The sequence below is a fragment of the Mustela lutreola genome, chromosome 13, assembly GCF_030435805.1.
Source record: "Mustela lutreola isolate mMusLut2 chromosome 13, mMusLut2.pri, whole genome shotgun sequence".
Lineage (NCBI taxonomy): Eukaryota > Metazoa > Chordata > Mammalia > Carnivora > Mustelidae > Mustela > Mustela lutreola.
This window is the reverse complement of record NC_081302.1, coordinates 2,249,156-2,352,028: the sequence shown is the minus strand read 5'-3', so window position 1 is coordinate 2,352,028 and position 102,873 is coordinate 2,249,156. Positions and strand designations below refer to the sequence as shown.

General features: G+C 55.5%; 3 protein-coding genes across 12 annotated transcripts; 2 read left to right on the top strand and 1 right to left on the bottom strand.

Moving 5' to 3' along the window:
• Positions 1-19,054: 19,054 nt before the first annotated feature.
• NAXD (NAD(P)HX dehydratase) lies at positions 19,055-40,325 on the top strand. Of its 3 annotated transcripts, XR_009346854.1 has the most exons (11): positions 19,153-19,285; positions 23,190-23,340; positions 26,669-26,714; positions 27,532-27,620; positions 29,786-29,894; positions 35,795-35,845; positions 35,927-36,031; positions 36,720-36,840; positions 37,929-38,049; positions 38,870-39,869; positions 40,046-40,325. XR_009346854.1 is itself a non-coding variant. In XM_059143867.1 (10 exons), exons 1-10 carry the CDS (start codon positions 19,114-19,116, stop codon positions 39,018-39,020), a joined length of 990 nt encoding a protein of 329 aa, XP_058999850.1. In that variant the 5' UTR covers positions 19,055-19,113; the 3' UTR covers positions 39,021-40,325. The 3 variants fall into 3 exon arrangements, 2 of the variants coding, with proteins under 2 accessions (XP_058999850.1, XP_058999849.1); XM_059143867.1 differs by having other exon boundaries at positions 19,055-19,159; positions 38,870-40,325; XM_059143866.1 differs by having other exon boundaries at positions 38,870-40,325.
• Positions 40,326-41,611: 1,286 nt separating this feature from the next.
• On the bottom strand, positions 41,612-79,762 carry CARS2 (cysteinyl-tRNA synthetase 2, mitochondrial). 5 transcript variants are annotated; one of them, XM_059143856.1, is made up of 15 exons: positions 79,536-79,762; positions 79,182-79,232; positions 75,969-76,086; positions 69,673-69,744; positions 69,459-69,564; positions 67,883-67,966; positions 65,112-65,241; positions 54,195-54,328; positions 52,608-52,675; positions 46,968-47,034; positions 46,359-46,497; positions 44,186-44,309; positions 43,445-43,543; positions 41,947-42,153; positions 41,612-41,760 (listed from the first exon to the last, which is right to left on the bottom strand). In XM_059143856.1, exons 1-15 carry the CDS (start codon positions 79,745-79,747, stop codon positions 41,692-41,694), a joined length of 1,680 nt encoding a protein of 559 aa, XP_058999839.1. In that variant the 5' UTR covers positions 79,748-79,762; the 3' UTR covers positions 41,612-41,691. The 5 variants fall into 5 exon arrangements, with proteins under 5 accessions (XP_058999839.1, XP_058999840.1, XP_058999842.1 ...); XM_059143857.1 differs by having other exon boundaries at positions 75,969-76,056; XM_059143859.1 differs by lacking the exon at positions 65,112-65,241 and having other exon boundaries at positions 54,195-54,398.
• A 7,222-nt stretch (positions 79,763-86,984) lies between these two features.
• Positions 86,985-93,938, top strand: ING1 (inhibitor of growth family member 1). Of its 4 annotated transcripts, none has more exons than XM_059143861.1 (3): positions 86,985-87,272; positions 90,605-90,790; positions 92,979-93,938. In XM_059143861.1, exons 1-3 carry the CDS (start codon positions 87,059-87,061, stop codon positions 93,680-93,682), a joined length of 1,104 nt encoding a protein of 367 aa, XP_058999844.1. In that variant the 5' UTR covers positions 86,985-87,058; the 3' UTR covers positions 93,683-93,938. The 4 variants fall into 4 exon arrangements, with proteins under 4 accessions (XP_058999844.1, XP_058999846.1, XP_058999845.1 ...); XM_059143862.1 differs by lacking the exon at positions 86,985-87,272 and adding an exon at positions 87,911-88,418; XM_059143863.1 differs by lacking the exon at positions 90,605-90,790 and having other exon boundaries at positions 86,990-87,272.
• Positions 93,939-102,873: the final 8,935 nt, after the last annotated feature.

The window sequence follows — 102,873 nt, the reverse complement described above, 5'->3', positions numbered from 1 at the left end:
TTCCGGAAGTGCTTTCATCTGTTGCAGGAGACACAGGATATCGGAGGCCTGGCTATTCCCAAACCAAAGTTGTTTGTCCCTCTGGCAAGGCACTGAGATCAAGTCGGGAGCTTCCCGGCAGAGCCCTACACTCTGCTGCCTCTAGTATTTGCCAAGTTGCTGCAGGTTATACGAGCATCCAGTTGGTTGTTTGTTTAAAGATTTCATTTAGTTAGTTATTTGATAGAGATCACAAGTAGGCAGAGAGGCAGTCGCGGGGGCGGGGGGGTGGAAAGCAGCCCCCCCCTCAAGCAGAGAGCCGGATGCGAGGCTCAATCCCAGGACCCTGAGATCTTGACCTGAATGACCTGAGCTGAAGGCAGAGGCTCAACCCATGGAGCCACCCAGGAGCCCCTGGACATCTAGTTTTATCTACATTTCTTCTGTGCTTCAGTTTCCCATATCCCCTTGCTGTAGAATAATTGCCTTTTAAAGTATGTTCTTCCTCCTTTTGAAAAAGCAAAGGAGGGCGCCTGGGGGGCTCAGTGGGTCGAGCCGCTGCCTTCAGCTCAGGTCCTGATCTCAGGGTCCTGGGATCGAGTCCCGCATCGGGCTCTCTGCTCAGTGGGGAGCCCTGCTTCCCTCTCTCTCTCTCTGCCTGCCTCTCCGTCTGCTTGTGATTTCTCTCTGTCAAATAAATAAATAAAATCTTTAAAAAAAAAAAAAAAAGGAAGGAAGAAAAGGCAAAGGCAAACAAACAACCACAAAAGCGAACCCTGTCTGTCCGTCATATGTTCGTTCCGCGGGGAGGGGCTGAGGCACTGAGCCGTGACCTACATGGGAACAGAGCAAGGAGAAAGACCGCCAACGGAATAAACAAGCAAAATATATAGCGTCCTAGACAGTGATGAAGTGTTAGATGGAGAAAAACAGAACAGGAACGGTACACAGAGAATGAGGCCTGAGGGCGGCTGCAGGGGGTTCTGTTATAAACAACGTGTCTTCAAGATCAAGTTTTCAGAAGGGTTAGGAGGTGATGTGTTGAACATCATTTGTAGGAAGAAAGGTTCACATAGAGAGCAGTGAGTGCAAAGGCCCTGAGGCAGAAGCCTACCTGGTAGGATTGATGGACATTGGAGGTCAGAGCCGCTGGAGCGGGAGAGAGCAAGTAAGCCAGACATCACGTCTGTGAGGAGGAGAGTGGGGGCAGCAGGAAAGGACACTGCGGTCTAGAGGTCATCCTAAGGGCTGTATCTTCTACTCTGAATGAGATTAAAGGATACCAGAGGATTCTGAGCAGGGGAGAGACAGGATCTGTCCTACACAAGCTCGTCCAGGCAGCCACGGCAGACGCAGAGGCCTGGGAGACACAATGTGTGCTGCAATTAGCATGATAACAGAGGAGCTTTCAAAGCTGTTAACAGTCCGGGTAGATTTTGAAGGTGGGACCTAGAGGATTTGCTCTGAATTGGATGTGGAGTAAAAGGAGGGAGGAGGGATAGAGAGAGGAACCGAGGACAAGCATGTGGAAAGTTGGGGTGCCACATCCCTCTTCATCAGCTCGAGGCTCACAGCAGTCCCTCTCCGGAGCAGGGCTTCCCGACCTCAGCATGGCTGCAGGCCTGGGACCCGGATCCCTCTTGGTGGCGGTGGCGGTGGTGGTGGTGTCCTGCGATGTTTAGTTGCCTTATGAGGGCAGCCAGAGGGGGCTGTGAGCAAGCAGCCTCCCCAGGGTCCTGCAGCAGATGCGGCGGAGGACGTGTGGAAGCTTGAGGTCCCGCCCTCAGCCACACCTGCTGGGCCAGGACCCCAACCTTTACACCCATAAAATACTGGTCTCCTTTTCTGTCGTTCGTATCCACAAGACCCACCTCGACTTCAGAACAACAGTGCTGTGTCTGTAAGCTGTTCTCTGAGTGAGCCACAGGCGGAAAGTTGCTGCCCTCCCTGGGGTGGACCCAGTGGGTGGAGCCCTCACCTGAGACGGAAGACAGTGTTGCCCACTTGATCCACCATTTCTTTATACTCATCTCTTACTGGAGGGATTGCCGGGTCAGTCATACGTACTCTGTGCCATTTAGGATTAGTTTCCCATGGATAGGGATAGAAAGCCCCAAATAAGTGGAGTTTAGAAGAGATATTTATTTCTCTCACAAAAAGAGTTCTGAGGTAGACCATTTGAGGCTGGCCTGGTGGTCTGTTCTACAAATCTGCGGGACTCCTTCCAGCTCACAGCTCTGCGAGCCAAGAGGGGACTCTCATCCTCCCTCTGCGGGTTGGAGCTCCAGCCATCACACCCACATTCCAAGCAGCAGGAGTGAGGAAGGCCTGGCCAAGTGGCCAATGTCTGACACGTGACACTTTGGCTTACATCCCATTGGCCAGAAGTTAGTCACATGGCCATACCTAACTGCAAGGTAGGCTGGTAAATGTAGTTTTTACCCTGAGTCCTTGTGTACCCAGATAAAAATTCTCTAATTAGGAAGAGAAGGAGGCTGGCGGGGAGGGGAGACAGCCAGCAATTTCTGCAGCTCACAGGTGATTAGTTGCCTGCAGCCTCTCCCTTCTCTGGAACCAGCCGAAGACCCAGGGCCAGATTCACAGCTATGCTGCCATGGGCGCACCTGCCAGAAGGCGGGCACTACGATCTCCCAGGACTGGGGCACGACATGGGACACTCTGCAGGGCTGCCGGACAGACCACATTCGCAGAAAGACTGTGCAGCCTGAGTCTACACAGATGGGGGTCAGGTGGGGGTGAGAACAGTGGAAAACTCCTTTCCCTGCTTGAAAACAGTGAAACAAAATATCCAAGGCTGCAGTGGTGGGGCTTCCGCACACAGGCTACTGTTGCAGATCAACAACCCGCCATACCCGCTTCTTGGTAGATTGCAAAACGCGTCTTCATCTGCTCTGACATGGATGCCTTCCAGCAGCCCACTTTCTGTTTATCATAAAAACTATTCCAAAACCGCAAAATAAATCTGAGGAATTCTGCAGAAATGGAAACAAACTCCAAAATGGTAATTTCTGATAAAAAGAGGATCTTCCAAAAGAAAAGCTGCGTGGTGCCCCGCGGCGCGGGTTGGGGTACAGCTCCTGCCGGCTGCACCAGCGACCCCCTTCTCCCCAACCCCCGGCCCGCCTGGCCTCAGCAGCATCCACGGGCACCAACCCTCAGTCACACACACTCGGGGGCAAGCACAGACCCCAGGGCTGGCCCGGGATCAGCGCCGGCAGCGCCCTCCTTCCTTCCTCCTTGCATCTCCCGAAGCATCCATTCTTTCTATCCCTGGCTCAGCTCCCTCCACAGCTGGGTGATTCCATAGGTGGACCCCCACAATGTGGGCCATCGGTTCTGTCCTAACCCTGCTTCAAGCATCTGTCAGACACCCTTCTCTGGCTTGTGATGGACACCACCAGTCTTTGTGTTTCTTTCCCCCCAAACTGACTGCATCCTCCTTGGGACAAGGATGCTGACATATTTTCCCCGGCGTACTGGTCTGTTCATCTGCTTGGGTTGCTGGTTGGCTTAAAGGACAGAAGTTTATTTTGTCCCAATCCTGGAAGCCGGAGATCAAGGCAGGCCAGGCTCCGGAGGGCAGGAGGGCCCGTAGACGGCTGCCCAGTCTCTGGCTGGCAGCCCTCCTCATGGGACTAGACATCAAGATGCAGAGCTGGGACACCTTCCTTTCCTCTGGGTGACAGGTTCCTCCGACCCCTCAGGTCTGGGACCTTGTCTTGGAGGACCTTTGTCTGTGGGGAGGACTTTGAAGGCCTTCCTGGGACAAGAAAGGAGGAGAAGCCAGCGCTGCTGGGGGGCCGGGGGCGGCCAAGTCTTCGCTCTGCTTCGCGGCGGGTGGAGGTGTGGACAGGCTGGCCCCCGGCCCTCCTGGCCTCCTGCCTCCCCTCTGTCTCTGACGCTGGCCGGGGTGCCCCTTTCCTCTCCAGACCCATGGTTTCTCTGGGGCCCTCCTAAGCTAGGACGCCTCTCTGGCTTTCCGCTAAGACTTGGGGTCCTAACTGTTCGGCTCCGAGCACCCGCTCTCAGGGATGGGTTTCCTTGAGCCCAGCCAGTCAGCCCCCCCACTTGCTGGCCCCGCTCCCCACTCCCCCGCAGTCAGGAGCGCTGGGTGGCATCTGGCTCTCCGCAGGAGTCCGAGCAGCTCGGCTTGGAGGTCCTGCTCTCGGCAGCCCTGGGGCTCCTCTCTCCAGCCCCCATGGCCTCTGGCACCAGGCCCAGAGCCTCCTGGACAGCCCGGGAGTGCCCTCCTTTTGCCCAAAGCCAGGCCTGGTGCTTGGCAAAGCCAGCCCTTGACCACACTCCCCTAACTTCTTTGCAGTGAGGGGCACTGAGACCCTCAAAGCTCGGAGGACGTGGGAGCCCCTGTCTGCCCCGCTGCCCCTTCGGCACAGGGTCCTCAGCAAAGCTCCAGCAGCAGGACTGTCCCCCACCGCAGCTTCTCCACGGAGAAATCCCGCCCACGCCGCCGGCTCGGGAGAAGGGCCCCCTGCCCCCTGCGGCCTCCGACTCTGGGGTCGGTCTGCGCCTTCACTGCTCGAGCAGCTAAGGCTTTGTCACACTGCGGGTCGGAGGTTTTGCTGGGTTTTGTGTTCTTTTGCTTTTTCGCCTCCCCCAGAAAGAAGTGCCAGTCTCTGGAAGAGTGACTCCCCGCGTCTTGTATGGACATGCGGATTTTGAAAGATCCCACTTCTCTCCTTGGACACTTCTCCTCCTACTCATTGACTCTCAGCAAGAATTTTCAGCGATGGCGAGAGCAGGTGTGTGGGCGCCCCGCGTCCTCCCGCAGGTGGCTGACGCGCCCTCATTCTCCAGACCCTCATGGGCGCTCCCGGTGACCCCCCGCCAGGGAGCCTTCCTTCCCCCCACGCACCCTGAACCTTCTCTCCCCGCCGTCTCCTGGGATCAACCCAACAGTCACTTCAGCCTTTTGACTCATTTGTGGGCTCTGACCCTCTTTCTCGCTTCCTTCTTGAAAGTCTGTGGCTTTCTGAAAGGTTCCCAGATGACCCCCGGCCCCCAGGGCTCTACCCTCATCACACGGATTTGCTTTTTTTAAGGAAACTCGCCACATGTTCTCTAGGTCTCCCCCAAGTCTCTCTGCGTGCCCTGACGCTCTGTAGGTACAATTTTAGCTACATCGCCTTGGAATGGAACTTTGTCCCCTCTACAATCAAACCTCAGTCCTACCAAGAGTAAACTTCTCAGAACAGGCCTTCTTAAAGACTCTAGAATGTCTGAAGATCTGAAAAAAATCAAAAGCCACGATGAACGTAACGCTCCTGCGGAAGATGATGGCCTTTATCTCAGGACGAGAGTGCTGTGGCTCATGCTGTTAAGCCACCGCTGGGTCTGAGCACAGGATTTCACGGTTCGGGTACATTTCTCGGATTGCATCACAGGGAGGTTAGGACCTCACAGAGACGATCAGAGCACCCCACACGTGAGCCGAAATGGGGCCGCAGACAGTGGTCTCAGGGTACAGCATGGGGTGTGTTGCCAACCCCAGAATAGCCCCCCCACCCGGATTTGTATCTTGGGAGGGAAGCCCTTTCCCTCTACCAATGCAAACTCAGTGCAGGGGCCTGAAAATTCAGCAACAGACCAGTTAACGAGACGAGAGAACATGTCTGTTCACACACGTGCGGGCATGCTCAGATGACCGGACCCTGAAGAGAGAGATATAGGGGTTCCATACAAACTTAATGGAGGCCAGAATGGGCTGCTGGGGGGAGCAGATGAGCTTTTAGGGGGGAGTGGGAGGCGTGGCCACTGTGGTGATGTTTGTTCACACATCCTGGTGTGAGGGCCCCTCTCTTCCCATCAGAGGAAGGAAGTTCTGAAAAGGCTTCTTCCTGCATCCCGCATCTACTCTGCAGCTCAGATAACCTTCATAGCAGCTCTGTGTGGCCCAGTGGGTCCCTGTGAGACCCACAGAGCCCTTGCTTGGAATTTAGGCAGAAGGATCCTTCCTCAGGGCTGGCTGGGGGTGCAGAGAGCTGAGCTCCCGTGGGCACTGCTCAGGGCTGCCGGAGTTGTGCTAAACAAAACCCCTGCCCCCCAAGGAGGCCACAGCCCAGCATTCCCGGCAGGAAACAGGCAAGATTCCTGCCCTTCCTTGGGCAATTTTGGCTTCATCGTTAGGATGAAAGATACATCCCTGCTGGGTTCCGAATGTCTGTGTCCCCTCAAATGTCTGCGGGGAGACTCAAAGCCCCGAGCTGAGGACGTTAGCAGGGCTTTCGGGAGGAGGTGGGTCATGCCGTGGAGCCCTCAGAAGGGGATCAGTGCGCATAGGAAGGAGACCCTGGGAGATTCCTCTCCCCTTCTGCCACGAGGGGACCTAGGGAGGGCAACTCTCCTGACCCGGGACTCCCAATTTTGGGGAAATAAATTCTGTGGCTTGTAAGCTCCCCAGAGGAGCCCCCGGGACTGGCCAGCTTTAAAGCAAGGCACTGCGCCCCAGGTTGAGATTTTCATCATTGATGCTCACTGACTTGTCCACACGTGGCTCTGAAATGTTCGATCAGCATCTCGGATTTCTGGCCCGCCCCAGGCAGCCCTTCTGACGGGCGCTCCTCCCCCTCTCGTCTGCGCCCCAAGGGTGCTTGGATCTGCATTCGAATCTCTACCTATTCTTTCGACAGCCGGTTGTTTCTACTGTACCCTCTGACGGACACGTCCACGAGAGAGCCAGTCCGGGTGACAACGGAACTATTTCCTACGTCAGGCCACCTGAGTATTCACGTGGGTCTCAGATCATTTATGGAAGCCAGGAAGAACGGTTTATTTTTTGTTTAGAGATTTTTTTTTTTTTTTTTTGACAGAGAGAGAGATAGAGTGAGAGAGGGAACACAAGCAGGGGGGTGGGAGAGGGAGAAGCAGGCTCCCACGGAGCAGGGAGCCCAATGTGGGGCTCGATCCCAGGACCCCAAATCATGACCCGAGCCAAAGGCAGACGCTTACAGCTGAGCCACCCAGGCGCCCCATGAAGAACTATTTAAAACCTGAAGTTAATTTTCAGGAAGCCATGCAGGCGCCCCTCCACTGAGATGCCCGTAGGGAATCCTGCGGTGAGGTTTCCACCACGCTCCCCCGATGGGTGTTTGGAGGCTGTGTACGTGGGGTCCCCTCTGGGCTTGAGTTGTCATGACTGCAGCTGCTGTCTAGACCTGTCCACAGAAGAGGCACCGACCCCTGAGCATGTAGAAGCAGAAGGAAGGTGAGGGACTGAGAGAGGGGGTCAGCTTCTCATCCCCACCCCTCCTGCAGCAAAGAACTGGACCTGGAGTTAAGCTGCTTGTTATAAATTGTTCCCTAAAGGGGCGCCTGAGGGGCTCTGTCGGTGAGGCAGCTGCCTTCGGTTCAGGTCATGATCCCAGCGTCCTGGATCGAGTCCTGCCATCAGGCTCCTTGCTCCACGGGGAACCTGCTTCTCCTTCTCCCTCTGCCTGCTGCTCTGCCTGCCTGTGCTCTCTATCTCTGTGTCAAATAAATAAAACCTTTAAAAAGATAAAATAAATTATTCCCTAAAAAAGATACATTGAAGTCCTAGCCACCCATAACCTCAGAATCTGGTACCATTCAGGTAATTTAAAACACGACAAAGCAAAAATTAAAAAAAAAAAACACTTCATATATTTTTTAAAATTATTTATTTATTTATTTGACACAGAGTGAGGGAGTGGGAACACAGCAGGGGGAGTGGGAGAGGGAGAAGCAGACTCCGCTGGGCAGGGAGCTTGATGTGGGGCTCGATCCCAGGACCCTGGGTCATGCATGACCTGAGCTGAAGACAGACACTTAACTGACTGAGCCACCCAGGTGCCCCTAAAAAGCATTTAGGTTACATTATCCTGAAATAAACCGATGTTACTTAGTGTACTGGAAAGATCTTTCCAGATAGCTCCTGACTGCACGAAAATGCATTTACAGGAAATCTTAGAGGCAGTACCATGTTGCTGGGGTGTGAGTGCGGGTAACGGGCCCTTCACACACTGGTCACATTGTCCCGGGACCCCCCACACTTGTGGACATGGTTTGGAGGAGCTTCCTCGTGGGTATCTTTTTGATTCTATGGGAATTAGTCCCTAAGGTGAATTCCCAGAAGTGGGATTGCCTAACCCTGCTGCATTTTCATTGTTTTCTACAAAATTGCAAAACGAGCACATGCTTTTTTTTTCTTAATCGAATATTTCATAAAAATGCAAAGTAAAAATGAAACCCATTCCATGCTTCTCCTAGGGGTGATTACTGTAAACTGTGGAGAGGAGTTTGAATGAAGCAAGTTCGGGTTGAAATCTTTGTTCTCTCTCTTAATAAGTATGTGACCACCAGAAGGCTCCTAGAGTACGTTTAGTGCTTAATTTCATTGTCTGAAAATTCCCCTTCTCATGGGGCGTTGGGCACTTAAATAGAATATGGGAAGTGGAAGATTCACAGAAATGTGCCCACGGTCACAGTGGACGCCGTGGGACTGTCCTGCACACCACACCTTCCAGACGGAAGATGATTAGGTTGAAAATAGGCGACAAAGGGAGGTTGGAGAGCCCCAGCATTCGTACGTGTGTTCTGGGTCGCTCCGGGATGAAGGAGCAAAGTTGGGAAGCAGCGAGATCAGCTGCACAGAACCCGAGGTCCGCGAGCGGTCCGCGTGCTCCATCTTGGCCCCAGAGGCCAGACCCGGAGGGAAACTCAGACCTTCCAATGTCTTGAGTTAAAAGGAAGAAATACAAAAAAACCAGCCAACTGGCTTGGTAGGTAGAGCACAGACAGTGCTTGATCTCCAGGCGAGAGTCCCAGCCCCATGCCGGGTGGAGCGCTTACTAAAAAAAAATAATAATCATCAACCAATCCCCGCTTTTACTACAGTCAGGATATTGACATTAACATAATCCACTGATCTGAAAAAAAGAGTTTAATTATATAATTTTATAAAAAGTTCAGGGGCACTTGGGTGGCTCTTGTGTCTGCCTTCAGCTCAGGTCATGATCTGGGCTCCTGGGATCAAGTCCCGAGTCGGGCTCCCTGCTCCGTGGGAGCCTGCTTCTCCCTCTCCTGCTCCCCCTGCTTGTGTCCCCTCTCTTGTTGTGTCTCTCTCTGCCAAATAAATAAATAAAATCTTTAAAATAAAAGTTGAAAAGGAACAGTACAATAAATTTAAATAAAGCACAAGGAAATATAAAAAAATGATTTAAAAATACAATCAAAGAAACAACAGAAAGGATGAACAAAATCAAAACCTTAATTTAAAAAAGATTGTTTTTAAAAAAGATTATTTATAGATCGCACTCTAGCAGGACTAAAAAAGAATCACAAAGAAGTATAGGAAGAAAGGCGGTAAAGCTGAAGATAATTTTTTAAAATTTTATTTATTTGAAAGTGAGAGAGAGAGCATGAGCAGAGGGAGAGGCAGAGAGACGGAGAAGCAGGCTCCCCACTGAGCAGGGGGTCCGAGGTGGGGCTCAATCCCAGGACCCTGGATCATGACCCGAGCTGAAGGCAGACGCTCAACCAACTGAGCCACCCAGGCACCCTAAACATATGATTTTCCATAAAAATTGGAAAAATCCAGTGAAGAAAAAAGTGGAAACTGAAACTATTAACCACTGAAGAAATGGAATCCGTGGTCAAAGGCTTCCCTTCATCGGATGGTATCAGGCCTGGCCTGGGAAGGCAGATAACCAACCCTACTTCACACGGACTGTATTGAAAAGTAGAAACACAGGGGACATCAGTTTGTGAGGCTGATACGACGTTGAATAAAATGCAGACCACAGAAGTGGAAGAATGTGCATGACTCACCAATATGACCCGTAAATAAACCTTGTAAATGAAAGATCGACAGAGGACCTTCACCAGCGTCCAGAAATAGCGGCGCACCCTGACAAGGCAGTCCAGGCCCCGGTTCACCACAAGGCTGTAAATCAGATGATGTATTATTTACTTCCCCGTGTTAACAGATTATAGGAAAACAAATAGGATGATTTAAAAATATACAAAAAAAATTAATAAAAGTCAATAATTATTCATGGTTTATTTATTTATTAAAGATTTTATTTATTTATCTGACAGAGATCACAAGCAGGCAGAGAGGCAGGCAGAGAGAGAGGAGGAAGCAGGCTCCCTGCAGAGCAGAGAGCCCGATGTGGGGCTCGATCCCAGGACCCTGAGACCATGACCTGAGCTGACGGCAGAGGCTTAAACCCACTGAGCCACCCAGGCGCCCCTCTCTAAAGTATTTGATGGGGAAGCAAAGGCAAAGGAAAGAATTAAATGTCCTTCCTGCTTACAGCCCATGCACAGGTCCTTGGAATAGACCGAGGGACCTTCCTCCAGGAGCTCAGCTGCCTCGATGTTGGCACTTGGCCGAGGACAAAAGACCACTTTGCCTTGACATTAACCCGACTTCCAGCCTCCTGGGAGTTTGCTTTAACATGCTGAAATTCCTTTGCAAACTTCCTTTATCTCTACCCCCTTCCAAGATATGCCAGGAATCATCCTCAAAGCCACTGCCGACTGATGCACACCTGAAGGGTCTCACGACTCAGGGTCTGCCAGGCGGTACGGAATAGCCTTATCCTGGCAATAGCTCACTCCCCCAGGGCCCTGGAAACCTTGTTTCCAAAAAGCCTTGGAGGTTTGTTCTATCCCGAAGCCCCTCCAACTTTAAAGTCTATAACCCGCCACCCCTCATAACCCCAGCGCAGCCCTTTCTACCCACAGGTCCCATCTTCATGCTTTAATGAAACCGTCTTTGTGCACTAAAAACGTCTCAAGAATTATTCCTTGGCTCTTTGCGCTGAACCCCAACATTCCCACACCAGTATTCACCGGTGCCTTTTAAATTTTTTTTTTTATTTTTCTAAAGATTTTATTTATTTGACAGACAGAGATCACAAGTAGGCAGAGAGAGAGGAGGAAGCAGGCTCCCCGCTGAGCAGAGAGCCCGGTGTGGGGCTCGATCCCAGGACCCCGGGATCATAACCTGAGCCGAAGGCAGAGGCTTAACCCAGTGAGCCACCCAGGCGCCCCGGGGATTTTTTAAAAAAGATTTTATTTATTTATTGGGTGGGTGGGTGGCTCAGTCCTTAAGCGTCTGCCTCCGGCTTAGGTCATGACCCCAGGGTCCTGGGATCGAACCCCATGTCGGACTCCCTACTTAGCAGGGAACCTGCTTCTTCCTCTCCCACTCCCTCTGTGTTCCCTCTTTCACGGTCTCTTTCTCTCTGTCAAATGAAGAAATAAAATCATTAAAACTTTATTTGTTTATTTGAGGAAGAGCACAAACAGGAGAAGGGATGGAGGGAGAGCGAGAAGCAGGTCTCCCGCTGAGCAGGGAGCCCGACCCCAGGACCCTGAGATCAGGACCTGAGCCGAAGGCAGATGATTCCCCCACTGAGCCAGCCAGGCGCCCCACATGACTGGCTGCATCTTATGGTCCCCGTTCTCTGCTGTTCACCACATGCCCTGCAGGGAGAGCACGAGGTTCTGCCGCCCCAATTTCTACCGAGTGACTCACTGGCCCACCAAGCAAGTCAGTGGTTTTCCTCCACAAATTTTGCATCATTTTTTTCCACCCCAAGTAAAGTTGTGCAATATTGGTTAGAATTTGATTGCACCATATCCCCTAAGCAGAATCCAGCCCGGCTTCTCTCTTGGTTTTTCCTTGCCGCTGAATCAACTGCGGGAAATGACTCTGACCTGTGACACGGCTATGCTCACAAACCAGAGGTTCGGATCCTCTAAAAAGACTCTTATTTTTTATTTTATTTTTATTTTTTTTAAAGATTTTATTTATTTATTTGACAGAGATCACAACTAGGCAGAGAGGCAGGCAGAGAGAGAGAGGGTAGCAGGCTCCCCGCTGAGCAGAGAGCCTGATGCGGGACTCGATCCCAGGACCCTGAGATCATGACCTGAGCCGAAGGCAGCGGCTTAACCCACTGAGCCACCCAGGCACCCAAAACTCTTCTTTTTAAAGGGCGCTTAGGGGACTCAGCTGTTAAGCTTCCAACTCTTGATTTTGGCTCAGGTCATGATCTCAGGGTCGCAAGATCGAGCCCCACGTCAGGCTCCGCACTCAGTTCAGAGTCCTGGTGTCCCTCGCCCTCTGCCCCACCCCCCCAAAACCAACAAACAAGAGTCTTCGCTCAATCTTCAAGCTTCCTGGGTTGGACTTGAGTTCACCTGCCGTTGGGGCCGCATCGGCCTCAGACCTGCGTGCATCGTCTGCGTTCTGCCTTCCTGGCGGTCTCTACTATAACCCAGAATAGAGATGGGAAAGCCAGACTTCAGCTCCCAGAGAGCCCTAGGGACGTTACCCCTGCCAGGAAGAAAATATTTAAGCGGAATAATGGTGCATCAAGCATCCAGAATGGTTTAGGATCCTCTCACTCCCAAGACAGAAAGCGGTAATTGTCTCCTGGGTTCACGTTCTGCTTGAATAAAGCTCGAAGCATCTCGAATAGGGGACCATCTGGTAATCACAGTTAGTTCTGGGCTAATGTGCAGGGTTTACAGAGGATTGTGGTCCGAAGACAGAGGACATTTCAAAACTGTCATCCTGGGGACAGCGGAGGGCACCCTGCCCAGAATGAAGGGCGACCTGCGGTTCTGGGCACACTCAGTGGGACTATTTAGCTCTCAGTGTCCCAGTGCTCGGCCGTCCCATATGGTAGCTGCTAGCCGCGGGTGCCTGTTGGAGTTGGTTAACATTTATTATTTTTTATTTTTTTATTTATTTGGGAAAGAGAGACATAGATAGTGACAGAGAGCACGAGCAGACAGGAGATGGAGCAGCAGACCCCCTGCTGAGCAGGGAGCCCAACAAGGGGCTCGATCCCAGGACCCCAGATCATGATCTGAGCTGAAGGCAGATGCTTAACTGACTGAGGCCCCCAGGAGCCCCAAGTTGGTTAACATTTAAAGTTCAGCCCCCCACTTGCACCAGCCACGTTTCGTGTCTGCGACAGTCGCATTTGGCTAGTGGCTGCCATGTTGGAGAGCGCAGATGAGCTTTTCCACCGTCACAGAAGGTTCTCATAGACAGCGCTATTGAAATCCCAGCTCCCGTAAATGTGACCGCTGAAAATGTAATCAGAATATGCCACCGTGCCCCCAGGGGCCCCTGGGTGACACAGTCAGTTAACTGTCCAACTCTGGGTTTCAACTCAGGTCATGACCTCAGGGTTCTGGGATCGAGCCCTGCGTGGGGCTCCGTGCTCAGCTCCGAGTCTGTTCCAGATTCTTTCTCCCTTTCCCTCTGCCCCTCCCACTTGTACTTGGTCACTCTCCAAAACAAATCTTAAAAAAAAAAAAAAAAGAACATTCCACCCCAAATACACCACTTTGGCGTCAAGATTATCTTGAACTGAAGACAAGGGAGCAGCAGACACAGGGGGAGCTCTGGGCCGTCTCCCTCCACCTTCGAGCAGGGAGTGAGTCTGCCTCGGGACGGGGTGCCCCTCTGCAACAGGGAAGGCAGGGACGGCCATTATCACTAGAGAGCGCGGTGTTGCCGGGTGGCCTCTGCATGGACAGCCTCAGTGAACAGCCCTTGGCTTCCATCAATAGCCCCAGTGTCGCCCCGACTCCTAAACCCCATTTCCTTGGTCTGGTCACTTCTCCACGACTTACTGCCTTTTGCTGTGATGTCACATACGCCCCATCCCCTCACTGGACCACTTCTCCAGGTCGTTTCTTTTCTGGGAGGCCTCCGCTCACGGGAAAAAATCAAACCCCCAAGTGAAACATGTCTTCCTTTTCTCCTGTTCATTTGTCTTTCGCCCGTCTGACTTGAGACCCCTACTCTGAGAGGGCAGAGGGAGACTGCTTCCTCCCTCACACAGTCCACCAAGGATCGCAGAAACGGGCTGCTCCGGCAGAGCGGCTGGGCCCCCGACCGCGGTGGGCCTGCCCGTCCCAGGCACAGAGGATCTCCCTGGGATGAAGTCAGGCTCGCTTCCAGTCAGGCGACATCACCTGGCCGCCCTTCCGGTGGATTTCTCTAATTTTATTTTGGAGAAAAACTTCCATTAAAGAAAGGGGACGGTATTTTACAATTTAAAAATGAGGGAGAGATTGGTGTACCATTTGGGACTTGCTGTATATAAACTGATTACTTTGAACCCCCAAGTACAATATTGCTCCTCTTAGAGGATTTTAAAATGGTATTTTGAAAAGTAACACGAAGTATGGGGGGCCTGGGTGGCTCAGCTGGTCAAGCACCTGCCTTCGACTCTTGTCATGATCCCAGGGTCTTGGGAACGAGTCCTGAGTCAGCTCCCTGCTCAGCGGGGAGCCTGCTTCTCCCTCTCTCTCTCTGCTGCTCCCCCTGTTTGTGCTCTCTCCCTCTGTCAAATAACTAAATAAAATAAATAATTAAGAAAATACAAGTAACATGAAATAAAAGATAAAATACAAGCAAGTGTATTACTAGATCAAATACATGTTTCTATTGCTGACAGAAACATTAAAGGTTATCTCATCTAATTTCATCTTTTTTTTTTTTTTTAAAGATTTTATTTATTTGAGAGAGAAACAATGAGAGAGAGCATGAGCTAGGAGAAGGTCAGAGAGCGAAGCAGACTTCCCATGGAGCTGGGAGCCTGATGCGGGACTCGATCCCGGGACTCCAGGATCATGACCTGAGCCGAAGGCAGTCGTCCAACCAACTGAGCCACCCAGGCGTCCCTAATTTCATCTTTTGGTGATAAAAATCTCTGTGTCCCAAAAAGTTTATTTTAGGGGACTCCCCCAAATGCTCAAGGCTATCACCAAGGATGCAAAGTCTTTTTTTTTTTTTTTTTTTTTTTTTTTAAGATTTTGTTTATTTGACAGAGACACAGCAAGAGGGAACACAAGCAAAGGGAGTAGGAGAGGGAGAAGCAGGCGTCCTGCCGAGCAGGGAGACCGATGTGGGGCTCGATCCCAGGACCCCGGGATCATGACAGGATCCGAACGCAGAGGCTTAACAGCTGAGCCCCCCAGGCGCCCCTATGCTTCTGCATTTCCAATAAGCCCCCAGAGAGACCAAAACTACCTGAGTCTGACTGGTTTTTCCTTAAGTCTAAAATTAAAGATTTGTTGATCCTGGAAGTAAAATTTCATTTTTTCCTTCGGCCACATCCCTTAACCGTACTGCTCTCGGCAAAGCTAAAAATAACAGATAAGGTGTCACAAGAGTTCTCAAAAGGAAGTAGGGTCTCCAATTACCAATGGGTGTGCTACACAGCAGCTCCTACTGAGGTCATTAAATTAACAGGAATGTCAATCCCTGGTCAGTGTTCTCAGCCCCTCCTGCGGACTACGAAAGTGCAGGTTTTTGCAGCTTTAATGATCTTTTCTCAGATTCTGTGGGGGAACAAAAAGGCACACACGAGTCCTGGAATATTACGCAACGTGCTGTTTCACCTTAGGAACCGTGGAGGGTCTGGGTTCTGACTGTTCTCAGATCTATTTCCGGGCCGGACTGATGAGGACAGCAGCCTGCAGGCCAAGAGCAGGGGGAGGCCAGTTGGAAGGTGAAGGTTACCCTTGGTGGCTGCCATAGGGATGGGTCAAATGTGTTCCAGTTCAGAGGTGAGGTGTGTGGCCTCGGATGACGCAGGCCGGTGTCCAGGGAGCCCGCAATCTTCTACTCACTTCCTCCACACCTCCCGGCCGGGGCAGTGCCAACGCCACAGGGCCACAGCTGAGTAAGGAAGGTTCCCCTTAATTGATCTGTTTGACTTCTCTAAGTCTGCACAGATCTCCCCTCCGTGGCGAGAAGGAACTCACTTCCTGCGTTCTCTGGGAAGGTTAACACTGTGAGGATCCGAGATGATGGTTCTGAGGCTGGGGTCCCTGGATGAGCCATTGAAATGTAAATATTTAACTATGTTTGCATTTAAAGTATCAAAAAGGGGGACGCCTGGGTGGCTCAGCTGGTTAAGCAGCTGCCTTCGGCTCAGGTCATGATCCCAGTGTCCTGGGATCGAGTCCCACATCGGGCTTCTTGCTCGGCAGGGAGCCTGCTTCTCCCTCTGTCTCTGCCTGCCACTCTGCCTGCCTGTGCTCGCTTCTGCTCCCTCTCTGACAAATAAATAAAATCTTAAAAAAAAATAAAGTATCAAAAAGGGTAACATAATAAATAAGATGTAAATAAAATGAATGAAATAAAAATTCATGACTTCATATTGGTAACACGTAACTTGGTGTTTAATAAATACATTTTAAAGTTCTGAACAAAGTAAGTTAAATAAGAATTCATACATTTTTGCTGAGTCAAATAAAAATTCAGGAGTCATACTGGTATTAAATAACCTGGTGGCTACCCAGAAGGTTCATGAAGTTAATTTCACCAAAAAACTGACACCTGCTTATATAGAAGATCCCAGGGAAACTCAAAGCATTTGCTAGAACTAGTGACAAGTGAATTCGGCCTGATCAAAAGACACAGTGTCCCAATACGGAAATCAATAGTGTTTCCATGTATGCACAATGAGCAGTTAAAGATTAAAATTAAGAAAATAACATTTATAGTAGCAGCAAAAGCCTGACTGGGGTGTCTTGATAGGTACGTTCTAAATCACAAATGTGGTGGTGACCGAGGTAGGACATGCTGGGGTCCAGGAGCAGAGTCAAGAAGGAATTCTTGAGACATCTTCGGTGCAGAAAGGCGGCTTCATTGGAGGGCAGCGACTGACCAGCCCTGTGGGTAGAGAGAGCTGCACCGGGGTTGGGACCGGTGATTGGATTTCCTGCTTCCAAGGTGGGAGGGGTTAGAGATGGCACAAGCCTCCAGGGTATTTTGGAAAGACAGTTTTCCAGGGCCCTGAGCAGGCTCGCTGTTGTTGGGAAAAGGCTATTCAGCCCTGTTTAGTGACCTGCAGTCCTGACACTTCAGCTGTGTACAGGTAGGCCACTTGCTGGACGTCTACAAGCCTGATCTTGGCGGGTAGAGGTAAGTTTCCAAAGGAATCTCTGTATATTTCAGGTAGACTCACAGGATCCTGGGGGTTGGGCTAAGATGACCTTTGGCCCTTAGGAAAGTGTCAACATCGGGGCAGCTGAGCTCCTAGAGGAAGGTCCCTCTGTCTGTTTCTAGGACCTGTCAATGGGCTGCAAGCAGTAAGGAAACTTAATTTTTTCTTTTGCCCCTGTTTCCCACATGAGCGATGACATGATTACATACGTTTGTTCAAACTCATGGAATGTGCACCTCCAATCAGTGAAACTTTTTGTTACGTAGGTGCCTCCTAGCTCCTAGGCTAACTTCTATAGCCATGGTGACGGAGACGACGACAAACGGGTAACTGAGCGGGTAGGTCAAGCAGTGCGAAGTGCTAAGGCAGGAAGCAGGCAAGAAGGGGTGTGGACCTCACACAGAACGGCCGGGAATGGCTCGGCACAGATGGACCTGCTACCTGCAGGCCCGCGTCAGTGTCTCGACGAGAAAGGGCCAGCAGAGGGGACAGCAGGAGCATGCTGGCGGCACAGACCGAGCACAAAGAAGTCGGTGTAGCTGGGGGAGAGGGAGCAAGGACACTGGCAGGGGAGTGAAGTGCGAGGAGCACACGGGCCTGGAAGGCCCAAAGAAAGGAGCTTTGGATTCTGCTGAACGTGGGAACCCACCGGACGGTCTGACATGAGGGAGGAGAAGGCAAGCTGAGGACAAAGCACAAGCTGACACCCCACAAGGCCCCCACACCCGGGTGGAACATGTGTGACATTCCTCAGGCACTCCTGGCTGCCCTTAGCGGAGAGGAAAAAAACCAAATGGTTAATTCATAGAGATGACAGCCCTGCAAGACAGGACGCTCCCCTGGTTTACACATGTCTTAGCGAGTCACAGAAATAAGCATCCTTGGGGCGCCTGGGTGGCTCCGTTGGTTAAGCAGCTGCTTCGGCTCAGTCATGATTCTAGGGTCCTGATGGAGTCCTGATCGAGTCCCGCGGGCCCTCTGCTCAGGGGGGAACCCGTTCCCCCCCCCCCCTGCCGGCCGCTCTGCCTGCTTGTGACCTCTCTCTGTCAAATAAATAAATCAGAAAGGAAGGAAGGAAGAAGGAAGGAAGGAAGGAAAGGGGGCGTTCTTGGGGCACCTGGGGGGCTCAGTCGGTGAGGTGCGGCTTCAGCTCAGGTCCTGAGGCTCAGCGTCCCGGGATCAAGCCTCAGACCCGGCGTCTTGCTTCTCCCTCTGCCTGCCTCTCCCCGTGCCTGTGGTCACTCTCTGTCAAATAAACAAACTAATCTTACGAAGAGAAAAGCGCGTTTTTGAGAACTCAGCTTCCCAACGGTCTTACTGTTAAGGTCTTGCTCCAGGGGAAACCTGAAGCCGAGGAAGCGCGGCCCCGGCGGCCTGCAGGTCCTCCTCGTCCACCGGAGACCTTTCCGAGACCTCCGTCTCCTTCCCTCCGCGGCTCCCGGGCGCGCCAGGAGCCCCGTCAGCGCGCTGGGGCAGCAGGCCTTGCTGCTCCCGGTCCTGTCCCCGCTTCGGTGAAGCCGCCGTCCGGCCCCCGGGGGTCTCCGGGGCCCCTTCCCGGTGGCCGGCTCGGGACCTCACCCCACCGAACCTCACCGGCATGCGACACGACCTCGAGGGAGTGACACGGCCTGTGGCCGCGGGCAGACCGGGAGGCGCCGCAGCCGCCGTCGGGGAGGAGCGTCGCCGCGACAGGCTTAGGTCCGGACGCCGGGGGCGCTCAGCAGCCTCCGGCCCGTGCGCCAAGACGGCCCGGCCGCAAACACGAAGGACGGGAAGACCCAAACACCAGCGCTAAGACGCATCTCCGGCCGGAACCCGCTTCCCGGCCGCTCCGCAGGGGTGCGGCGCTGGGGCCCTCCGGGGCTGGGCACGGGCTCGGCCATCATCAGGGACCGTCGACGACTGCTGGAGGCCAGGCCGGATGTAGAGGGTCGACTTCCGGCGGCGGCGCGGGGGCCGTCGGGAGCCGGAAGTCGCCGCGGGCTCTGGTTCCGGCGGCGGTGCGGGGGCCGTCGGGAGCCGGAAGTCGCCGCGGGCTCTGGTTCCGGCGGCGGCGGCGCGGGGGCCGTCGGGAGCCGGAAGTCGCCGCGGGCTCTGGTTCCGGCGGCGGCGGCGCGGGGGCCGCCGGGAGCCCGGAAGTCCGGCGATGGCTGTGGGTCGCGCCTGGGCGGCCGCCGGGGCCCGCCGCCGAGGTAAGAGCGATACCGGCCTCGCGGGCATGGCCCTTCCCGCGGGGGCCGGGGCTCCGCTCGCCGGCGCGGCCGCTGTGGCGCTGCTCTCGGCCGCGCTCGTGCTCTACGCGCGGTCGCCGGACGCAGGTACCCGACCGCGGGCGCTCGGCGGGACGGAGGCGCCGGGGAGGGCCGGGCGCGCGCGGGGCCCGGGCCGCGGGGTGTCGTGCCGGGGACCGAGGACGGTTTGGCGGGCGGCCCGCAACGCAGCCGCCCGCGCGGGGGCAGGGCCTGGCAGCGCCGGAACCGCGGGGCAGGGCACGACCCCGAGGACCCCGAGGACCCCGCGGCGCCTCGGCCGTGGAAGCGGACGGGCTGTGCGGACGCGCGTCGGGAGCGCCGCGGCCCTCGTGCGGGGCCGTCCCGCGGCTGCCCGGGGTGTGTGCGGGACGTCCAGCGGCGCCGGGCGGCGGAGGCGCGGCCGGGAAGGGGTCCCAGGCCGGTGCGGAGCCGGGACGGGGGCGTTCCCGGCTGGGCTGCGGGTGCGCGGCGGGGAGCGCCGGGGTCGGCCTGTCCGTCCGCCGCCGGGCCCGGACGCCCCTCGGTCTCGGCCTAGTGACACGCGGCGGCACTCCCGTTCCCGCGCGGGGCCGTGCCGGCTCGACGTCCCGCAGCCCCTGCCGCTCCCGCACGGCGGCAGAGGGGCCTCCGCGCCCAGTTGTTCCGAGCCCTTGACGGGCCCTTCGTCTTGAGCGCTCGCCTGTGGTCAGCGGGTCTCGTGGCCTTCGCCCCGGTGCACCGAGAGGCGCGTTCCGGCGCCCTGCCCTCCCGTCCTAGCTTGAGGGCGTCGCGGACGCTGCAGGGCTGGGGGCTGCCGTCGGCCAGAGCGCGGTCGTCCCGCGGGGTGGGGGTCAGGACCGCGCGGGCTGCGGAAACCCGCGCAGCGCTCCCAGCTGCCTGCGCCACTTCCGTAGAACAAATCCGAGTCGGTCGGGTTTGACCTGGTCCTCCAGACTCCGAATCCCTGACACGGCCAGTTACTGAATGCGGTGAGTCTCCGGCGCCTCGGGCGAAGGCGTTTTCACCCGAGACGGGCGTTTCTGTGGACAGGTCCGCGCCCCTGCCGGACCGGGCTGGGACGGAGTGACGGCGGCGCAGGCAGGGAGCCGACCTCCGCTCTCCCCGGGTGCGCGGGGCAGGCTGGTGAGCCGCGCGCGGTTACTCGCACCCCGCTTCTGGTTAGACCCGACACCGCTGTGCTTCGGAAGGGATGTTACTCTGGAGGATTGGACCCTTGTCGTCTTGTCTTTTGGTTGATGTGGTGACTGTTTGCTTAAACAATCATGATTTGCTGTGAAATGGCATTGTGGCCAAATGGTGTCTAATGGTCTGGCTTATCCATTACTACCCCAGGTGCCCTCAGGCCTGTCTCTGTGGGCTCGGGTTTCCTGATCTGTAACAGGATACACGGGGCACTAAACCAGGATGCTCTTTTTTTTTTTTTTTTCTTTTTAAGATTTTACTTATTTATTTGACAGAGATCACAAGCAGGCAGAGAGGCAGGTGGAGAGAAAGAGAGAGGAGAAAGCAGGCTCCCCGCTGAGCAGAAAGCCTGCAGGACTCGATCCCAGGACCCTGAGATCATGACCTGAGCTGAAGGCAGAGGCTTTACTGAGCCACCCAGGTGCCCCCCCCCCAGATGCTTTTAATTCACCCCACATGTATGGAGTGTCCTGCTGAGTGCCAGATCCGAGGTGATCAAGGGTGAGAAACACTTGTCCTAAAGCCAGAGGTGGGAGCCGTGTCACATTCCTCGTCGGCAAAGGGTAGCAGTCGTAGGGATCCTCTGTGTGACAACGTGGGGAGTAGAAGTACTGGAACTGATAGACCCACAGCATTGTGAGGAACCCAGAACACCCCTTGCCTGATGGTTTGTTTGGATTCCACTTTTACAGTATCTAGACTTTACTTTATTTTTAAAGATATTATATATTTATTTGGCAGGCCGAGACACAGTGAGAGAGGGAACACAAGTAGACGGCGTGGGAGAGGGAGAAGCAGGCCCTCGACTGAGCAGAGAGCCTGATTCGGGGCTCGATCCCAGGACCCTGAGATCATGACCTGAGCCGAAGGCAGACGCCCAACAACTGAGCCCCCAGGCATCCCAGTTTCTGTACTTTAAAAAGCAACTGTATGTCGTGATGGGAATTTGAAGGGGCGGCCATCCTGACATTCTCCTACTGACCAGTTGTGTTGTTACACAGGATGGGTTCAAGCTGGGAGCACATGTGTTTGCAGGGCCGCAGGGGTGGTCTTCAGCAGTCAGTATTGGCTCACCGGCTCTGACGGCACAGCTCTGGTTCCCTTCCTGCGGCTCCCAGGGCGTGCATGGTGTGAGCACTCTGGGAATGGGGGTGTGGGCAGGCACCCAGGAGGTGGAGTGAAGTAGGGGGAGGAGGAGAGAGCTGGGCTGCTCTGGTAGCTCGCTGCCTCTGGGCAGGACTGTGGACGTGCCAGCAGACATTGGAAGCAGAGGGATCAGCCAGCTGTTGCCACTGCTGAGCACGCCCAGTTGTGCCTTTTCTTGGCCAAAGGTTTACAGGGATTCTGTTTTTTTTGTTTTTTAAAGATTTTATTTATTTATTTGACAGAGAGAGCTCACAAGTAGGTGGAGAGGCAGGCAGAGAGAGAGGAGGAAGCAGGCTTCCCGCTGAGCAGAGAGCCCGATGCGGGACTCAGTCCCAGGACCCTGAGACCATGACCTGAGCCGAAGGCAGAGGCTTGACCCACTGGGCCACCCAGGTGCCCCCCAGTAGGGATTCAGTTTTGAGTTTTAGTCTTGTGTCGGTTTGGGAGGTGGAAAGTGTTGGGGTGGACTCCTAGTAATTAACTTCTCACATGTGGGGGTCTCAGCAGCTGGCACATCTGCTGAGGAGGCCATTACAGCTACTCATTAAAGAAAATTACTTGAATAAGATTATTGAATAAAAAGTGAAACTGTAAGAGTGTTAGTAAACATAAAGCGGTGTGTCTTACGGGGCTGTGGGGCCGGGCAGCTCGTGGCCTTCCCGGGAGCTGTAACACCGCTGGGTTTTCTGTGTTGCTGGGATAACTGGAAGGAAGTGACTGTTGGCTTCCTTTCGTGAGTGTTGTGTAGCTCTGCACAGAGCCTTTAATTCTAGGGAAAACACGTGCTTTATTATTTCAGACCTCGAGTACACAACATGCTACAGAATGTGGCATTTCTCTCACAGCTGAGCTGGATTAAGTACCAAGGCAAATATGCGGGAAGTTTTTCTAGAAAGGCAATTAAGATCTAGCTGTTTATAAACCATTCGAAATTGTCTTACTGTTTTAAGATGCTACTCTGAACCCAGTGTAAGCTGTGTTCTCTATTTAGAACACCATTTCTGGGTTGTTGAATGAGTATCTAATGGCGTGTCCGCGACGTGACTGGATGGTTGGGAGTAGGACTGTGGCAGCGGAAGGGGCGAATGGGAGGTTTGCTCTTCCAGCTTGAGAGAAGAGACTGGATAAGCTTAGTGGAAGATTGACGTGTGGGTGTGCGTAGTTTCTTAGGTCGTAATGCATTAAGAGGCTTTCTAAAAGGTTACCTGGACTTCAGAAATGCCCGGTACGTTTCAAAAACAAAAGTTGGTACGTCCAGATAGTGTTAGTGCTGTGTTGTAATTTCTAAGGGTCATTTGCTTACAGAAATAAAACAGTGGGGGCACTTGGGTGGCTCAGTGGGTCAAGCCTCTGTCTTTGGCTCAGGTCATGATCTCAGGGTCCTGGGATCAAGCCCCGCATTGGGCTCTCTGCTCAGCAGGGAGTCTGCTTCGCACACCCCCTCTGCTGCTTCTGCTTATTTGTGATCTCTGTCAAATTAAAAAAAAAAAAAAACTAAAAATAATGAAACCGTTGAATAAAAATCTATAGCATTCGTGTTCAGTCGACTTTGGGGTGTTTTGGTTAGTAGGCTGTCTTATTTCAGTCTCTTTGCTATGCATGCTGATATTTTTCTGAATGATTCCATTTTCATGTTTTTCAGTTTTACAAAGAGCATTTTCACTGCATAAAGCACATTCGATAATGGATATGGAAAATACGTTGCAGTTGGTGAGAAATATTATACCTCCTCTGACTTCCCAGAAGCACAAAGGCCAAGATGGAAGAATAGGCGTCGTCGGGGGCTGCCAAGAGTAAGTGACTCGGGGGTGCCTGGGTGGCTCAGTGGGTTGAGCCGCTGCCTTCGGCTCAGGTCATGATCTCAGAGTCCTGGGATCGAGTCCTGCATCGGGCTCTCTGCTCAGCAGGGAGCCTGCTTCCTCCTCTCTCTCTCTCTGCCTGCCTCTCTGCCTACTTGTGATCTCTCTCTGTCAAATAAATAAGTAAAATATTAAAAAAAAAAAAAAAAAGAGTAAGTGACTCGGAAGATGGTCGCGGTTACGCAGTCTCTGTTGTCTGGCTTTCTGCCCGCGTGTCAGTCGTTTGTCCGTCTGTCCGTCTGGCTGGACCCCAGCAGTCATTTGTCGGTGTAGTCTGATGTTCTGACCCCCGGTTTTTTCCGGGGATGAACTTTGTGCACGCGTAGGAGAGAACAGTGAGGGGCCTGCATGAGCTGTCACCAGCACGTCGCTGTGGAGCTGCGCCCATGGTGGGGCTGGGGCGGGCTTTCTTGTCTTACACGTTCCCGTATTGACCAGGCTGCGTACCACAAACACGTGCTTCTTTGTAATCTGGAGAAGATTAGTACGTGTTTGGTTTACTTTGTCATTTTGAAGATGTTCTTGGAAGTCACTAAGGAAATTTGACAGATCCTAGCCTGTTTTCAAGGCTTGCTTTCTAGTTCTGTGGATTTTGCTGCTGTGTTGTTTGCACGTAAAATTTTATAACCTGTCCTTGTTTATAAATGATACCTTTGCCTTTGGCTTAAATCTGACCTTGGTTACCATTTCTGCCCCTGCTTACTCTCTGTTCGTATCGATGTGCTGTCTGCCTGGCTGTGTATTTTCAGCGGTTTATCACGTAGTTAGGTGTTTTATAAATAATATGTAGCTTGATTTGTTTCCTGACCCCGTGTGACCGACCGTACCTGCTCTGACAAAGCGGTCTGCTTGTTCACTTTAGTCTACCTGAGGCACTTTCTAAGGCTTGTTACGTTTTCTTTTCATTTTACATTATGTGTCCATTTTTTCCTTATTTTTGCTAGGTTTTTGCTTTTATTAATTTGGAAATTCTCTTACGGTTTCACATTGAGCTAGGGGTTGTCTTTTCTAACTACCATGATGAATCATACATGCCACTCGGGAGAGAGTTAACGCTGACAAAGAGCTCCTAGGGAATTCCTAGCGCAACCCCTAGTACTGCATGGAACTTTGTGCGCTGCTGCCGGTTTCCTGCCTGGCCCAGTGGTCTGCTCTTGGGGTGGGAGTCCTTGACCTCTTCTGGGACCCTGTGGAGTTTGCACACTGGCTGTGCCTTGCTGTGGTGGGTGGGCTGTGTTGTGCCTTGCCTGAGCTGGGGAGTCTCCGCGTGATCTTTTTGGTAAACTGTGCGTGTGATCACATTGTACTCTAGCCTGTATTTTGCACCACAAAAAAGAAGATTGTCTTAATTCGTATCTTGTTCTTGCTTGGATGTTTGTGAGATTTTCTTTCGAAGTCTTCAATTTCCTCCGAATGTGTCCCGGTATGTCTTCTTTCACTAATCTGATTTGAGACTTGGCGAGCCCTTATGTCTGTAGACGTGGTCCCTTTGGATGAGGGAAATGCTCCTCTATTATTAGTTCTCGTTTCTCCTCTGTTTCTTTCTCCTGCTGCATTTTGGACTCTTGGATCATTAGCTCTAAGATGCTTTTCTTCCTTTAGGTCCCCAGTTAAAGGCCGCCTCCTCCAGCTTCTGGGATGGAGGCCAGCATGCCGCCTCCACCAGGCCTGTGGGCCCTTGAGAGAGTTGAGGGGACAGGGGTCTTATTTCTCATGTCCCCTCCCTCTCCTGCCTTGTATTTTGGGATGTTTACATGGGAAGAACTGGCTGTGAGGTTTTCTTTTTCAGATAAGTCTGTAGGGTAGCATGCTAGGGGTAATTATGTAACTTAAGAAATGTCCATTAGCTTTAGGAACTAACCTTTAAAGTAGGATCGTTTTTACTCCAATTATAAAGGTTTAATCTGCTTGTAAAAATTCAAACACCGCAGAAATGTGGGAAGTGAAGACTTGATAGTACCCGTGTAGTAATACAGCATGGGCACATGATTAGCCTTCCAGACTCTTCTGTGTATTGAACTATTTTTTACAAAACTGGGACCGTGTTGTCACTTCTTTGCGGGTCTTAGCCTGTCAGTGTCCGGTGCTGGAGTTGGAGCTGCCCTCGTGGTTCTTGCTGTGATCACAGACAGGATGCCCTGAAGTAACAGCTATCAGGAAACTCTGGAAAAATAAAGATGTGTTACCTACAAGATCTGAACGTGACACAGCCCTGGGCCCACACAGCGAGGCTGTGGGTGGACAGAGCAGGTGGGCGGGTGAGGGGCGGGGTGTCAAGGCTCACTCTTTAGTGGGGGACATATAGCATGGACGCGGGGATTTAGATCACCAGAAGAGAATACGAGTGGTCCAAGTGGTCAGTTATGAAATCAGCCAAGATCTTTGAAACACACTGGCCTTGGTGGGTGGGGGTGGCCTGGCTCTCTGCCTAGTCCTGGGCTGGTGGAGCATTTGAGGCAGCGGTGCTCGAAGTGGACGCTTTCGCACTCACAGCTTACATCAGATACTTGTTTTCCGAAACAGAAAGCAGGCGTCAGGGCTCTGCATTCTCTCTGCTTGCTGTTTGGTGGTGTGACCTTTTCACTTCATGGGGGGTCCTGGCATCAGTCATTCCCTGTTGCTTCCTAGAGACCGATTCTTGGTGAGTGGTGTTCCTTGTAAAGACGCAAGTTATTTACTGTCCCTGTTGATAGGCGATCGGGTCACCTCTGTTCTTTTCCCCAAATGAGCAGCATGGCTGTAGACATCTGTACGTTTTCCAACTGTGTGTGCATCTGGTTAACTCCGGGGATCGATTCCCAGAATTGATACTGGAGCCGCGCAGACATCTTAAATGTTGCCGCACGTGCTGATCGCCCTCTCTTCCTTGCCTGAGGCCGTGTTAAAAATAAGAGCATTCGGAAATGGTGGGATGGAAGCCGGAGGGAGAGGGCTAGTCTCGGGGCCTGGCTGGGTGCTGCTGTTCTTGGCGCCGTCAGTGAGCTCTCATGGCCTCCTCGAACCTCCAGGCTGAGCACAGTGCCGGGAGCGCCGGCGTCCTGACGCGGCACCGAGGTCTGACGTGACAGCCACCTGGTGCCTTCGTCGGTTGAGCGGCGGACTCCTGATCTCCGCGCAGGTCGGGATCTCAGGCCTCGCGGGGCTCCCGTGCTACGAGGTGCTGGGCCCTGTGCTCTGTGATCCCCGTCTTTATAACCTCGCACTAAACCGCTGTGCTGGCGGCCTTCTCGGAGGATGCTGACTGTCCGCTCTGCCTTTTCAGGTACACTGGAGCGCCCTACTTCGCTGCCATCTCGGCTCTCAAAGTGGTAGGTCTGCTTACAGCTTCTCACTCTAGTCAGCTGTTGGATTCCTTATTACTGTAATTAAAGACTTCATTTATTTGAGAGAGCGAGTGTGTGAGAGAGAGAGACCACGAAAGGGGGTGGGGGGGTAGTAAGAGGGAGAAGCAGGCTCCCCGCTGAGCAGGGAGCCGGGGCGGGGCTGTGCCCAGGACCTTGGGATCCTGACCTGAGCCAAAGGCAGACGCTTAACCCTCTGAATCACCCAGGCATCCCCGGAATTTTTTTTTTTTTTTAAGATTTCATTTATTAGGGAAAGAGTATGAGCAGGGGAGGGGCAGAGGGAGAGGCAGGCTTTCCGCTGAGCAGGGAGTCCGACAAGGGTCTCCATCCCAGGACCCTGGGATCCTGATCCGAGCTGAATGCGGCCGCTTAACTCACTGAGATGCCCCAGAACTGGAATTTGTTTGACCGAAGTTTTACTAGAATTGTCTTTGACCACCTTGATCCTAGAACGCCGCTTCAGTCCTCATGAAGGCAGTCGGCGTCTGTGCGACTTGGCGGTTTCCCAGGTCTTCGATCAAGTCCTGGTGGCCCAGTTGGCACAGTTGCCATGAAACATGCTCCTGGGGGCCCTTGGGTGACACAGCCTGAGCTGGTCTCTGGTGACCTGCCTGTTGGGTGGCAGCAAAAGTCTGCTTGCTTTCCAGCCCTTTTTTTAGCTTCCTTCCTCGTCTGAGCCGCCTGGCTATGGAGTAAGGGCCCTGGGCAGCTGCGGTGAGGCCGCCTCCCCGTCTGTTGCATGCGCCCCACTCTGAGTCCGCCTCTTGTCCTCATTCCTCAGGGCGCAGATCTGTCCCACGTGTTCTGCACCCGGGAGGCCGCGCCGGTGATCAAGTCGTACAGCCCGGAGCTGATCGTTCACCCGGTTCTGTGAGTGTGGCCGCTCGGGGGTGCTCACTCGCAGCCGTGCTCCTCGGCCACGGGGCCTTCTCTTGGCGCTAAGGGCCTCCGTGGAGCGGCTGCCGTACCGGGGGGTGAAAGGGTGGGTGTTGTCAGAGGAGAGGAGAAAGCAGTACGGAGCCCACGGTCTGTGGCCAGGAGAGTAGCAGCCGTGCTTTTAAGTGTGGGATGAGGTGTGGGCCCCTGGGGCGCACCAGAAATGGCCGCAGCTTCCTAGGAGAGGTCTGGACCTTGCCTGCGGCTGTGCTGCCCACAACAGTCATGAGGGGCCTGTCAGGCAGGCGTGGGGCCTTCCCACATTCAGCAGACACTTCTGCTACCCTGGGGACAGCATTGAACCAAGCAGACAAAACATCTCCCATGCAGCCCCCTTTCTAGGGCGGCCCTGTGTTCTAGAGCTTTCTGCAGTGGGGAAAATGTTCTTGGTGCTGTCCAGATCTGTGGCTGCTGAGCACCTGACATGGGGCCGGCGGGACACAGAAGCTGTTTTCTCATAAACCGAGTTAAAAAAGCCACATGGGGCTGGTGGCTGCCCTATCGGGCCGCACAGCTCTGGAGATGGACACGCAAGAGAACAGGGTGTTAGAGGGTGGTGAGGACCACGTGGCGGGCAGGCCGGGGAGAGGAAAGGCCTGCCGTGCGGGCAGCACGTGGGCCATGTGTCACATGTGCATGCTCGTGGCCCATGTGTGTTTCTCAGGGGGGTGATGGTGGGCAGGGGCCCAGAGTGTGTCACTCAGGTAGGGACCTGCAGACGTGGGGCAGGACTGGCGTCTCAGGTCAAGCCAAGGGCTTCAGGATCGGGTGGGGGACTGGAGAGGTTCAAAGCCAAGCTGTGCAGTCATGGGGGTCATCCTCTGGGTTTTGGCTTTCACATAAGTGAGGAGGAGTGGGGAGGAGGCTGCTAGAGCCTTGCATTGGGAGGGAGGTGACAGGATCCAGTGTGCGTTTTAAAGATTTTATTAATTTATTTGTCGGAGAGAAAGAGAGATCACAAGTAGGCCAAGAGGCAGGCAGAGGCAGAGGGAGAAGCAGGTTCCCTGCCGAGCGAGGAGCCCGATGTGGGACTCGATCCCAGGACGCTGGGATCATGACCTGAGCTGAAGGCAGCTGCTTAACCAACTGAGCCACCCAGGTGTCCCCAGTGTGCATTTTAAAAGCCTTACCTGGATGCTGTTGAGAATGCGCTTTTGGGGCCCAGGGTGGACACAGCAGTTGCCAGAGGAGGGAGTTGGGAGCGTCCTGGTGAGGGAGAGGGGTGCCGTTTGGAAGTGCAGCCCCAGGATCCGCTGACAGGTGGGGTATCGGGTAGAGGGAAAAGACAGAGTCATGGAAGCCACTCTGGGTTGGTTGGAGCTAGTTGTGACTCAACAAGGGGAGTGGTCTGGGGGGGCGGGTGTGGTGGGGCGGCTGTGGAGCTGGCTTTGGGTGTGTTTGCAGCTGCCTGTAGCACATCCAGGCGGCATGGCTGTGAGGTGCGGGACGAGAGTGGGGGCTGCGCAGCAGTGCAGTCAGCAGGGGCAGCCCGGCGCCCCACAGCTGGGAGCCGAGCGGGGGCAGGAGCGGGGAGGAGGGGTGTTGAGGAGAACTTTTGGCAGTCTTCTGGAAGGGCCCGTGTCTCTGCAGTCAGACGCGGAGACTGAGCGCGGGGGCTTGGATCCCGCGGTGGGCTTGCTGGGGGCAGAGCCTTACAAGGTGGGTTCTAACAGTCAGAGGAGCGAGATGAGCGAGCAGGTGGCGTGGCGAAGCGACACGGTCCCGTACAGCCGTCGGTTCCTGTTCTAAGTGACAGGGTCCCCCGGTGCCCCTGTGAGTGCATAAAGTATGCCTGTGTGATGGAAACAAACCGGTTCAGTCTGGAAGGCAAAGGCAGTTTTGAAAGTAGCCAGAATGTCTCGGTGTGGCTTCCTGTAGATGCTGAAAACTGCATTCCTGCGTCTGGGTATGAAAGGGTGAGCTCATCTACAGAGATGACGGGGGCGTGTGGGGGCTGGATGCAGACCGCGGTCCTGGCCTTGGTCCTGCAGCAGGAGAAGGAACCAGGGAAATGCAGAAGAATGTGTAGTCTCCCTAGTAAGGTAGGCCGGTGAGTGCGAGTTGTACTAAACTGCTCCGGCCTCCTCCTCTCGCCGCAGTGACAGCCCCAGCGCCGTTCGCGACGTGGAGGAGTGGCTGCCGCGGCTGCACGCCCTGGTCGTGGGGCCCGGCCTGGGTCGGGATGATACGCTTCTTGAAAATGTTAAGGTAAGTGTAGAAAATTATTATTATTATTATTATTATTATTACTATTTTAAAGATTTCATTTATTTATTTGGCAGAGAGAGAGGTCAAGTAGGGGCAGCAGCCGGCCAAGGGAGAGAGAGAAGCAGGCTCCCCGCTGAGCAGGGAGCCCAATGTGGGGCTTGATCCCAGGATCCTGGGATCATGACCTGAGGTGAAGGCAGACGCTTAACTGCCTGAGCCACCCCGGCGCCCCAAGTGTAGAAAATTATTGAACGTGTCTGTCCTCGTAGACTCGGCTCGTGAAGTCTGAAAAGAAGCATTTTCTTGGAGTTTGTGATGTTTAGCGTTCCGGTTCCTCTTGATGGACTAATTAAGATGGTTTGGGGCAGAGGACACACTAGGCAGAGAGGAAAGAGCCTAAAACCGGCCGGCCCAGACGGAATGAGTCCCCTTAGGGCATTAGCTTGTGCTACTGCCCCGGGGGCGTCCCCGGGACTGCCTGGTGCGCAGGGCCTGGAGGCACAGCTGCTCAGCCTTCACAGAGAGCTGAGGGAAGAGCGCTGTGAGGGTACCAGCAGTTCATTTGGGACGGAATAGTCTGAGAGCCAGTTCCATCCGGTCGAGCGTGGCACTCGGTGACACGCCACCAACACCAGGCCTCTGAGCGCTCCTAGTTCGGAGTCAGCACAGCGCACGGCACAAGCCGGGCAGCATTGTGGGTCTCGACCACTTGCTGAAAAGTAGGAGCGGATCCTAGCTGAGGAGCGTAAGAGCCTTAGGGCCGCGTGAGGGGAGCGGTCACCTGAGTGGGGCAGCCCGTGTGGAGGCTGCGGGTCTGCTGCGCACTCACGCCCGGGGATGATGGCACTTTGCACAGGTGGCGGACTGTGACGGTCTCTCCCCGAGGTGGTCTGTTTCCGGGAAGAGAGGCAGGTGACGGCTCCTGCCAGGCTGGGGATGACCCTCGGGATGATGGGCTTTGTGACCTTCTGTGACTTGGCCAGTGACCTCTGGCCCTGCTCAGGCACGACAGTCTCTGGCGTCTTTGTCCTCGTCCTCTCGCGCTCACTGGACTTGCTGCTCGAGTCATGGCGGTGGCTCTCGCTCACATACTTGGGAGACATCGCGTGCAGTTGGTGTAGACGGGCTTGACGTCCGCGTGAGCAGCCTTGAAGTTCCGGCAGCTGCGGCCTGCCAGAGCCGTTCGCGAGGCTGTCGGTGACCACGCTGCGGCCCGAGTGCGTGTGTCCGCACGTTCGTGTGTTGGGAGCCTGACCCCCAAGGTGAGGCTTCTGCAGGGGCGTGATTGGGCCGTGAGGGCCGGGCAGCTTCCTGGAGGGACTCAGGCCCTTGTAGCGGGGGCCCCAGAGCTCCCTCCCTCTCCCACCAGGTGAGGACCTGGCGACTGGTCTGTGACCCCTAGGGAATCTTCTGTGGCAGCCATAATCTTGGACTTGAAGCTTCCAGAACTGTGAGCAGTGCGTTCCTGTTGTTTCTAAGCCACCCAGCCTGTGGCATGTGTCATGGCAGCTCGAGCGGCCTCCACGCGGTCTCACCGCCATTGGCTTCAGGAAGCCACTTGTCCAGGTGTCTCTGAACAAAACGGCAAATGGAGAGGCTCCTGGTGTTGCCTGGTGAGCGGCAGGCCCCGAGCCTGTGCTGGCCCACCTGACCCCCTGGCGCGTCGGTCCCCTCCGAGTTGCTGCCGGTGTCAGCGCCCCAGCATGCGTCCCTGGGTGCCCTGGGCTTGGCCACTTCGTCCCTCAGTGGAGGATTTCCCGTGCAGGGAGAAGTCACGATCTCTGATGGGACACGTAGAGCTTATTTTTGAAACAGCAGTTTAAACGAGCGGGGAAATGTGCTTAGATTTTACCAGATGTGCTCAGAAAATGTGCTTAGGTTTTTCCTTATCAGTATTTTGCTTCCTTCGTACAAATACGCGTGCGAGGGCCATACCCGGCGTGGGCTAGGCGACCTGAGACGGGCTGTGCACTTCCCTGAGTGTGGGCTTCCTCCTCGTGTCCTACCGGGTACAGTCTGTGACTCGTACACTCACGCTGGGTGCATCTGCCGCGCGCTTCCCATCGCTGCACTCGGTTCCCGCACAAGCCCGTCGGGGCTGGCGGTCCCCCCATTCCACAGGGGAGGGAGCCCAGAGGCTCTGAGTCCCGCTCCCCGCCTCCTCCATAGCAGACACTTCCTAGATGTTCCTAAAACGAGTTCATTGTCTGGTGCAATCCTGAAAACAGCCATATTAGGTGGATTTCTCTCTTTATTCTCATCTTTTTTAAAAGATTTTATTTATTTGACAGAATAAGCAGGGGGGACTGGGGGAGAGAGAAGCAGGCTCCTTGCGGAGCAGGGAGTCAGAGGTGGGGCTCGATCCCAGGACCCCAAGATCATGATCTGAGCCAAAGGCAGATGCTTAACTGACTGAGCCACCCAGGTGCCCCATTATCTTCCTTTTTCTGATGAAGAAATTGAATCTTGGAGAAATTAACTTAGGCCCTTGCAGTGGCCGAGTTCTTAGCTTCAGGTTTAGTTAAGTTGATGCATTTAAAGCGCCCAGTTCTGTGGTTGCTCGATCCCAGGACCCCAAGATCATGATCTGAGCCAAAGGCAGATGCTTAACTGACTGAGCCACCCAGGTGCCCCATTATCCTCCTTTTTCTGATGAAGAAATTGAATCTTGGAGAAATTAACTTAGGTCCCTGAGGTGGCCGAGTTCTTAGCTTCAGGTTTAGTTAAGTTGATGCATTTAAAGCACCCAGTTCTGTGGTTTCTAAGTACATTCGCAGTTGCGCAGCCACTCCCATGACCAGTTCTAGAACATTCTCATCATCCCAAAAGAAACCCCACATCTAGCAACTGCTCTCTTTTCCTCTCAAGCTCCCCAGCTCCTGGCAGCCTCTCCTCCACCGATTCCAGATCCTCCGGGGCAGCGGGGTCTTAGAGTACGCGGCGCTCCGGCCCAGCTGCATTCACACGGCAGCATCGCGGTGCGGGTCGGCGCTCCGCTCTCTCCCTGCAGTTGCGTACCTGGTGTGGACCGACCGCACTCTGTTTCTCAGTCGTGTGCCGGCCAAATGGGGTGGCCTTCGCTCTGGGCTGTTGCGAGCAGCGCCCTCTCAAGCTTCATGTGTGGACTTTTGTGATAACCCAGCTTCGCATTTGGAGGAACTCCTGCTTGCCGCGCTTTTTTTTTTTTTTAAAGATTTTATTTATTTATTTGTCAGAGAGAGAGCGAGCGAGAGCGAGCACAGGCAGACAGAGTGGAAGGCAGAGTCAGAGGGAGAAGCAGGCTCCCCGCGGAGCAAGGAGCCCGATGTGGGACTCGATCCCAGGCCGCCGGGATCACGACCCGAGCCGAAGGCAGCTGCCCAACCAACTGAGCCACTCAGGCGTCCCCGCACTTTTTTTTTTAAAGCACGAGTTTTTAATTCTGCTTAAGTCCTGTATTTTCTTCTAAGAGCTTTATTGTTTTAGCTTTTACACATAGGTCTGTGGTCCATTTTGAGTAAATTTTTATGTGTGGCGAAAGGAGCGGCTAATCCATTCCCGCACCACTCTGCGCGTCTGGGCCTCCCTGTGGAAGGTCCTGTGGACGGAAATTCAGGGTGTACTTCGGGGCTGTCGTCAGTTTACGGATTTCTATGGCTGTGCTTGTGCTGTGACACGCAGTCCTGATGGCGGTGGCTGTGGGATCCCGCCAGCCTTGTTCATTTCAAGAGCATTTCGGCTGCTGCGTGTCCTGTGTGTTTCCACAGGCGTTTGGGGCTCAGCAGAGGCGGCGGGGAATGTGCTTGTGTAGCGGGCTGGGGCGCAGGCAGCCGCTGAGCGGTGCCCAGTCTCACGCGGTGCGCGCTGGTTTGAGCTGGAGTCTCCGGACCCAGGACGCGGGCTCGATGAGCTCCCCTTGCGCTTTTTGTGCTCCTTGGTGGCTTGCTCTTGAAGGTACGTCCTGGTGGCTTTTCCCTGATAGAACTGTGGACATGTTCCTCGTTACATTTGTTAGTTACATCATGATACACTGTATTTAACTGGCTCACGTGGGTGGTTTGCAGCTTTCTTAATCTGTTAGTGAGGTCTCAGACACTCCCGCACATGGGGCTGTTTGTCCTTGAAGACAGATGTCTAGGAGCTGCATGGCCGTGGCGTGGGCTGCTGCAGCTCCGTCTCACGCTAAAGGGCTGCCCTTGCCGGGGGCCACCCTTGCTCTCCTGCTGCCCCCCGGGGGCCATGTCCCACGTGGAGAGCTCCTGGTTGGACCACCCAGCCTCGTCTGATGGGTGGGTGTGTGGCTCCTTCCCTCCTTTGCCGTCCACCCGTAGGGGAGGTTGCTCACTAAGTGGTGGATGGAGCCGTGGCGAGGCCCTCGGTGGCCTCCATGCGGCTGCCCGTTACGCACGGCCAGCTCCCTTGCCAGGAACTGGGTAGATCTCGAGTTGGTATTTCTCATCCTCATACAAATGCAGAGGATTATCTGAGGGATGCGAGTGAATTAGGCCTCTGCCTTCAGCTCAGCTCATGATCCCAGGGTTCTGGGTTCAAGTCACCTGTCCTGGGAGCTGCTTCTCCCTCTGCCTGCTTGTGCGCGCTCTCTCTCACTTTCTTTTTCTCTGACAAGTAAAATCTTTTAAAAAAAAAAAGTATTAATTGGGCCATGATCCTCATTTTATAGACAGGCAAGCAGAGTTTCAGAGAAGTGAAGAGACTTCGCTCAAGTTCACACAACTTGAGTATTTTGGTCTCTGATCCCGTGTCTTTCAGTCCCAGCAGCTTCCCCAGGACCCGGAGTTGTGTCCTGGTGACGTCCTAGTGATGTCCCAGACGCTCGGCCGCCATCTGCAGACTCCTTTCCCTTGGAGTCCGAGTCAAAGCTGTCTCACAAAGAGTCAGCACTTCTTGGACACGAGGACTTGTGGCTGTCAGAGCGGCCATCTCTCGCCCGGTATTTACTTGCTGGTTCCTCTCCTGTTCTCCTCGGGGGTCAGAAGGTGCTTGCTAGGGAGTTCATGCTGTTGGCAGTGGAAGTGACGGAGGCTCCACCAGACACGGTGGCCACAGCAGAACACCGCAGCCAGGGGCTTAAATAGCAGACCTCGGTGTCCTCCCAGTCCTGGAGGGCGTCCCTGAGCAAAGTGTCAACAGGTTTGGTTTTTTCTGAGGGCTCTGTCCTTGGCTGGTAGACGTCCAGCTGCCTGCCCGCTGTGTCCTCACCCGGTTGTTGCTGTGTCCGTGTGCTGGTCTCCTCCTCCAGTGAGGACACCAGTCATCCTGGAGGGGGGGGCTCTTGCTTCGTTCTTCTCCATGTTTTCTATCCTCAAGTGTGTGTTTCAGGGGAGATGGTGGTTACGTGCTGTTGCGATGTGTCATCTCGTCGCAAAATACTGGTTCATAGTAAGCGACCGTGTGTATGGTGATCGCAGATAGATACATAATGCAGTCAAAAACCTTTGAGGTTTTATTTTATTATTATTTAATCTCTGAGATTTTTAGTGTAACTTTTTCGGAGAGGTGATTCACTTTTATTATCATGGTCACTTATTTTAAAACACAGAGTGTTAGAAAAAATGCATAGAAGCTCATGATTTGGAAGAATTCTGAAGACTTTGGGTTGTTCTTCTGGGAGCCCTGGGGATGAGTGTCGGTGGGAACTTGGAGCCTCTAGCTTGGGGTCTGCCTCCATGGGCTCTCCTGGCCCAGCGCTGGGGATTGGGCTTCCCACAGACTCCTGTTTCCAGAGTTCCCAGAGCCCCTGCCTTACGTGGGCTGCTCTCTGCTCCTCTGGGTCTTCTGCGTCCTGTCTGCACTTCCGTTTTCTGTGTGTTTGCAGGTGTCCTCATGTTGTAGTTCCTCAGTGAACTGCTTGCTCGGGCGACTTGGTCGATGTTGCTCACTATCTCATTCTTTCCTTGCAGGGCATCTTGGAAGCATCCAAGGCCAGGGACATCCCCGTTGTCATCGATGCAGTGAGTGTGACTCTCCTCTCCTGCCCCTCCTCCCAGCCAGGCCCCTGAGGCTGTGCCCTACGTCCCTGTCCTTGCCTGCAGGACGGGCTGTGGCTGATCGCTCGGCACCCGGCCCTCATCCAGGGCTACCGGAAGGCGGTTCTCACTCCTAACCACGTGGAATTCGGCAGACTCTCTGAAGCCGTGGTGAGTGCTCACCACCCAGAAGATGGGGCGCAGGCCCTGCCCGTCCTGAGGCAGGTGCGGGACGGCTTGGTGCTTCTGCCCCCCCCCCCCCCCCGCCCTTTGCGGGACAGACTTGCGGATGGCCAGCGAGTCAGGGCATGTCCCCACATGTGACAGTGCCCTTCTCTCTTGGTGGTGCATGGAATGATGGGGCGTCTTCTCACTAGTACGTCTGTGATGGGCTGAGAGGCGGGGTGGGGCTCTAGGCAGCGCACTCGGTCTCTGTCCCGTGTTGCTTCGCCCGTGAAACGGGGCTGCTGAGCATCGTTGCATAGGCTTGAGGACGAAACCAGATGACAGATGTAAACCTCGGAGTTCTCACAAAGTAAGCGTCCCACAGATGCTAGTGCCTGGTTATTCACAGTTGTCCCCTCTGCAGACCCGGGAGGTTCCAGCCGCGGCAGGGGGAGGGCGCTGAGCGGTGTTTGTGCGTCTCCCTGGGACGTGCTGGCCGTTTATCCTGGGCCTCCTTCCCCTTAGTGGATGGGTCGTACCCCTCCACGTGTGGGGCCAGAGCTCCGGGAGGAGGGGGTGTGTGTGTAGCGTGGGGAGGTCCTAGGGATCAGGGTGGATGGGCAGGACCTACCCGTGACGGTGGGCTCCTTCCACGTGTCCGACACGGCCTGGTCTGTGCTGTCCCACCTTGGAGCTGAGAGACCCTGGGGACGGCAGCGATCATCGCGAAGCTGTGCGAAGACTCAGCCGGGCCTTGGGGAATGTGACCGTGGTCCAGAAAGGGGAGCGGGACGTGATCTCCGACGGCGAACAGGGTGGGTAGCTGTGTTCACGCATGTCGCTCAGTGCGGCAGTGCTGCGTGACAGCCCCTGGAAAACCAGTCACGGCACACGCCGTCCCTGAGGTCACCCGTGTTCCACACACGGGCTCCCTATGAGGTTGGTTTTACTTTTCACCATCTTGCAAAGGGCAGGGACACGCTTGTTGATCCTTGTTGACGCCTGGAGCAGCGGCTGGTTCTGGGGGGATCCGTGGGAAGCTGAGCAGTGGGGCTGCGGCCCTGCTAGCAGGTGGCACCCCGGGGCCCGGCCCGCTCCGCTGCGGTGTTAGAGGCGGCGCCTGGATGTTTCAGCTGCTTTCCCTCCTGTCCTGAGGAGGGCTGGTTAGTGGGGGAACGCCGGGAGCTGGTGCCCGGGGGGCGGGGGTCCCAGGGGCCAGATGTGGCGGTCTGCCCCTCGTTCTCTCCCTCGGGCCTGCCGGCTGGCCAGTGCAAGCAGCAGGGGGAGCTGGGGGGTGTCTGAGATGCGCCACCAGGGACAGTGAGGGTGGAGCCCCCCGCGCCGCGCCGCACTCAGGCCCTCCCCTCCCGTGCTCTGACCGGGAGGCAGGGAGCGCGCCGGTTGCTGGAACAGCACGGAGTTTAGTGCTACTGGCCAGAGAGCGGGAGGAAGCAGGACACGCCAAGGGAGTGTTTTCTGAGGGAGCCAGAAATCTCTGGGGTTCTTGTTGCTGGGAGGCGCCCTAGACCGCGACCCTTCCTGAGGATGTGACCACCTGGCTTCTGAGGCGGCTGCTGGTCACACTGTATAAATGGATCAGCGGCCGGGGGGGGGGGGGGGGGGCGCTAGCGTGCCGTGCACTTCTGAGGGTGGCGCGTGTCCCCGAGGGGGTCCAGTGGGCTGAGCACCCCGGGTACTGCCTGCTTCTCCCCATCCTCTCCAGCAGGCCCGAGTCTGCTCACCGCCCACACTGCACACGTGCTTCTGGGCCGGCCCGGGTCTGTTCTCCTGTCCACCAGGCTGCCAGGTTGAGAACATTAGAGAAGAGCTGCCGCGGGTCGAGATGGTGCCTCAGGCACAGGAGAGCTCGTCCCCTGACGGCCGTGTCGTCCCCTTCCCCCAGTGCTCGAGTGCGTGCAGGAGGGCAGCGGCCGCAGGTGCGGTGGCCAGGGAGACCTGCTGTCGGGCGCCCTGGGTGTGCTGGTGCACTGGGCGCTGCGTGCCGGACCTGAGAAGACGAACGGGTATGTGACTCCTTCGCTTGTCCTCTCGAGAGTTTTACCGCATGAGCTGTGTAAGTGGCCCGTACGTTTAAGGCGGAGCCGCGTGAAACATCAGTGTCCCGTGGAAGTGATACCGGGCAGGGCTGGTCCCAGGGTGGGCACCTGGGCTGCTCTCGCTCTGTGTGAGGTCGGGGCCCTGCCCTGTGCCTCAGTGCCAGTGGCTCGGGGCGTCCGTGTCAGCTTGAGACCCTGTTCCGGGATGCGATGTGTACCCTTTGTAAAGCAAAGCAGTGGAGGAGAAATCCGCGGGGCAGGGGTGAGCTGGCTTTGACCCCTGTCCCGAAAGGTGGGAGTTTCCTCTAGGAGACAGAACTCGGGGATCCAGGCTTGGCCCGCGTCTGTGGTTGGAGCTGTGAGGGCAGGCAGGGCCCCGTCCTCCACACGCATCATGGGGCAGGGTGTCCCCTCCGCCCCTCGCCAGCGGTGAAGCCTTGCGAGGCCACGGGGTGGCGGCACACCGGGAGGCGGGGAGCACCTGCCTGGGCATGTCCATGTGGAAAGCAGCTCTCGGGGCATCTGGGGACGGCGGCTGGAACCCACATGCTCGGATCTTCCAAGTCCTCCTGGCACTGAGGATCACAGTGAACCGCGACCAGTGCGGGTCCGGTTTTCCTCAGGGGGCAACTGTGCTGTCCTGTTCTCCAGCCGCGGGGATGTCTGCTTCCCGGTCGTGAGGCTGCCTTCTGCCAGGCACAGCAGACGTGAAATGGGCTGTTTGGGGTCCCAGGAAATGGGGGGAAGCTGGAGTGTGCAGCGTGTGCTGACGGCTGTCCCTCTCCAGGTCCAGCCCTCTCCTCCTGGCTGCCATGGGTGCATGCTCGCTCACGAGGCAGTGCAGCTGGCAGGCCTTCCAGAAGCACGGCCGCTCCACCACCACCACCGACATGATCGCGGAGGTCGGGCCCGCGTTCCGCAGCCTCTTTGAAACCTAAGCAGAGGCCCCAGGAAGTGAGCTGCCCACGGACAGGGAGGCTGTTTGTCACAGGAAGCCACGTCCTGTGTCCCAGCCCTTGGGTGGCAGACCGCGTGGTCCAGGGGTGGATTTTTGGCTGCGTGTGCAGCTGGAGAGGTGACACTAGACCAAGAATTCCTGAACTCCTCCGAGCTGCTCGGCAGGAGACGAGCCGCTGAGCTCTGCGTGTGCTCCAGGAACTCAGGCCCACCCTACCCACGTGCCTTGTGTCCACGCGACGACATCCCCGCGGTGGGTGCCCTCACAGGTCCTGTCGATCCTGTTCAGTACCTGTGAGAGTGCTGTTGAGGTGGCGGTCCCCAAGCACTGTGGCCCTGGTGGTCGTGCTCACGTGCGCTGCTCAGACACTGATCCGGTTGGAATCATCTGGGCAGAAGTCGTCTGCATCGACTGTGCTTAATGGAAGTGTTTCATAACAACCAGTGACCGGTTTCTGGAGGACACAGGACACTGAGCCCCGAGCATGAGGGCAGGGCTCTGCCTGCTCCTCCGTGTGCGCTCGAGTCTGCTGGCGGGAGGCAGTCTCTGGGGGACCCTTGGGATGTGGCCCAGCCATGTGCTCTCTCGGGGAGGCAGGACAAAGCTGGACACTCGGAGGGCGTGGCCACACGTGGGCCAGTACTGGTCCCGGGAGGCCCCAGGTGGGGGGACTGAACATGGTCATCGGAAGTGGATGTGTCCTCAGGAGCAGAATCTGTGAAAGAAGCGCGCTCTGCGAGGTGCCTTGTGAGCCTCTGGCTGGCTTCTGGATGGTGCTTTGGACGCGCGGTTTTCTCTGCGGCTCCCCGTGGGCTTGGGTCCTGCGCACGTGAGTACTTCCATAGGCTTCTCCGTGCTTTCTGCCAGGACGGGGCCGTGTGGATCCTTTGTCCCGCTTTGCGGATGCTCTGGGATTCAGTCCTCTCGCCCCAGACCGATTCTACTTTAAAACCAGATTTCTTTCTTTTTTTTTTTTTTTAAAGATTTTATTTATTTATTTGACAGACAAAGATTACAAATAGGCAGAGATGCAGACAGAGAGAGAGGAGGAAGCAGGCTCCCTGCTGAGCAGAGAGCCCGATGCGGGGTTCGATCCCAGGACTCCAAGATCATGACCTGAGCCGAAGGCAGAGGCTTTAACCCACTGAGCCACCCAGGCGCCCCAAAACCAGATTTCTTAAAAACCGTGCACCGCGCCTCTTTCACATGTCGTTGAGAAGCGTCACCGTGGGCAGTTGTATCTAAATCCTGGTAGCTATTAAAAGGCAAATTTGGTTTATCTCAACATCGAGTCTTGTATTGTTTTCTGACTGAGCTCTGTCCCACTTGCCAGCTTTCCTGAGCGAGGACACGGTCAGCAGGGGGACAAACGTGGGAAAACTTGTCACTTTATGGTTTTCACCTGTGCCTCCCCACCTTGCGAATGTGCAGTGCTCTTAGTTCCACAGAAGATCAAGTGCACACGTCACGGAACCGTTTTTGATTTTACTCTGAGTTAATACAAATTCTCTTGTTCCAGTGCGAGTGAGGAGTATATCCAAGGCCCAGCGGCTGTGTTTTTTTTTTTTTTTTAAAGATTTTATTTATTTGACAGAGAGAAATCACAAGTAGATGGAGAGGCAGGCAGAGAGAGAGAGAGGGAAGCAGGCTCCCTGCTGAGCAGAGAGCCCGATGCGGGGCTCAATCCCAGGACCCTGAGATCATGACCTGAGCCGAAGGCAGCGGCCCAACCCACTGACCACCCAGGTGCCCCCAGCGGCTGTTTTTAAGTAGCCCTAGACCTACTAGCTGTAGCTAAGGACTGGCTTTTACCCCGAGACCAAGGTAGCAGGGCACGGAGGTCACTGGGGGGGCCAAGTGCAGCACGTGGCCCTCGGGGGACAGCCTGAGCCCCAGATACCGAATGGACCACCTTTGGGTGTCCCTGTCAAGGGCCTACCTGCCGGGTGGGATCTCCGCACGAGCTGGCTTACCATGGGCAAGTCCGTTTCCGAGTGGGTTTCCTCGCCTGTAGAATAGGACAATCGTGCCTTTTGGGGTCCTGAAGTTCAGTGACAAGTGAACGTGGTTGTTGAGTGTCCCCACCATGCCTAGCGTATTCCTCCCCGCGGCACCCGCAGGACAGGCCAGCTCGGCAGCACCGGACTTGCAGCAGCCCAGCCAGGGAGGGAGAGTCTCTGTGGGCTGCACTCTGGGTACCGGCGCTGCCTCCTGCTCTGCGGCCACACTCACACCTGGGTCTTGCTCTCACCAGTGCAGCCACCACACGGTGGTCTTCTGCGGCGAACATGTTACTTCTGTGACGGACAGACGTGGGGCGAGCTGCCCCAGCTCAGGGCCCCCCTCCCCGTTCAGCACCGCCTGGTGCCTGAGGTATAGGCCGCTGTGCCCTGCTGGACTTCAGCCACAGGCCCCGGGCCCCTGTAGGGCTTACGTCCTCTGCCCTGGGCTCCAGGGCTCATGGTCCTCCTGTGACGTCACCCCAGAACCCAGGGTCCCACATCAGGACCAGTGCTGGCCCCTGTGTGTGGCCATCGGTACCATGAAGAATCCACATTTTAGGCACACACGATCGGTTGGACTGACTTTAATGCTGACTGGACAGGCACGACAGGAGGCCTCCGCGTAAGCACAGACAGTGTTGGGGGCCGTCAGCTCCCCGGTCTGCGGTCTTCCGTCCTCTGGTCCAGCAGCTCCCATGTGGACGTGCTGCTCCGGTCCTGCGGAGGAGGCATGGGGGAAGTGGGCCAGACGCTCAGGGCTCACTGCCCACCCTGATGCCCCCACGGGGCCCGGCTGCAGGCTCTGGGGTGGGGGACTCAGCAGGCTCTGACCGTTGCACATTTGTATGCTGCCCTCGGGGTGGCTGTGCCTACCGCCAGCAGGCCACAGTGGCAGCGGCTCACCTTAATGCTGATGCCGTGGGCGACAAGGTCCCGGCGCAGAGTGTCACACGCCTCCAGCAGGGGTTGCCTGTCCAGCAGTTGCTGCTGTCGGGCCTCCCGGGTGGCCGCTCCTGTGGCCAGGGCGAACTGCCGCACCCGCAGCCGGAAGCGGACCAGCTCGTCCACCACGCTGTGCAGAGTGGCCCGGCTGCTGTCCCCTGCAACAGACTGCCCCAGGCAGATCAGCATAGTCAGTGGGGTCTTGGAGGCTGCCCCGAGAGCTGGGCCCGTGGCATTCAGTGCCAACCTGATCCACAGCCCGTCCTCCCCCGGCTCTTCTCCCCGGGCCCGGGCTGCTGGCCGGTCCCTGCTCTCCTGGCCCCCGGTCACGAGGCAGTGCTCCCTAGTGCCGCGGGGAGGCAAAGACGCAGGGCTCCCGTCTGTGTCCTCGGCAGCACTGCCCGTGAGGCCCGCCTGCCCGGGCCGCCCTGCTCCTGTCCCACAGATGCTCTAGCGTCTCGGGCGTCTTTAGCAGCCGGCTCCCTGGGCAGGGTCTGCGCGTGCCAGCCGAGCCTCGTGAAACCCAATCTGATCCTTGGACCAAACCCCGAAAGCAACGTCCAGCTCTCGTGTGGTTCGCACACACCTACGCTCTTGCTGCCCGTTCACAGACTGACTCTGCACACCGAGCTGGAGAGCCCAGTGGGTCAAGTCCTCGCCCACCTACATGACTCCTCTGCCTCATGGGGAGGGGTCCCAGAGCCTGTCGGTGCTCACGGGTGTGAAGAAAATGACACGTTTACAAGCCTGGGATCAAGCTTCTCCAACCACAGGACCCTCAGTTTCTACCTCCACGATAAAAGACCGTTTTTCTGGTTACAAAAACGTGAGCCCCAAGTGGGATTCAGTGTCCGCCATGGAGGTGGGGGAGGCGAGCGAGGGTTCCTGACAAGGGCCGGGCGCCGGCTCCACGTCCGGGAAGCCTGAGCGGTCCCAGCACACGCGTGGTCAGGCCAGGCCGCAGCCCAGGCCTTTCCACGTTGACGACCCATTTCACAGGGTTCCTACGCGTGGTCTCGCGGTGCAGCAAGGCGGCAAGGGTGCAGGGAAGGAGCGGGGCGCGGGGAGGGGTGCGCGTGCGGGAGGCTGGCCAGCGCTGGGTGGGGCAAGGCGCAGAGGCCCGTGCTGTGGGAGACAGCGGGGGGCTCGGCCGGGGACGGGTCGTCCAACTGTGCACCTGGCCGCGCTCAGTCTTCCAGGAGAAACAAGGGAAAAGGTGTGCAGGACACACGGCACGCGGGGTGCGGCCAAGAGGGGCCGCATTCTGCTCCGAATCCCTGCAGCGTCCGCTCGTAAGACACCAGCTCTGACCCAGCTTGCTTTCTCGGGAACATTTTCTCAAGCACGTCAGTACATTCAACACAACTGTCCGTTAAACAAACATCGTGAAAGGGGAGAGGGTGGTGGTGAGCACACCCAGACCCTGCCACAGGCAAGGACCGAGAAGGGCAGGGCGTACCTGTCTGTCCGCCAGAGAAATCCCGACGGTCTCGAAGAACTGCTCGACATAGGACACGATGGAGCCGAACACGGCAGGACTCCGGGGACCGCTGGGTTCCTGTGACAGACCACCCAGAGGAGGGGATGAGGGGCCGAGAAAACACTGTAGAAACTCAGGGAAACAGCAGGCCACCGCTCCTGCCACAGGGTCGCACCTCGTGTGGCGGGGATGGCCCTGGCAGGGCCCCTCACTGGCCCCACATATGACCATGGGGAAGCCAGGGAACCCCCACCTCCATCTGCCCACCTGTAATATGGGGATCTGCTAGGACCTGCATGCTGGTGTCCCCCAGACCCACACGCTGAGCCCTGACCCCTGTTTGACAGCGTCAGCAGGCGGGTCTCCAGGAGGCTACTAGCTCATGGGGGCAGAGGCCCACAGCAGGGCCAGGCTGCATGGGCATGGGGTGGGGGGGGGTGGTCCCTGCACAGTGTTCCCCCATGTCCTGTTTCACGTCCCAGCAAGCTCGGAGCAGACAGGAAGATGACGCGCTTCCCCTGTTGGCAAACATGCGGGTCCCCCTGTCCGTGTGCGGGACCTCCCTGCTGGGGGGTCAGCCCAGGGCAGGATGAAGCACCCCGGAAGTCAGGGCAGGCCCGGAGGCCATCCCGGGCAGCTGGTAGGGTGGTGGCTGTGCCTTCTGGGGGAGCGGGAGCCACCACAGCAGCTCCCCACCCTGCGAGCCGCCCCGGGACACACCTGAGCGTGCGCCTTCAGCTGTCTGTTCCCGTGGTGCACGAGCTCCATGACCGCGTCCACGGCCGCGGGCGTGTCAAAGTCGTCCGCCAGGGCAGCCTTCACAGCCTCCTTGGTGTGGCGGAGCCTGGGAGAGACACGGGGGCTGCCCAGCAGCAGGAACGGGGCGCAGGCTGGTCCCTCCCCGGGGCAGGCGTGACCACGCGTCTGCCCCTCACCCTTTCTGGGCTGGGCTCACACGTGTGCGCGGAGACAGCCCTCACGGCGTCACATCAGCTCAGAGCCGTCCGTTACCACGGATTTGGAAAAAGCCTCTAACAGCTGGGGCTGTACACACCCGTACACGTATCCCCCAGTGGCTTACAGCTGCGCAGCGACAGCTTCACATCACGCCATGTTGTCAGTCGCCTGCAGTACACACACGGGCCTCGTGCCGGCCTGGGTGGAGGGAAGGACAGCCCGACGCAAACCCCCACCCCACAGAGCCTGCGCGCAGGACACCTGGTCCCGTGACCATGGCCCGGCCTCTCTGCCGGGGGTGGGGGGAGGGTGGCCCCAGGTCCAGGGGGATAGTGTCTGCTCATGCCTCCCGCCCCGATCTCTACGTGTGGCCCGCGCGCACAGACAGCCTGTCTGAGCCTCTAAGCAGCAGCCCTGCTACGTCCAGGGCCCGGTGGCCCTGTCAGGCCTAGGACACAGGCCCCGCTGGGCTCGGAGTGTGTCCTGCTCCCCGCACCTGGCTGTGGCCTCTCCACCGCCTCCCTCCATTGCCAGGCCCCTCCCCTGCCGGCCTCTCCTCACCTCCTCTGTCCTCCCCAGCCATGCGAGGACACCCAGGTCCCCTCTGTCCTGCACATCTGCTGCTTCAGACACTGAAGCTCTGTCTCCAAGGCTAGCTCCCTGATGTCCACTGCTGGCCTCTGCCCCACTTCCTGCAGACCCCCCAGCGCCCAGGCATGGGCAAGGACTGGCCTCAGGGCTGCCTCACACCCAAGTGGAGGCCTGGGACCCCTTCTGGCCATCAGTCACAGCAGCATCCGAGTCTGGGCCAGTGAGCTGGGGAGGGGGGAGCCCCGGGACTCTTGTTCCTCTGCCAGGCCTGCTGCCCTGGCTGGTGGGGCAGTGACTGCTCTCCAGCCTGGCCTCAAGTGACCAGGAAGGGAGAACAGGCCACAGGCAGGACTGTTTGTCACAAAGCAGAACCTGGCTCTCCTGAGTGGCATACAGCCTCTGCCTTCCCCCTCTACCACTCCTGTTGCTGGGGAGCTTGGTGTGACCTCCTGTCCAGACGGTCACACCAAGCCACACAACCCCACCCCCCCAGATGCCCTGCCCCACTGCGCTGGGCTTTGTCCCCTGGGCTCCTACAGCTGGGGGCAACAGACTCCACTCCAGTGCCCTCCCTCCTTCCCAGGCCGACCCCCAAGGAGTCTCGGGTTCTTCAGTCCTCTGAGGGAGTCCTCCGGGAGGGGGACCCGCCCGCGACGCTGCAGGCAGGCACGGCATCTGATGAACGCAGCAAACCCGTGCTCGCTGCTTGTCCTAACGACACAAGCACCTCCCACACCTTCCCAGCTTCTCACCACCTCGGATGTCGAGTCTGTCTTTGACGTGTGACAGAACAAGGATGACCAAGTTTTCTAACGAGGCAATGGGACGGGGAACACGATTTCCCTATGTCAGGAGCCCCAAAGCCGGGCACAGCTCAAGCCGCCGCACTGTCACAGCGTCCTGGCACCGTCGTGTGACCACACAAACTAGTGTGTGCCACTACCCAGGTGACAGCGGTGGGGGTGGCACACGCACTCAACTTTTGCGGACCTGCTGGTCAATTCCTGGCCACACCTGAGCTTAGCCGAGACCACCCGCCCTGCTCTTCAGCCGAGACCACCCGCCCTGCTCTTCAGCCGTCGGGCGCGGCCACGCCCTGCCAGCCCTCCTTCCCACGGAGCAAGGTGACCAGAGCCTCTGCCTCAGTCACCGACAGACACCAGCGAGCGCCCCCTCCCGGCCGTCCAGGCTCGGGCGTGGCCCCTCCCCCCAGCCCCCCCGCCCCCCCCCCCCCGCAGGCAGGGCATCCTCATCCTTCCCCAACGGGACCCCCCAGGGGTCCTCAGCCTCGAAAAGCTGCCCCCACCGACCGGGACACCCAGGTGGACGCCGGGAAGGCACCTACCTCTCCCACAGCACATCGTCCCTGACGGGGCCGCACACCAGCTGTCCCTTCATGTAAGCCCGGGCGTCCCCCACGAACGCGGCCGCCCCCAGGAGGAGGTGCTTGGCCTCGAGCATGGTGCCGTCGCTGTAGTCGATGGCTGTGAAGGGGGTGCGTGAGGTCACCCGGGCTGCCGCTGCCCACGCCCACACCCGGGCCCCGCCAGCTTGGGGGAAGCACGCAGGGGGCTTCGGCTGCGGGGCTCAGTACGCGGAGACGGGCACGTGTGCGGGGCAGGAGAGCGCCCTGAGCCCTGGGCCTTGTCTCAGCAGACCAGCCGCGGTGGGGACAGAGGGCCCCGGGGGTGGGGGTGGCCCAGGCCACGAGGACGGGCCCGTTTTGTGCGCTTCTCCGCACGAGGACATGCCCTCCACCCAGCCCCACCGCCGGACCCCCACATGGGGCAGCCGGGCTGACCGCAAAAACCGCGGCCTCCGAGAGACATGCTTCTGGAAGCTTCTGGCTGGGAGCCGGGACCGGGCTCCCTCTCGGGCGGCCGGCTGGGTTCAGCCATTCGACAGACGCGGCCCCGAGTCCCCCGCGTGTCTATGGGCCCCATGTCTCGCTCACCTGACCTGTAGCTGCTCCGCATGCAGAAGAGGCGGAAGACATCAGGGGAAAACGTCTTCAGAAAGTCCTGCGGGGGAGAGACGGAGAGACGGAGCGACGGGAACCCAGAGCCCGGACCGCAGCGGTGTGGGCCAATCTCGCGGAGCGAGCCGTCAGGAACTTTTAGGAAAAGTTTTGTTCCCAGACTCTCTGTGAGCGCAACCCCCCGCCTTGTTCCCGCAGGGTCTTCCCTGGTCCGGCAGCGTCTGTGGGAAAGGCCATCTGGGGGCGGCCCTGGCTCTGCGCCGATGCCCGCGGGAGCCCCTTCCCACGACGCGGTGGCTGAGCGCGGGTGCCCAGCTCCTGGGCTCATGTCCGTGCTGCGGTGATGCAGCCCCGTGCCTGGGTTCCCTGGGGAACACGCCACCACCTCTGCCTGAACACCACTGACCCAGGACCTGTCGCTGAACAGACGACTTCCAAAGCGTCTACACAAAGAAGCGTGCCCCTTCTGTGTTCGGAGGGGGAACTGGGGACACCTTGCAGAACCTACTGAAACAGCACAATGTTCCAACAAAAGCTCGGTGTGGTGGCCGCAGCAGGAAGCGCTCAGTGGCCTCACGGGGACGGGGAAGGGGCGGCCTCGGCCTCCGCGGGGACGTGCTCGGCCACACCACCAGGGACCGGCGCCAAGGACAAGCCGGCTCCAGCAGGACCATCCGACAACATGGAGTTTGGGTCAAAACCTGAAACCATCTTGCCCCTTCGTCGTGGACTCTCTGTGAGGAGAGAGATGTTCTCCGCCCTTCTCCTGTGAACCTGCTCTGTGTCTAGCAGTTTCTGGCCTCCCCTCAGCAATAGTGAACCCAGAGTGTGACAACTGGGGGACACAGTGGCTGGGACCCCGCACGAGGTCCAGCAGGTGGCCCCCCTTGGAGCAGTGACAGGGTCAGGCCCCAGGGTTAAGCTGACCCCTTGCTTCCCCGGGCTGATGGAGAGGAGCGGCCGGGAGCAGGCGCACGGACAGCCTTCCGGGGAAGGCCGAGCAGACCCACCGACCTCCGATGCACCGTAGTTACTACACCAGAGTCAGCGGCTGGAAAACTAACCTCGTGGCAGCCCAGACACCGCTCCCCGACAGGCGAAGTGTCACCAGGCCGGGGTGCCGGGGGGTCAGGAGGCGGCGCACAAACTCCCAGCCGCCTGGTCATCAGGCAGTGACCCTTGCAAACTCGACGCACTGGCTCGCGAGTTAAGGTGGCGACTTTGAGAGTAAAGTAACGGGTCCCAAATCAAAACCTAGAGATTCGAAAAGGCCCGTTTTGAGCCGTGATCTGGCCCACTTTCCCCATGCGGACTCCGGTCCATCAAGCAGAGTCAGGCTTTCCTGCAGACCGTCGTAAAAGCCGTCCGTGGTTGCCAAAATGATGAGGGCTCAAAGGCACACCTTTTCCTGCTAGAAACTGGGAAGCTGACAGGTGTTGTTTCCATGACAGACCTGGCTGAGCGTCCCCAGGGACTGCCCGCAACCCTGCAGCCCGGCGGAGATACAGAGTCGCAGGAGACGAGCACACGCTCAAACGCGCCGCGATGAACAGTGAAATGTAAAGTCGGGCTGTCGATTTTCACCAAGGTAAAAAGAAAAAGGTCGACTGCAAGAAGATTCTATTGTGTTCATGCGGACAAGGGAAACGGACACTTCCACCTGGCGGGCACGTCGAGGACACTGCTACATGACCAGAGGCTTTGTCCAGAACATTCTGCCTTATGTCACACTACTCAGCACGTACAGCACCCTCGTGGGCCCCCAAGGGCTTGTGAGAAGTGACACACTCTGATACCTAGAACAGTTAAAATGCACGCTCTCTAGTAGAAATGGGACGTCATTTCAACGACCCTCAACAGGGCCCTGTTAAGTCAATGAGGGTGCAGTGGACAGCCCAGCCATTCGGAAGAATGGACCCCGCACGGAAGAGACTGACCCCAGAGATTCACTATGTGGATAAAGCAGGTCGCACACCGCATAAGCACTCGTGTGGAAAGAAAAACCGAGGAACGTATTTACACACACGAGCTTCGCGAAGAAGCTTGCGACGGCCACGGGGGGTCAGAGCGGGGCGGCTGGGGGCACGGCCGGGGAGGACGTGGCTCCTCACACCCCGCAGCTCCGCGTGTCCCGCCGCGGGCGCCCCGGCCTGGTCTGCCGCCTACAAACTCCCCACCGCGAAATCCAGTCCTTCGAAGATCAGACCCAAACGTTACGCTTGTTGGGAATGGGGAGAAGCGAGGACACACGGTTCGCTGTGTGGGAAGAGAGACAGGCCTCCCACACAGATGGCTTCTTTCTGTCACAGCGAGCGCTGGGAGCAGAGCCGCTCTGGGGACGGTGTCCCGGCGCTCCTGTCTGTGCTCCCCGCTTAACACAGCACCTTGTGTTTTTGGAAAATAAAGGAAAAGGGGAAAGATGTCCTCCACCTGGAAACAGACTTAACAGATGAGCCTCTGTGCAGCGAAGGGGACGCCACACAGCAAATCCTCACACTCTGACCGTGCGGGTGTGTGCCCCCCGCATGACCCCCCACGACGCTGCCAAGAGTGACAAGAAACACAAGCTCCGCTCCGGCAAGTCCACGGGAACAGAAAGACCAGTGGGTGCCGGGGGCTGGGGTCGGGGGGAGTGAGTACTTCGGGGCACATCAAGCAGGTGGTGGTGGCGGCCAGCCACTCTGTGAAGACGTGGGGACCACTGAATGACACAGGGTACCAGGCGAGGTCTCGGGTACGGGAATTATATCTCAGTAAAGCTGTTACTAAAACAAGAATTGCAAGAAAATCTTAACTTGAGTTTTAAACTCAAGTGTAAAAACAGTTTACTGTCGGTTAGGAACAGTGGTGTTCGATTTTGAAACATGTCAGTTTTAAGAGAAAGCACCGAGCCGATGTGCTGCTGTAAGGAAATACGACTTTCGGTGAAGGAGGGAGAGCTAAGAGAAGCCGGTCCTGTCGTGTGACGCGGGAGAGCCCACCGTGAACTCCGGCGACGCACCGCTTCGTGCGCGCGCGTCCACCTCGTGCGCCAGCTCTGCCCGGAAGAGGCCTGGCAGCGGTGTCACTGCAGCGGAGCAAACGCGCCAGATGCCCGGATCCTGGCTCCGGATTCCATGTCCCCACGAGGCAGCGAGGCTCCGGGAAGAAGTGGCAGCTCTGGGGCCAGACGCAAAGGGAAATAGAGCCTAAAGCACAGGGGCGTGCGGGGCATTGGCCTGGGACGCAGGAACCAGTCAAGGGAGCCGCCTCCTCCCCTTACCCCGGGTCACATCTGGGATAAATTAGCCCCAAAAGAATAAAGGCTGAGTTGATCATACACGAAGTGCACGAGCTTCTAGCAATACTAGAAAGAGAGCAGACACAGCCCTTCTCTGAAGAGGAGGGCCAGCCAGGCCACAGCGCCACACAGCGTGCGCCCCACGGCCGGGGACGGGCAGGGCAGGGCGAAGCCGCCGTGGGTACAAACACCACAGGTGGCAGGTTGTCAGGGAACAGGACGCCCGATGGCAGATAACCTCGCTGCTGTCCGTGTACACGGAAGGGAGATAGGAATGTCCACGTCCGAGAGATGTGGGGTCATCGCTGACCTCAGTGCTCAGACCCAGCGTCACTGACAGCAGGACAGCCTGGCGCTGTGGCCCCCAGGGGGCTGCTGGGAGAGCCCACGGCACCGCAGATAAGTGTTCCCGCCAGTCAAGCCTTGACACCTCACTTCCAGCTCCGGGGGAACAGGAGACAGAAGAACAAGCCACGAGACGCCACAGAGAAACAAACAGGAAATGCACAATGTTCAACGAAACTGGCCTCGTGTCTTCGAGACGTCAACACCACTCGGAAAATAAATGTAGAGAGGCTGCTGAAGAGTAGAAGCCAAAAACACACCCTCGGCCCACCACCACCACAGAGCGTCCCTCAGCCCTGGGGACGGAGGAGCTCTGTCGCCTGCGCCAGTGGACAGACCTGGAGGACATCACCCTGAGCAAAACACGCTGGTCACAAGGGCAAATACCACGAGTCTGTGCTTCCAGGGGCTCCCAGAGCACTCAAGGTCACGGGACGAGGAAGCCATGGGCTCCCGGAGCACTCAAGGTCAGGGGACCAGGAAGCAGTATGGTGGATGCCGGGGGCAGGGGAGGGCTGCCGGGACTTGCACAGGGGAAAGGTTCGGTCTGGCCAGACAAGGAAGCTCTGGAGCGCTCTCGCACAACATCGCTGTGCACGTAACAACGGTCTCCACGGTGACTTTTCGGTTCTCTGCGTTTCATCGGGGCGAAATGTCTTCTGAAACATCCAAGGAGACACAGCATCCAAATGCGACACATGAACCTGGACTGGATCCTCGTCTGAGAAGAATCCAGGCTATAAAGGACATTGGGACACAGGGAAAATCAGAGCGCGGACGAGGTCACTCATGTTGCGGAATGACTGCTGACACGTTTGGCGTCCAGGTTACGCAGGGAAACATCCTTGTTTTGGGGACGTGCACGCAGAACGGGGCAGTGCCACGCCGTCCAGCGGCCCAGGAACCCCACATGCGCCCACCACGCCCGTCGATACGGAAAACACAACAAATGCAGGAAAGTAGTAACCTTGAGTCTCCGTGGCGAGTGTGTAAGTCGTGTTTTTCTGGAGGAAAATGTGCACAACAACATTTCCGTCAGGAAGGTCCGTGAAGACGAATGCATGAGCAGTGCTCCCCTTCTGGCTTCCAGCTCCCGCCCCGGGCACGGGGGACACGCTCAAGCCCCCGGGGACGCCTGAGCACGTGAAGGACTGAAGCCTCTACCTATGCTGCGTCCCCAGACAGACATCCTGTGAGGACATTTAATCACACTCAGGCCCAGGGATTATCGACAACAGGACGTTCATCACCGTGACGCTGTGGTGGAAGTGACGTGCACGTGGTCTCCCTCTCCCTCAACATCCCTTCTGTCCAGTGCTCACCCCTCTCGTGACGATGAGAGGTGATGAAGCCCCTGTGAGGAGGGGAGCTGAGGGGGACGGACGTGGTCGTGGGACGCTGCGCGAGGCTGCCGTCCCCTCTTCCGACCGCGTCACTGAGCCCGTGCACAGGGGCAGGACTGTGTGGACGATGGTGGGAACAAGGCTAGCGCTCGTGTGTTCAGGGGATGAAGGTCTCATAACTGTCCTTGTCATTTTAGTATTTGCAGTTAAAACCACATTTGGCTTCAGGGGCCCAAAGACAAAGAGCAAAGTGTCTGAAGCACCCGTGTGAGTTCACACGTTGTCCATTCACATTCACACGCTGTCCCTCTGCCCCACGACACAGCGAAGCCCCCAAGCCACAGGCTGGCGGGTGGGCGCTGGGACAGAAACGGGGTGATGGGACTCAGGGTCGCTGTGTGGACAAAGGCTCAGGGAAGAAGGTGGCGTGAGCGTCCGAAGGCAGATGTCCGTGGGGAAGCCGGCCCGCAGAGGGCAGGGGACCCGGCCGAGAACCAGAACGCGGACTGTCGCCGCGTGCGTTTACGAGAACAGTAAGTTCAACGTGGAGGGAGCACAGGTCTGTCAGGGCCGGGAGCACTGGGGGCGGAGACTCGGGTCGCCCCGCACGCACGGCAGCCCGCTGGAAGGTCAGGGGGGCACCGTTACCTTAATAGTGATGTAGTTTCTCAGTGATTTGGACATTTTTTCTTCTCTGCCTTTCACGTGCAAATGCCCTGAAACAAAACCAGTAGTTTGTTCTGAACTGGGTGGAAAAAGGGGGAGTGTCCGGGGCTTCACTCCGCAGGAGGCCAACACCGCCTCGCTGAAGGACGGTGCCCCCAGGAGGGAAGCTGCAGCCGCACCTACTGGAGGGTGTGGGGTCCGCCCTGCCCACCACCAGCAGCCCCCGCTGCCCAGCAGAAGTTCCTCCTGCCCACCCCCCACCTCCCTCAACCACCACCCCCCCGCCACCATCCCAAGCCCTGGAAACCCCGGCCTGACCGCCTCCTCCACCCAGGAGGGACCAGGGCTCTGGTTCTGCAGACCAGGCACCGGCCATTGTCTGCTGGATCCTGGACATTCCAAGCGGCAGGTCTCTGAGAAGGACTAATTCGATCTCCCGCTGCAGTCCGTTTGTGCGGGCTTCTCCAGAGCCTGCGGGGGGTTCCTTCACCGCCACGTACGTGTAGACAGAATGACCTAAGTCAGGGGCTTCTCAGTCTAGCCGGGGGCCCTCTGGGTTTACTTCTGGGGGGGCCTCCTCTCCCACACGGTAGGACATGGAGCACGCGGTGCTCCAAGGCCAAGTGTTCTGAGAACGGGGGAAGCTGTGGCTTCCATGGGCGCCTGGGAGGCTCAGGGGGTTAAGCGTCTGCCTTCGGCTCAGGTCATGATCTCAGGGTCCTGGGATCGATCCCTGCATCAGGCTCTGCTCAGCGGGGAGCCTGCTTCCCCTTCCTCTCTCTGCCTGCCTCTCTGCCTACTTGTGATCTTTCTCACTCTGTCAAATAAGTAAAACCTTTTACAAAAATAAAAGAAAATTTGGCTTCCAAACAGAAATATAACCTTGAACACGTAATTCGATGTAACACGTATATACCAAACATTTTTAACTTGACAATCTCTAGAGAATGAAACCGTCCGACTACTTCTCTTCCATCCGTTGACTTCAGAAAGGGAAGACGGCCCCTCCCGTCGGTCAGGAGACCCCGCTGTTCCTCCAGCCCCGGGAGGCTGTGGGGTGGAGGAGATCCTGCTGTCCCAACAGTCGGAAAGGGGCATAATGACGCAGTGGCAGGACCGTGGACACGTGCGGGTCCCTGGGCCCGCATTCACTGACGGGCGCCCGGCAGGTCCCCGCGCCGGAGAGCACAGTGTCACAGGACGCTGTGTGTGCGGGCATCCGGCTCCAGCGGGCCTGACGGCTCAGTCATTGGCATGTCCCCGCATCCCGAGAGAAGGGTAATGTCAAGCCTCCCGTCGCCCACCAGACAGCAGAGCGCCTGTGCCTCTGCCGCCACTCCGCGCGGAGAACGGTGCTCATGTTCCGCCCAGCCCGCACTTCTTCCTAAAAAGGCACACTCGTATCTCCCATCCAGGGACGCTCCCAGCCAGCTGGCACAAACCCAAACACTGGAGAGACAGCTCTCTTGACCGTCGTCAGGGCCACGCGTTCGCAAACAGAGCTGTTTCAGCAATAAACGGAAGCGACAGACCCGAAATAGAACAAATTAACGTGAAGTCGTGACTTACCAGAATGCAGAAAATAGTTTCCCCACTGCCGGCACCGATGGAAGGCCTCGCACTGGGCGATTTCGTTCTCATGATGCGGAAAAGCCAGATCGACGCCGCCCGAGTGGATGTCCAGCTGGCTTCCAAACAGCAGACTGCGGGACAGCGGGACGCGGGTTAGCTTCAACAGCACGTTCACCCTGAGTCCTCCCGGCCTCCATGCATCTGACGAGCAGATCGCAACTTAAAATCAGTGTGCGTGGCGATTTATCCGAGGCACACAGAACCTGAGGCTGTTTTATTTCACAGATCTCTAATTCCGAGCTCTGCCTCCTAGCAGAGAGATAGAATTCTCTTTGTTCTGGATAGATACATATACACACATGCAAAATTACCTTTTCTTTCAATAGGTAGAGGTCAGTGGGTTTCCAACCTTAATGAAAGAGCCTATAAAACCAGGAGACATTCTACTATGGCTTTTGAAGATAGAACTCCTTAGTGATCACGTATAAGCAACAAGACAACTGAATTCAAAGCATCACATACCAGCTGCTGGTGTTTCTGCTTTAATGCTCTGCGTCCCTGGAAAACCTCATGTCCCCTAAAACCGCACCCTACAACCAGCAGGGCTGCTGGGGACCATGGAGCTGGCCAGACGCTCAAAGCCCATGTAACTGTCCCCAGAGCACCTGCTGGGGGCCGGGCTGAGTGGCGCTGCTTCCGACAACAACGGTGAAAATGCAGCCCTCAGCACAGGGAGAACGTGGCCTGAGGAGACCCTCAAACAGATGCGGAGCTCCCAAGGCCGCCGCCTGCCCCTGGGCACCGAGCTTGGGGGAGCTGCAGACACTTGTGAGTTCTCTAAATATGGTTAAAAAGAGGCATTTCCTTTATTTTATTTCATTGTTTATTATTATTTTTTTAATTACGTAAACTCTGACCCCATCGTGGGCCTTGAACTCACAACCCTGAGACCAAGAGTCGCAGAATCTACCAACTGACCCGGCCACGTGCCCCCAAAGTAGACATTTTGAAAATGCCGCAGCCTGAGGTCCCTTCCTGCTGACTCTTCTCCCCTGGCCTGGCTTTGGAGAGACCACGTGCACACTGGCCACGCCGCTGGTGGCAGAAACGCACCAGGCTGCTAGCGTTCATCCTTGGCCACAGGCTCATGAAGGGAGCGTAAGACCAGAGGGCCAGGACCAGGAAGGAGAGCACAGGGCCTCGTCTGTTTCTCTTTGTAACGACTGCTTCATTTTTACGAAGTTCTGAAACAAAACCGGCAGCATTAGGACTTAACAGAGCAAAACAGTGGGGGCGCCTGGCAGCCTTAGTCTGTGACCCTTGATCCTGGGGTCATGAGTTCCAGCCTCACATTGGGCATAAAGTTACCTGAAAAATAAAGCTAAACTGTGTGTCTGTGGTGTTCATTATATTAGTCTCTATTCTTAATAAAAAAAAAAAAAATTAGATTTCATTTGTCAGAGGGAGAGAGATCACAAGCAGGAAGCGAGGCAGGCAGAGGAAGGAGAAGCAGGCACCCCGCGGAGCAGAGAGCCCGATGTGGGGCTGGATCCCAGGATCCTGGGATCATGACCTGAGCCGAAGGCAGAAACTCAACCGACTGAGCCACCAGGCTTCCCTATTAGTCTCTATTGTTGTATGTTAGACCTGATGTAAAATAAAAGAATACCCAGAAGGAATAAAAGTCTATTTTTGTTAGAGTTCAACAAAAACCTTTAGTGGTAAGATTAGATGTGCGATTTATTAAATGTTTTCTACCTACTGTAGAGAAATTATTTCTATCTACAATATAAGGGGCACCTGGGTGGTTAGTCCTTAAGCGTCTGCCTGCGGCTCAGGTCACGATCCTAGGGTCCTGGGATGGAGCCTCACATCTGGCTCCCTGCTCAGTGGGATGCCTGCTTCTCCCTCTCCCACTCCCCCTGCTTGTGTTCCCTCTCTGATTGTCTCTCTCTCTGTCAAATAAATAAAATCTTTAAAAATACATAAATACAGGGCGCCTGGGTGGCTCAGTGGGTTAAGCCGCTGCCTTCGGCTCAGGTCATGATCTCAGGGTCCTGGGATCGAGTCCCGCATCGGGCTCTCTGCTCGGCAGGGAGCCTGCTTCCTTCTCTCTCTCTCTCTGTCTGACTCTCAGTGTACTTGTAATTTCTCTCTGTCAAATAAATAAATAAAATCTTTAAAAAAAAAAAAATACATAAATACATAAATAAATAAACATCTTTTTACAGCCCAATATATGCCCCACATTGCTCTTAAATCAAAAGTATTTATAAACACGTAAGTGTGTACAGTAGGACTGAGGGTGGGGTGTGGTTTTTCAATGCAAAGCTGGGCCCTGTTTCCTGACGTCTCAGGACTTCCAGGATGTGTTTCTAGAAGAGTCCTGATGACATCAGCACAGGCGAGGGCAGCAGCCGAGGGTGATGGGGAAACACGGCGCCCATCCTCACTCCTCCGTAGAACCAACATGACTTGGGTGGGCAGGTCACGGAGCACGAGGTCCTCCTACCCAGCTGAAGGGGAAGAACGTCCATCCACCGACAAGAAACCAGGCTGGGACCAGCCCCGGGGGCCCAGCGCGCTCCCCGGACAGTTACTCCTTCCCACGTGCACACTCAGAATCTGCCTGCAAACAGCACCACACACAATGACAACTGGAGGGAACTGGGTTTGCTGACCTTCAAGCCTGGGTGGAGCCAGTAGTTGGAAATGTTGACCTTAACTATATTTTCCACGGGTTTCTAATCTTGAAAACCGCTCATTATAACAAACATCTGCCAGGAGCTGAAACCCATCAGATACATGAAAATCACGGGTTACTGAACATACCAAAACCCTCACCTCCACAAACAGAAAATAAATGGACAAGGTTATTCACTGCAGGTATTTCTAAGAGCAAGACCCTGGGAACTACGTGCTCATCTGTCGGTCCTAGAAACCCACCATGGTCTGCCCAGCCAGCACCGTACCCCGCCGCCGAGCCACCATGGTGGGCGAAGCATTACAGGCAGCTCCCAGGACCCGGGGCAGTGCCTGCGACATCCGGCGGCCTCAGTTCCCCTGCACCCCGACAATGCGAACACCACAATCAGTAAGTCAGATGAACCTTCTGGGTGCCCAGCGCGTGTGGCAGTTACGCTCGCACTAGACTGTAGTCCGTTACGTGCGCAGTAGCATTCTCCGAGAGACAACGTGCGTGCGCTCATCAGAAGATACTCCACTGCTTGAAAATGCTAACCACCTTGCAAGCTTCCAGCGAACTGCTGCAGCCTTTTGGCTGGTGGAGGGTCTTGCCTGATGGTGACAGCTGCTGGCCCAGGGCGGTGGCTGCGGCAAACTCTGAAAGAAAGACAGCAGAAGAGCCGCCACATCACCGCACTCTTCCGTTCATGAACGATTTGTTTCACGCGATGCTGTCTGACAGCGCTGTACCTACAGAAGTGCTTTCAAAACAGGAGTGTGTCCTCTCAAACCTGCCACGGCTGCGTCACTCGGTTTCTGTCTGTTCTAAATCCTTCGCTGCTGTTTCAACAGTCTTTGTAGCATCTTCACCAGCAGAACATTCCTCCTCAAGAAACCATGCTCTTTGTCATCCCTAAGAAGCAACTCCTTGACTGTTCAAGTTTGGTCCTGAGAGCGCCCTGATCCAGTCCCGACTTCAGGCCCCACTTCTGATTCTGGTTCTTCTGCTGTTTCCACCACATCTGCAGTGACTCCCTCCGCTGGCGTCTCGAACCCTCGCAGTCAACCAAGAGGGCTGGGTCACTGGACTTCTGCTTATGTTGGTATTTGACCTCTTCCCATCAATCACAAATGTCCTCGGTGGCATCTGGATTGGCAGATCCTTTCCAGAAGGTTTTCAGTTTACTTCCCCAGATCCATCAGAGGAATCCCTTTCCGGGGTGGCTACAGCCTTACAAAATGTACTGTTTACTCCTTGCTCCCTGGGCCGCAGAGTGGACACATGAGCAGGTGTGAGCATACTATTAGTCCTGCCCAGCTCCATCAGAGCTCTGGGGTGGCCACGTACACAGTCAATGAGCTACTTGTCGGGTTTTGGAAGGAATCTTCTGTTCTGAGCAACAGATCTCAACGGTCAGCTTACAAGTCTCAGTAAACAATGTTGTGGGCAGATGCACAGTCATCCAGGCTTTACTGTTCCATTTACAGAGCAGAGCAATTTCCCGTAATTCCTAAGGGCCCGGGACTTTTGGAATGGTAAGTGAGCATCAGCTTCAACTTAAAGTCACCAGCTGGCTGCGTGAGCCCCAAACAAGGGAGTAGTTTGTCCTTTGAAGCTCTGAAGCCAGGCACGGACCTCTTCCCAGCCACGGAGGACCAAGATGCCATCTTCTTCCAACAGAACGGGGTTCTGTCTCCACTGAAAACCCGGTGTTTAGCGTAGCCGCCCTCATTCACTGTCCCAGCGAGACCTTCTGGAGAACTTACTAGAGCTTCTCCGTCAGTTCCGGCTGTGCCACCTTGCACTGTTACAGGAAGGACTTTGTTCCTTAAAGCACACTCACCGGCCTCTGCGAGCTTCAGACTTTCCTTCTATGGCTTCCTCGCCGCCCTCTGCCCTCACAGAATGGAAGAAAGTCAGGACCCTGCCCTGGGTTAGCGTAAGCTTAAGGGAATGTCGTGGCTGGTTCCATCTCCTATCCAGATTACTGAAACTTTGTCCACCTAAGTAGTAAAGCTGTTCCACTTTCTTACTGTTTGTGTCTTCACTGGAGGAGCACTTTCCATTTCCTTCGAGAACGTTTGCGCTACCTTCACAACGTGGCTCACTGTTTGCCACGAGAGGCCTAGCTTTTGGCCTGTCCTGGCTTTCGACATGCCTTCCCCGCTGAGCTTAGTCATTTCTAGCTTCTGATTTAAAGTCAGAGACGTGTGACTTCCACTGACTTGAACACTTAGAGGCCACCGGAGGGTTATGAATTGGTCTAATTTTGATACTGTTGTGTCTCAGGGAATAGGGAGGTCCCGGGAGAGGGAGAGAGATGGGGAACAGCCAGGCGTAGAGCGGTGGAAACACACATCGATCGACTAAGTTCACATCTCACACTGGGCACACGAACACGGCTTGGGGCTCACGGTTCCCCAAGCACAGCAGTAACATCCAATCCTACAGATCATGTATCACCAGACCAAATACATTAATAATGACAACGCTCGAAAGACTGTGAGAATTACACAGACGTGACACAGACACCCAAAGTGAGCTGACGCTAGTGATGACAACCGACCTGCTTTCCACAGGGTCGCCACAAAACTCAACCAGTAAAAACCGCAGCATCTACAAACTGTAGCACAGTAACGCAAGGTGCACCTGTTCCGAAGAGCACATGCAGCGTGCTCAAGCACAGGCGCATGTGGCTCCCAGGAGATCCACGGGAAGCAGCAGAGGAACAGTCTATGGAGGGGAATTTCCAGTGTGTGACGCGACTGTGGAAGAAGAGCCAGAAGGTAGGCAGACCGAAGACTGAGGAGCCCGGAGAGTGGAAGCTGGGGCGGTGCTCAGTGGTGTGAAGCACGACCATCTCCGGGGAAAGCAGCAGGTAAGAGGATGGTTCACGGGGAGACTGGGAAGATGGTGGAGTAGGAGGACCCTAAGCTGGCCTCATCTCACAGATACAACTGGAAAATACTCATATCCGTGTAAATAACCCAGACAATGACCCAGAGACTCGCAGAACAAACTCCACAGCTGAAGGGAGAGAACAGACCACATCAAAGAGGGTAGGAAGGGCAGAGACACGGTCAGGAGCTAAAAGGGCCCTGGCTGTCTGCAGTCTGAAGGGGGCTGGGGGAGGGGTGGCGGGGAGAAGGGCGAGAAGCAGACCGTCACGCTGGGGAGCCCACGCAAAGATCCACCCCCATACCGTGACGCTGGGGAGCCCACGCAAAGATCTACCCCCGTACCGTTCGGCTATGAAAGAGAGGATAATTTCATGAGTTCTTATAACCAGCGAGACTTAAAAGCCTGGAATTTTAGGGGTGCCTGGGTGGTACAATCGTTTGAGCATCTGACTCTTGGTTTCAGCTTGGGTCAGGATCTCAGGGTTGTGGGATCGAGTCCACGGCCAGGTTCTGCGCTCACTGAAGAGTCTTTTGGAACTCTCTCTCCCTCGTCCCTTTCCACTGCGCACACTCTCTCTTTCTCTCTAAAATAAATAAATCTTTAACACACACAATTTTAAAAATCAGCAGCTAAGCTCTGGGAGGGGCAGGAAGATGTCAGGAAGCTGAGTTTCCACCCTTAAAGAGACATCTGGGGGTGTCTGGGTGGCTCAGTCAGTTGAGTGCCTGCCTTTAGCCCAGGTCATGATCCCAGGGTCCTGAGATCGATCCCCGCATTGGGCTTCCTGCTTGGCGGGGAGTCTACTTCTCCCTTTCCCTCTGCTCCTCTCTCTCTCTCTTTCTCGCTGCTGTCAAATAAATAAACTTTTTTTTTTTTTTTAAGATTTCATTTATTTATTTGACAGAGAGAGATCACAAGTAGGCAGAGGCAGGCACAGACAGAGGGGGAAGCAGGGTCTCCACTGAGCAGGGAGCCTCGTGTGGGGCTTGATCCCAGGACCCTGAGACCATGACCTGAGCCAAAGACAGTGCCTTAACCCACTAAGCCACCCAGGTGCCCCAAATAAATAAACTGTTTAAAAGAAAAAGCTTCTCTGTATTTAAAATAAATAAATAAATACATACATACATACATACATACAATCCAATCCAATCCAATCCAATCCACTACACTGGATGGAATATATAGGAGGCTAGAAGAAGCAGAAGAGCTGATTAATGACGTGGAAGAAGGAATCATGGAAAGTAATTAAGCTGAGCTGGTGAGAGGAAAGAAAAATATGCAAAGTGAGAACAGACTTTGGGAATTCAGTGACTCCATTAAGCATAAAACATGCATGTTATAGGGATCCCAGAATAAGAGAGAGAAAAAGGGGCAGAAGATTTATTTAAAGAAATAATAGCTAAAAAATTCCTCAATCTGGGGAAGGAAACAGATATCCAGATATAGAAGGCACAGAGACTTCCCCCAAGAAAATCAATACAAGAAGGTCTGCACCAAGATACACAGTGAATAAAAAGCAAAAGACAGTGATAAAGAAAAAAACGGGGGTGGGGGCACGTGCCTGGGTAGCTCAGTCAGCTGAGAGTCCGACTCTTGGGTTTGGCTCAGGTCATGATCGCAGTCACGGGAGCAGGCCCCGTATCAGGCTCTGCACTCAGTGTGGAGTCGGCTTGAGGACTCTCTCCCACTGTCCCTCCCCAATTCACACAATGTCTCCCTCTCTAAAATAAATAAAAGCAGCAAGAGAAAAGAAGACAGTTACACACAAAGGAAACCCCATACGGCTATCAGTGAATTTTTCAGCAGAAACTTTGCAGGCAAGAGAATGGCTTGATATAGTCAAAGTGCTGAAAGAGGGACGCCTGGGTGCCTCAGTCAGCTGGTCGGCTGCCTTCGGCTCAGGTCACGATCCCGGGATCCTGGGACTGAGTCCCACATCAGGCTCCTTGCTCATTGGGGAGCCTGTTTTTCCCTCCCTTTCCCTCTCTCTCTGCTGCTCCCCCTGCTTATGTTCCCTCTTTCTCTCAATCTCTCTCTCTGACCAAAAAAAAGAAAAAAAAAAAAAAGAAATATTAAAGGGGACTCTCTGAGTAGAACAGAAAGATCACCGTAACTAATAGTATGAAACGGAGGAAACACAGCAACTCCCAACAAATTAAAGTCTGGGACCAGATGGTTTTGCAGGTGAATTCTAGCAAACATTTAATGAAGAGTTAACACATATTCTTGTCAAACCATTCCAGTAAGTAGAAGAGGAACTCCAAATTCACTCTGTGAGGCCAGCATCACCCCAATACCAAAAGCCGCAAAGACACCACTGAAAAAGAGAACCACGGCCCAGTCTCTCTTATGCATCTGGATGTGAAAGTCCTCCACAAAATCCTAGCAAACTGAATCCAACAATATATTCTAAAAATCATGCACCACAACCAAATGATATCTATTCCTGGGTTGCTAGGGCGGTTTAAATATTCACGAAACAACCAGTGTGATACAGGACATCAACAAGAGAACGGATAAGAACAATATACCCATTTCAACAGATGCAGAAAAAGCATCTGACAAAGTACAACATCCATTCAGGATAAAAACCCTCAACAGAGCAGGTCTAGAGGGAACACACCTCATTAATAATAAAGACCATAAATGAAAATCCTGCACCTAACTCCCTACTCGGTAGGGAAACACTGAGTGCTCTCCCGTAAGGTCAGGGACAAGACAGGGATGTCCACTCTCACCGCTTCTACCCAACTCAGGACTGGATGTCCCCGCATCTGCAATCAGACAACAGAAGAAACAATAGAAGCCAAACTGGTAAAGAAGAAGCAAAACTCTATTTGCAGATGACATGGTATCATACACAGAAAACCCTAGAGACTTCACCAAAATACTATTAAAAAAGATAAATGAAACTCAGTATGCCAAATCAATGTTCAGAAAACTGTTGCATTTCTGTTCACTCATAAGGAAGCAGCAGAAATAATCCCATTTACAACTGCACCAAAAATAAAAAGATACACAGGAATAAATCCAACCACAGAGAAGAAAGGCCTACACTTTGGAAACTGTAAAGCGATGAAAGAAACGGAAAATGACACAAAGAAATGGAAGACATTGGATGCTCATTGACTGGGGAAGAATATTGTTCAAGTGTTCACATCACCCCAAGCAATCTACACATTTAATGCATTAATGCAATCCCCATCAAAATACCTGCAGCACTTTTCACAGAATAAACAGTAACAATAAAGAAGAAAGAATCCTGAAATTTGTATGGAACCACAAAAGGACCAAAATAACCAAAGTAATTTTGAAAAAGGAAAACAAAACTGGAGGGATCACAGCTCTAAACTTCAAGTTAAATTACTTGTAGTGGTCCAAACAGTATGGTACTGGCCTAAGTAGACATCACAGATCAATGGAACACAATGGAAAACCCAGAAATAATCCCACAATTATACGGCCAATCTTTGACGAAGCAGGAAAGAATGTACAATGGGAAAAGGAAAGTCTCTTCGACGAATGGGGCTGGGAGAACGGGACAGCCACATGCAGAAGAATGAAACTCAATCACCTTTTTCCAGCACACACGAAAATACAATAAAAATGGATGAAAGAGCTAAATGTGAAAAAGGAATCCATTAAAATCTAGAAGAGACACAGGCAGGGATTCCCCTGGCATAGCTTCTGACAACCGCGTTCTAGGTACGGCTCCTGAAGCAAGAGAAACGAGCAAAAATGAGCTCCTGGGACTTCTTTTTCTTTCTTTCTTTCTTTCTTTCTTTTTTTTTTTTTTTTTTTTAAGATTTTATTTACTTATTTGACAGACAGAGATCACAAGTAGGCAGAGAGGCAGGCAGAGAGAGAGAGAGAGGAAGGGAAGCAGGCTCCCCGCTGAGCAGAGAGCCCGACGCGGGACTCAATCCCAGGACCCTGAGACCATGACCTGAGCCAAAGGCAGCGGCTTTAATCCACTGAGCCACCCATGTGCCCGTCCTGGGACGACTTCTTCAGAGCAGTAAGTCTCTGCGCAGCAAAGGACACGACCATCAAAACCAGCAGACGACTTACAGAACAGGGGAAGATGCTGGCAAATCACGTACCCAACAAAGGGTTAGTGTCCAAAATACATAAAGAACTGACGCAACTCAACACCCCAAACCAAAGAGTCCCAGTGAAAAGTGGGCAGAAGACACGAACGGACACTTCTCCGAAGAAGACTCAGAGGGGCCACGAGACGTGAAAGGGCGCTCAGCATCAGGGAAAGGCGAACCCAAACCAGATCGCACCTGTCAGCACGGCTAAAACCCAAACCACGAGAACAGTGCTGGCGAGGATGCGGGGAAAGGGGAGCCTCCTGCACTGCTGGTGGGAGAGCAAGCTGGGGCGGCCACTCCGGGAAACAGCATGGAGGGTCCTCAGAAAGCTGAGAATTGAGCTACGTTATGACCAGCAGTTTTACTTTTGGGTGTTTACCCGAAGAACACACAAATCAGTCATTCAGAGGGACACACGCGCCCCATTCACGGCAGCATTATTTACAACAGCCCAACTGTGGAAGCAGCCCGTGGCCACCGAGAGACGACGGGATAACACAGGTGACATGTGTCAAACGGAAGCGTGCTCAGCCATGAACGTGATGACGTCTTCCGCGTGCAACAGCAGGACGGAGTCAGCGTCGCGCGGAGACGAGTCAGAGAAGGACAAACACCGTGTGGCTTCACGCACACGTGAAACTTAAGAAACAAAATGAACAAAGGGGAAAAAAGAGGCAAATCAAGAACAGACTCTTAGGGGCGCCCGGGTGGCTCAGTCACTGAGCGTCTGCCTTCGGCTCAGGTCGTGATCCCCGGGTCCTGGGATCCAGCCCCGCATCGGGCTCCCTGCTCGGTGGGACGCCTGCTTCCCCCTCTCCTACCCCCTGCTGTGCTCCCTCTCTCGCTGTGTCTCTCTGTCAAATAAATAAATAAAATCTTAAAATTAAGAAAAAAAAAAAAAGAAAGAAAAGAAACAGACTCTTAAGTACAGGAAACACGCTGATGGGCCCCAGAGGGGAGGGGAGTGGGGGGGCGCGGGCACAGGGGTGGGGTCCAGAGCACAGCACGATGGTGCGGGGGAGCGTGGAGCGCGGCTGAACCCCTACGCTGACACATGAAGCTGACGTAATGCTGTACTTAACTACGCTGGAAGTACAATTAAAAACTCGATGAAAAAAAAAGAGAAAGAGCCCCCCCCCCCCCCCCCCGCCCGGCGGCTGCTGCTCTCACCCGCCCCCTCTGCTGGCCACGCGCGGTAGTGCGAGCCCGCCCAGGACACAACCTCACCTGGAGAGGGTGGAACACTCTATGTGCCAGCCAGGTCTTCCGTTTCCCCAGGGGGACGCCCAGAACACCTCCTGCGGCCTGGCCGCCTTCCACAGGGCAAAGTCGCCGGCGTGCCGCTTGTCTGTCGCAGCTGCCAAGAGCAATGACGGTCAGGGCCGGGAAGCCACGACTGGCAAAGCCACGTGGCCCGGCCACGACATCCCGAAGACGCGGCTCCTTCGGGCACGTGCCCTCCTGCTCCTCCTCTCCCAGGAGGCCCGAAGGAACCCCAACACCTTTATCTAAAACAGGCCCGAGAGGGAGGTCCCGGCGCGAGGCGAGGCCGGTTTCAGCACAGGAGGGGGGGCGTCGCCAATCAAACCCGATGCTTCCTCCCGGGAAGCGCAGAGCTGAGCGGTCGGCCTTCCGCCGGCAGAGGAGTCCCGGGCAACTCCCCCCAGAGAGACAATCACACCGAGAAAAACGCTGTGAGTGTCAGTGACATCTGAGGAGCAGGAGAACCCAGAAGAGGAGGGTCAGGTGACGGCACCCGGTGGGACGAGCCGGTCCTGGGCTCTGTCTGTCCCAAAGCTTGGCACCGCCACAACCGGCGACAGGGGACAGGAGAGGGAGCTGCATCCAGACGCGGGAGTATTACTCAGCTCTCAAAGGAAATGACCTATCAGGCTCCAGAGACTCCTGCAAGGTGACTGCATGCCCTGCCCCCAAGGGGTTCTGCCCCTGCCTGGGTCCCGGTGGGACCTGGTGGCTTCAACACACATATACACTTAAATGTGTACTGAGTGAAAAAAGCCAGTCAGAAAAGACCACACACTGTATGACTCTAACCCTACGGCATTCCAGAAAAGGCAAAACCATGCAGACAATAAGAGATCATGGGTTGCCAGGGGTGAGGAGGGAGGGGTTGGAGCCGCTGGGGCACAGGGGAGGTCTGAGGGCAGTAAAGCAGCTCTGTGACACGCATCATTACAGTTATCCAGCCCACAGAAAAATCAGCACCAAGCGTGAACGCTTGTGCAAACCACAGACTTGGGGTAATGATGTGTCCCTACAGGTGTACCCGCTAGGACAGATGTCCATTTCTGGTGCGTCACGTGCATGAACAGGGAAGGCTGTGTGTGAGCAGGGTCAGGACAATGTGGGAAATCTTCGCTCCTCCCTAAAACTGCCCTCAAATAAAGCCTGCTGTTTTTTAAGGACTTACTTATTTGCAAGATGGTGGGGGGGCAGAGAGAGAGGGAGAGAGGGCATCTCAGGCTCCCCGCTGAGCACGGAGCCTGATGCAGGGCTCGATCCCATGACCCTGAGATCATGACCCGAGCCGAACCCAAGAGGCTGACGCCCCGCCGACTGCACCAGCGAGACGCCCCTAAAGTCTATCCAACACCAAAGCATCACTGATGCTAGAACGTGGGGCTCAGAAACATGTCCTCTGCTTCCCTGGGGCACGGTGGCAAACCCACACATGTGCGGTGCTCGGTTCTGGCCTTTCTGGAGGGAGCAGCGTTCTCATGCATAGAGGAACAAACACGGTTTCTGAGGAGTCAGATAACACTGTCACTAATTAAAGCAAATGGCTTCGTAGGGGCACCTGGTGCCTCGGTCGGTTAAGCCGCCGCCTTCAGCCTTTGGCTCAGGTCATGATCCTGGTGTCCTGGGATCGAGCCCTGCATCGGCCTCCTTGCTCGGTGGGGGCCTGCTTCTCCCTCTGCCTTTCCCCCAGCTCATGCGCTCTCTCTGTCAAATAAATAAAATCTTTAAAACATAAAAAAAATGAAAAAATAACTGGCGTCATTTATGGAGTGGAGGCTAATGTCTAAAGACAAAACTCGCTTGGAAGATTTGTCTTTGGGGTTTTGGCTCATCTTTACTTGGTTCTCTCAAGTAGTATTTTTTTTTTTTAATTTAAAATTATTTTTAACTTTAAATTTTTTTTTTTTTTTTTTTTTTTTTTTTAAAGATTTTATTTATTTATTTGGCAGAGAGAAATCACAAGTAGATGGAGAGGCAGGCAGAGAGAGAGGGAAGCAGGCTCTCCGCTGAGCAGAGAGCCCGATGCGGGACTCGATCCCAGGACTCTGAGATCATGACCTGAGCCGAAGGCAGCGGCCTAACCCACTGAGCCACCCAGGCGCCCTTTAACTTTAAATTTTTAAAAATTATTTCGGGGGCGCCTGAGTGGCTCAGTGTGTTAAGCCTCTGCCTTCGGCTCAGGTCACGATCTCAGGGTCCTGGGATCGAGCCCCGCATCGGGCTCTCTGCTCAGCGGGGAGCCTGCTTCCTCCTCTCTCTCTGCCTGCCTCTCTGCCTACTTGCGATCTCTGTCTGTCAAATAAATAAAAACCTTTTAAAAAAATTATTTCAAATTTATTTCTATATACATCCTTCTTCTCCATAAAAATGGCTTCAGTCCAACAGTCACTCAACAGAAGAGCAGCGGAATAAAGGGAAATTCGGCGGGAACGTTCTATGCGTTCAAGCGCCTACAGGATCTGCTCTGCGGGAAAATGCAGGAGGAGGGGAGTGTGGCGGCCAACGCGACAGCAGGAGTGTGTGAAGGTGCCCTCCGCAGGGAGGAGGGCTGAGGACCTGGCAGGGAGCAGACTCACCCCTGCCGAGAGGACTTCACCCTCAAACTCCCTCTCTTGCTGTAAACAATGAGTCAAACAGCACAAGCCGCAGGGGTGGACGGTCGGGCGCCGAATGCGGGTCAGAGAGGCCGAGCCTGCCCTGCAGACCCGGGCCCCAGTGTGGGAGCGGGGTCCACTCACCAGGCTCTCCGACGGGACCGGGGACCACACCGACCAGCTTGCCGTACCTGTCTCCTCTCGACTGCAGGTCGAAGTAGACATTGCCTGTTTGATAAAGAATCCATCATTTCTCAGAATCACCGAATTCCACTCCAGAAACCAACAATGCCCTGTCTGTTAACTCAGTAAAATTTAAATAATAAAATAGGAGGGGCGCCTGGGTGGCTCAGTGGGTTAAGCCTCTGCCTTCGGCTCAGGTCATGATCTCAGGGTCCTGGGGATCGAGCCCCGCATCGGGCTGTCTGCTCAGCGGGGAACCTGCCCCTGTCTCTGCTGCCTCTCTGCGTACTTGTGATCTCTCTCTCTCTCAAATAAATAAAATCTTTAAAAAACAAACACACACGGCGCCTGGGTGGCTCAGTGGGTTAAGCCGCTGCCTTCGGCTCAGGTCATGATCTCGGGGTCCTGGGATCGAGTCCCGCATCGGGCTCTCTGCTCTGCAGGGAGCCTGCTTCCCCCTCTCTCTCTCTGCCTGCCTCTCTGCCTACTTGTGATCTCTCTCTGTCAAATAAATAAATAAAATCTTTTAAAAAAAAAAATTAAAAAATTAAAAAAAACAAACAAACAAACACACAAAAAGCAGCGTCACAGAGGGACAAGCCAGCCACGCCCCCGCTAGGGAGCGGTTTGGTCCTCCGCCCCCTGACGCCTGCTCTGGGCCGCGGGTCTCATTCTGGCTCCCCGCAGCGGGAAAACAGTGCCCGTGCTTCCAGGGAAGAGTGCGGCTCGGTCACCCGAGCCGCTCACAAACAGATTTTTTTGGGAGACGAAATCTAAACACAGCGAATAAGGTCAAGGAAGACTTGTCAAAGTCTAGTGCGCGCGCCGGGGAACTGGGCCCCGCGGGGCTGGAGGCGCGTGGGCAGGAGCCCCTGAAAGACGGGGCTCGACGGCACCCGCAACACCGGTGTCTTCCTCTTGCTTTATACTTGGTTCCTGCCGCACAACAAGCACCAGACACACATATCTCGGGTCTGGGCTGGGCATGCTAATGAGTCATTCACTAAAAACCAGCGGTTTTTATCATCCCAGAAGGGACGGGGTAGGGGGACAGGAACAGCTAGGACAGCCCGTGCCCAGCGGCCAAGGGCACAGCACGGCACCAGGGCCAGGCTGAGTGTCCGCTCTCAGCCCCGAGCGGAGAGGGAACGTCCTGGGAGGGGAAAGCTTGGTCAGGGGGTGAGGACGAGTGGGACTTGGGCAGAAAGGGCTGGCAAGGGGGAGGCCTGGCTCAGGGTCACCGGGACCCCAGCGGGAGCAAAGGCCAGGCAAAAAGCAGTGGCTCCCACGCCAGCCGCCGTGGGGTGTGCGGGGAGGACGCTGTCACCGGTCCGCGGAGGGCGACGGCCCCACCCCGGGAGCGGCCAGCAGGAGGACGGGTTGCGATAGAGAACGTTCCAGCACTTGGTCGGATACCGCAGCAGGCTAGAAAAGACAGTGCGGCATCCGGCAACTCCAACAACGTGCAAACACGGGTCCAGTTTCTCCCGACCCCCCAGGATCTAGCCCACGCCCAGGTAAGGAACGGGACCCCTACCTTGTGCTGTGGGGTAAGCGTGCCCATTAGCAATGATTCCTTCGATGAAAGAAATGATCTGAGGAATATTTTCAGTCACCCTCAAGTACACCGTCGGGGGGAGGACCTGACGGAAAGCAAAGGCGAGATGACGTCCCACGGGAAAGGCGTGGGTCAGCGACACCGGCGTTCAGCGCTCACACCCTCACGGCGGGCGGACTCCAGCGCTCTTCACCTTCAAGGCTGCCATGTCTTGTTTAAAATCCTCTTCATACAGACTGGCGAGAGAAGCGGGCGACACGTTCATCTGCAGGAAGACGAGGCGAGCCGGTCAGCAGGTCGGGCCCCCCCATGGCCGGACTCCCAAAGGGGGCCTCTCGTTTTAGCTCCCAAACCCATTCTAGTAACTCAGCTAGATGCAGAGGCTGACCAACCCCGCTTTCTGGTTAGAGAGAAGAAAAATCAACAATGTCACGATTTCTGTTACATAATTCAAAACAACACCCCAAAACACACAAAAAAGCTTCCGCTTTTCTAGGGCGGGGCAAGCTCAATGTAGTCCATGCCATGACCAGAACCTGGGGTTCCTATCTTACCCTCAGGCGGCAAGGAAACCCGTCAAATGCAACAGCGAGGAGCTCTCTGAGAAGGGCCTGGAAAGCAGCAGAGCAGGTGCAGACAGTGGGCAGGTGGCGGGGGGTGCAGTGGCCGGGCAGGGTGCAGGGGCACAGGTAGCCCCAGGACACAGACATCACATTCTGAGCCCAGGGCATTTGGGGGCACACTCTGGCAGCCCCAGGCTTTCAGAGGGCACTGGCCCAGAAAAACAGGCTCCCCAAAGCATTTTTTATTTTTCAGCAAAAAAAAAAAAAAAAAGTGCTCCAAAACCAAAAGCACGACAGGTATAGGACCCCATGGAGCCTGTGAAGGGACCTGGACCCAAGCTCCCGGCCCCCACCCCTGCCCCAGAACCAGGGCTCGGCTCCACGGCAGCACGACCTTCACAAGTGAGAGGCCACCTCCAGCCCCGTCACCCCACAGCTGTATTCCTTCCCGCCTGGGACCCCCGAAAGGGCAATCATCCTAGAAACCGTGACCACCAGACATTTACTGAATAAATAAATCTGGTGAACAAAATGGGACTTCTCAGCCGTGTGGCCGTTAGCAAGGCCATGAACCTCTGCGTCTTCGGCTTTCTTTGCAACACAGAGAGGACCCCCCTTCCGCCCCGAAAGACTGCGACAAGGGTCATGTGCATCTGGGAAGGACAGCCGTGTGCGCGGACGACACTGGCTAGCGGCCATCACCCGGCTCCCGGACCCACGGGTCTGCACCCCCTGCTGCACCTGAGCCCCGCACACACGGCCTGCACGCGGCTCCCTCCCTCCGAGTCCACCACCATCCTGCTGCCCGCCTGCCGGGGGACCGGGAGCCGCTCACACTCTCTCCTGCCGTGACACACGTGCAGGTCCCTCTCTGAGCTCCGGATGCAGACGCCAGACTGCCGGTCGGAGCACAGGTGCACGCATCCTGGCTGGCGACCTGCCCCCACGGAGGTCACGCAGGTCTGACCCTGACGGAGCCCCTGACCGCACGGGGGGCCCCACTTCTGGACGTCGGCAACGGGACCACTAACACTTTCTCACTGTAAGTTTAACGTGTGCTTCTCTCTTCTGAAGAGCCTGAACATCTCATGTGCCGAGGAACCATTTCTATGGAACAGTCCAGGATCACCGCACCCGTTTCTCCACTGACCTGTGGAGCTCCTCCTGTTGGTTTGGAGGAAGTATTTTTACATGAAAGAAATCAGCCTTTTATCTCTGCTGTTACTTTCAGTTATGATCCCAGTTTTCATGGCTATTTTCTGTCATGTAGAAAATATCATTTCTACATATTTTTTTAAAGATTTTATTTATTAGGGCGCCTGGGTGGCTCAGTCATTTGAGCGGCTGCCTTTGGCTCAGGTCGTGATCCCAGGGTCCTGGGATCAAGCTCCACATCGGGCTCCCTGCTCGGTGGGAAGCCTGCTTCTCCCTCTCCCTCTGTCTGCCACTCTGACTACTTGTACTCTCTATCTCTCTGTCAAATAAATAAATAAAAAAATTTTTTAAAAAGATTTTATTTATTTATTTGACAGAGAGAGATTACAAGTAGGCAGAGAGGCAGGCAGAGAGAGAGAGAGGGAAGCAGGCTCCCTGCTGAGCAGAGAGCCCGATGCGGGACTCGATCCCAGGACCCTGAGATCATGACCTGAGCCGAAGGCAGCGGCCTAACCCACTGAGCCACCCAGGCATCCCTAAATAAATAAAATTTTTAAAAAAGATTTTATTTATTTATTTGACAGAGAGAACACAAGCTGGGGAGGAGCCAAGGGAGAAGCAGACATCCCGCTGAGCCGGGAGCCCAACATGGGACTCGATCCCAGGACCCTGGCATCATGACCTGAGCCAAAGGCAGACGCTTCACTGACTGAGCCCCCCAGCTGCCCCAATACTGTTTTACAGACTTTTCCTGGCCCCACACGAACTCTACAGTCCATGTCTCTTGTTCTAAAAGGGGGACCACCACGAACATGCACACACTCCTCTAAATGACCTATCGGGTACCACGTGCCCCAACACACCAGCCGGTTCCACCTGTGGCTTCTCCAGCCCACACGCACGAGCCCGGCGGCCACGGTCTGGAAACACTGAGGGGCAGTGAATCGAAGTGGGGTACCCGGGTCCCGCTGGCCTTGCACGGAGGACGGAATCGTCCTCTAAAATGAAAGCCTTTCAATTTACTCTTTCAGGAGCTGGTCACACCAGGTATCGGGACAGGGCGGCTGTCACTCCTCAGAGAACAAAGCTGCACAAGGCAGGTGCAGACGTGCGGTCTTGGTCTCGGATCTCAGGTCACTGTCCAGCTCGCCGTGACCATTGCAGGCCATTGCAGGCCATTGCAAGTGGCCTCTCCCACGGCAAGGGTCTCGCCAGCCGGGCCCTTGGAGCTCAGCTGCACAGAGCAAATGCCTCTGGCCGGAATCTCTCTGACACGTTCTTCCCAACTTTTCCTACAAAATGCAGTGATGGGCGTGCACCATTCCCCTTGTAGTGCTCGCCCCAGAAATTTTTATTCCTGACAAACTGTAACTCCGGGCCAAACCGTGAAGTCAAGGGAGTGATTCACAAAAGTATAATATTTATGATTTAAAATAGTGTAAAAGCAAGTGCTGGACAGTTGGCATGAAGAGTATGGCCATGGCTTAAAAGGTCTGCATTAGACAAAAAATAGCCTTTTTGCTGGATACTTAAAAGCAAAGAGATGCTTCGTAACCATGTTTCAGGTGCGCACTGTATCTTCTTTAAGAGATATTTGGAGAACTACTCCTCTCTGGCTAGCGGTCGTGCCATGTGAGGAGCAGAGACGTGCTCTGCCATGTGAGGAGCAGAGAAATCTTTGGGTGTCAAAATTAAACCTCTCAACGCAGACTCCTCCAGCCACCCCACCAGCCTGCTCGCGGGCTGCGCAGGACACCACTCTTGAAAGCAACAAGCACCGCCTCCTCGCAGCATCTGTACATCGTGAGAACATCATTCCTGCTGCATCTACCCCTGGCCCCCCTTCCTGAAGTCAGCCCCCCAGCCTCACCCGCTTGGCACACTGCACCCCAACTCGGCCCTCAGTCCGCCCACTTTCCTTGCCCGCCAGCCACGCCCCCAGCCTCCCAGCAGGCCTTGCAGCTCCCACGGCCACCTGGGGTTGGAAGATGCACAGCGGAGCCCGATGCATCAGGTGCAGGGACCCAGGTGCGTGGTCTCGGTTCCCCGCTGAGGGTGAGGACTGAGGACTGCGGCGTCTTCTGATGCCAAACCTGCGGTGCCACTTCCGACTCTGGCCACGTCCCCGACTGAACCCTGTTCTGCCCACGAGCCCCCCGAGTCAGTGCAGACCCCATGGGACTGCCTCCTCCAGACACCAGCTGCCATGGGGTCCTCTGGCCACTCAAATGCCTGCCACGGAGTCTGAGTTTGGGGGCCTGATCCGAGTCACAGAACTCAGGAAAGCAGTCCCCTTACACCCCAAGTTTATGATAAAAGACACGACTCAGGGGATGCACAGGGCGAGGGGTAGAGCTCCCAGGCTCCCAGACGCTCCCAGCACCCACCTGTGTTCACCAGCCAGAAGCACTGAGCACCCCCGTCTTGGGGGTGTTTACGGAGGCTTCATTACTTGGAGATTACAAACCCCTGCTCACCAGCAGTCAGCTCAATGCCGGGGTGAAGGTGGAAGTTCCCGGCTCTCGCAGGGGCTGGGTCTCCTGAAGCTCACCAGGGGCCCCGCCATGATCTCATCAGCACGCAGAAGCCACCCTCTCTAGATTCTGTGGGCTTTAGGCGCTCTGTGCCAAGAACTGGGGCAAAGTCCAAACACAGCCCTATGATACCAGGGCCCTGAGCTGACCAAGCTCCAGACTTCTGTGTCCAAGTCAGTGTTTCCTTATGTACCTCACACTAGTTCTCTCTCCGAGGCAGAGCGCCCACCAACCCCGGCCCTGGGCCCCATCTCCGGCTGTGTCCTCCCCAACCTGAGAGGTCTCCACTGGACAGAGCTGAGCCCGGCTAGAGCGCCCCAAGAGTCTATAGGATAAAGTGCGAGTCCCCAGTAGGTCGTCCAGGGCCAGCCGCTCCACCTCTGCAGCCTCACCTGCCAGGTCCCCATGGCCCAGGGCAGCAGGACTCAGGGTTTCCTCACAGGCCTTCACGCAGCCCCTCAGCCCAGATGGCTTCCCTCCACACCACCCAGCCTCTGCTCATGCTAACTCTGGGCCAACCTCCTCCGGGGTCACTTCTATATTCCACGGAGGTGTGATGGTCCGCCTCGCACGGCCTCGCTGGGCTTACAAAATGAACTATGTCGCACACAGAGCATCTCTCCGTGGGCGCATCTGCCTCCCCGGACACAAGGCCCATGAGGCCAGGGCCGGTCTTCCTCTCCTTTCTTGGCACCAAAGTCAGGCACAGGCCTGACCCTGGACGGTTCCACGCGTGCTCAGGGGCAGTACTAGGAATGGAAACTGAGTCTTCTGTAAGGGAGCAGATGCAGTGGCTCAGCTGTTTGGATAAGACAGACCTGGGAAACCCCACCGGGTCTAGTGCCGCAGCAAACACTTTCTAAACCACCTGACTCCAAGAAGAAAAACCTTATGGGGGCACCTGGGTGGCTCAGTTGGTTAAGCAACTGCCTTCGGCTCAGGTCATGATCCTGGAGTCTCAGGATGGAGTCCCACATCAGGCTCCCTGCTGGGCGGGGAGTCTGCTTCTCCCTCTGACCTCTCCCCTCTCATGGTCCCTCTCTCTCTCTCTCTCAAATAAATAAATAAATAAATAAATAAATAAATAAATAAAAACCTTATGAAATAAACCATTCCTCCTTGAACCAGTAACTCCACTTTAGGAAAAATATTCATCGAAACAAGACAGAATGAAAAAAATAAAAGATCTTCACAGTAGCCCTATTTCTAACAGCTGTAAACAACACAGGCAACCACGGGGAACTGCTGAGCAGCTCCATGGTGAATGCGCTCTAGCTGTTAAAAAGGCAAATTAGGGGGCGCCTGCTGGCTTAGTCCGGGAGCGTGTGATGCTTGATCTCAGGGTTGTGAGTTCGAGCCCCAGTTTGCATGCAGAGATTACTTAAACAAATAAAATTTTTTTTAAAAAGGGGGGGCACATTGGTAGGAAACAGTCACACATGGATTCTAGAAGATAAATCTGAGAGAAAGCAGAATATGGAAGTAACTCAAGAGTCCGAAAACAGGAGTCCGAAAATAAGAACAGTAAATTAGGGCATCTCTGTGTGATGAAATGCTATACAGCTGTTTAAAAATGTTCAAGAATATTTAAGAACATGAAAAAAAATACTCAAAATACGCTCAATTAAAAAAGCTGACTATAAAACATTATGAAGTACAAACTGGTTTCCTAAAAAATAAAAATAGTACATGGAGTTTTTAGTACATACATCCTCTAAAATAACGAACATAAAGCACTTGGTGTAGTTTTTTGCATAGCTTGGATCATTTAACAATCATGTGCAGATCTTCAGAGACAATTGTTAAAGTTGCTAATTATAAAAACCAGAAAGTAGACCTAAAAATTCATGTATATTTAACTTAACCCCTTATGTATATTTAACAAACCTTCCCCCCAAAGCTTCCCCTAAATGATGCATGGGTTACAAGAGAAGGGCTCCTGCGCAAACAGAGGCGAAAGCGGAACCCCCACGAGCTAGTTTCCCCGGCCCGAAGCGGCCCTCCCCGCCCCTGCGCGCAGGACGCCTGGAGCCGCCGGACTGCAGGAGACGGGGCGTCGGAGGCTGTGGTGCCCTCCACCAGGGCAGAGAGGCCCCGCTCAGCTGTCAGCGTGCCCTCGCCGAGCCACACGGGGCCCGAGAGAAGCAAGACCCACTGGCGGAGCAGCCGGAGGGCTGTCACCGGGCGGTGGGCACACGCCCCCATCCAGACAGGACAATCACATCCTCCGCGCTTACCTCGGCCGCCCTGCGGATTATTTTATCGTCCACATCCGTGATTCCCATCACCATGACGATGTTGCAACCAAAAACCCTGGTGAGGATCCTGCGGATGATATCAAATCTGACGTACGAGCTGCAAGAGAAGAAACGTCCGCGCGTCTTTAGAGCGCAAAGTCACCAGTGCCATCTCGGAAAAGGAACGCCTTGTGTTTTAACAGACCGCCCCAAACTTCAGGCGGGCGACGGAGCTCAGGGTCCCGCACAGCTAGGAGGAGGCAAAGCCCTCCGCTGGCCGGCCACGCAGGGCCGCCCAGATCAACGCAGGCAGGGCCTCGGCGTCAGCACGGTGCGCACGCTCCAGGCCGGCCGCCAAGGGAGTCTACAGCATTTCCGCGTAGAACAACTCACGCGGGAGCTGCCACTGTCCTTGTTCATGCGCTGGTGACCGCAGTGCTTCACGATCTCAACACGGAGGAACAGCACAAGGTGACACCGTTAAAGCTGTTCTCCCGAGAAACGTGTGCACTGTTGTGGGATACTGACACACCAGCTGGGGGCACCCAGGGGTCTCAGTCGCTGCAGCGTCTGCCCTCAGTTCAGGTCATGATCCTGGGGTCCTGGGATCGAGCCTGCATTCAGGCTCCCTGCTCAGTGGGGGGTCTGCTTCTCCCTCCCTCTCTACCCCTGCCCCCTACTTGCGCATGCTCTCTCTCAAATAAATAAAATCTTTAAAATGTCCAAAAAAACAAAGAATCAAATCAAAGTAAAATAAAATGTCCAGAGTCTGGTTTCCCATAAAAGCAACCCTAAAACTCAGGGTCGGCAAATCTCGTGCTCATCTGTCACCCAACAGCCTCTGTAACTCAAACACGGACCCTGTCACTGTATCCTGTCTGAAGCCCATACTGCCCCTCCCCAAACACAGCTCCAGTGACCAAGCAAGGCTGGAAGCTCCTTGCCACGATATTGGATCATTTGAAGCCTCAACCTGCTTGTTTATAAATTGGGCAGAATCCCATGATGCCAAGGGGTTGCTGAACACCATCCCAGTGCCTGTGCAGCACCAACTCGTACAGGCAGGAGCTGTGGTCACCACGGTCACCACCATGCCCTGCATTTGCCACCCTCCCCCACCCCCCCCGACCCCAGGAGTGGTGTACCCGTGCACTACTAGGTCAGCCCCTGGCCGGCAGGGTCCCCTGGGGGAGAACAGCACCACCACCCGGTGTCCTTAGGAGAACCACACTGGCTGGTGTTTGTAAAGCATTTAGAACAGAGCAAGTACTGTGTCCGTTAAGTCTATGTCTTTTTTTTTTCCTGCCAAAGTAAGCTCTGGGCCCAGGGTGGGGCTTGAACTCATGACCCTCAGGTTGAACTGCATGCTCTACCGAGCCAGCCGGGCGCCCCAACTACCTGTCTTTTTAAAATAGAGGCCCGTGTGGTACCTGGGGAGGCAGGTGGGGAGCCATGAACCTGGACAGTACGTCAGGTCAGATTTCCAGAACCGGAGAGATGTCCTGAGGATTTGGACTTTACCTGAGGAGCAGCGGAGCCGTGCATAAGCTTCCCTGCCCCTATAAGCACACGGCTTCTTCTGGATCTTGAGGTTCTCGGGTTTCCCACCACGCAGGGAGTGTCCTGAACGACTCCTGAGGAATGGGCTCTATCGCACAGTCCGCCTTCCAGAGAGGAAACCGGTTACCCTTGAGGGGGCGGGAGCGACAGTGACGAAGGGGACACTCCGGCTGGTGGGGTGATGCCAAGGCATCTCTGCCTATGACCCGGGAACATTCATTCAAATGCAAGTTCCCTTAACATCTGTACTCGCGAGGGCAGATACCGATGAGAACCAGTGGCCGAAAAGAAGCTGAAAATAAGGAAGCTGACTTCCCTCAACTGCCCCTTCCTTCAGCAAATCGTCAGTCTTAAAATACATGTAAATGGTTTTAACAGCCAAGGAAGCCTCTCCGGAATCCCACAACTCTGGAAAGTCTCAAGGACCTGAGAGCCATCCCTTTGGAATGACGCCAACAAGGGACTGCTCCATCTCCCGAAGGGGGACGGGCCTGACGTCCACCTGACTGCTCGCAGCAAACCAACCTCACCTGTCCTCACAGACTGTACCCACTTGGCTCTATAAAAGACTGCGATTTCTTTCTGTCTTTGCAATCCCTCCCCAACATATTTTACGCTTCAGTAAAGAGGTCAAAATATCCTTTTTAAAGTTAGTGGTAAGTTGGCCACTGATTCTGTTTTAACAAAACACAAAGAACATGCCAGCCTTCCTAGATGAGGCAGGGTTTTGTAAGGGGAATGGGCTAAGGTAGCTTTTGACTTTTAGTCTAATCTGAAACATAACGAGTTTAAGAAATGAACGAGAGAACACACAAAATACTAGGAAAAGTGTCATTCTGACAAAGATGGGAGGCAGTGCAGCGGATGATGACCCAGTTGAGAAAGCAAGCAGCGGGAGACGGGACACACCGGGCTCTGCTGGTCCCCGAACGTGTGGCTTCGGTCGAGTTATTCGTCCCCAGCAACCGCTCAGCCCCCACCACAGCGCGCCTCAGGGACTGTGTAACCGCGCTTTACAGCGTTTCTTCCTAAAATTGTGACGATTCAAACAGATGGATACTATTTATCAACCCGTCTCCTGTCTCAGATGAAAACCAGGACTCAGAGGAATAAAAGGGCTTGTCTTAGGTTGGAAAGAAAACGCGAGGCCGCCTGGGTGGCTCAGTGGGTTGGGCCGCTGCCTTCGGCTGGCGTCATGATCTCAGGGTCCTGGGATCGAGTCCCACGTCGGGCTCTCTGCTCAGCAGGGGGCCTGCTTCCCTTCCTCTCTATCTGCCTGCCTCTGTCTACTTGTGTTCTCTGTCTGTCAAATAAATAAATAAAATCTTAAAAAAAAAGAAAAGAAAACGCGTAACAGGTGCCAGAAAGAACTTCTCACCGGCTCCTGACCTCATGCCACTATGCCCACCAAGAAGCACGAACTCCAGAACAGGCCATTTATCACCGCTTCTCACGCCCCCTGCGAAACGGGCGGACGTGCTTCGAGTCCACGAGGAAAACCAAATAGGACAACAGGCCTCCCACAACACGGGAATGTGGTGAGTGATCCAGTATTCTTAAGTTGCCCCTTGGGAGATTGAAAAAACCTGCAGAGGCTCCTTCTTTCCAAAACCTGCCTCCCTTGAAGTGTGAAAAGTCAAATTCGGAACTCACCACGCATGGCCCAGGTGTGCGTGATCGTAGACCGTCGGCCCACAGCTGTACCTAGGAACAAGGTTACGTCCACCACGTGAACACATTTGCAAGAAGGGACAGCACATTCTCGGTTAGGGTGATCATATAACCGTGACCTTAAAAAAGTCGTCCAGCGGCCACTTCTGGGGAGTCCGTAGCCAAGCCTGCCCCGTACCCAGGCAGCATCTCCGCCAGTGCGTCCGCGGGTTCTGTACTTCCTAAGTGCCCCCCACCTGAGACCCTTTCAGCGCAGCGCTACCGCCCCCGAAAACGCCCGGTGCACACCCCCCGCCCCACGTCCCAGCACCCGCTCCCTCAATCCCGAGCGGCTACCAGGAGGCGGCGTCCGCGCTGCTCACGATCAAGGGGTCTTTCCTCCGGGTGAGGCTGTTGTACACCTTGACGCCCGTGTCGTGGCCCGCCGGCTGCAGCCAGCCCTGCCCGCGTGCCCCCGACGCCTCCCGCGCCGGCCCCTGCCCGGCCTCCCGGCCCCACGCGGCCCGCAGGAGCTGGGGGCCCACACCCGCCCCGCGCGTCCGCAGCATGGCCGACCCGCGAGCAGGCACGGAGGCTCGCCACGCCCACTCCGGGCGGGGCTCGACCTGGACCCGCCCACTCCCGGCAAACAACGCCCCGCCCAACCCGGAAAGGGCCTCCTAGGATCTGTCCATCTCAGAAGCGCGGACGCCTAGGCCCCGCCCAACCCGGAAGAGGATCCGGTTACGCCACGCCCATCCCGGAAGAGGATCCGGTCTGGTCCCCCGTTCCGGAAGATGACGGACCTGGTCCCTCCAACCTCGGAAGAGGCGGTCGCGAAGCGGCGGCTGTACCTCCTCCAGCCGGCCGGGCGCCCGCTCGGCTGCGGCCCTGGGGGCCGGGGGAGAGTGCTGCGCGGCCGGGGCGGGGCGCCCTGGGCGGTAGAGGGAGGTGCTCCTCTCCGCGAGGACGGGGCCTTCTGGTCCTCGGACGTCGTGGGGGTGTGAGCTGACGCGGGCGAGTCCGGGCGGGTTCCCACCGCCGCCGGGGCTCACCGTGCGGGCACCCCCACCGGTTCCTCGCCTGCTCGGGGAGCGCGTCTCACCCCCGCGCACCCACAGGGCACTTGTGCGCCCCAGCACAGCGCACGCGCACCCCGGTACCGTCCGCACCCAACACAGCACACGGGCACCCCGGTACACAGTCCGCACCCAACAAAGCGCACGTGCACCCCGGTACACAGTCCGCACCCCAACACAGCACACGCGCACCCCGGTACACAGTCCACACCCCAACAGAGCACACGCGCACCACGGTACACAGTCCACACCCCAACACAGCACACGCGCACCCCGGTACACAGTCCGCACCCAACAAAGCGCACGTGCACCCCGGTACACAGTCCGCACCCCAACACAGCACAAGTGCACCCCGGTACGCAGTCCGCACCCAACAAAGCGCACGTGCACCCCGGTACACAGTCCGCACCCCAATACAGCACACGCGCACCCCGGTACACAGTACGCACCCCAACACAGCACAAGTGCACCCCGGGACGCAGTCCACACCCCAACACAGCACATGTGCACCCCGGTACACAGTCCGCACCCAACAAAGCGCACGTGCACCCCGGTACACAGTCCGCACCCAACACAGCACAAGTGCACCCCGGGACGCAGTCCGCACCCCAACACAGCACACGCGCACCCCGGTACACAGTCCGCACCCAAACACAGCGCACGTGCACCCCGGTACCGTCCGCACCCCAACACAGCACACGCGCACCCCGGTACACAGTCCACACCCCAACACAGCACACGCGCACCCCGGTACACAGTCCGCACCCAACAAAGCGCACGTGTACCCCGGTACACAGTCCGCACCCCAACACAGCACACGCGCACCCCGGTACGCAGTCCGCACCCAACACAGCACACGCGCAACCCCGGTACACAGTCCGCACCCCAACACAGCACACGTGCACCCCGGTACAGTCCGCACCCAACACAGCACACGCGCACCACACAGTCCACACCCCAAAACAAGGCACGTGCACCCCTGTACACAGTCCGCACCCCAACACAGCGCACGCCCACCCCGGTACACAGTCCTCACCCCAACACAGCACACGCGCACCCCGGTACACATTCCGCACCCCAGCACCGCACACGCGCACCCCGGTACATACGTCCGCGCCCCAGCACAGCACACGCGCACCCCAGTACACAGTCCGCGCCCCAGCACATCACACGCGCACCCCGATACACACGTCCTCCCCCAACACAGCACACGCGCACCCCGGTACACACGTCCGCACCCCCGCACAGCACACGTGCACCTCGGTACACACGTCCGCACCCCAACACAGCACACGCGCACCCCGGTACACAGTCCGCACCCCAAACCAGCAAACGCGCACCCCGGTACACACGTCCGCCCCCCCCGCACAGTACACGCGTACCCCGGTACACAGTCCGCACCCCAGCACAGCACAAGTGCACCCCGGTACGCAGTCCGCACCCCAACACAGCACACACGCATCCTGGTACGCAGTCCGCACCCCAACACAGCACACGCGCACCCCGGTACGCAGTCCGCATCCCAACACAGCACACGCGCACCCCGGTACAGTCCACACCCCAACACAGCACACGGGCACCCCGGTACACACATCTGCGCCCCAACACAGCACGTGCACCCAGTACACACGTCCGCACCCCAACACAGCACACGGGCACCCCGGTACGCAGTCCACACCCCAGCACAGCACACAGGCACCCTGGTACGCAGTCCGCACCCCAACACAGCACATGGACACACCAGTACGCACGTCCGCACCCCAACACAGCACACGCAAACCCCGGTCTGCACGTCTGCACCCCAACACAGCACACACGCACCCCGGTACACAGTCCGCACCCCAACACAGCACGTGCACCCCGGTACACACATCTGCACCCCAACACAGCACACGCGCATGCCAGTACACAGTCCGCACCCCAACACAGCACACGGGCACCCCGGTACGCACGTCCGCCCCCCAACACAGCACACGGGCACCCCGGTACTCAGTCCACACCCCAACACAGCACGTGTACCCCGGTCAGCACGTCCGTGCCCCAACACAGCACACACGCACCCCGGTACGCAGTCCACACCCCAACACAGCACACGGGCACCCCGGTATGCATGTCCACACCTCAACAGAGCACACGGGTACACCGGTATGCACGTCCGCACCCCAACACAGCACACGTGCACCCTGGTACACAGTCTGCACCCCAACACAGCATACGGGCACCCCAGTATGCAGTTCGCACCCCAACACAGCACACATACACCCCGGTACAGTCGCACCCCAACACAGCACACGCACACCCTGCTACACAGTCCACACCCCAACACAGCACATGCATCCCGGTACACACATCTGCAACCTAACACAGCACACGAGCACGCCCGTACACAGTCCGCACCCCAACACAGCACACGCGCACCCCGGTATGCAGTCCGCACCCCAACACAGCACACGCGAACCCCGGTACACACGTCCACACCCCAACAAAGCACGTGTACCATGGTACACACATCCGCACCCCAACACAGCACATGGGCACCCCGGTACACATGTCCGCACCCCAACACAGCACATGCACTTCGGTACACACGTCCGCACCCCAACACAGCACACGGGTACCCCGGTATGCAGTCCTCACCCCAACACAGCACACGGGTACCCCAGTGTGCAGTCTGCACCCCAATACAGCACACGCACACCCCGGTACAGTCCGCACCCCAACACAGCACATGCGCACCCCGGTACAGTCCGCACCCCAACACAGCACAGGTGCACCCCAGTATACACGTCCGCACCCTAACACAGTACACGTGTGCCCCGGTATGCAGTCCGCACCCCAACACAGCGAGTCTGCACCCTAACGCGGCACATCTGTACCCCAGTCCACACGCAGCACGTGTGCTCCCTGACACAGCACGTTCCCTCTCCAGCACGAACCAAGCGCATCTGCCCTCCTAGCTGCGCACAGCATGTCTCCACTTAGCACAAGGCTCACTTGCACCCCAAGAGCACTGTCTCTGGATGCAAGACCGAAGCTAGGAAACCACCCATTCATCAAGTACCTGTAATCGAAGTGTCTACTTGGGACTCATTAAGGTTAAACCTTCTATATCATCTCCTCTCTTGAGAACAAAAACAATCCGAATTGCGGTTTCAGTGGGATTTTTAAAGGCGGATTCACTTGAAGTTTCTTTCAAATTATCTTGACAAAAGTGCCCCTACTGATACCTTGCAAAACCGTGTTGAAGGAGGGAAAGAAGGAAGGAATCGAGGAAGCTACGTAGGGCAGCTGGGAAGGAGGGAGCGAGGAAGGAAGGAAGGAAGAGTCCCTTTATTTTTGCGTTCCTCAAAACCGCAGGGAGGCTCCTCAGTTCTTTTTTTGTTTGCTTGTTTTGGTCACGCTATTGAAAGTGCTTAAGCAGAGACAAACCAGTATGTTCCTAGAACACTTCTTATTTTTTTCTTTCAAAATCCCTGGAGTCCAATTCTGCAATTCTGTTTCAAGCTAAATTGTAGTCTAATGTAAACTATGTTCTAACGCATAAAGCTAAAATGTCAGAATCTGTTGTTCAGAATTAGGAGAATTCTCCATCAGTGCTAAGCACAGGCTCCCTGACTACTCCAAGTTCTACTGGATTCACTACCTGTCTGCATCCCAATCTTGGTTACTGTCTGCATCCCGATCTTGGTCACTACCTGTCTGCATCCCGATCTTGGTTACTACCTGTCTGCATCCCGATCTTGGTCACTACCTGTCTGCATCCTGATCTTGGTTATGTCGTAAGTATCTCCTGTGTCTAGTGCAATGTACGTACTTCTCTCCCCAGTACTGTAGATTGTGAATTCTTTGGCACTCCCTCACCGTTCCAGCACTACATTCAGAAAAGAACTGCTGAATTAATCTGTGATGAAATCCACCTGTTGTGCATGTGGAAGAAAATTTCCGCTGTGGAGAAAGCTCTGGTCCAGATACTAGATGTGCTAGTAAAATAAGCAAATGATCCAAAGGCAATCTGTGTCAACACACAGAATTTAAGGCAAGGGCTAGAAGTTTTGAAAACACATTTAGTAAGAGGGAAGACCAAATGCTGCACAGGAATCTGGACAGCTGGCATGCTGGAATTGGCCCTAGAAAATTCATGACTTTTAAATTAACAATGGTATCTTCTGTTTTCAGAAAACCAGTTGTGTAAGGTGTTCAGCCCTTTTTGGCAGCCATTCTACTTTACTCAATTAAGTCTTTCTGAAGTCATTATACCAATGGTAAACATAACCCTCTATATAATGGTGATTAAAAATATGATTTCTAGCATTACGCAGTGGTGGTATTGTAGCCAGTGAGGTTTATCTGATGAGCGGTTATTGCTAATTGAGAAATATGATTCGTTTTGCAGGCTGAATATTAAGGTAAAGTAAAAACGACTGGGAATATTTATTAGCAAATATACTCCCCAAAAGAAAACCCTGTTCCTTTGAAGTGACTCCTCCCCAGTCCAGGCCAAAACAAAGAAGTGTATTAAAATTGATGATTCCAGGGCCGCCTGGGTGGCTCCGTCACTAGGCGTCTGACTTGAGCTCAGGTCATGATCCCAGAGTCCTGGAATGGAGCCCTACTCAGCGGGAAGCCTGCGTCTCCCTCTCCCACTACCCTTGCTTGTGTTCTCTCTCTCTCACACTGTCTCTGTCAAGTAAATAAAATCTTTTAAAAAATAGGGACACCTGGGTGGCTCAGTTGGTTAAGCAGCTGCCTTTGGCTCAGGTCATGATCCCAGTGTCCTGGGATCGAGTCCCACATCGGCCTCCTTGTGCCTACTTCTGCCTCTGCTGGCCATTCTGTCTGCCTGTGCTCTTTCTCTCTCTCTGATAAATAAATAAAATCTTTAAAAAAACTTAAAAATAAAAAAATAAAACTAATGATTCCGAAGTATCTAGAATGCCATTTCCTAGTCCTTAATGACAACAACAAAAAATGCAGTTCTCAGCAATATGTTTTCTTTTAAGGCCAAATCTTGCAAATTCAAAGTAGAGTAGATAAGGTAGCCTACTGTTTAAGGTATTTCAAATTTGAGAGAAATGTTAGCATTTACTTTTTTTTTTTAAGCACCTCAAAACATAAAACATTTTGTTCACCTCTTATATTTTACTCCCATGGCTTTGAGTATCACCTGTTAAACTAGAAATATAGCTCAGAAAAAAAAAAAAAATTAGTATGTCTTTTTGCAATATGCTCCAAAGAGCAGAACTGAAACAACCAAGGTAATTCAATGTACCTTCAATATTAAACAGTTTTCCTTAGTAATATATTTAAATTGCATGGTCAGAGTTACGTTTTAGCTCTTGGTGTTCTGATCTTGTTCAGGAAACTGTGAAGTCATCGACATGTATTTTAATAACTTTGTAAAGCTAATACGTAAAGTATCTTCTGGCCTTTTAGTCCACAAGGTGAACTGTCTTAAACAACGTAAGCGCCCCGGTCAGTCACTGTAGCATCCCGGGTCGAGAGCGGCCGCGAGCACCAGGTAGGCACTCCTGGACTATTTCCTGTTGAAGTAAGACAACCTTTTGCTTCTGTGTCTGTGGAGTCCATGCAACATGAAAGGAACCATTATGCAGATAGCATCGTGATTTTTAAAAAAGATAACCTAGTTCAAAGCGGCCTGATCGTGGGGGGAGCGGGAAGTTCCTTCTACCCTTCATTCTGGAATTCACTCGTTCTCCAGTCGGTACCAGCAAGGGTCCAAAGGGCCCATCTCGTCCTTCTCGGGAACTTTAGTTCCTCATCTGCTCTCGGAGGAAGGGGGATCTTCTCAGTGTCTTTGCTCCGTACGCGCTCTCCGGGGCCGCCGGGCGCAGCGCGCCAGCATCCCCGGCAGACGCGCGGCCACGAAGTCGCGGCCCCAGAAACGAGCTCCGTTCAGCCGCGCGGACCGCGAGAGGCGAAGCGCAACGACCGCCCTCCCGCCCTCGCGGCGGACGTCCTGCCGCGGGGAGGCCGCAGGGGTCTCGCGGGGAAGCCGGACCCGCCCGCGGGGCGACCGTCGCTCGAACTACCGGTCGCCCTTCGCGTCCGCCGGGCCGGGACCCCCCGCTGGAGGACGGAAGAGCTCCGCGCCGGGTCGCCGCCCCCCGGCGTCCGGCCGCCCCGCGCGCCCCCGAGCACCGCCCGCGGCGAAGGGTCGGTGGGAAGAGCTGGCGGCTCCCCCGCAGCCCCTCTCCTTCCCTCTAGGGTTGACCCTTATTTAAAGGTCGTGCGTAATCGCCGCACTCTCGGTGGGCCGGGGGCTCCGCCGGGCCAGCCAGGGGCCCGACCCACAACTTTAAACACCGGCCACGGCCTGGGGCTCGCAGTGCGCGGGTCCGCACCCCGCACGCCCCGGGGCACGCGCTCCGCCGGGGAGAAGCGGGCAGGCGCGGCGGAGCCGGCTCCCCCGGCAGAGGCCGCGACAGGACACCCCGACCGACCCCCCGGGGCAAGGGCCGCCGCGGGCAGCACCGCACAGCCGCGCGCCCCGGCCGGGAGCAGCCCGGGCAGAGCCGGTCCGCGCCGAGCAGGCCCGAGCCCGCCGGACAAAGGCGGAGCGGACCACGCCCACGGGGCGGGGCCTCGGCCGGAAGCGGCGGACCGGAGCGCGGGCCCGTCGCCTAGGCAACGGGAACGTCTGCGCCGGGCTTCTCAGAAAGCCCGAATCCGGGAGCCTAGGCCGTGGGGGAGGGGAAGGGCCGCGATGGTACGGGGAGGGGGTCCCGGGGGTGGACCGGACGTCTGCCCCACCCCACCCTGCTTTGGGGGGGGGGCTTTCGAATGAGAGTGGACCCTACGGCAGAGTCGGGAGGGGGTCGGGGCGCCCCGCCCTCTGCGGGAGCCCAGTCCGGAAGGCAGCTCCACTCTCGGGCCCCTTTGTCTGCGAGCCGCTCTGAACCGGGCTCCGGCCGGCGACACAAAGGGAAGGCGGTGAGGACCGCGCAGACGCGCGAGCCGCTGAGGTTGCTGGGAGCGGTGGTCCGGCTGCCTAATGGTAGGTCTCCTCCCTCCCGGGCCCGTTGCCGCCCTGCCTGCAAGTGCGCATGCGCCACCACTTCCGCGCTGCACGGCCCGCCCTCTCTCCCCGCCCCGCTTAGGACGCGGGTTTCTTGTACTCGGAGTCTGGGAGGAGTTATCCTTACTCGCCCCGCCCCCTCTTCATCTCGATTGGCCGACTGAGGTGAGGGCGGCAAGCGGATTGGGTCTCGGTGTTGCCAGTCTCTTTCAGGCCATACTTATGTCCCGCTCTGCGGCGGGGCTCTGGAGAGTGAGGGGCTGGGTGTTGTTAGGACGGTAGCGCCTCGGGCGAGCGATGGCCTCGGGCGAGCGATGGCCTCGGCGGCGGCCGTCCCACGACCGAGTCGGTTCCGACCGGGTCTTCGGCAGGGCCGGCTGCTCCCCACGTTCCCGGATGGTCCTGCATTCCCGCCCGACAGGCTCCGCTTCCAAGTGCGAAACTCTTAGTAAAGTTCGCGCTTCGCCCGCCGCCCCTGTCCCCGCGACCCCCTCCCCAGCCAAAGTGACAGACAAAGCCACACCCCCGCGCTGCCGGGCCGGTGAGGGGCGTGATGCGACGGGGGCGGGGCCCGCGGGGAGGGGGCGGTGGGGGGGCGGGGCGCATGCGCGGTGCGGGGGGCCGAATGTTTCCCAAGTGTTTGAAACTGGTATTTGGGTTCTCCACGTTGGACAAGTGCGGCGCGGCGGGCGGCGCGCGCCCCTTCCCGCGCTCGCTCGGCCCCGGCCCCGGCCCTTGCGCCGGGGTGCGCGCCCGCACGCGCCGCCCGCGCCCGCCCCGCGCCCGAGGCCGCCGAGCGCCGGCCGGGCCCGCCAGGCGCCGGGTCCCCGGGCCCAGGCGGCGCGGCTCGCAGATGTAGCGGCGCGGGGCCGGCCGGAGGGGGGGCGCCGGCGGGCGGGAGCTTTGCATTTTGCAGCGCTGGGCTCCGAGGGGGCGGGGGCTGGAGGAAGCGGAAAGCCGCGCCGAGTCGCCGGGGACCTCGGTGAACCATGTTGAGCCCTGCCAACGGGGAGCAGGTCCACCTGGTGAACTACGTGGAGGACTACCTGGACTCCATCGAGTCTCTGCCTTTCGACCTGCAGAGAAGCGTCTCGCTGATGCGGGAGATCGACGCGAAATACCAAGGTACGGCGGGAGGGATGGGCGGGGGCGGCCGCTCCATCCCCGCCGGTCGCGGCGCGCCGCCGGGCCGCGGGGCCGTCCTGTTCCCCGCCCGGAGGAGCCGCGGGCCCGCGGCCTGGCCGGGCAGGAACAAAAGGTCTGGAGCGTCTTTGATTTGCCAAGGTCCTTGTGCGCGAAGCCCGGACACGGAGGAGGAAGGAGGAACGGGAGGTCTCCATGCCAGGCTGCGCGAGCAAAGCGCTCTTTGTAGTGAAGTGACGAGGCGGGGTGCTGCGGGGGAGGGGGCGCAGGGGGCGCAGGCTAGGGCGCCGAGGGAGGGATGTGCCGCGGTCGCTGGGGCTGAGGGGCGCAGCGACGGGGCTGCGCGCAGGGCTGCTGGGAGGGCGCTGCGGGCGGCGGGTCCCCGGCTCTGCTCACCATCCCCGGAGCCACCCCCACCCAGTCCCGAATCTGAGTGTTATATAAAGTCCGGAGTCGGCACTCCGCGCCGTGCGGCCCCGGTCGCCGCCGCCCCCCCGACCCCGGCCCCGGGCCTCCCGTGGAGCTGGACAGCGAGTGAGGGGCGGCGTGGCCGGGTGTAGTTCGCGGAGGGCGAGGGCTTTATTCCGTGCGTGCGGCGGGGCAGGGGAGGGCAGGGAAGGGGAAGGAGGATGGGTCGGGGAAGTCGCCCATCTGCTGTGCTCGGGGGCGCGGGCAAAGCTTGTCGGCAGAGGAACATGGCAGGGAAGAGGACCTGTGGGTCGTTCTCTGCAGCCCCGGCTGCCCGGAGTTCCGGAGAGAGGCGGAGGGTTCGTATCCGCTGGGAATTGTTGGCTGTTGGGGAAACTTTCCTGCCAGGCCAGGCACGGCGCGGGGGGCTGTGTACGCGAGGATCGTCGCTCGGAGTTTACTAGTGTTTACAGGGCTGCGCAGCGGGGAAACGGAAGCGGGGGGAGGTGGGAAGCGGCCCACGTCCAGAGCGCACGGAGAGCCCCGCGGCATGGCGCCCCTGCGCGCTCTAGCCGAGCCGGGGCTTCGCAGCCACTTTTATAGGGGTCTCATTAGCATATTGCGAACGTCCCGCTTTGGCCTCCTTGTGATTGGTCTCGGCGTCCCCCATGGAATGTCCTTATCAGTCCGCTGCTGAGCTATTGGCTGCTGAGCCGATGAGGGTGGGCTTTGCGCAGTGACTGGCACGGGTCTGGTTTCCGGGGCCTCCTTGTTTCTCTGGGGGGCGGGGAGGAGGAGGGGGAGGTCGACTTGATTTGAATGTCTTCGGGTCGCCCGGCCTCCGGCCTCGGATTGGCCGTTGGCGCTGCAGGGCGGGCCGTGGTCGGTGATCCTGGGCTGTGATTGGCGTCCCGCTTGGCCTCCGCCCTACGGCCCGGCGAGCCCCAGAGGCGGTGGCTCTCGGGGCGGGGCGCGACGCCCGCTGGCCGCCTCCCCATTGGCTGAGGGCCCGGCCCCGCCCCTGTCCCTCAAGGGCCCGAGCTTGGTCACTTCCGGCCGCGGAGCCATGGCGGCGCTGGCGGCCGGAGCGAGGTTGGCGAGAGCTGGTTCCAGAGCTGCAGAGGACGCGGCTCAGGCCGCACGGACCGGCCGGCGGTCCCGCCGATGGCCCGTGGGTGCGGCCGCGAGGAGCGGAGCAAGCCTGAGTGGCCCCTGGCGGGGACGAGCGGGCGCCGAGCCGGGCGGCGACTCCGCGGAGCGAAGATGGGGGCGCGTCGCACCGGCAGCGCCCGCGCGGCTACTGTAGCGCCCCGCGCCGCGACTGTGTTGCTGCTTCGGGGCCGGCGTCCCGCGGAGCGGCCCCAGCTGCGGAGCTCCCGCTGCGGCGCCGACGGCCGGCCCGGGAGCTGCGGGGACACTCGCGGGCAGGTGCCGCACCCACCGCTTCGGTGCCCGCGACCTGTGCTGGAGGCCGCACGTGGCAGCGGCCTTTCCTCCGTCTGCGTCGGTGGGAGATGGTTCGGACAGACGCGTGGTCAGCGCACCACGTTAGATGGCACTCGAGGTAGTGCTCGCGTGACCGCGGTCAGTCACGCCCGCGGTGTCAGGTGCGGTTCGGATATGCCCGCCCCGCCACGGACATCCGCGTGTCAGCGAGCGTCCGTGCAGCCTTCGTGGACAGGGCGAGTACGACAGCAGGTGGACGGGTCAGATGAGTTTTGCTGGAGGCTCATTTCGTGGCGGCCGTGGCTTCCCTGCAGGGACAGTGGTGTGGAGCGTTTTCAGAAGAAGGTCCGCGGCCGCTGCAGCTGAGGGAGCCGAAGTTCCTGGTGCGCCGCAGGACACCCGCCTGGTTAGACAGGCCGGTGCTGTACCTGCGGGCGGCGGTGGCTCTGTTGACAGTGGACTTCGCTGGCGGAGTCTAAGGGATACGTGCCGTTGTGCAGGTAACAGAATTACTCACTGGTAGTTCCATGGTGGGATTTTTGTTTCTTTCCCACATGCGAGGCTTCACGTGGCTGTAAGCTTGCTTGTGATGTGAAAACCGGTTACTGAATTTTATGTTAACAGTAACTTTTTTTCTGTGAAAGGCTAGCATTGGCTTTATAGATTTGGTTACCAGTTAAACCAAACAATAGCTTTGTTTTTTTTTTTTTTTTTAATATTTTATTTATTTATTTGAGAGAGAGACAGTGAGAGAGAGCATGAGCGAGGAGAAGGTCAGAGAGAGAAGCAGACTCCCCATGGAGCTGGGAGCCTGATGCGGGACTCGATCCCAGGAATCCAGGATCATGACCTGAGCCGAAGGCAGTCGTCCAACTGAGCCACCCAGGCGTCCCACCAAACAATAGCTTTGTAATATTCACTTAACTTAGAAATAAATTGCAGAAACTCATGTTTTAACATCTATGAAAATCTGAATTTAGATAAGTTGAGCCTATTTATTTTCAGAATTAATTACTCCCAGACACTGGGACCGTGGCATTCTTCCCTTCTGGGGGTGGTAGATGGTCTACATTGTTCTTCTAGGAAGTATCTTCAGAGCCATCTTTAGTTTAAGAATATAGCCTGGGAAATAAATATACATTTAAGTAACCTTCAGTGTTGGTCTGTGTACATGTCTTTATTCCAGTGTTAGGTTTAAGTCTTATAACTATCTAAAGATAAGATCTGGAAGGGATGAGGGGTACATTTTATACATCCTGCCTCCCACACTTCCTAGCTGGAGAGTAGAATTGCCTAATTTTAAGAGGCTGCAAATGGTTTCAGGAGAAAAATCTGATACTCTTTATTCATTTCTTTTTTTTAGTAATCTCTACACCAAACTCGTGGCCCTCGAACTCAGAACCCCAAGAATAAGAGGTGCATGATTTTCTTACTAAGGCAGGCAGGCGCCCCTGATACTGTTTAGATTTGTTACTCTTTGGGGAAAATAATTCTGGAAATTTCTGTTTATATTTAAGTAGGTTTTGGGCAAAAATATTTATTTTCCTTGTTTCAATCAAGATTATTTAACAACTTTTATATCTTTAGAAATTGCCTAATTATACTGTTTTAAAGATTTTATTTATTTATTTATTTGACAGAGGGAAAGAGATCACAAGTAGGCAGAGAGACAGAGGTGGGGGAAGCAGGCTCCCTGCCAAGCAGAGAGCCCTACCCGGGTCTCGATCCCAGGACCCTGAGATCACCACCTGAGCTGAAGGCAGAGGCCCAACCCACTGAGCCACCCACACGCCCCCTAATTACACTTTCCAAATTACATTTTTAAATCATACACACTTTTTTGTTTTAAGATTTTATTTTTAAGTGATCTTTACACCCAGTGTGGGGCTTGAACTCAAAACCCAAGATTAGGAGTCAGGTGTTCTACCGACTGAGCCAGTCAGGTGCCCCCATGTACAAAGTTTAAATTTAGTACTGAGGGTTTTTTAGTTTTGGTTATGTCTTAAAATCTGTTGATTTTTACAGATGTGAATATGTATTGTCCTAACCAGTAAATGCAAAAGCAAAATCTGACCCCTTTGTTTTAAGGCAAACCTAGCTTGTCTGACTTAAGTTGTGACAAACCAGTTTTGTTTTTAGTAATACAGAGGAGCAAGGTCAGACAACGTGATGTGACTGACAGACGGAGGCCCTGGGTCACTAGGTACTGTTTACACACATTCTCTGACTTCATGCGGTATTCTAGACATTGGTGCATTAAAATAAAGGGAATAAAGGTCTTTAAGTTAGAAGAATATTTGAGTAAAAACTGGAACATAAACCACGTAATTTTATAGAAAGGAAAAGTTTGGGTAGCAGCACTCCACCTAATTTAAATTTTTCCCCTCAGTTTCCGACCCCGACAGTAACGTTACCCACGCTTTTGAGTACGTAGAGTCCCTTGGGGGCTCTGAGGGGCACTTTGCCAAATGGGAACTGTGTTGGTATTTGTGTTTAGTTTCAGGAATTTTTTCCAGTGGGGGCAAGAAAGTCGCTTGAAAGGCCTGTACATTGTAGGATCGTCGCACTAGGAAATCTTGCATTGATGTTTTCTGTCCTTCACAATTACTGTTTTATAAACTAGAGAATTTAAATAAAAGGCTCTGTAGTGTTTACCGATTGGACGTAATGCTTATTTTTCCTTTGCAGAAATCCTGAAGGAACTGGATGAGTACTATGAGAAATTCAAACGCGAGACAGACGGCGTCCAGAAAAGGAGAGTGTTGCATTGCATTCAGAGAGCCCTGATTCGGAGCCAGGAGCTGGGCGACGAGAAGATCCAGATCGTGAGTCAGATGGTGGAGCTGGTGGAGAACCGGACCAGGCAGGTGGACAGTCACGTGGAGCTCTTTGAGGCCCATCAGGAGGTTAATGACACCACTGGCCACAGCGGCAAAGCCGGCCAGGATAAGTCCAAGAGTGAGACAATCATGCAGGCGGAGAAGACCAATAATAAGCGGTCTCGGCGCCAGCGCAACAACGAGAACCGAGAGAACGCGGCCAATAATCACGACCACGATGACATCACCTCCGGGACGCCTAAGGAGAAGAAGGCAAAAGCCTCCAAGAAGAAGAAACGCTCCAAGGCCAAAGCTGAGCGGGAAGCGTCCCCTGCGGACCTTCCCATTGACCCGAACGAGCCGACGTACTGTCTGTGCAATCAGGTCTCCTATGGAGAGATGATCGGCTGTGACAATGACGAGTGCCCCATCGAATGGTTCCATTTCTCCTGCGTGGGGCTGAATCACAAACCCAAGGGCAAGTGGTACTGTCCCAAGTGTCGAGGGGAGAACGAGAAGACCATGGACAAGGCCCTGGAGAAATCCAAAAAGGAGCGGGCGTACAACAGGTAGTAGGCGGAGCCCGCGCGGTGAGGACAGCGGGCCGGCCGGGGTATTTATTCCGTCGCCACCTGTGCTGAGGCGCAAGGACCGTACATTGTATATTTTTCAAAAATGTTAGAAAAGGAGCCATTCCTTTTGCAGGGATGGCGGTGATTCTCTGCCTTTTGTTTTCATTGGTACACACGTGTAACAAGAAAGTGGTCTGTGGATCAGCATTTTAGAAACTACAAATATAGGTTTGAATTAAACACTCAAGTGAGTCTCAGACTGATTTGTTTTGCTTTTATTTTTGTTCTGCTGGGGCGGGGGTGACTTGGAAGCTACCGACTCGTTTCCTGCAGAAAGAGGTTTCATTTAGCATCATTAGCATTATTTTATTTTATTTTAATTTTTTATTTTATTTTATTTTTTTAAAGATTTTATTTATTTGACAGAGATCACAAGTAGGCAGAGAGGCAGGCAGAGAGAGAGGAGGAAGCAGGCTCCCTGCTGAGCAGAGAGCCCGATGCGGGGCTCGATCCCAGGACCCTGGGATCATGACCTGAGCCGAAGGCAGAGGCCCAACCCACTGAGCCACCCAGGCACCCCGCATTATTTTAATAAAAATAATGGTATTGCTTCATGAGCACGTCTTTAAATATTAGCCAGATTGCCAAAATCATAGCTCATAACACATGTGTTTCTTGCTACGATCACGTATAGCCATATAACAATCCCACATAAAGGTTTAAAGTTTGCAGGTTATCTTTTTAGACAGGTGAATGCTAAAGTTTTACGTGACAAACATTTTCTATTACTGGCCTGTTCCCAAAATGGCCTTTTTTAAGTGACTGGGGACAGTTTTAATTAAACTGCATGGAGGCGGTTTAGTCGTGGAACTTCAGAGCACGCCTTTTTGCTATCACACATCTCTATGTGGCTCCATGTTTCATTCACTGGAGGCGTGTAAATGTACATTCCAAGTGAACTTACACTTGCTGCTTTGTAACCAGAAACCTCTGTAGAACCGAGGTGTGTTTTCAATTGTGCACGAGAGCTGTGCAGGTTGAGGTCCAGAAAGAAGTGAGGTTTGACCTCTTTGCTCCTCTTGCAGTAGATGTAATTGGGGTGCAAGTAATTTTTAAATTTTTGTTTTAAAAACCTGTATACCAGCAGTTTAGACAAAGCCTTAAAGCACATTTCTTTTTATTGTTCTTAATAATGAAATAGAAGTACCTAATTGCCAGCAAATAGATGTCAGAGTATATATTTAGAACAGGGGTTAGGGAATTAAGGACCACAAGCCACATCAGCCCACCACCTGTTCTCGTAGGGCCTGTGAACCAAGAATGTGCTTTACATTGTTAAGTCTTTATTTTTCTTTCTTTCTTTCTTTGAGAGTGAGTGTGAGCAGGGGAGGGGCAGAGGGAGAGGGGGAGAGAGAGAATTTTTTTTTTTAAAGATTTTTATTTATTTATCAGAGAGAGAGTGTGCGCACATGCCAGTGCACAAGCAGGCAGAGGTGGAGAGAGAAGCAGGCCCCCCGCTGAGCAAAGAGCCTGACACAGGACTCGATCCCAGGACCCTGGAATCAGGACCTGAGCCAAAGGCAGCAGCTTAACCGACTGAGCTACCCAGGCATCTCCAGGAAGAGAGAATCTTTTTTTTTTTTTTAAAGATTTTATTTATTTATTTGACAGATCACAAGTAGGCAAAGAGGCAGGCAGAGAGAGAGGAGGAAGCAGGCTCCCTGCTGAGCAGATCCCAATGCGGGGCTCGATCCCAGGACCCAGAGATCACAACCTGAGCTGGAGGCAGAGGCCTTTACCCACTGAGCCACCCAGGTGCCCCCGGGAAGAGAGAATTTTAAGCAGACTTCACATCCAACCTGGAGCCCCACACAGGGCTGGATCCCATGACCAGAGGTCATGACCAGAGCCGAAATCCAGAATTGTATGCTGAACCAACTGAGCCACCCAGGTGCCCCTGTTAAATGCTTTAAAAAAAAAAAAAAAAAAATCAAAAGAAGAACTCTGTAAATAACACGTGAACGTTGTAATAACATGCAGATTTTAGTGTCCGTCAATCTGGTGTCACTGGCCCGCAGTCCCCTGTGTTCGACCGCTCAAGCGAATCTGCCGCAGCTGCTTTTCCGATGGCTCAGCCGTTCGCATCGGAGCTCAACCCCCCCACCCCCCGCCCCGAGCTGGAATCCCTTACCCTCCGGCCCGCGCACAGAGGCTTGCTGACCTGGGTACACTAACTTCCTTTCTAAGCAATAGTCTGGTTCCCATTTCGAAGCGGGACGCAGTGGAGAGGATTTGTTTCCCCCCTAGTCTGATGTGTCGGTTCCGTGAGGCCGCCCCGAGGAAGCACTGGGGTGGCTGGCATCTGAAGCCCCATGTGGCCTGATTTACCATGAGACACTGTGTTGTTTTCAGATTGTTTACTTTATTTGACAAACATTGAGAACTTCATTTGTGTCCGACAGAAATCCCTCAGTGTTTTACAGTGAATTTCCATTATAGAGAACTCCCTGGTAGAGAACTGCAAATTATAGTTGTGTATGCATTAAAATGGGAACTTTTTGCATATCAGGACCTATGAACAAGCGTTTACTTTCCAGCAAAACTTCAAAAACATTTAAGAATCTTTTTGACCTCTGCCTTGGTCTCAGGTCATGATTCCAGGGTCCTGGGATCGAGCCCCACATCAGGCTCTCTGCTCAGCGGGGAACCTGCTTCTCCCTCTCCCACGCCCTCCGTTGTGTTCCCTCTCTCACTGTGTTTCTCTCTGTCAAATAAATAAATAAAATCTTAAAATAGAATCTTCTTGGAGGTTAAAATTTAAGATTTACCTAGACAGATAATAAAAGTTTTTCTCAATGAAAATAGGTACTAGTATACTTGATGACAGTCCAAAGCAATAAAAGTGACTGAAGAGAATCTTTGCCTATGTAAAATTCCATATGCTAGTTTCTACTCCTGTTTTAAGTAGAGCTAATAATGAGAATTAAGTTAACAGGAGTGAAGATTGACTAGCTAATAAGGATTTCATATTTAACAGTTCTGGTGTCTGTAAGGGTAGAGAGACAGGCATGGAGGCCCATCTTGGCTGGGTCTGAACCCATCTTTGTCCCTTAGGGGCTTGCGCTTGAAGAAATAGCTTAACTCATGGGGTGCCTGGGTGGCTCAGTGGGTTAAGCCTCTGTCTTCAGCTCAGGTCATGATCCCAGGGTCCTAGGACCGAGCCCCGCATCGGGCTCTCTGCACAGCGGGGAGCCTGCTTCCCTCCCCTCGACCGCCTCTTTGTCTACTTATGATCTCTCTCTCTCCCTGTGTCAAGTAAATAATCTTAAAAAAAAATAGTTTAACTCTTGATCTGTTTTCACTTTTAAAATAATCGGATTTATAAACGGTGCTTCCGAGAGAGAAACCAGGGTAAGTGAGTAGCAGCCTGGCACACAGTCACTCAGATGCTGGATACTTGCCCCCACGGTCGAAGTTTCCAATAAGGGCAAATGGTGAAGCGTTCTTTGTTCTAAACACGTGAAACATCATAGAGGCAGACTTTGTTGGATTTGGCAGTCTTTAAATCACTTTCAGTATTTCCAGTGAAGAGTAAAATCACACATGAGTACTCGCAACGTCAAGATTTAGGCTCGAGGTCGTGATTGGCTGAGGAGTAGGAGGAGGCAGGTGGCCCTGGGAGCAGCGCCACGGACTGGAGTGTCGGTGTCGCCGGCGCCAGGCCCGCTCCTGTGGAATCGCTGCTTCTCCGTATTTGTTTATGAAAGAATTTTTAATTGAGGTACGATTGCCATGGAACGTTTTGGTTTCAGATGTACAGCATAATGGCTGGATGTTTGTGTGTGTTGTGAGACGCTCGCAGGAAGTCTGGTGAACATCGGTCACCATGGTTACCGGAACCGTCTGTTGTGGTCAGGACTTGGAAGATTGACTCTCCGCGCAGCTTTCAGATCTGCCGCGCAGCGCCACTTGCCGCAGGTCACCTCCCCACGCTGACGTTCCAGCGGGAGGTCTGTAGCCTTCCACCCTGTCGCCGGGTCCCAGTCCCTGCTCTGGCAACCGTTGGCTCTTTGTACCTAATCCCCGAGTTATGACAGTTCAGAGAAAGTCTGAAATGTTTCCATGAGAATGAACTTTAACCTGGACCTGGAAACGCGGCTCCTTCGGGTGCCAGTGCACGGCCCTGGCATGGCGTTCCCGGCCGACGGCGCCGTCCTCCCGTCCCCAGCAGGACCCCGCGGCCACCCCCGCAGACGTGCCTTCCAGTGACTCGGACACGACTGACACGGCAGTGTGATCCTTTTGGTCCCCAAAACTATCACAGGGGGCAAGTGCTGAAGTGAGAAAGCTTTCGCTGATATCAAAGCCGTCTTGTCACCATCTGCTCATTTTACAAAGCACAGAGATGTCCTTGAAGTGTCCTGTATGTCACGTTCATCCAGTGTTCCAGGGAACACGTACTCAGGCAGTTCACCTTTCCACCAGGCGGAGTTGCTACCTTTGGGGCAGGCGTGTTTAAAGACGGAACGAGCTTCTGTGGATCAGCCCCGCCCTTTGTCCCATCCAGAGAAACGAGTGATTCTTGGCAGTCCCTCCGGCCATAGGCCGAGCTCTCCCGCGCTGTTCCCGCGTCCGACCGTCCTGCTCCGCGGCCCGGGCCCGCCGCTGTTGAGCAGCCCGGGAGGCAGACTTCTGGGTTTGCTGAGTCCGGGGAAACGGCTCCTCGGCCTCCATCCCCGGGCGTCCGGAGGGGGAGGAAGGTCACGGCCGGAGCGAGGCCTGTCGTGGACCCGACAGCGTCTTTAGGTCCTCGTGGGGGCCGATCTATTCCGGCAGATCTCTTCCGTTGTTTTCCTCACAGAGCAAACACTAGCGCGGTGCCCCCTCCTGCCCAAAGGTGGGCGACGAATGCGCGGGTGTAGCCGGGAAGAAGGCAGGCTCCGGCCGCTTCTCTTGCCTCCGGTCCTTGGCCGTCCCAGTTTTGTGGCAAAGGCTCGCTCGGCTCCCCCCACCCTGCGCGTGGGGCTGGTTGAGTCCTGTCCCCGCCCCTGTCCCCCGCTGCCTCATCGACCCGGGGCTTTCCTGTTAAACAAGAAAATGCTTGGGCTTCAGTCTACTCTAAATAAAACTCTCCGACTGATGTAGAGCCGCCGCTCGTGGCCCGCGCCTGCTTGCGACCTTGGCATACCTGCTGGTAAATGTCCCCGTGGCCTCACCTGGGGACACGCTCCTGCCCCCGGAGAGGGGCCCAGACCCAGTCACACGAGGCTACTGTCCCCCACTTGCGTGAGACCCGTCTGCTCGCAGCCCCAGGCTGGCCCAACGGACAGTGCTGTTGGCCCCGCGAACTGGCGCCGGGAGTGCAGCCACGTGCCTACACGCGTCTCACCTCGGTCCTCACCGCCCCGTGTGGTAGGGAGTTACCCTGGATCCGCGACTCCGAACCTCACCAGGCCGGGGGCGGGGGGGGAGTGGGGCTGGGAGCCCAGGGCGGTCAGCCTGGGGCCTTCACGGCCGGGCCTGTCCCAGGACCTAAAGGCCCAGGCGGCCGAGCACAGTGCGGTTCCTCCTGCCGGCGGACCAGCGCGGTGGCCTAGCACACTTGTCGCACCTGGCAGTAGGTTTCGGATGGGCTCTAACCGCTGCGACTCTAACCACGTATCAGGAGCAGAGTATCTGCTGTCCCAGAAGCTGCACGAGCTGTGAAGGGTCTGAATCGGGACCGGCCGAGTGCAGTTCAGCGCTGGGGATGTCCCCTGTCTCGCCCGGGGTCCTCACCAGCAGAGTGAGCCCAGGGACGGCGTGAGCCCAGGGACGGCGTGCGTGTCACAGTTAGGAGGGTTGGCCCGGCCCACGTGTGCACGTACCGTACACACGCGAGGGCCACGGACTTCACTGTGGTCCGCCGTCGAAGGTTCTAGTCGCTGTGTCCTGCAGAACGGGAGTGAGAGTCCTTACAGCTGGAGAAGAACAGTCCAGTCCGCCAGAAAATAAAGTGGCCGCTTCGCCTTCCGTCTTGTGGGCGGCGTGGGTCTGCAGCTGCGTTTCTATAAATGACTGTTTCTAGAGCACAGAAGCGGAGAAGGACAGTCACATCTGCGGCAGCCGTCAAAGCCAATGGCGTTTCTTGTTGACTCACCTCTTGGCTGAATTCAAGCAGGCAGACAGTTGGTTCAGGCCCTTGTGGAGGTGAGGAAGTCAGAGCCCAGAACGGGGCCGTCACTCAGCAGGTCCATGGTGGGGCTCCCGGGCCGGATGCGGGTGGTCTGGGCTGCCGCACTCTGCTGTCGGACCCTGGGCCGGCGCTCCCTTCTGTGAGCGCTTGGCAGAGCCGCTGTCCGTGGGAAGCAGAGCCCTCAGGAAAGACGTGTTCAGTAAACAATCAATCCGTGAGCTGACAGAGAAAAGCAAGACATTTTCTTTTCTAACTTCTAAATTGTTCTAGAATCACACCCAAGAATTTCAGATTTGTTGGTGGGAAGGAAACATTTTTACGATGGGCATATAGGCCAATAGAAATGCCATATTTCTAAATGATTACTATTTGAGAAATTGAATTTGGTTAGATTTTGGTCACCCCGTGCATTCAATATTTTCTACTATAAAATTTTATAAAAACAAATGTAAATAATCGTTCACTGGGCTTATTAACAACCTGCCCAGGTACAAAGATGCTTGAAAAGGTTTGCTGTCTCCCAGATTTGTCTTTTCCGCGTGAGAAGTTGCTTGCTAAGTATTTTTCTCCATCATTCATTTTAAGCATCTTTGGGCTGCGAGCCCCAGGCATTGACAGACTGTGCCTGAGGCAAGGCTGGGGAAGGTAAGGGCCATAGCCAGCAGGGAGCCAAGCAGCAAGGAGCACAGATGTGCCCGGAGGAACGGCCCTGCCCAGCTGGACACAGACGCACTTGGCCACCACGATGGCCGAGGGCAGACGGCGTACTAGACGCCAAGTGCGTCTGGCTCAGATGGTCAGGTACTGTGTTGGGAGTAAACTTTTCCATTTTAAAAATCCTTCATGCCCAGTAGATGCCATGTTTCGAGCAGGCCGTGACACGGCCACCGTGGTGGCCAGACCGGATCTGGCTTCATTCTCTCCGCATTCGTTGGGACGTGCTCAGGGAATGGAAATTAACTTGTATATCTCAACGTAAGTAAAAATCAGGTGGTGGGGGGGGATTTTAACAATTCCACGGTCAATATGTGTGATTTTCTTTTTTTTTTTTTTTTTTTTTTTTTTTTTTTTTTAAAGATTTTATTTATTTATTTGACAGACAGAGATCACAAGTAGGCAGAGAGGCAGGCAGAGAGAGAGGAGGAAGCAGGCTCCCCGCTAAGCAGAGAGCCCGATGTGGGGCTCGATCCCAGGACCCCAGGATCATGACCCGAGCCGAAGGCAGAGGCTTTAACCCACTGAGCCACCCAGGCGCCCCAATATGTGTGATTTTCAAAATATTGTTTGACTCTTTGCATCACTCAGTCTGCTCCCTAAACATGATTAAAACTTGGATCATGGTGAACATATTCTCGGGCACCAAGATGGGCTGCGAAGTGTCCGGTGGTAGCAGGCGGTCGTGTGCGAGGCTGGACTTGCCGGGCGCGTCTCACAACTCATCACGCAGCGTCAGAGGCGAATAAGGAACATCTCTGCAAACTTTGGAGCCTTATTTCTAGACACAAGAACATGAACAAAAGTGGAACAGGACCAACTGCAGAAAGGAAGGATGAGAACAGAATGTGCAAGGACACTCCTGAACCCTCTGTGACGTTGACGAGAACAGAGTGCGCGAGGATACTCCTGAAACCCTCTGTGACGTTGATTCCGGTCACTGTGCATTGGCAAGTCGTCTGAACGTTCAGTGTCAAGGACATTATTGTCACTTAGTAACCTCTGACGGGACACACCGGTGTGGCACAGATCTCAGAGCTGCAGAGCTACTTTCTGAGAAATAGACACTGAGCAGCCCACGGAAGTGCCAGTTGCACCAAATGGGCAAAAACTCGGAATGGCAAGACTACTGGGGTGATGGCTGATGTCTTGGGGAAGTGACATACACGGCCAGATTTGCTCATTTTATTTCTTCCTCAACTCCTAGAAAGTTACTTTGCAGTATGAGTCTTAGAACAATTTTACTGATATTTTTAAATATCGGGCATAGGGAGGAAGCTGACGAATGACAGATCTGCCCGGGTGAAAGGCTGTCCCGTCACCAAAAGCAGTGTGTTCCCCTCCACAACAGGCAGCCTGGAATCTTAACCGTTGAGGGCACCAGGCCAATGTTCCTTAAGTCAAAAGGTCAACCCCAGAAGATGACAATAAAATCAAGCATGATGTTGAGAGAGTTGGCACGTGCCCTCTGGAGAAGCCCCGAGGAACTTCTGATTGAGATGCTGGACCAAGCCTCAAACACTCAAAAAGCTGGATATATTTCGTATGAGGGAGGGGACAAGTTTTAAATCCGTACCTGAGAGCAAACACAAGAAAGGAGATTCCCCCAAGCAAAGCAACTCAGAGCCAGGGTCGTGAGAAGCTGCCGCAGTGGCCCACAGGCCACCAGGCCCGGCCGCTCACGCTCACGGTGCCCACGGCTGGCCCCGTGGGGTGTGGGCACCGGTCGGTCCCCCAAGCCCATTGAGATGGATCTTCCCCAGAACCTTTCTCTGCAGCTCCCAGCACGGTGACTTTCCCTTCTGCTGGGACTCTAAGGCGTGAGATCTGGATCTGGGGCTCTGGGGGTTGCCTCGGGCACCATGTGGAGAAAGTCGTCCTGGACGACGGAGGTAAACATGGTCCTTGATGCATCGTCGGGACCCCTGAGGTGGCCAAGATGGGAGTCAAGAAACCCTTTTGTTCTCAAGCCCCTTCAAGTTGGGTCTGTGCACTAACCAGCCCCGCTGCCCGGCCCCGCTACCTCCCCACACCACAGCCCCGTCTGTCTTTACAGATGTTTGTCGAGCATGTCGTCCACACGCCTCTGGGGTGGTTTCACAAGCACACATCTCTCACCTCCCATCGAAGGTGGGGCCTAGTTGCCCTCCCCTGCCCTCTGGATGCATCTCCCGCCCCGCCTGGGCTCGTGGGGCCGGTACCACAGCCGGGACAGGAGACTTCCCAGCTGACCCTGGACAAGGCCACACAGCTTCTGGCCGGACCCTGTCCGTGGAGGCTCACCTTGCGACATGGCCTGCCCC

Coding starts and splice junctions, on each gene's coding strand:
- NAXD (XM_059143866.1), top strand. CDS start 19,186: ATGGCCCTTCCCGCGGGGGCCGGGGCTCCGCTCGCCGGCGCGGCCGCT. Junction 23,341..26,668: donor GTCGTCGGGGGCTGCCAAGA/GTAAGTGACTCG, acceptor CTGCCTTTTCAG/GTACACTGGAGCGCCCTACT. Junction 36,841..37,928: donor GATCTCCGACGGCGAACAGG/GTGGGTAGCTGT, acceptor CCCTTCCCCCAG/TGCTCGAGTGCGTGCAGGAG.
- CARS2 (XM_059143856.1), bottom strand. CDS start 79,747: ATGCTGCGGACGCGCGGGGCGGGTGTGGGCCCCCAGCTCCTGCGGGCC. Junction 47,035..52,607: donor GAAACTACATCACTATTAAG/GTAACGGTGCCC, acceptor TCTCCCCCGCAG/GACTTTCTGAAGACGTTTTC. Junction 42,154..43,444: donor TTTCTCTGGCGGACAGACAG/GTACGCCCTGCC, acceptor TGCCTGGGGCAG/TCTGTTGCAGGGGACAGCAG.
- ING1 (XM_059143861.1), top strand. CDS start 87,059: ATGAGAGTGGACCCTACGGCAGAGTCGGGAGGGGGTCGGGGCGCCCCG. Junction 87,273..90,604: donor GGTGGTCCGGCTGCCTAATG/GTAGGTCTCCTC, acceptor GCTTCCCTGCAG/GGACAGTGGTGTGGAGCGTT. Junction 90,791..92,978: donor GGATACGTGCCGTTGTGCAG/GTAACAGAATTA, acceptor TTTCCTTTGCAG/AAATCCTGAAGGAACTGGAT.